Raw genomic sequence first — 144,179 nt, forward strand, 5'->3', positions numbered from 1 at the left:
AAAGCTTCATTAAGATAATCAAGCGTCTCAAAGTATCGCTTAAATGCAAGAGACTTGTCACAGCGCCGCCCCTCACTGTCCTTGCTGGACCCGAGAGCTAACCCGAGCCTTCCACGAGGACAATAGGGCGCAGGGTTGCGACCACAGGTAACGAATGTCACTCAGGTTGGAGTGTGCTCAACGCTTTGAAAAGAAGGAATCAAAACCAACCACGAACGAAAACAAAACACAAAGTACATGACCACAAAGGGTTGGACAAACAAGTCCCAAACTATATATATTAGCTCCAAAATATTATAAAAAAGTCTAAAGCACAAAAGGCCCAACAAAAGTACATAGTTCCAATACAAAACGAACTATATGACCAAACTGCCATCTATCACATACACTTAAATAAAGAAACTTTCAAAAGAAGGGGGTTATGGTGCTCCAACCGCGATCACCAGAACGTCCTTCTAAAACCCAGCGGCTATCACTCTACATAGAGGAGAGTTAAAAGGGTGAGCTGTAAAGCCCGATAAGTAGATCAATACGTCATACTTTCTTGCCTATACATCTTATCGTATAACAAAACCCAAGGCATTATGCAATTCTTATAAAACATGAGCCATATATCAAAATCATATCTAACAATGTGTCGTGCATGATTCATAATGAAGCAATAACAAATTAGATCAATCATATATGATATGAGCAGAGATCGATCAAACCATTCAGCCATAAAAATTTTAACATATCAACATAATTAGGCAAGCACAAACAAGATCACCAATTACCAACTAACTCACTCCGTAGTTCACCTACTCCTGAAGTAGAAGCCCTATTCATCAGGCCAATCAAATTCCGATGCTTAGAACTTCTACCATCTCATCAGGAGGGAAGCACCACCACAGGAGGAGCCGATGAGTAGTGCCTCGCACATAGACACAGTCCCCAGAGCGCTTTGGGGCTTTTGATGGGAGGAGACCTTGCAAGACACGACCCTCTCATGTGCCTTTCTGGCGAGAGAGCGTTACACTACCAAAAGGTAACCCAATCCATAGTGCTCGACCCTCCCAAATTTACATCACCTCCTAGCTCCCTTCTTATCATCGAAAGTCAGGGAAAGATCTCAACTGTCGGCACAACTTTATCATAGTTTGGCAAGTCCATGCTCACACATTATAGGCATGTCTTATTACAACCATGCATGCACATGTCTCAGGATCACACAGATCTCATCACATAGATGACCACACAAGTGTCATCATTGCCACACAAGCATCATGTCAGAGCATGTCTCATTATCATGTACACATATCATAACAGAGCATGTATCATGCACCCATATCACATAGCTGACCACACAGGCCTTATCACATAGCTGACCACACAAGTCTTATCACGTATCATGCACACACATCACAACAGAGCATGTTTCATTATCATGCACATATTTCATAACAGAGGAGTGTCTCATTACCACGCATACATTTTTCATTAGCAACAGATTGTCATGCTCACATTTCATAATAGAGCATATCTCATGCACACATATCATAACAGAGCATGTTTCATTATCATGCATTCCTTTCATAACAGAACATGTCTTATTATGATGCATTCACTTCATAATGGAGCATGTCTTTATTATCATACATTCATTTCATAACAAAGCATGTCCTCATTATCATGCATTCATTCCATGTTCATATCATAACAATGAAATAGATATCAAAACATTGTCTCCTTGTTTTTCAATATGAGCATAGTTCACCTTTAAAAACATATCGTGAAGTTCAAAAATCATTTGAACCTGAAACCACTTTTACGACAATCTAGGCTCACGAAAACACAACTTTTGTAAAAGGGTAACCCCAAATATTGGACTCAAGCTGTTCTTGAATGGAGTTCTCGTTTTCATAGCAGAAAATCCAGGGTGACATCCTCATATAAAAATAGTCATAACTTTCAAACTATAGGGAATTTCATCATGATTTCAAAACTATTTTCAAAATAGAATCATCTATCTATTATTTAGAAATAGTTTGACCTCATTCTAATATTTTTTGGTCAGTAAAAAGATCCATACAAAAATACGTTAAATCCCTGAAATTTTATTTCATAAATCTGGTATGCTTCAAAAAATGGCTAATAACTTTCAAATCAAATAAGGTGGGTCTTTTCCATGCTGAAATAGATTAAAAAAGCTAACACATTTTACAGCAATTTCAGTAGCTTGCACCCTCACTTACATTTACACCTATATTTATACTTGAGTTTCATACTTTGATTAGGTAAGGAAGCATGTATTAACATAAGCATGAAGACATGGAAACCACATCCACTTACGTATCCCAATAGAAATCCCGCAGTGCTCCACCAACCTCACCTTGGCTGCCAAGCTCCAATGGTTTGGGTCCAAGCTTAAGGGCCTAAGGCTTGAAGAGGTCAAATAACTATCGGAGGAGAAGGTGAACGTGGGTGAGAGAGAGCAAGTGAGGATAGAGAGATAAAATCCCATTTCATGAGTGGGTCGGGTGTACAAATAAGTATGGATGGTGGCAGCATTCACTTGCCACATGGCAAATAAGTTTGCATGCATAGGAGAGAGAGGGAACAAGCATGGGAGACATCATGGTGGGGGTGCGGCATGCATGTACCACTTGGACTCATGCATACAGAGCAAACATGAGAGAGAAGGAGCTCCCTAGACTACCATACACCACCCGCGCCTAGCAACACGCTCATCTGCCCGTGCTCTCAACACGCGTTCAGCCATCTGCACTTGCTAGCGTGCAATATCCATTCTCGCACTCAACCGCGCGCTCGTTGCGTTGAACGGCGCATCCATTCACTCGCGCCTAACTGTGTTCGATCATTCGTGCCCAAATACGCGCTCACCTCTGCCTTCTCTTTTCGCAGACTCGTCTACCTGCGCGTGCGCTCTAACACGCATCCACCCGCTCACATTCACCTTCCTGCGCTTAGTCGTGTAACTTTAACCATTGTTATCCCGGAAAGATTTGGGTCCTTACAAGCCTCTAATGCTTTCTTTGAAAAGGTAGCAGCATCACCAAGTTTTCCATTTGTGAAACTTTGAACAAGTTAGATGCACGTCAACAGTTTCAAGCCTGGAGGTGTTCTACAGATATAGCAAGCAATGTGAATATTTGGTATAATAATGCACCAAATACAGACATCCAATCAAGATCTTGCATATTCTAAAACTCTGTAAAGTACCATCCTTGTCGAGATAAAAAGCAAACTAAATAGGAAATTTTGTAATCTAAAACTGCTTACCTTCACCAAGAGAATGAACTAGTTGATACAAAAGTACAACCATCAAGAAATCTTGGGTCGTAGTAATCTAAATTTTAAGGCACCAATAACACCTACAAAAAGCATCAACTAAGTTCTCAAATGTGGGATGCAAACTTGAGGCTCTACGAGGGTTAGATGTCCCAAGTGCATCAATGTTGCCTTGATGCACGAGGATCCCTTCCTACGAAGTTAATGAACAAAAAGTATTTAAAATTTTTGTTAAACGTTATAAAACTGTGAAGATCAACATTATTATGTGAATTATATGATAGTAGGAGCATTTTTGTTTAGTACTTATCCTTAATATATATCGTGTCTAAGTAACTGATAAAAAGTAATGAAGATAGTTTCCATCCCTATTAATTAATATAATTAACATGCATAATAAAATCATCCAATCCATCCATTAAACTCAACTAAACACAAAGGAGCATATATTATTCCAACCAAGCACTTACATTAAATCAGACTCCAAGTCCTATGCATGTGCATCTCTTATGTCTCCCAGATCCGCAGCTGAGCCATTATCAATTGTATCATTGCCCCCATCATCCACATATACTTCTCCCTCCACTGTGCCCCCCATCATACAAATATTCTCCCCCCACTGCCACCCCATCATCTACTTCTGCCTCCACCGAGTCCTCCTCCTCAATCTTTGGAACTGACAAGAACGTGGACACAACTCTAGTCCAGGCTTAGGGTCTTCATCAGCTCTTGATGTTCATTAGACATCCAACTAAGTTAAGGCTCCACCCTCAAACAACAGCTCTGAGTATGGGTCTAGTATCCACTCACTTGTACCATCAACTTCATCCAAGACAATGGGGTCAATGTCCATGACTACTTGTGCTTCTAACACCACTCCTAAGGCCTTTGTTGTACAAAAATATGCTATATCAATTATATCCTTTTGCTCTAGCACATTCCTTCATTTATTACGGAGTTGTATAAAAATAAAGGTAACAAACAAGAGTAGAAAGGTTACTTATCAATGCTTTGGTAGATTTCTACTATCTTATTGTAGTATACCAAGCAAAAAGAGACTTAAAGCTAAAATCAGTTCTGCTCATAACTAGTTGACTTATACAGTTTAAGGTTCAATACTTGAATGGCAAGATGTTGAAAATGAGGTGTCTCACTCCCAAAAGATGCCAGCACTCAGTTGCATATTTAATAATTTTATACAAGTCAAATAAAGTAAACACAAACAGAAACAATTTTTTAATCTTTGTAATTCAAAGTTTGCACATTGATATTTCATACAAGTATGCTCACTTGATTGTATGTTAAATCTATTCAGAATTGTGATTTCCCATCTGAAATCTCCCAAGGCACACTAAACTTTGATCAACTCATTGCTTTAGTTTGGGCTGGCCAAGTCCAACGTCCCCCAAGGCACACGAAGATGACAGAGAGTAGACTTAGGTGGGCTGGCCATGTATAATATCGACCAAGTACCACCCCTATTAGGAGGTGCGAGTTAGTTCAAGTAGGACTAAAAAGGGCAAGGGGTAAGCCCAAAAGGATGTGGTTGGACGTAGTCTAAAAAAAGATGGGGACTTATAGCCTCGCTGAGGGTATGGCCTTTAATAGAGCAGAATGGCGGACCAGGATTCGTGTAGCCGACCCCAATTAATTGGAAAAAAGCTATGATGATGATGATAATGATGATTGCTTTAATTTACATCTTCTATACTCCTATTAGGGACCAATGTCTTAAGAATATCTAAGAAATCTACATCGATTTCATGATCTAACTCAATGACCAAGTATTTGTAATGAAGGGTGTATTCATAAAATATCCACGCAATGAAGGATCCGGAGCAGTTGTGTGTCCCATCTCTACTTTCATCTTCTTTGAGAACCAACATGATCTCTTCTTTCGCTGAAATCATTGCCCAATGTATGTACAGCACATGGTGGGCTTGGCTCCACCATCAAGCAATCTTAACACTTACATCAGAGAACAAGAAATGTCCAAATAAGGCGGACTGAAAATTTACTTGCACAGTTTTAATTTTCTCCCTCTAGATGCTTAGATTACTTACTTTTGGACCACCTTTCAGAAGTGAATGTGACCCATCAAGCAATCCTATGCTAGCAAATACCTTGGCGAGTGTGATATATTGTGGGAAATCTAGTAATTTGTGGTCTCACTATTCACCAGTCTTCTTAAACTCCTTCATCACGCTTAAGATAGATATGATCATAGATGAAGCCAATGATTCCCTTAACTTTCTAAAATTGCCCTTCTAACAACTACGATATATTTTAAAGCATTAGGTCTAGATAATGTGTTGCACAAGGAGTCCAAAATAGTTGCTTTCTCGTCCATAGTTAAGGGAACCTTGTGTGTAGGGTGACGATCCTGCTCCAGAACCTCGATCCCACGGTTCCTACAAAGGATCTTATAGGGACCCCGGTTTTTTGATTTTGGGATCTCGCTCCCAAAAAAGGGGACCACGTTCCATCCATCAGTGGAATCTAATTTCATTTCGAAATAGATTCCCACTCACATCAACCATGGTCCAAGTTTTTAGTATATTAAAATCTTACGTTCCATGTTTGTAGGATCTACTTTCATTAACAGATGATACCAAATTATAGATTGTCATTGTCCCAAGTTCCCATTATTTAGGAATCATAAGTTCCATGATGGTAATATCTAGTCCCTTTTTCTCATAGTTAACCACTCCCGAGAGTGATACTTAAGACTTAAAACATATGCCAAACATAGTTGAGAATCTCGATATTTTGTTATATGACAAACTTAAACCTCGATTCCTTAACCAAGGAAAATCATACTAGCTCTACTGGACAACCACAATTTTATGAATAGTGGAACTTAGATTCCTGCTAATCAAAACATCGAACCCATTGACATGGGATCTCGCTTCCATAAACCTAAGGATATCGTTCCTTGTCTTGATCATTGTACGGATGTCGATCCAAACCCCAAGGAGCTTCCACTATAGGGGGGTTCGGCGAATCCCGAACCGATCTCACTACCGTCTCCAACAACCATGTGCTCGTCAATGCCAACAGATGCCAATACAGAGTATACAATTGGCAGCATTGTCTTTAAAAATTTGTACCACATATTCTTCCCCAACCTCATCAACAATCTAATCCAACAACTTCAACAAGTAATTTGCATCATGTGAATGGTCCGATATATTAACAAATTTCAAGAAAAATTCTAATAGCTGCCCAAATAATTAATAATTGAGCTCGTCCTTCTATCGAACCAAATCATCGTGCATAATTGTGATGCCATACTTGTTCCACACCACTATGGGAATTCAAAATCTTTTTAATGTCCTTCACCTTGTCTCTCAATAAGGGATCCCTATGCTTCTTAGATGTAAGACTACGGAGACCAAACTGTCCAATTGCCTAAGTCATAAACTTCATGTTATCAACACAAATTACATTGAGTTGAACACTGGAGGTAAAACTATTTGGCAATTTGCTTAAAAACTTTGTTCCTTTCTTCATGTTTTATCGATTTTCAATTGCAGCGCGTACAACTACTCTTCCTTCTGCAACAACCACAGGGTACTAGGTGAAAAATGCACCCAAATGCAAGCCCCTTCTAATGGGGCCGCTTTTGCCCAATACTGCCAATGTTAGTCATCCTCTCCCTCTTATAACTCCTACGACCAGATGCAACTTCATCATCATCTTTATTTTCACAAAAACTATTCAGACTTCGTACAACTCTTGATGCTTCATTGCTCTCTTTTGTTTGTTTTTGGATCTTTCTTCTAATGGGGTTGCTTTTACCCAATACTGCCAATATCAGTCATCCTCTCCCTCTTATAAATCCTACAACCAGATGCAACTTCATCATCATCTTTATTTTCACAAAAAATATTCAGACTGCATACAACTCATATGCAGACTTCATACAACTCTTGATGCTTTATTACTCTCTTTTGTTTGTTTTGGATCTTTTCTAATTTCATCACTCTCTTTAAGCATGCATATACTAGCAAGATGTTCCATTTGCCAATAAATTCCCACGTATAAGGTTTTCCACAGTGTACAATAAACTCTATTTCGGTCTCGACAATAGGGAAGTCTCACATGTGTTTGTGCCAGATCTTTGTTACTTTGAAGAATATGAAGACATTGTTCGTAAATAAGTAGTAATGAGACATACTGAGAAAATTGATTTTGGTTTCAAACTCAAACCCAAAACCGGAAGAAATTTTGATTTCTTGGTTTATTCTTCTTGCCTCTTAATACCCTTGATGAACCAAAAAATATTTGTCCAAAATCCTTCAAAGATAGCAGTAAATCAACTGGATGTTTTGCACAAAAAACCTAAAAGGTCTGTAATTTTCAAAATCAAAGGAAAATTTTCACTTCACAAAAGCCTAGAGGCCACATAGGGGGCGCATCACATGGCATGATGTGCCCACATATGAGGGCTATGAACCACCACGGCTGGCAAATCTTGCAAAATCTAGTCAGCTATATATGGTGCAGTGAAGGGCCGCACCACTTTGATGTAACCACATAGAATTATGCAGATGAAACTGAAAATCAACAACAATCCAATATTGACTATAGTAATAATAATAAAATAAAATAAAAACTAGAATATCCTTTTTGTTATCCCAATCCAGCATCTTGTACTAACTATCCAATATTGACATTAGTAATAATAATAAAATAAAATAAAAACTAGAATATCCTTTTTGTTATCCCAATCCAGCATCTTGTACTAACTAAAATTAAAGTTCTATTTAGGTACAGAAAAAATCACTTCAAAAGAGTTTATCAACAACATAAAAACATTTATCTCTGGTCATCATCTTCATGAGAAATTGAGTAGGTTGATCCAAGATGGTAGGTGACATTAACACAAAACCGACATGGCAAGCCACTCGCATCTCTTAGGAAATTGTGATTCCTTGAAATATCATTAGATCAGATTCCCACAACAAATCCTAGTAAATGTATATATCATTTGATTCTCTTGCCCTCACCACATATTGGGCAAGCTATGGAAGAGACTGGTCAACACAAATTTGGGTTGGACAGATAAGGAAAACACAGCAGGAATCAGTCATCGGGAACATGGAAAACTATAAGTATGATACAAGAAAAGTTTTGGAGACATACTAGATTCCGCCTGGGAGATGGTAAGTATACAAGATGCAAATACACAAGCGCACTAGCAACCTCACCTTGGCTGACATTACCTCCAATGTTAATCCACCATTCGAGACATCCTCCAAAGCGAGGGCATAATGGGTTGGTCCAATGAGATTTGAAAGATGAGGACCTCAGTGAGGCATCCATATTGCCATCTTCTTTGCAAGAAAACACTAGCAACTAACAACAAAGAGGACATGATAATTTAGAGAACCCAAATATTGATGGTGACTTCTTGTAAAATCCATCTACCTCATTAGCTGCAACATCAAGTGGAGCTTGGATATGATCAGCCCCACCTAGGGTCCAGGCCTTTGTTTGTCTATTGATTTAAGTAAAGTGTTAGCTATACATCACTCGAAACATCAAGTCCTATAAAACATAAATTAGTGTATAATGTGCAAGAGGGATAAGGGGGTTGTCAACCGCCTGCTCAGTAACTTCAAAATATCTTCCTTAATCTGTTCCGATCATCATGAGTATCCCAACCATCAAGAGAAGACCCTATTTCAGCAATGGTTTTTACCACTGACACCTAAAAAGGGCCTACTATTTGGAGACCAGAGATGGTGGCATTTAATGGACTTTATGGAAGAAGAGAAACCATCAAATCTTACCCGGCTTGGCCACAAACTCAATGACCATTACGAATCAGTTCAAATAAAAAACGATGATATTGGCTTGCCTGATGGCAGATTTAAATGAACAGTGGCAATCAATTGCCTGGAATATGCCCAAAATACACACCCATCAAATTGGCTGCCACCAATAATGGGTGCCATCAAAGTGATCCATGGGAGTTCTAAGAGCAACCCAGGCCCTAACAGCATTGATGGAGCACTTCAAACAACTACTGGTGATATAGTCTTGACATACTCTAGCTTTTCAAGGCCCTATGTTACACGATCAGGAACTCCCTCTAATTCAAATATAAAATATAAATTAAAGAAAGAAACATAGAAAATACGAGCAACAAGAAAACCAGCCTAAACAATCACGAGCAACATCAGTGAAAGGAGATTCCTTTATAAACAGAAAACAATCATGAGAACAAAATGAGAAAATTCCATAAAGGAGACATCAGCTTCATCCTCTACAAAATGAAGCAAAACATATGATCACTAATTGCATTATATTGATGACACCAGCTACATTAACCTTGACTTGGGCTGATGATAATAATTGAATAGCTAATTTCCTTTTTCTTAGTTACATAAAAGAACAAACCATTTCCTTCTGAAAAATCAACAGACCTTTGATATCTCATGAACTTTACATTAACATTCACCACTCCAACTCATGAATCAACAGATCCCTTTTTCTCACTCTGTCTAAATCCCAGAAGGAAATTTAAGAACACAGAAATTGAAACATGGACATTAAAAATTCAATCCATTATGAAATTTCTCTTATAGAAACAGTTTTGCAACAAAACCATAATAAAACTGTAAACTCTCCCCATAAAATTTCAAAGAGAAAATCCATAGAACTACCCAAATATGCAGGAAAATAATGCATGTTCAATTTGAATTACATGGTTTCAAATCTAGATTGACAACTAGTATACAACAATGTATATGCTCGAACAACACGTTTGATATACAAATATAGAAAGGCAAGAGAGTATTTAAATCCCTTAAATCAGGGTAAAAGAGGGAAAGCTGCATTTACCAAGTAAGTTTGTAAAATGAGAGAAAGCTTAATTCAGAGAGTTACACCATAAAATGGTGGAAGCTTGATTTATATATTTACATCGTAATTCTGTAAAATAACGATATGAAGCTTGATCACTATGTAAAAATATAGCTTTACAGTAAACTCGGTAGAAAAATTACTAAAGTCAATCAAGAGAGAGAGGAGCCACTATACAGTAAATCAAGGGGGAAAGCTTGGTTTACCAAGTAAATCTGCAAATGAGGGAAAGCTCGGTTTAAAGATTTACTCTATAAATGGGTAAAAGCTTGATCTAAAGATTTACTTTGTGATACCAAAAAATAATTATTTAAATCTTGATTACTATATAAAATAGCTTTGCAGTAAGCCCAATAGAAAAATTTACGATGTCAATTGAGAGAGAGAGACGAAGGGGAGCACCATACCAAGCATCCACAATTCTAGTGAGATGGGAGAGATTGACAGAAAGATCGTTCAACGGTTCTTCCCTGCAAAATAAGAGCGACAGAGAGAGATCAAAGATAAAAGAAAGAGAAAGAGATGCGACTTCAAAAAATGGGAAGAGCTTGAAAGAGATACTCTTCCACCGGTAAAATGAAAGGGAGACACGAGACATATGCACATTGGGCAAGGCTGAAAGGAAGGGAATGTCCGACTTTCCGTACCATGAAAGGAAAGTGGCAATCCAAGGGCATATTTCCTTGAAACAAAAGCAGGAAAATGTTTCATGGGAAAATGCCATGAGGGCTTTCTTTGTAAACAAGCACCCCTTAAGAAAGAGTGCTTTCTTTGCAAAAAAAAAACATCCTTTAAAAAATTGATAAATTTTGGTTTCAATTCATTTGTCATACCCTAAGAGAGAGAGAGTGAGGAAAGAATTTGGTTCAAGGGAGACTGATTCCAAACCAGTTAAAGCAGTTGGGGGGCTTTTTTTGTGATCAAAGAGGGCACCCACACTAGTCAGCCCGAGTAAGTCTCAAACCCACCTATAATTCCTCTCTCATTGGTTGGTATACCTGCTATTGCTCTCGAGCAAGGTTCTGAGAAACTGATCTCAAATTTCGGGTTCACCAAAACGCAAGATACATGCCGCCAGATCATCTAGATCTGGAAGGCGAGATCGAGGAACCTAACCAGCTTGACGACTCCACTGGGGACTTACTACCCCTTAGTTAGTTCGCTCTTGTTTGATCAGTATCCTTCTTTATTTTCTGTATTAATTTTTATGGCATCTGGGTTGTTCAACCTGTACATCCGAGTCGAGGATTTCCTTATCCCAGCTTGTGACTGTCTCAGGGAGCGAACTGCTCAAGCTTCCTTCCCTACTCCCATTCTGAGTCGCAACTCACGGTCCAGCTCCCAAGTTCTTTCTTGGGTTGGTGCGAGAAGGGACTTAAAGGTCCCTGACTCCCCGCTTCCTCGCCCTGGTGAACCCTCCATCAAGGCCCCTTACATCGATGACACATCTGCCACCACATACAACATGCACCCTGCTACTGGAAAGTCTCTTGCCAGTCATATTGCTGAGGTACACCGGAAGGCTGCCCCTTTTGTGAAAGGCAAGCAAGTTGTCGTCGCTCCCAAGGTTCGTCGTGAGGTAACCCCCATACTCCTTCGCCACTCCGAACTTTTACATCTAGAGGCTCGGCACATCGAGGCGAAGTCCCCATGGTCTCCACCTCTCTCACATACTTACAAGCCTGTGGTCCAACCACTCGAGCCACACCTTGGGGCAACCGTCATGTTGCCTTGAACACCCGTCCAGGGCTAAGCCTTCTCGTGCTGAACCCTACATGGGCCATTCATTTGCTTTCCACAGCTCGGGGCAGCGCTAGCTCTATGCCACCTCGAGCACATGAGGCGACGGCTTCGTCCTCCCTCCCAACACACACAGTTCCACTCTATGAAAGATGAGCTTTGGCCTCGTCCCTCACAGACACGAGCTCTTGGGTCTCGACCTCCCCAGGTCGAACCCATTGATCGGGCCCGAGCTGACCCCCAAATCACTGGGACAGCTAACCCTAAAGGTGCACACACATCATCTTTGTAGGTTCTTCCTTGACCTCGACTCAGGTGGAGTCATGGACCAGCTCCTTCCGCTGTCGCTTTTTCGACGTCAGGCAAGCACCTCGAGCCCTGGTACACAAAGGTCTTCCCTAAGAATACGATCTTGAGCTAGCCTCAGGTCAGCCGTGCGCCAAGGCCCCACAAAGGAATTCGGGGCAGCAACCTGATGCCAGACTGAGGCCTCCAGCCTCCAAGGCAGAAACCCATGTTGTCTGCCATCCTTGGGCCCCATTCTCTACCTAGTTAATCGGCATATCCCTCACATGTTCAAAGAAAGTGGGGCAGCCTAGGTCTCAGGCTCAGTTCTGGAATAAAGTCCACAGCCGTCTCAAGATTAAGCAGAAAAGAGGCCTGCAGATCCTGACCAAGGAAACCTCCAAGACAGTTGAGGTCACCACCCTTGACGACCTCCTAGCTTGTAACCCCTTTTTCCCTCTCCAAACCCCAGAACCTGAGCAGGTCTAAGAGTATTGCTCGGTCATCACTGCTCAGAAGTCATGGTCCCAAGACCATTAAGAACCGGTCATCACAAGATCGGCATACAAAGCTCGAGTTCAGTTTGGGTAAGCTAAGCCCCTCCAGACTAACTTGCCACACACCACTCGCCAACCCCGGCAGTCCACTGCGCCACCAAACTTTGACCCTTCAGAAGAGACGATCAGTGTCATGGTGATCAACGATCTAGATGACGCTCAGGAGGAGCAGATGAACAAGTTTGAGGAAATGATGCAAGCCATCTTACGGAAGATGGAGCGTCTAAAGGCCTCTAGGTCCCCTTCTTCAACTGATTCCTCGACTGGTGAGGACACAGTTCCTAGGCAGACTAGCCCACCTGCCTTCCAAGACAGCTCGATCTCCCAAACCGATATAGATGCTATGGTGGCCCATAGTCTCAAGAACAAGGTCCCAGACATGCAGGAGGGGCCGTTCTACCAGAAGCCGTACCCTTTGTATATTGACCAGGTGTCGTTTCTCCCAAACTACCAATTCCCCCTGTTCAACGGTACTATGTCCCCTCACCAGCATATTGCCCACTTCCAAGCAGCCTGTCGAGAGACGGTGAATGACGAACGACTTCTCTTCCACCAGTTCGTCGAAACTCTTGAAGGGATAGCATTCCAATGGTATGCTCGGTTGCCTCCAAACTCTGTGCACGCGTGGTAAGAAATGGAGCAGTTGTTCTACCAACGCTTCTACGAAGTCCAAAGAAACGTGGAAACCATCGAGCTCCTCACTCTGATGCAGGACCCTGGTGAGCCGGTTTACAAGTTCATCACCCGATGGAGAGAGTTGGCAACCTTTCATGCCACTCCCATGACTGAGAAGGTAGCGGTCCAGACTTGCATACGGAACAGGCTTCCCGAGATCACCTTGCACGTCGAGGCATCCAATCCACCCTCCATGTCGGAGCTCATCTCTAAGGCAGTCTGTATTGAGGGGTTGTTCAAGCGTCAAGGCATCTCTTGCCAGCAACCCTCCGACTCAAACTCTCGCTCCAATAGTCGGGGCAACCAAAAGGCAGTGATCAGCATGGCCATCACTGTCACTGACACTAGAGCGTGGCTCCTCAAACTCTGGACCTCTTTAAGGCACAGACGCCTCAGGCCTGGGGGCAAGCAACAGTCCTACAATCAGGTCCTACCTCCTAAAAATAATAAGCAAAGCGACTTCTGGATCCAGCACCAGAATAAGGTTTACCCCTTCAACAAGGAGTGGACTCCTGCACTGCTCTGACTGCTGCTAGAAGAGAACATGATCTAGTTGCTAGAGGTCGATACTGCAGAGTCTATTGGGCAGGAGACAAATGAGAGGTACTGTGCCTATCACAGGAGAGTAGGCCACCCCACTTACGACTGCTATAAGCTCAATGGCACTATCGAAACCCTTATCAACAAGGGTCAAATAAAGCTCGAAGAGTTAAAGAAGGTGTTCGGGGCAAGTGAGGCTTCTCACATCGTAACAATCCATATGGATGACGGGGCACCCTCTATTCTCCGTCCATTTTTCTCCATAATGCTAGAAGAGAGACTCGTGGTTGCCCTCTTAGATCACGAAGAAAGCCCCCCAACTGCTTGAGCTAGTTCGGAATCACCTCCCTTGACCTATAATCCTCTTGTTTTTTAGCACAACACTTCTACGGTTAATTTGTAAGACAAGTAGGTCAAAGGGATCCACCCTTGTCTTAGGGCAATGCATATTCATGTGAGAAGGTGATGAAGTGCAAGGTTAGATGAAGGATAGAAAGGAGAAGAGAGCTTGATGGAGGGGTGAGACTAGTATGAAGGCCAGAAGTCATGACTCAGAGTGGTAGCAAGACGGTGGCAATACTACTTGAAACCGAGGTTGGCGCGGCAGCGCTAAGCTAAGCCTACCCTCAGTCAAGTGAGAAATGAAAAGGGTGAAAAGAATAGGGCGAGACAGCAAAGAGAGGAGATGTCCGGACATCAACAGGCATCATTGTTGGGCAACGCGTGGAGACAACACGTCCCTTGCGGATGGTGCTGACCCCTGATGAGGCATTCGACGATGGTTTCTCATAGGTCGCATGGCGATAGGCGTGGAACACAGGGAGAAAGGCGATGAGCATCGGATGGCAATGGGTGTTGTCAGGGCCTCTAGCAGGTGGCAATAGGTATCGCCATCTACATTAGATATGCAGCTGAGGAAGACTCATGTAGGCGGAAACACACTTCACCATCTAGGTTCTTCACCAAGACGTCAAAGCTACGTCTGTGGGCGACGATGGGCAGCGCCATCTACAGACTTCACTAGGAGAAAGGGACAGACAAGAAGAAGGGGAAGAAGACTCATGCATGGTGCTGCCATTACCATGCGTGACCTATGAGACTAAGGAAGAGGCATGCACGATACTGCCACTGCCGTGCTTGACTTCCACGAGGAACTCAGACGAAGTAAAGGGAGAAGAGAGGGGAGAAGGGGAAGAGAAGAAGAAAAAAAAAGAAGAGAGAGAAGGTTTACCTCAACCTTACGGGTACCGATCGAAAGTTTTTCTCACGTCACTCTCTCTCTCTCAAGCATGACACAACAATGGTAAGAAAGAGAAACTTATATTAAGTGAATACTCTCTCTTGTGTGTGTGTCTATCTCTGTGTCTCTTCTTTTTCTGCATACAATGATGTTACATATATATCGAAGTATGCCCCAAACATGGGTGGATGATCAAAAGTAACCCTAATTGCTAGAAATTAAGATTAAATTGTATTAAAAGAAATTAAAAAATAGGGTGCAAAATGATAGATTTGCCCCTTTATAACAAGTTGTGGAATTTCAGAACAGTCCATGTATTGCCCTACGACTTGCGTGTTCGTACATGGCTTATCTGGGGTTGTTCTGATGCGCCGTTGATTGTAACATGATTGTTTTCTTGTAGGGCTCGGCACAGCGATCGATTTGATACCAACTTCGAGCCATGAATCGTGTTTTCGGTGCACGATCATGTGACTTAAACTTTGGGTCGATAGTGTGCTCGTTCGTTGATGTTTTTCTGTGTTTTCTTCACTGGATCACACTGAGCATGTCGCTACGATCACGGGGCACCAAACGCAGCTCGATTTCGTGCCCGAACGAAGATTTTGCAAGTTTGGAATTTTGACTGGAATCAAGGATTCCGACGACAGAATTTGCAGTCGGTTCATCAGCTTCGTGTGCATAATCCAACTGTTCATCATGTACGGGGCTTGGGTTAGAGATGGCCCGAGACCTTATGCCTGCAATGAAATTGGTCTCGCGTCGATCTGGATTGCGACCGAAATGATTTGACCGCTCGAGCGAGGCATGATGCTGCTGAATTTCCTGCACCTTCTTCACGAATCATCAACTTTTCTCTAGCTTTTCGTCGTGCTCGGATACCATCACAGGGCGTGCCACGTGTCGAATCGCTCGTCTTGACTAGAAAAACATGCTCACCAAATTTGAGCACAATCCGACATGGGACAGCCAAGATATGAGTATCGAAAAGTCACTAGTCATGACTGTCCCTTCAATGGTGTAGTGTTGCAGGGTGGCCGTACAGGAATAGCGTCCAGCTTCACCTGTTTCACTCTTTCACCTATAACTTCTTTCTGAAACATCTGTTTGAGCTGAAACCTGACCCTAAGAGGTTTTCAACCGTGCCAGATCCAATGGTGGTGGTCCCATAGCAATTTGAGACACTGAAAATGTAGCTCTAGTTATAGGAGTCTGTTTTAAGGTGCAAGAGGTCGATTGTGCCGGAACCGTTTCTCAGTCTGCACTACCTTAGACATGTCAGAATGCGACGAAACTTGGTAGGAGACTCTTGAGACACCTCATGAAGATCTTGGCCAGTTTTGGGGTTGTTCTGAGACTATCGAAATTTCCACTACTTACTTGCTAGGCCTTTATTGAGCGGGGGCCCCATGTTGATGAAAAATACCTTCCAACCGCATGCCCTGCCAAATGTTATGCTTCAAGAGAATCAAGAAGTGCATCATACCAGAAGTTTGAGGGGTTTTTGTCGAAGTCCACACCCTCAAGAGACTATCTGCGGTTCTAGAGCATGAGGCATTTGTCAAGACCTCCTCGTACAGAACCAGGCCTTTTTTTTTAAGGTCAAATCCTACGAACCTTCGATCGACATTGTTTGCTGCTACACCATGTTTTCTCTTGATGCACAAGGTATCTCCTGTGGGTCTCGTCTAGCGGGGTCCAGTCGGGGGCTTCTGACCTAACCCAAAAGTCTGGTCCCATGTAGGTTAGGGGGTTTTGTGAAGACTAACCTGAAGCCTATGATAGGTTAGACCCTGGCTTCTTCAGTTTCTTGCCTTCACAGTGGCTCTTAGCATTTCTGGAGGGATCTTTTGGTCATCGTTCTCACCCTCAAGGACTCTTTGTTCGCGTTGGGAGATCTTATGTGGCTCTCACTCCCTGATGAGCCATATGGCGGGGGATCTTATGCGGCTCTCACCCCCTGATGAGACATTGAAACCAGGGAGATCTTGTGCAGCTCTCACTCCCTGATGAGCCTTTAAACTGGGGAGATCTTATGTGCTTGCACACCCTGATGAGCCATGAAACTGAGGAGATCTTATGTGCTCTCACTCCCTGATGAGCCTTGAAATTGAGGAGATCCTATGTGCTCTCACTCCCTGATGAGCCATGAAACTAGGGAGATCTTATGTGCTCTCACTCCCTGATCAGCCTTGAAACTGAGGAGATCTTGTGCGGCTCTCACTCCCAGATGAGCCATGAAACTGGGGTGACAACTGAGGCTGTGGAAGTGCGTCAACCTGCCTTGTCGGTCCAAGCACCCTTTCGCGGGTTTCCACTTGGACAGGAGAAGTGGTGCCGTGAAGATGGTTTTCACCGACTTCTTGCTATTTTTTAGCTCTTTTACCCATGACCTTATAGTCATGTCCACCCTTTTCATCCATTTTTTTCATGATGCCCTTTCAGGGTTTTTACCGTGATTGGGTTTCTTTTTCCACAAAACTCTCTTACTCATGGTTTCTTGACCATGAGTGAGTGAATGATGGTGACCCACTAACTGGGTGGCGAGATGGATCGTCGTTTCATGAACATTGGTAAGATTCACTGGGGAATGGTGAAAGACGGTAATGATGGTGAAGGCGGTGTGCAGACACGAATGGACCGGCTAGGGAAGGAGTGCGTGAAGATGCACGTAAACGGCTTGTGCATGTACGTAGACTCACTGGGGAGGTAATGGAAGTGGTGTATGCACACGAATGGATCGGTTAGGGAGGACGTGCACTAAGATGCACGTAAAAGGGAGGTGTACACGCATATGGGGCGTCTTTAAGGTCATGCCTCTTGGACCTGAGCAAAGCAGGTTATCGTCGTGCAATCAGGACGTGCACTATGGTTTAAGGTCATATAGCTTGGACCGCAGTTTTGCAGGTTAAAGTCATGCAACTAGGACCATGCAGTTTAAGGTCATGCAACTAGCCTTCCGCTACAATTTATGATCATATAGTTTGGACCATGGTAATGCAGTTTAAGGTCATATAGCACGGACCAAGTACGAGTCACCATGTCAGTAGGGCTGCATGGGGGGTAAGTATATGGATAGCAATCTGACTCCTTAGAGATAAAGATAGTTAAGGTTATACACATATGAAGAGAAGTAGATGAAGCCGGTGATCCTACGAGAAGGGGTAAGTGGGAGAGGCTTCACTGAGTATTAGGAAGGCCAGTTTGACTCCACGGGGATAATGAATATCAGCGTGCATGGGACTTTGACAGGCCAGAGCATAGGTGAATCCCACTGTGGGTTGAGGGGATAAGCATGGCTTTAACTCTCTAGAGGTGGTGGGGTGAGTACGACCCTTGCATACCTCGAACTCCGCTAGGGGTTTTGATGAGATGTATCTTAGCGAAGAATAGGTGGTCTGTCATTTGTCGCATCGCGCGTTACAGTTTTAGGGTCTTGTGGCTCGAACTATGGCTATGCAGTTTTAAAGTCATACAATTAGGACCGTGCAGTTTGTGGTTGTGCAACTAGACCTCTGCTGCAGCTTAGGGTACCATGGTGCTAAGCCTTTTATTATCACGTGGTCAGGATGTGCACTATGGTTTAAGGTCATACAGTTGGACCATGGTCGCAAATTTAAAGTCATGTGACAAGGACTTTGCACTTTAAGGTCGTGCAACTAGACTTCCGCTATAGTTTAAGGTCATTTAGTTCGAACCAAGGTCGTACAGTTTTGAGTCGTGAGACAAGGACTATGGCTGTGTAGTTTAGGGTCATGTAGCATAGACTGAGGCAGTGCAGTTTAAGGTCATGCGGCACGGACCGTGCAGTAGTAAGGGAAGCGACTCCATGGGGAATAGAGCCATCACCAGAGATTAGGCTCACTGAGGAGCGAGATTATGGTGCAGGGAATGAACTTCCTGAGGATGTTGGATGATGGTCCAAAGGGGAGTGCCAAGGCATGCGCGCAGCACTAGGTGTGGAGTGGCACATGCACCAACAAGCCTTGGTGATGCGTTAAGTCCCTTGGTGAAGCTCTCAGAAATCACCCCTGACATTTCGTGAGGCGGTGATCTTTGGACGAGGCGCTCTTGGTGAAAGCCTTGATGAGGGGCGCAGCGGTCTCATCCTGACAAAGTGCTTTGCGATAGTCCCTGGAAGAGATGTGCCACAATAATCCCCTGGACGTAGCGCTCGGTTAAAGTCTTGACGAGGCACGCGATGCAAGTCTTGGCGAGGCACGTGACGATGATGCTTCGGGTCTCGGGCTTGGCCGGCCCCGACTTGGTCTTATCGCCATCAAGAGCTGGGGACTGGAGCATCATTCTGAGTTTGTCGGGGGCAGTCTTCGGCACTACTAGGTATAAAAGGGGGAGAAACCCCACTTTATTGTTTTATCGAAGGGTAGTAGAAGGGCTTTTTTAGAGAGAGAGAGAGAGAGCCAAAGCTTTCTGACGAGAGTTTTTCAGGGAGAACTTCCCGGCCAAAACTTGCAGAGACAGGCCCTTAGGAGTTTTTTGTGGCTAGATTCAGAAGGTGTGAAGCTTCACAGGGTGATTGCTGACCTTTTTCGACAAGTGTTGAAGCTTTCCGAGCAAGGAAGAGGGCTTCTCAGGACCTTAACAGAATTCACAGAGGTGATCTGCCGGGGTTCAAGTGCTCCTCCAGTTGTTCTGCTACTGAATGGGAGGTCGTAGAGAGGTCAGAGGGCTCTGTCAGTTCTCTGGTTGTTGGAGGAGAAGGAGAAGGGGCTGCATCGAGCTCACCGAAAACTTAGCGGAATTTCGGTGAGCTTTGGTGAGCTACTGAAGTGGGAAACGAGGGAGAAGGACAATCCGCAAGGTCTCAAGGAAGTCTTTTTGGGGACTTCCGGTGGTTTTCGCTAACTCCAGTAGCAAGCAGCAGACGGGAAGGATTCTACGGTGGAAGGAGTGAATTCCCAACGAAGAGGAAGTGTCGGTGGGGACCCATGGGGTTGCGGGACCGTAACAGTTGAGGAGGTGAGGATTCGTGGGATGGCAAACGGTCGCCCTCCGCACGCACAGTGATAGGGCACGCCGCAAGTGTCAGGCAGAGTGTCCAAATTTCAAGGGACGCACGTGCAGCACGTGCTGACAACTGGATCGAGGCATTATTATGCCTTGGCTCGCGGGATGTCGATAGTCCTTGGTTGATCGCGAGACGATGATTCCCTCCTGGTGGTAGATGGCAATAGTCTTTCCTTTTGACTGCGAGACAACGATAGCCTTTCGTTGGTGGTAATTAGTATCCTCCGACAAATGTCTTCTCGACGATCAAGAAAGGCCTTTGAAACTTCCAGAAGGCAGGCATCTTCAAGTAGGGACCTTATTGTTATTGAAAAAGGAGAGCCTCTTATTGTTGAGAATGAACCGCATCCCTCTCCTCAGCCTCCTGTTTCTGTGGGTGAGGGCGAGTACGACCTGATAATCATGGGCAACAAGGCAATCCCTCTTACCACCTTGAGAGGGAGTTGTGCACCTTCTGCTCGAAGGGAACCTATCATAGGTTCAGCATTTGTAGTCACCTCCTTTTCGAGAAAGTCATTCACCCTCTTGTTTGGTGCATTCGGGGAGACTTTGTTGTATTGTAGGTTGTGATGCTCTTTCCTGCGCAAGTCACCAGGCTTAAGCGCAGTAATGTCTCTGCAGATAACGGACGTGATCTTCTTAGAGCCGCTTATCAACTTTTCAGCCAAGCTTCTCTCTTTGAGCTGGTCATGTTCCCTTCTTTGGTGAGGAGACTGATAGACAACCTCTTAGACTTTGATGTTCCTTCCGCAGACTTGTTCAAAACGAAAGTAATTGAAATGGCTCAACAAGTTAGGGAAGTTCTATTCTTAAAAGAGTCGGCTTCTATTGAGGAATATCCCTTCATCAGGCGTTTACTTAGATTCTTTCTTGGACCTTTAACTGTCACAAATTCTATGGTGGCACACTTGAGTAACCTTAGAACCAGCCTGCTCATGCGTTAGTTCGTTCACCCTAATTTCGAGATTTTTCCTTCAGAGGTTCTTTCAATATTTAAAGACATCGCATGTTTTGAAAATGAGGATGACATGGTGATTCTTGAACGTAACATTGGTGATTTGCAAAGCTTGATTATTGCGGCCTGCGAGGTGGGAAAGGACCCATTTTCGCCTCAGTTGGTGCGTGGGAATATCCTCCTTTTGTTAGAAAGTTTGCACTCCTCTAGGCGGCAGCTTTGAAAGACGGGATCAAATGGACGCGACAGGACCATTATAGGCTTAGCTTCGAGATTTGAGCGGATATTTTTATTCGCAATTATTCATACCCAAATTGCTGACAATAATGATGGAATCCTCCGTTTTTGCCTTTTCGCTGCTATTTGTAACAATCTTTGATTGATGAATGAAATGATTCTTTTCTCTTCTCATGTGTACGACATGTCTTTTGTTCTTCCCTTTTCTTTCATTTTACTGCTTCCGCCCTTTCATGGTTTGAGCCGAGAAAGAATAACCCACTCCTTGCTTCATCTTGTGGCAGCCTGTTGTGGTTCCAATGACCTCGAATTGAGGAGCAGTTGCTACCATACCCCTAAGTTTTGATTGGAAAGGTGCTCATAATTCATGATTCTCATGATTTGATGAGCCTGCTTGCTGTAGATGCTCCAGTCTGGGGGAGCGTTGGCTTCGACTCGAGGTACATTTCTTTTGAGTTGCCATAAGTCATAGTCTCAGGAACAAACTCCTTCAAGTGCTTTGAAGCGACGCGCATGGCCTTCAGCTGATTCTGAAGGCTACGCACCTTGCTCCTCAACTCCGCCATGGGGTCATGTTTCTGAGAGCCAGAGGGCTGGCTCTTGTCAGCCTGTAGTTCTTCGATTACTCCTAAGAAGTGTAAGACCTTCTTTTGGCTGTCGGTTATCCCCTTGTTCAAGGAGGATGAAACTTGAAGCACCTTTCATGGCGGTTGGTGCGTCAGTTTTGCCTCCAGTTGATTGCCCCGACTGTTGGAGCGAGAGTTTGTACCGGAGGATTGCTGACGAGGGCTACCATGGTGCTTGAACAATCCCTCAGTACGAACTGCCTTAGAGATGAGCTCTGACATGGAGGGTGGATTGGATGCCTTGACATGTAGGGCGATCTAGGGAAGCATGTTTCGTATGCAGGTCTAGACTGCTTCCTTCTCGGTCATGGGAGCGGCGTGAAAGGTTGCCAACTCTTTCCATCGGTGATGAATTTGTCCACCGGCTCCCTAGGGTCTTACATCAAGGTGAGGAGCTCGATGGTTTCCACATTCCTCTTGACTTCGTAGAAGCGTTGGTAGAACAACTGCTCTATTTCTTGTCACGTGTGCACCGAGTTCGGAGGCAACCGAGCATACCACTGAAAGGCTGGCCCTTCAAGAGTCTCGACAAACTGACGCAAGAGAAGTCGTCCGTCAGTCTCCCGGCAGGCTGCTTGGAAGTGGCCAGTATGTTGATGAGGAGACTTAGTACCATTGAACAAGGGGGAGTTTCCCTTTTTGGTAGTTTGAGGGAAATGACACTTGGTCAATGTACGAAGGATATGGCTTCTAGTCGAGTGGTGTCTCTTGCATGCCTGGGACCTAGTTTTTGAGGCTATGAGCCACCATAGCATCTATGTCAGTTTTAGAGACCACGTGAGAAGGAGAGAGACCACGTGAGAAGGAGAGCTGTCTTGAGAGACCGATGGGGGAGTATGCCTGGGGACTGTGTCCTCACCAGTCGGGGAATCGAACGAAGAAGGGGACCTAGCGGCCTCGAGGTACTCCATCTTTCCGAGGATGGCTCATTATTTCCTCGAACTTGTTCATCCGCTCCTCCTACGTGTCGTTCATGTCATTGATCACCATGACATTGACCGTTTCCTCTGAGAGGTTAGGGTTAGATGATGCAGGGACTGCCGAGGCTGGCGAGTCATGCGTGGTAAGTCAGTCAGGAGGGTCTCAGCTTGCCCAGACTGGACTCGGGCTTTGTATACCGATCTTATGAGGATTGGTTCTTGACGGTCTTGGGACCGTGGCTTCTGGGTGGTGATCACCGAATAGTACTCCTGGACTTGCTCAGGCTCCGGAGTTTGAACAGGGAAAAAGGGATTACTAAGCAAGAGATCGTCAGGGTTGGTGACCTCGACTGCCTTGGAGGCTTCCCTGATCAGGATCTGCAGGCCTATTTTCTTCTTAATCATGAGGCGGTTGTGGACCTCATTCCAGAACCGAGTCTGGGACTTGGACTGCCCCGTTTTCTTCGAACAAGCGAGGGCCATGTCTATGAGATGGAGCAAGGAGTGGGGCCCAAGGATGGAGGGCAGCTTGTGTTCCTGCTTTGGAGGCTGTAGACCTCTGTTTGACATCAAGCCGTTGCCCCAAATTCCTTTGTGAGGCCAGGGTGTTCAGCTGACCCGGGGCTGACTCAAGATGGTACTCTTAAGGAAGACCTTTGAGTACCAGAGCACGAAGTGTTTGCATGGTGTTGAGAGAGCAGCAGAGGAAAGAGGGGCTAGCTCGTGACTCCGCCTGAGTCTAGATCCGAGAGGGACCTGCAAAGATGGTGCGTGTGCACCTTTAGGGTTAGCCGTGCAGGAGACTTGGGGGTCAGCCCGGGCTCGGTCAATGGGTTCAACCTGAGGAGGCTGAGACTCATGAGCTTGTGCTTGTGAGGGATGAGGCGGGAGCTTTTCTCTCACAAGATGAAGCTGTGTGCAGGGAGGAAAGATGGAGCAGTCGACCCTCCTGTGCTTGAGGTGGTTTAAACCTAGCGCTGCCCCGAGCTGTGGAAAGAGGATGCATGGCACATGTAGGATTCGGCCGGAGATGGCCTAGCCCTGGATGCGAGCTCAAGGCAACATGAGAGTTGTCTCAAGGTGTGGCTCGAGTGGATAAACCACGAGCCATTGAGTGTGTGCAAGGGGTGAAGACCTCAGGACCTTCTCCTCTGTGTACCGACCCTCCAGGTGTGGAGGCTCGGAGTGGTGAAGGAGCATAGGGGGGTGCCTTGCGGTGAACCTCAGGAGTGACGACAGTTTGCTTGCCTTTCGCAGGGATGGATGGGGCAGCCACCCGGAGTACCGCAGCAGTATGACTGGCAGGCAGTAGCAGAGTGTGCGGCAACATAAGTGTTACCCATGCAAGGGGCCTTGGCAGAGAGTCCACCAAGGCAAGAAACTGGGGAGGTAGGGACTTTAAGTCCCCTCTCGCATCGATGCAGGTGAGAACCTAGGAGCCGGACCGTGAGTCCTGACTTAGAAGGACAGTAGGAAGGAGGCTTGAGCAACTCGCTTCCCTGGGACAGCCACGAGTGCAGGGATAAGGAAGTCCCCGACCCGGATGAACGGGTTCAACAACCCAGACGCCATAGAAATAGTTGCAGAAAGTAAAGAAGGAAATTGGTCAAACAAGAGCGAACCAACTAAGGGGTAGTAAGTCCCCAGTGGAGTCGCCAAGCTAGTTAGGTACATCAATCTCGTCCTCTGGATCTAGGTGATCTGGTGGCACATGTCTCGGGTTTTTGGTGAACCTGGGATTTGATATCGCTCTCTCGGAACCTTGCTCAAGGGCAAGGGTAGGTATATCAACCAATGAGAGAGGAATTTTAGGTGGGTTCGAGACTTACTTTGGCTGGCTAGCATGGTGGCCCTCTTAGATCACGAAGAAAGCCCCACAGCTACTTGAGCTAGTTCGGAATTGCTTCCTTTGACCTGTAATCCTCTTGTTTTTTTGCACAACACTTCTATGGTTAATTTGTAAGACAAGTGGGTCCCCTTGTCTTAGGGCAATGCACGTTCATGTGAGAAGGCGATAAAGTGCAAGGTTAGATGAAGGATAGAAAGGAGAAGAGAGCTTAATGGAGGGCGAGACTAGCATGACGACCAGAAGTCACTGACTCGGAGTGGTAGCGAGGCAGCCATGGTTCACAAGACCAGCACAGCAGCAATAGTACTCGAAACATAGGTTGGCACAACGACGCTAAGCTAAGCCTACCCTTAGTCAAGTGAGAAGATAAAGGGGTCAAGAGAAGAGGACAAGATGGTAAGAGAGAGGACAAGTCCGGACATCAACAAGCATCGTCTTTAGACAAAGAATGGAGACGACACATCCCTTGCAGATGGCGCTGACCCCTGACTCGGCGATGGTTTCTCCAAAGTCACATGGTGATATGCGTGGAAGGCAGGGAGAAAGGCGATGGGCATCGGACACGCAGAGGAAGCTTGCGGACGGCGATGGGTGTTGCCAGGGCCTTTAGCGGGTGGCGATGAGTGTTGTCAAGGCCTCTCGCGGGCTGCGATAGGTATCGCCGTCTACATTAGACACGAAGCAAAGGAAGACTTCTGTAGGTGGCAACACACTTCACCGTCTGGGTTCTTCACCAAGACGTTTTACTGTCTAGGTTCTTCAGCAAGACGTCAAAGCTATGTCTGTGGGTGGCGATGGGCAGCGCCATCTACAGACTTCACTGGGAGAAAGGGACAGACGAGAAGAAGCAGAAGAAGACTCACGCATGGTGCTGCAAACACCATGTGCGACCAGTGAGACCAAGGGAGAGGCATGCATGGCACTGCTACTGCCTTGCACGACCTCCGTGAGGAACTCAAACGAAGTAAAGGGAGAAGAAAGGGGAGAAAGGAGACAAAAGAAGGAAAAAAAAAAAAAGAAGAGAGAGAAGGTTTACCTCAACCCTAGGGGTACCAGTCAAACTTTTGGCCAGAATCAAGGATTCCGGCGATGGAATTTGTAGTATGTTTGTCGGCTTCGTGTGCAGAATCCGACTATTCATCATGTACGGGGTTCAGGTCAGAGATGGCTCGAGACCTCTCACCCGCAATGGAATTGGTCTCGCATCGATCAGGATCGCGAGCGGCATGCTTTGGCTGCTCAAGTGAGGCACGAGGCTATTAACTTTTCTGTACTTTCTTCACGGATCAGCAACTTCTCTCTAGCTTTTCTTCGTGCATGGGTATCGTCACGGGGCGTGCCACATGTCGAATCGCTCGTCTTGCCTAGACGAACATGTTCACCAAATTTGAGCCCGATCCAACTTGAGAGGGCTGAGATATGAGTGTCGAAAATTCACTAGTCGTGATTGTCCATTCAATGGTGTAGTGTTGCAAGGTGGGCGCACGGGAATAGCTTGCGGCTTCACCTGTTTCACTCTTTCACCTATAATTTCTTCCTCGAACATCCGTTGGAGCTGAAACTTCTGAGGGTTTTCAATCGTGACGGATCCAATGGCGGTGGTCCCACAACAATTTGAGGTGCTGAAAATGTAGCTCTAGTTATAGGGGTTCGTTTCAGTGAGAGGTCGATTCTGTCAGAACTGTTTCTCAGTCTGTGCTTCCTTAGAAATGTTGGAATGCAAGGAAACTTGGTAGGAGATTCTTGAGAGACCTCATGAAGATTTTGGCCAGTTATGAGGCTATTCTAAGACTGTCGAAATTTCCACTACTTGTTAGGCCTTTATTGAGCAGGGACCCCATGTTGATGAAAAATACCTTCCAACAACGGCAAGTACCTAAATAAGCCTGCTGAAGGATTCATCCTCCTCAGGCATCAGTCGAGGAAGAATTCCTCAGGCCTCTCCCCCCACTGCCGACCTTGTAGGACTTCATCCCAGGCACAGCTCACCTTGTCCTTTCATCCAATCAAGCGGACATCCATGAGTTACCAACAGCTTGGGATTCCTCCAATTTGGGTGATGACGCTAAAAGCACCCCACAATGGTCAAAATCGGGGCAAGACCTTAAATACCCCTTGCAAATGTCCAATTCTAGTGACAACGTAAAAAGCTACCTGAAACCTTCTAACTCTTCTACTCCTACCCCCTCTTCTCTTTCTTCTACAGGTGCAGCCCGACAGTGCCCAGACTTCGACTCTCTAAACAGATATCTCAAAGGCACCAGCCTCAGCAAATTGCAGCAAAAGTGCCTCAGATAGATGCTGACCCAGGCGGCTGGGTTCTCGACAGTCGCCGATGCCCAACCCGAACCAAAATCGAGTAATCATCAGGCTCCTGCTCCCACGAGGCGTGCCACATGATCCATGTGCATGAGGCATCGCCTAGCTCGAGGCAAGCACCAAGTGATCCCAATCATGAGGTCATAGTCCCCCCACTCGAAGCGGAAGCGGACCCTTCCACTGCCTGGACTAGTCAGAGACCCGTCCTCTTCTACATTGTGCCCCTCCTAGAAGCCGAGATGTCAGGATCATGGGTTTCCACACTCGAGATCAAAGAAAATCCTTGTGAGTCCCCCGACGAGGAACTTCAAGAAGCTCCAGAAGAGTGGGAAGAAGGTTGTCAAGCCACGGCTGATGAGCTTGAATAAATCAACCTAGGGGATGAGGCCGACCTGAGGTCAACTTTCATCTCAGCAAAAATGACCTCAAAAGAGAAAGAAAGTTATATCTCCCTCCTCTGAGCAAATCGGGACGTCTTTTCCTGGCATTATCATGAGGTGCATGGCCTAGACCCTCAGATTGTTGTCCATCTCCTCGATATTGATCCAATCATCAAACTCATGAAGAAAAAATCAAGAAGGTTTGGACCTGACCTCGAGATGCAGATCGATGTTGAGGTGAACAAGCTTAGGCAAGTTGGATTCATATGTGAAGTCAAATACTCAAAATGGCTGGCAAATGTTGTCCCAATCAAAAAGAAGAATGGCCAAATCAGGGCCTGTATTAATTTCCGCGATTTGAACACCGCCTACCCCAAGGACGACTTCCATCCACCGAGATGCTTTTTGACTCGAAGGCTCATTGCCAAATCTTCTCCTTTATGGACGGTTATTCTGGTTATAATCAATTCAGGATGGCACTAGAGGATGAGGAGGCCACTACGTTCTTAACCCCAGAAGGTGTCTTTTGCTACACTGTGATGCCTTTCGAGTTAAAGAATGTCGGTGCCACATACCAGCGAGCCATGATAACCATCTTCAAGGACACGATTCACAAAGAGGTTGAGCGTTATATGGATGACTTAGTGGTAAAGTATGAAACAAAAGACACTCACATACAAGACCTTGAAAAGGTATTCGAACGTCTGCGGCGTCACCAACTCAAGATGAACCCCTTGAAATGCGCATTTGGTGTGCGCTCAGGAAAATTCTTAGGGTTCATCGTGAGGTACCATGGGATGGAGATCGAACCGATCAAAATCAAAGCGATTCAAGACATGCCACCGCCTACGACCCTCCATGAACTACGGTCTCTTCAAGGACAGCTAGCCTACATTCGCAGGTTCATCTCAAACCTTTCATTTTCACACCTCCTGAAGAAAGACACTCCATTCATATGCGATGAAGCGTGCCAAGCTGTGCTCGATGACATCAAGCAGTACTTGTTGAATCCACCGGTACCCTCTACGCCAGTGTTAGGAAGACTTCTCATCCTATACGTAACCACCCTTGATGAGTCACTCGGGGCACTCCTGACACAGAACAATGATGGAGGGAAAGAGACAATGCTCTATTATCTCAACCACAGAGTCCAAGGGGCCAAGAAGAATTACCCTCCCATCAAAAATATGTGCCTAGCCTTGATCTTTGCGATACAGAAGCTCCGCCATTACTTGCTCGATCACGAGGTCAAGTTAATCTTCAAGGTGGACTCGGCCTAGTTCCGTATGACCCAGCCATGCTTGTCAAGGCATTTGGCCAAGTGGGCATTATTGTTGAATGAGTTCTACATCACGTATGTACCACAAAACGTAGTCAAGGGTCAAGCCCTAGCAGACTTCCTTGCGGCCCACCCAATTCCTTCAGAATCTCTCATGTCAAGTGATCTCCTGGGCGAACAAGTTTTTTCTACGACGCTAACTCGACCACGGGAGATGTACTTCGACGGAGCATTCCAGTCTGATAGAGGGGGCGTCGGAGTTGTGTTCCTGGCTCCCAACGGTGGAAGGATTCATTTATCCTTCTCACTTTCAGAGGCGTTTTCTCATAATGAAGCTTAGTATCAAGCCCTCATAATCAAACTGGAGATCGCCCAAGAGCTAGACCTGGAGCAGCTAAACATCTTTGGCGACTCTGAGCTGGTCAATCGACAACTTAAGGTATGACGTAAGGAAGGATACTCTCTAACCTTATCATGACACGATCGAATCATATATGGCCCAGTTTGATGATTTCTCCTTGAGTCATATCCCTAGAAGGCTAAACTCACAGGCAGATGCTCTCTCAAAGCTTTATGCCACCATCCAACTGCCTTCATCAGGGCCTACCCCAGTCTGGGTAACCGAATGGAGACACGTTGACTTGAGAACCGAAGTTGACGCAGATGATGAGAGGGATGCCTTCCTTGAATGCCCGCCTTACCCATTCGGGGCACTCCTTGCTGCCAACAATGTCATTAAGGCGGAGCAAGAAATATCCCAAGGTGAAGAATCCAAAGGCGAGAAACAAGAGCCCAAATTCTTCGACCCGATGTGCGCAGAAGTTGAACAAGTAGAAGAATGGAGGGAGCCTATCATGGACTTCGTAAAGCATGGAAGGCTACCTCAAGAACGGGCGGAATGCAACGGCATACGACGGATGTCCACCAACTACACCCTTCTCGATGGGGATGTCCTCTTTCATCAGTCATTTGATGGAATTCTCCTCAGATGCGTCGGTACACAAGAGGCAAGCAAAGCGCTTGAAGAAGTGCACTCGGGCATCTGCGAGCTGCATCAGTCTGGCCCTAAGCTCTACAAGCGCATACGAAGACTCGGCTATTACTAGCCTTCCATGGTGGCTGATGCCCAAAATTTAAGCCAAAAGCTGCTAGGTGTGTCAAATTCACTCCAGCCTTATTCATCATCCCCTAGAGCCTCTCCATCGTAGAGTGACATCATGGTCGTTTTCTCAGTGGGGTATGGACATTGTAGGACCCATCGACCCTCCTTCCGCCTTGGGTCATGCCTTCATTCTGACGGTGACAAATTACTTCTCAAAGTGGGCTGAGGCAATCCCTCTCAAACAGGTTCTAGGGACCACTGTGGCTAACTTTGTGCGACACCACATCATATACTGGTTCGGAGTCCGGGATCGAATAATCTCTGATAGTGGCCCTCAGTTCAGAAGTCATCATGTTGATCGCCTAGTCAACCAGTTCGGTTTCGAGAGGAAGTACTCGACTATATACTACCCTTGAGCCAACGGGTTAGCTGAGGCATTCAACAAAACTCTATGCGGGGTGCTCCGGAAGTTAGTTTCGAAGTCAAATAAGAACTGGCATGAGAAGCTGTCTGAGGCTTTGTGGGCCTATCGCACCACCACTCGCAATGCTACGAACTTTACCCCTTATTCCCTGGTCTATGGAGGTGAGGCGGTCTTACCCCTTGAGGTTCAAATACCCTCATCTGTGTCGCTATACATCAAGGACTAACTGAAGATGAGAGGGTCAATCTCCATTACCAAGAGTTGGATGCCATTGGCGAAAAGAGATTAGAGGCCCAGCAGAACCTCGAGCTTAATCAAGGAAGAATGAAAAGAGCCTTTGACAAGTATGTCAAAGTTCGTTCATTCACTCATGGGGATCTAGTCTTAGCTGTCAAAGACCGATTGTCGTGCATCGGCACCGCAAAGGAAAGTTCGAACCTAAGTGGGAAGGCTCATTCATAATCAAGAAGGTTAAACCAAATGGGGCCTATATACTGACGAACTTTGATGGGGAACAGGTGAGGCCCCCTATCAACAAGCGATACTTAAAGAAGTATTATCCGTGATGCATATTAAAGAAAAGAGACTCAATGCAAAGCAAGCAAGGCAGTCCGAACAAATTTTAACTCTTTTTATTGTAGTAAAAATGAGTTATAAGATACAAGCCAAAAAACCCATTATTAGGGAGGTTACAACTCTCTCATATCTGAGGAAAAGAAAACAGTGGATATCAAAAGTGTTGCTCTTGCATCTAAGGATAAGAGGACAGTTACAAGCCAAAATCGGCAGTGTTGCTCTTGCATCTAAGGAATGCCTTCCTCATGAAGAAGAAGAAAACCCACTAAAGAAACGTCTGCCCCATGAAGAAGAAGCAAAACCACTTGGAGAAGTTCGCCTCAGTCCCGCCAAGGAGGATGGTTACAAGCTAAAAGAAAAAGTCAGCCGCTTCCGAGTCAGCTTCAATTCATCTGATGTTTTATATCAAACATACAAGGCAGACTTCTTTGGCAAGGAACTGGCCTATGATGAAGAGCATACCCTGTTCACCCTGTTCATCGTGGACTCCCTTCCACAGAACAACATGGACTTGACGATTGTGCTGGAGGACTTGGCTCCCAACAGACCGCAGCGGCAGGGCCTCCTTGTTTGCCATCACTTTTGACCCCTGCAAGACATCGTCGTCCATGGTCCTTGTTGCACGCAACTCAACACCATGCGCAACCATCGTCATGTGCAACACAATGTCGTGTTCTACCATCACCATGGGCAGGCTAACGTTGTGCTGGACCATCCCCGCCAGCGGCAAGCCCTCGAGAGTGGCTACTGCCATGTGTGGCCTAAGGAGGCGTGAAGGCGGTGCTGCATGTGACTTAATGGCATGGATAACCTTGAAGTACCCCGGTTCCCACTGTTTTCAATTACCGGGGGGCATTAACTCCCGCACCTCTTTGGTTCCCCCAACCGTCGCTCCTTGTCACAACGGTCCACCTTCTCGCGATCTTTTGCCTCCCCAGTAACCCTCTAGGTTTCATCAGAAACACACCTCTGACCGCCGGGAATCCTCACCTAGTCCTGCTCTTGCCCCTAACGTCATGGTTTTTTCTCGTTGGAAACACTTCTCAGTCCTGCAGGGATCCCCATTTGACCCTGTTTTGTCCCCTTTTTCGACAGTTGGAAATATCGCAGAAACCACCAGAAAAACCCTTCCCCGCCTTTACTTGTTACTGGAGTTCGCGGAAACCACCGGAAGTCCCCAGAAGACTTCTCTGCAACCTTGCGGGTTTTCCCGCTTTAGCAGTTTGCCACAAAAACTCACCGGAATTCCATTGAGTTTTCGGTGAGCTCAATGCAGCTCCTCCTTCTTTTCCTCAACAACCATAGGACCAACAAGAGCCCCCTAGCCTCTCTGCGACCTCCTCGTCAGCAATGAGATGATCGAAGGAGCACTCGAACTCTGGTAGAGCACCTCTGGAAAACCTGTTAAGGCCTCGAGAAGCCATGTTTTCCCCGTAGAGAACCTCGACACTCCCTGAAAAGGTTCTCAATCATGGCACAAAGCTTTCCAACCTCTTGAAGCTCGTCAGGAAAGCTCCTAATCGCTTGTCTCTACAAGTTTTGGTCGGGAAGTTCTCGCCTGAAATTCCTTGCCAGAGGCTCTGGCTATCTTTCTCTCTAAAAACTCTTCAACTGTTTGGTAAAACAGTGAATGGGGTTTTCCCCCTTTTATACCCAACAGTGCTGCAAATTGCCCTTGAAAAACTCGAAATGACACTCTAGTCTCCAGTTCCTGACAATAATTAGACCATGCTAGGGCAGGTCAAGCCCGAGACCTGAAAGGGTCAACGGGCAAGCTTTGTCAGGGGACTATCGCCACGCGCTCCGTCAGGGGACTATCGTCACGCACTTTGTCAAGGGACTATCGCCACACTCCTCGTTCTAGAGGTCCTCGCCACACGTCTCATCAAGGAGTCATCGCCGCATGATTCGTAGGGGGTTATTGATGCGCGCTTCACCAATGGACTTAGCACCATGCACGCATCACTTAAGCCTAATGCTGCATTTGTCATCCACCACTTAGTGCCACGTGCATGCCTTGGCACTCCTATCCAGACCATCGTCTTGTAGGAAGTTCATTCCTGCATCACAATCTCACTCCTCATGGAGTTTAGTCTCTGGTGATAGCTCTGTTCCCCATGAAGTCGTGTTCCCTCACCACACCATGGTCCATGCTGCATGACCCTAAACTTCACAACCACGATCCAGCTGTATGACCTTAAACTGTAGCGATGGTTCATGCGGCATGACCCTAAACTGCACAACCATGGTCCAAACTATATGACCTTAAACTGTAGCGTCGGTCTAGTTGCACAACCTTAAACTGCACAGCCACGGTTCAAACTATATGACCTTAAACTGTATCGTCGGTTTAGTTGCACGACCTTAAACTGCATACTCCTCATCACATGACTCTAAACTGTACGACCATGGTCCAGCTGTGTGACCTTGAACTATAGTGCGCATCCTGGCCGCATGACGTTAAAAGGCTTAAACCCTTAGTCCAAACTACATGACTTTAAATTATAGCGAGGGTCTAATTGCACTACCTTAAATTGCATGGTCCTAGCCACATGACTTTAAACTGCATAGGCACGGTCCGAGCTACAAGACCCTAAAACTGTAATGCACCGCATGACAAATGGTCCATACGCACAACTCCAACCAAGAGATGGACCATCTCTTCACTAAAAGGGTATTTCATCAACATCCCCAGTGGAATTAGACATATGCAAGAGTCGTACCTGCCCCTTTAACCTCCAATGGGTTTGTTTCATACCAACATCCCAATAAGAGTCACATCCTACTGCAATCCACTGTCCTCAAGAGTTAGGGCTATTCTTAGCCCTTCAAGAGGTTCATCTGTGCTCTGGCATGTCATTCTCAGCAGAGTTGCATGCACCCATTACCTATTATTCCCGTCGAGTCTCACTCGCCGTCCTAATCCCTAGTGAAGCCCCTTCCGTTTGCCACTCCTCGAGTGTCGTCACCTTCATTTAAATCCCTCTGCTGGTCGATAGCCTTAACTATCTTTATCACTAGGGAGTCAAATTCCTCTCCATGAACCTATCTCCCATGGATAATCTACATGGTGACCCACACCCTGGTCCGCATTGCATGACCTTAAATTGCACAGCCATGGTCCAAACTATATGACCTTAAACTATAGCGAAGGTCTAGTCTCACGACCTTAAACTGCATGGTCTGCATTGTATGACCTTAAATTGCACAGCCATGGTCCAAACTATATGCCCTTAAACTGTAGCGTCGGTCTAATTGTACGACCTTAAACTGCATAGTCCTCATCTCATAACTCTAAACTGTACGTTCATGATCCAGCTGTGTGACCTTAAACCATAGTGCGCGTCCTGACCGCATGACATTAAACTACTTTGCTCAGGTCCAGGAGGCATGACCTTCAAGATGCCCTCACATACATGCACACGCCCTTTACATGAATCTTCACGCATGCCTTCCCTAGCCGGCCCATTCGTGTGTGCGCACCACCTTCATCATCATTACCATCCATTTCCCAGTGAGTCTTACCCATGCTCACAAAAAGGCAAGCCATCTAGCCACCCATACTCGCCGTCAGCTAGTGGGTCACCACTTGTCACCACCGTTCATACATCATCCATCCTTCACAGACAACCTCATGTCATCTTCCCAAAGTGAGTCAAAACCATCATCATACTCACTCCATGGCCTCTACAGACTACCATTCATTACCACTACGATCCATATGTATGACCTTAAACTATAGTGCACGTCCTGGCTGCATGACATTAAAGGGCTTCGCACAGGTCTTGAAGGCATGACCCTAAACACACCTTCACAAAAAAAATAGGCATGGTGTACACCTGAATAAGGGAACGCCATGAGTAAAAATGACAGACGAGAATGGTCACGAAACCATGAGTAAGAGAGTTTCATGGAAAAACAAAAACCCAGGCACGGTGAAGACTTCTGAAAGGAACCATGAGCAAAAATGGATGAAAGGGATGGACATGACCGTGAGGTCATGGGTAAACAAGCCCAGGAATAACAGAAGTTGGTGAAAACCGTCTTTATGGCACAACTTCCCTTGTTCAAGTGAAAACCCGCAAAAGGGCACTTGGACCAACAAAGCAGGTCGACGCGCTATCGCCGCCTCAGACGACACTCAATTGCCAAATAGTCACAATCCTAGCTAATGAGGTCTGCCTAAAAGCCTTAGTCGACATCCAATCACAATACCAGATGGCTCATCAGGGAGTGAGAGCTACATAAGATCTCCCACAGTTCAACAATCACAAGCACCAAATGGCTCATCAGGGAGTGAGAGCCGCATAAGATCTCCCGCAATTCAACAACAACAAGAGTCCTTGAGGATGCGGACGATGACGAAAAGATCCCCCCAGAATACTAAAGACCATCACGAAGGTAAGAACCTGATGAAGCCAAGGTCTAACCTGCCACAGGTTTCAGGGTATGCCTCGCCAATACCCCCTGGCCTACATGAGACCAGACTTTCAGGATGGGTCAGAACCCCCAACTGGACCCTGCTAGATGGAACCTACAGAGATACGCTGAGTATCAAAAGCAAACCTGGTGTAGCAGCGAACAATGCCAACCAAAGGTTCGTAGCATTTTGCCTGCAAATAGGTTTGGTTCTTTCTGAGGAGGTCCCTACAAAGGCCTCACGCTTCAAAATTGTAGAAAGTACCTTGAGGGTGAGAACTTTGACAAGATCCCTCAAACTTCCCAAATGATTGCACTTCTCGATTCTCTCGAAGCACAACATTCGACAGGGCATGCTGTTGGAAGATATTTTTCATCATCATGGCGGCCCTGCTCAATAAAGGCCCAGAAAACAGTGGAAGTTTCAACAATCTCAGAATAGCCCCAAAACTAGCCAAGATCTTCATGAGGTCTCGTAAAAGTCTTCTGCCAAGTTTTATCACATTTCGACATGTATAAGGAAGTGCAGACTGAGAAACAGTTCCGACAAAATCAGCCTCTAGCACCCTGAAACGGACCCTATAACTAGAGCTATATTTTCGATATCTCAATTTGCTACACTATTGGATCTGGCACGGTTGAGAAGCCCCAGGGGTCAAATTTCATCTTTAATGGACATTCCAGGAATAAGTTATAGGCAAAAGAGTGAAATAGGAGGAGCCGCACGCTATTCCCATGCAGCCACTTGCAACTCTACACCATTATAGGGATAGTCACGAACAATGAATTTTGATGCTCATATCTCATCTGTCTCAAGTGGGATTGCGCTCAAATTTGGTGAGCATGTTCATCGCATTAAGACGAGCGATTTGATATGTGTCATGCCTCGTGATGATACCCGAGAGTGAAAAAAAGCTAGAGAGAAGTTGTCGATCCGTGAAGAAAGTACAAGAAATTTAGCAGCATCGTGCCTTGCTCGAGCAGCCAAATCACGCCGCTCCCCAGCCCGATTGACTTGAAGTTGGTATCAAATCAATCGTCATGCCGAGCCCTATAAGAAAACATTCATCTTTTGATCAACCGGGCATCAGAACGACCCCGTATCATCCATGAAAAGTCATGCACGTTCTAGGGCAACTCAGGGACTATTCTGAAATTTCACAATAGGAAGGGGTAAATCTATCATTTTTCACCATATTTTTTAATTTCTTTTAATTCAATTTAATCTTAATTTCCAGCAATTAGGGTTACTTTTGATCATCCACTCATGTTTGGTGTAAATTCTATATATATGTGCCATCATTGTACGTAAAACACACACACAGAGGATCCATCTCCTTGCAAAAGAGAGAGTTTTTACTGAATATAGTTTCTCTTTCTTCCTTTTGTTATGTCACATTTGGAGAGAGACTAAGGTGAGAGAAACTTTTAGACCGGTACCCTCAAGAAACAAGAGGATTGCAGGTCAATAAAGGCGATTTCAAACTAGCTAAAGCAGCTGGGGGGACCTTTTTCGTAATCGAATAGGGTACCTACGCGAGCCAGCCCGAGTAAGTCGTGTATTGTAACAATCTTAAACTTTCAAAACAAAAAAAAAAAAAGAAAAAAAAGAAAAAAAAAAGAAAATAAACTTTTAATAAATGATGGTCCATATGAGCATGATAGTCCTTAGGGACCATCACCATTTTTAAAGCTTTTAGTTTGAGTTTGTTTGTTTGTTTGCTGCTGCATTGCCACGTCCAGTGGACGTGGGCTTTAAGTGTATAAGAGGTAATATAAACGTTACACCTCGTGTATGAGGTGTAACTTAATAAAATATTATTATAAGGTGTCGTAAGAGTTTAAATACGAGAGGCGAGGTTTCTCTCTCTCTCTCTCTAGCCGAATTTTTATCGGAAGCTCTCTCACACAATATTTTAGGTAAGTGACATCATCTTCCTGAAAAATAGTCTGTTTTTAATAAATAGTGATATTTCCGTCCAGGATCTTTATTTTATAAGCTTTGTGTGTAAGTGACCTCATTGTCTCAAAAAATAATCCATTCTTTTTAAAAATAAAATGAAATAATTATTTCTACTTATTATCATGAATTTTAGGCGCAATAAATTTTATGCGCACGCGACCTCATTATCTTGAAAAATAATCTTTTTAATAAAAATTGTGATATTTTATCTATGTTAGAAATTTTAAATGCTGTAAATTCTTAGAAATAAATTTATTTATTTTTCTTGTCGATTGTTAGAAAATTTTAGATACTGTAAAATTATTAGAAATAAATGTGATAATTCTGCTTTTACTAAAATTGTGAAATTTCTTTCTACTACTTTTTTTTTATATTTAGAAATTGTAAAATTCATGTGCAAATGACTGCCTTATTATTTAAAAATTGATATTTTTTCAATTGATTATAACATTGTTGTGAAATGTTTATTTGTGAATTGATATCCCATAAATTGTGATAATTCCATATTCTTGAATTTCTATAAGAGTTTTTCTATACATATTAAAGTGGCAATTATGCTAGAATGTCTTTACAAACTGCTACCTTTCTAAATTTGAGCCCAAAATATTTGATTGGTTATTTTTTAAATGTTATTGAAACTGACTATTATTAATGGTTTCAGTGAAATTCATATTAATGATTTCAGTGATACGTTGAGTACATGATATTTGCTGCTTTCGAATTTTTAAAGAGATTTAGAAATAATTTAAGTATGCAAGTGGACTCATCCGGTTCGCCGGTGAGGTATAAGTGGACCTATCCGGGACGCCGGTAGGGATTAAGTGGACTCATCCGGTACGCCGGTGAGGTATAAGTGGACCTACAGCGATTAAGTGGACCTATCTGGGACGCCGATAGGGATTAAGTGGACCCATCAGGACGCTGATGGGGTATATAGGTGACCTACTTGGGACGCCAGTAGGGTATTTTGTGAAATCCTTTGAATTATGCACTACCGTTAAAGTGTTATATGCATTTCAATTATTCGGATTATACTTAATTATGCATTTATTGAAAGTGAAACTGTTGATGCATTTCTGTTAATATATCTCTTTTTGGAAAATATTGATATCGTCCAACCATGATTATTTTTAGGATTATGATGATCACTTACTGAGTAGCCAAACTCATCAAACTATGATAAACATTTTTTCAGGATAACTGCGGATTCATTTTGAGTGCTAGTCAAGATCAACCTTGGAAGATATTGTTGTTGTGCTAGCTTTCTTTATTTACTTTGTAAGACCTCGCCACTGTAAATTTGTCTTATCAATAGATGTATATATGTTTTGTCTGTCACATCTCAGGAATATCAGTATTGTAAATTCTTAGGGTGTGACATGTACCCACCTAAAATTCCTCTCTCATTGATTGGTATACCTACCCTTGTTCTAGCGCAAGGTTCCGAGAGAGCGATCTCAAATCCCTGGTTCACCAAAACCTGAGACACGTAGCGCTAGATCAGCTAGATCGGAGGGTGAGATCGAGGCACCTAACCAAAGGCGGCATAGTATAATAAAGTTCCAGATATGTTTCAAAACTTGCCATTACTATTAAATTCCATTTTGGATGCCCATTATTTACTAAAGAACACTTTTATCATGTAGTTGTGTGGAATTGCCACCATTGTAACAAGTCATCTTCATGATTTGAACTGGCTGCAGGGTTTTCTTGTAGTGAGAGAGGTTTTCTTATAGTGTGAGAGGAGTGAACTAAGGGTTTTGTACGCAGAGAAAGACCCTGTGTTGTTTGGTCTATTACGAAACAAGTGGATGGCATTTGTTGAGAGAGAGAGAGAGAGGATTGGGTCTTTGTTGACAGTGAGAAGCCTATGCTAGAAAGGAGATAGGTAGAGAGAAGTTCTCTGATTAGATAGAGATAGAGGGTTTCAATTGAATGATAAAAAAAAGGGGCTGGATGGGAGATGGAGAGAGAAAAAAGATGGTTATGAGTGGATGAGAGAGAGAGACTCAATAAATTTTGACGCAAGAACTGAATCCCACAAAATTCAACTACAACTTGAATTTTTTGGGATCTGAATATTGGGAGGTTATCTGAATATAAGAAGATATAGTTTGATCATATCAAACACGACATATTAACTTGTGTAATTCCAACTACAATAGATTCTATAGTATATTGATAATTAGGGTGTTGTCAAACAGACCCTTAAGAGATGAGAGATTTGATTTGCAATCAAAATATCTATTTTGAAAGATTTTATTGGTTAAAGAGAAAGAAAAAAATATGAATATTTATTGACTATGTACAATGAATCAAACATTTGTAAACTAGATACAATATATCGAATATTTAAGTATATCTCTTATTTGATGGAACTCAATGATAAGGTTCTGCTCATTCCTTCCTTTCGATCATAGTGGCTGATCTGAAGAATTGATGCTCAGATCTCTAACCCCACAAGTATCCATAATTAAAAGATCACAATCATATTTTGTGAGATCTAATTGGAACTATCTCCCCTCTGAAAAACCCTATAAATAGGGACCTCCTCTTCCCTTTTCCCTACATATCTCTCCTCTCCTCTCTCTCTACTATCTCTAGGGGCAAGCCCCACTCTAGATCTCTTTTCTCTCTTCTAAATACTCTATCTCTCTCCTAAATTAGGTTGTAAGGGGTGGCACACTTCTCTTAGGAAGAGAAGGTGGGCATGCCCCACTAGATTGAGATCCACGGTTCTTAAGCTCTCATATTGTAAGAAGATAGCCAAAGCATTATAAGTTAAGATCCGAGATTGATCTTTTTATCCCACACGTCATTGGAGGAGACCCGGTGTGGGGTATTTTAAAGACCGGTTGAAGTAATCTTCCGACATTCTTATTTTTTATTTATGCAGTTCATTATTTCTTAGTCTTGTATTCTTCTTCTCTTTGTTTAATGAAGTTGGTTGATCTTATTGGAAATGAGGATCGTTTTATTTATTTATTTCTTTTGAGTTGAAATAATTGGAAAGGACCATTGTAAGTGCTCTAGTCGATGTAGAAAATGAAAATTTAAAATAGTTGCCACCGTACTAGATCACTTTAGTCCTACTTTCATTTTTTTTAATGCCACAAAATCATAACTGAAGCAAATGTCAATATTCACAAGTATAAAATGATTAGTGTTTACTGTGACAATGAAGAGTTGGGGAGATGGGCAGCATGGTTAGGTTGTGACACAAAAGATCTCCCTTCAAAGTATCCTAAGGTTCCTTTGGCTGATGGTAAACTTCCAAGATCGGCTTGGGATTTAGTTGTGGAAAGATTTGAATACAAGGTTGATGGCTGCAAGAGCAATTCTTTTGGGAGCACAGTCACTCTCACTAATTCAACTCTTGCCAACGCTCCTGTTTATTTTCTATCCATGTTTAGGGCACCAACTTCAGTTTTCAAGAAGATGGAGTCTCTGATGAGAAAAATTCTTTGGAGATCATTCATGCCTAAAAAAATAATCTAGTTAGATGGAAAAAGTTTGCAGGCCTAAGGCTAAGGGAGATTTAGGGATTTGAAGACTTAAACATATAAACGATACCTTACTTACAAAATGATGATGGAGAATTTCATTGGAACCTCATCTTGAATTGCATAGGGTCATGTTTGCTAGTACGGTACTGATTTGAATGGCTTTTACCCCCATAAAACTTTCATGTAATCGGTCAGCCTCCATGAAGTGGGGGCCACGTCCCACCTTGATAAAGATCCACATATTGTGGAGTGTTTCTGTTTGAAAGAGATTTGTTTTGAAAATCAAATCTTGCATTCGGATATCTCTTAGGGTCTGTTTAATAAAATAAAATGTGAATATTCAAATTTATAAAAATATAAATAGAGATCTTGTCAGATATGAATTATATATTATATTTATATGTATTCTTCTTTGCATGTTTAGTTGTATTGAAGCACTCATCCTGCTGGCCAGAGGGAATAGAGTATAGTCGTGAGATGAACCTTGCCACGACAAATAGGGCAGAAGGTAATAGCCCTCAATTGAAACAAAACCCAAACCGCCATTTATAGAATACAACTCCTCTCTCCTTCGACTGCCCTTGTTAGAGCCTCTCTCCTCTCTCCACTCTCTGCCCTCAACTAGAGCTCCCGCCTCTCTACCCTCAACTAAAGCTCCCGCCTCTCTCTCTCATGGCATAAGTTGTAGTGTCCATCGCTACTTCCTCGACCATCATCAACATTTCTTTGTCGTTTTTTCACAGACCACCAATGCCTCCTCCAGGTCTTCAGAGCTTGAAACCTTGATTCGGTCCTATGATTTTGATCCATCCTTGGTTGCAGAGATCGAAACCTTGGCCTGCGAGGCCAAAGCCAAGGTTCGACAGCTCAAGGAGAAGAAGGAGGCGCTTGATTTGGTTTGTGTTTTGGTAAAATTGATTGAGAAACAAAGGTATGTGGAAGAGGATATGCTGCTAGTATGGAAAAGGCAACAGAGTACTATATAGTTCCAGACAAGTTTAAAAAATGGCCATTACTATTAAATTCCATTATAATTCCTTGAATTCCCATTATTTACAATAATGTAGTGGTGTGGAATTGCCACAATTGTGACGCGTCCATCTTCATGATTTAAACCGGCTGCAGGGTTTTCTTGTAGTGAGAAAGGAGTGGAAGGAGGTAGTGGAAATAAGGATTTTTGTAGGAGGAGAAAGAATATTTGTAGGAGGAAAAAGAACATGTAGTGTTTGGTCTGCTACGAAACAAGTGGATGGCATTTGTTGAGAAAGAGAGGATTGGGTCTCTGTTGACAATGAGAGGCCTATGTCCGAAAGGAGATCGGGAGAGAGTTCTTTGATTAGATAGAGATGGAGGGTTTCAGTTGAATGATAGCAAAGGGGCTCGACCGGAGACGGAGAGAGAAAAAAAGATGGTAATGAGTGGATGCGAGAGTGACTCAAGATGGGAGATGGAGAGAGAAAAAAAGATGGTTATGAGTGGATGCGAGAGAGACAATACATTTTGAAGCTAGAATTGGATCCCACAAAATTCAACTACAACTTGAATTTTTTGGGAGCGATTATCTGAATATAAGAAGATATAGTTTGATCATGTGGTTTAAAAAGTAGATCGGTGACTCGGATCGGGCATATCAAAAACCCATCCGGATTGATGAATCGGCGATCCGGATCGGGAATCGGCTGAATCGGTTAGATTAAACTTTAAAAAAAAATCCGAAAAAATTATTAAAATTCATTATAAATGTTGTTTTTTAGGAATTCAATAAGAAATAAGGGTACTCCATTAAGAATTTTCATTTCTTTGCATGAATATGCGAATATTGATATGTTCTTTCCCTGCATGAACTACTATTTACTATTTAATTTACATCATACAAAAGGATAAACATAAAATTATCATGGATTAAGTATATCATTATACATGGACTACAATAAAGCATAAAATAATCACCATGTGTAGTGATAATATGTAGAGGTAGTTCATGAAGTTATATTTGTTGTTAATGCAAAATATTTCTATTGACAAAAATATTTTAGTTCCTATAAGGAAAAATAATTTATTATACAACATTATAGATAAAAATAACCTATATCAGCCACTACATAGAGAACAAATAATTTACATTGATATAGTACCAATAAAAATATATTTACAATGGTATAGTAATTCACAATGCCAATACATATGGACTTGTCACAAATCTTCATTTCGACAAACATGAATTAGTTCCTACTAAGAAAGAAAAAATATTTATGTAACATTATAGATAAAAAAAGTCTGTATAAATCACACTTAGAATTAAGAAAAAAATTACAATAATGTAGTCATCCATAATGCTACTACAAGTATATTTGACACAAAAAACATTTACAATGATATAGTCATTCACAATGCCACAAATAAAATTTACAATGATATAGTGGGCAAAATCTCAATTCAATTGAAATGATCACAAATAGTCGTACATCTCAATTACAAATATGCAAGATAATATAATAAAAAATGCAAGTTCCAAACATGGCTACAACTCAATTATCAAGAACATACATTTTTTGCATTAAAAATTTAATAATAAAATTGAAAAATACAAGATAATATAGTTATCATACATGCCACGATTTTTTTACAATGACATTCAATTTAATTCCTCATGATAATACAGTTTAACAACATGTATTTTTTGCATTAAAAATTTAAAAAATTAAAAATACATTTTTAATGCAAAACTACATTAAAAATATAATACAATTTAACAACATGTATTTGTTAATGTATTTTTTTGGATTAACAACAAATTCAAAAATACAGTTTTGCATTAAAAATATAAACATGTATTTTTTTGCATAAATAATCTATCAACATGCAATTTTTTGAACTAAAAATTAAACAATAAAAATTAAATATATTATTTAATTCCTCATGATAATAAAAAATTGGTCACAATTTTTCGAAAAATCACGATTTTTCAAAAAAATTGATCATGAATTAAAAAAAAAGAAAAAACACAGTTCTTCACAGACCCACCTAACATCAGTCATTCCAACTAAAAAATCAGCCTCAAATCAAATAAATTGCATCAAATTGAATACATGTTTTGATAAACAACACTATAAGGAATCAAATCCCTATAATATTAACACATTATTATCAAAATATTGAATAAAATCAATTGAATTGAGGAAAAAAAAAAAAAAATAGCAGTTCTTCACAGACATCAGTCATTCAATCTCAAAAATCAAGGTCAAATTGAATAAATCAGATCAAATTGAATACATGTCATGATAAACAACACTATAGCGAATCAAAACCCTATAAATTTGACAGATTATTTGCAAAATATTGAGTAAAATTTTTAGAATGGTGGAAAAAAAAAAAAAATTGCAGTCCATTTTTTCTTCACAAACATCAATCTTTTTTTCTCAAAAATTGAGCTCAAATTGAATAAATAATATCAAATTGACTACATGTGATGATAAACAACACTATAACGAATCAAAACCCTATAAATTTAACACATTATTGGTAAAATATTGAGTGAAATTGATAGAATGGCGGAAAAAAAAAAAAAAAAATGCAGTCCATTTTTTCTTCACAAACATCAGTCTTTTTTTCTCAAAAATCAAACTCAAATTGAATAAATAAAATCAAATTGAATACATGTGATGATAAACAACACTATAACGAATCAAAAGCCTATAAATTTAACATATTATTTACAAAATATTGAGTGAATTTGATAGAATGGAGGAAAAAAAAAAAAAAACACAATTCTTACCAGTTTTTCATGTACCCGTGGCTTCAAATTCAAATTTGATATGTATTCGTCTAAAATACTCATAAATTATGAACAAAAACTTCTGAACAACACTTTTATGATCAATAACTCTCAGATTTTATAAAAAATGATGCCCTCTTTGGCTTGAAATCAAAGAAATGGCGGAACCCTAAAACTTTTTTAGGGTTCTTCACAGCTCCAATTTTTTTTATCAAAATCGGTGATTTTTACTACCTTTTAGTGACTGAAATAGCTGAAAAATTTTAAATAAAGCCTGCAAGATTCGATTATAAAACTGAAAAAGATGAAAAATGATAAGAAAATGGCAAAAAACCATGAAAATTGTGAAGGACATGGTACAACCCGTGTTCTTGGACGAATCACTGTTGAGACTCGACGATGAATCGCCCAATTCTCTTAAACACGGGCGATTCCCGGTATTGTAGTAGAACCGGTACGGGGTTTGCCAATTCCCGAGTCGAACCGGGCGAGTCCGGTTCGACTCGCCAAGTTTTCAAATCCCAGTTTGATCCTATCAAACATGACATATTAACTTGTATAATTCCAATTACAATAGATTCTATATTATCTTGAAATATTGGGATTTTAGGGTACAGTCAAATAGACCCTTAAGAGATGAGAGATTTGATTGGAAATCAAAACATATATGTTTCGACTGAGCACCCAGTCTGAGTTGCTCTTTTCAACCCTGATAAGCCAGGCAAGCACAGGCCCACACTAGTGCAGTAATACCAAAAGCGGCTACACGCGTACCACACCTCTGTGTTGGACCAGTGCACCAACTTGAACACGTGTAAAGCTATCATTCGCCGCTGCTACGTGGATATGAATATCGAATCGCACGCTTGGGGCGAAACTCCTCAAGCGAGTGAGGCTTATTTTTCGAATATCGACTATAACTCGACAAATACTGTTTTATTTCTCTCTCTACCTTCTTCGACTCGGTGTTGGGTTCTCTCTCCTTGCACTAGTTTTCTCCTGATTTTACTTCAATTTGTGCCTGAAAAAGCTTACGGGTATTTAAATTTCCAGTACTTTGGTGTTTTTGAGAGAGAGAGAATGGGACTGTGGGTCTTTTATGGAGAAAAGATTGAAAGATCAATGAGGGAATTCCTGGTTCCCCTGCTATTTATTGGGCTTGCTTTTGAGATCCTTTTCTTGCACGCACTGGCATCTGCGCAACACGGTAGTCTTTTTTCTTCTTTAACCTAATTGATTTCGATTTCTCTCATTGATTCGTCCGAATTTTGCTGTTATTAGTTTTCTGATTGGAGAATGTTTGCTAGTTTGGAATTCAGTTTCTGGAGATTGTGCTGATATATGCTCCTTCTGCTACTTTGAATTTCTTTTTGTGCATCTTACTTCAAATATTGAATACGTTGGGAATGTAACTTGCAGTGGAAAGAATGGAAATTTTAGGCTTGTGTTTTTTTTTAATTTGCTGCTGAGATACCATGCGGTTCAAATATCATTTTCTGCAGTTTCCTTGATGAAGAGAGAGAGAGAGAGAGAGAGAGAGAGAGAGAGAGAGAGAGAGAGAGAGAGAGAGAGAGAGAGAGAGAGAGAGAGAGAGAGAGAGAGAGAGAGAGTCACAATAAATTGTAGTTTTCTCTGGTAAAAAGTTTGAGCCCTGTGCTCTATTTGTTTGAGAGTCCTCACAAATAAATATTCTTGTGAGAGGTGGCTGTCATGGTGCTTAAGTGGCAAAAGCACAGTGTACTCTTATGTAACGTTTTAAGTATTGGATGTGAGATTGGGAGCTGGAATCTTATTAAGATGTGTTTGGTTCCAAGTGTGTAGTGAAGTTCTCACAAGAAGAAGTTCTACGAAGTGGCTTAGATAGATTTACCATCCAAACTAATGTGACTCTACTACCGTTCAGTAACCCCGGACTGACTGAACTCTCTATTGAATTTCTCTTTTTGTTTTTCTGAACACTGAAGTTATCTTTAGAAACTAGAAGTTGCATTCGGTACTTATCGCCTTGGGCATGATAACCTAGCCAGATGAATGTTGTTGATTGACTCTTGATATATGGTACAACTTTTTGTTGCGTAATGAAATCAGGATAGTACTTTATTACTATTATTATTATTTGATTGTTATTGTTATTGTTATTGTTATTATTATTTATGGGAAATTGTCATTTTGCCATATAAAACAAAGTGATATAACTGCATAAAAAATGTTGGGGCTGAATAGATGTCAAGATGACATCTCTTGTGGACAAAAGACTGCAAAGAACTAGATATGAGCATCCCACTCTTTCCACTTTCGACTTCTCCGCCTTTTTGTTGGCACTCGGGGGATGTGGGATGTGGCAAAAAGGGACCAGCTGGTGATTTCACAACTCCAATAACTTCCTCTCCTCCACAATGTCTAACTCTCTACAGGCCTATCCAATATTTCTAATACATGGAAACAATCACCTTCTCCATGAAGGGGAAGCAAGAATGGTCAATTGCAATATCTAACTCACTGGAGAAGTTCTTTTACTTCTGCCATGATTGAATAAGAGACTTCTAATGGACCTGGGAAGTTACGTAAGTGCAGACACCAAGAAACTTTCACAACCCCACCAATTCCTACCGAACTTGAATTTCCCTCAAAACAACCATCAAATCAAGCTTGACGACTAGCATGAATGTTGCCACTGATGCATGAAAATAAGACAAAAAATGAACCTATCTCCTTGTATTCCCTTTTTCTCTTTCTTTTCTAATACCCTGCACAAGTGCATCATCTCATTATATTTGATTTAAATGAATACTTCAACTCCTGCCCATGCCTTTCTCGTTTGGATATGAATCCATCTTTTTGAAACCTCTGGATCCATATCTTCCCCTACTATAGTAGTTTCTAACATGGACCACCTTGAGGACTTCTCATTACTATCAGACAATCCTGGAACCCTTCCCTTGATGGAGGCACTTGTCGAGACCTCATCCCAAAGGATTTAGCTCAGAGGTCTAAGAATCCCCCTTGAAATTCCTCTTTAATACTTAAGAAATATCTGAAAGGGCTACATCAAAGGTTTACATGTACAAGGGTTTACAGGTAAATCTGGTTCCACCCTCTGTTAGGCATGCTGGGTTTTTGTGGCTTTCAAAGGCCGTGAGAGCATGTAAATAAGAATTTTAGTGGATTATACACCTTAGTAGGAGTGTATGTGTTGGTTGCCTTACCGAGGGTTAGACAGTCTATGGCCCTGGTCATGTCCAAAACCCTGACCTCTGGTCATATAGCACTATCGACGGAGATTGTCAGACGGTCATGTATTGTTGAGGTTGGAGAGATGCCAGGAGATAGTGTTTGGGCCAGGATATCTTCGTGGTCTCTTGTGTACGAATGTAGGCCTGCGAGATTGGGAGCTAAATCCTCAACAAGCTTTCACATGACATTTAAATATGACAACTGCGTTATGGGAAAGCAACTTTGAAAAGGGATACATGTATATATGTATGAAGAGAGTTCCCCTTGCAAAAGAGAGAGATGCATGCATGTCTTGTTTTTAAGGGGGGGAAACCTGTAATCCACATTTTGGCACCGTGGTTCTATTATTAATTGGCTAGTTTTAATGAGCCAATCGTGAGCCCCTGCATGAGACTGTGGGTCATGGGTCTTGTAGGGTTGGTTTGAGAAGATATTCGAGGATCGCGGTTACTCGGTAGGGTGGAGTGCCCTGACACCCATTGGTACCATTCCACTTCTCGATATATTGTTTTCAGTGTCAAAGATGTTTTTGTGAACTTTAAACTGTTTCCAAGGCATTTTAAGAGATGGGTCTTGTAGGGTTGGTTTGAGAAGATACTCGAGGATCATGGTTATTGGGTAGTGTGGAGTACCTTGACATCCATTGGTACCATTCCACTTCTAGATATATTATTTTCATTGTAAGAGATGTTTTTTTGAAATTTAAATTTTTTTCAAGGCATTAAATTCTCTTGAAATGGCATTTTAGTAATTTTCTTTTAATGGAGGGGCTTTTAGGTGCACTTAGAGGCCCTCGGATCTAGCCCCATTTGCACCACACTCACATCGGTGGTGCGTGGAGCCCATGGGGTCCACTCCTCAAACATGGAGGTGGCACGCTCCCCTCCTCTCTTCTTTTATTTTGTTTTAAAAAATAAAAGGTGTTTTTGGTTGATTAGGAGATCTTTTGAAAGAGATTGTCCTAATGTTGTGGGGGATAAGAATATTTTGGGTTTGACTAAATCTTTTATCATTTGAATTCCTCCAATCTTGTGAGAGATGGGGGAGTTCTAGATGATTAGGTTTTTGATTTGTCTTATCCTAGTTTGACTAGATATGGGTCAAAGATTCAAGGGATAAGGTTCCTAGATTTCTCCCTATATCATGACGGTTGATTCAGGGGATGGATGACTCAGATTTAATCGTCTCTCACCTCACAAAGTTTCTATAATTCTATTGGTCATGATGAGTCATAATTTGGATAGGCATACCAAGGCCTTGAGACCTACATAAGGAGGGGACCCCCCCTCATTCGCTTCACGACAATTCCTAGCCTCTCTCTCTCTTTGCCTTCTCTCCCCTCCACGCCCCATTCTCTCTTCTCTCTAGCTCTCTCTTCTCTCTCTAGGTGGGACACGACCCGCCATAAGGATCTCGGGGTGACATGCACCACCCTATAGATAGAGAGAGAGGGGGTACGCCTAGCCCTTGTCTAGGTTACGGGAGGTGCCACACTGTGGCATGCTCCAAAGGTTCAAAAGGAGTCTAGAAACACTAATCATGTTGATGTTCTAAAAAAAACCCCTAGATTTGTGAGGTACTGCCTGAGGAAGCTTCCTGACTCAAAACATTTAGTGGGTCAATAGAATCAGAGTATGCTATCGGTCAGGAAATGGGGTATATGTGATGTACTAAGTCTTAAAGGATGATGCTAGGTAAATGGCAGTAAGTCTTTCCGGCTGTTTGGTTTAATTTTCAGTCATTCTTTACTTGTTTATTTAAAATTTTCAGGAACATTATTTGTACTAAATTGATGGTCAAAGCTCGTTTTTCAATCCTGGATTTTGTCTTTTTTTTTTAGCAGTAAAATGCAAGATCTTAGGTTGTACTTGTGGTTTTATTTCTTGTTTACAATAGTCTTTGTGGCACTCCTAAGTGGAATTCAGATACGTTAATAAAAGAAAAAAAGAAAGTTTTTTTATTTTACTCCCTTGAATTCTGCATAGCCACTTCTTTTGAGGCCGTTGTCTGCAGTCCACCAATACTATCCCTAGGTGGCTCTTTTATTGAAGTTGAGATACCACACCACAAAACTTAATAGATCCACCCTACATGCTGCGAGGAATACTGGTCCAGAAGGTCATCTCTGATAACAAGGGCTGCTGTGTCTAGCATTCCTTTATCTGATGTCTCTGCACCATCCTTATGTCATGAGTGATTGCCTGGCCCCCATACGAAGACCCACAAACCTGTATCTCATCATTCCCAACATCGCCCCCATGAAGCGATATAACCATCAGTTTCCTGCCTTAGTAGTATTCACTGTTCCTATGATATATCTGAGGATTCGCTTGCCATGTCATCATCCATATTCTTTACCTTACCAGGATATACTGTAGTCTTTGTCATGCAAAGGTTCTTATCCCCCATATCTTGTACTGATATGCCCCTCGGCTTAGTATAATATATTGACTCTCCCTTGTTCTTGAGCTGCTCTGAGTTTCCAAGGAATAATTGGCGTTGTTACATGGATATCTTTTTTACGTGGTGAAAACCCAGTCACCTCAGGAAGTAACGGAATGCGTATCATACTAACGTGAGATGGCACTCCTAGCATTTGATGTACCCTAAGTGGGAACCACTTCATCCCCCTTAGAAATGGTCCAGAAATAAGACTAGGTGAGATGGTTACCTCTTTGCCTAGAAAAAAGGTGTATATATCAAATGTATGATTGTGGCATCTGGGCATTAGATTGGTACTGTACAAAACTGATGAAAGCAATATTACTTTATAATGGAGATGGGATTGAATGCTTTTGGTCTACTTAAATTGATTATGTGCTTGGGATATGTATTTCACACATTAGATGAAATATGATAATATGATAATATATTCTGCTGGGTGTCTATACAAATTATGGGTTACTGATTGGTGTGAAGCTTAAATAGAAAGATTTCAGATATCAAAACACTCTCATGTAAATCTGCAGAGCATCATAGAATGTGTGATATAACAAAATTAGCACCAGTTTATATGTTCTGACTTTCTGGGCAATCTAATGCTTTATAACCTAACCCTATATGCATATTTAGGAGCCTTTTAGGTTACTGCTGTTTTGTCTATAGAATTGAATTCCAGATGTTCATGTTTGATTAAATAGCAAGTAGTCGACTGGTATACAGACATGACTATGCACTCTGTATTTACCATATCATCAATTTGATACAAACATAACTATAGTTAACAAGGGCAGAAAGGACTATGCGGGAGATTAAAGGTGAACGTTGTTGAAAGAGGTTTTTTTTTTTTTTTGTTTGACTTTTTTTGTGAGATGTTAGCCCTAACATGAGATATACCCTTGGCAGGAGCCACCTCATCACCCCTAAAAAATGGTTAAGAAATAGCACTATCTGAGGTGGTGCCTCTTTGCTTTAAAAAAATTAGGGTATTTATCAAATGTTGATTGTGGCATCTGGGCCTTAGATTGATACTGTACAAAACTGATGAAAGCAATCTTACTTTATAATGGAGATGGGATTGAATATTTCTTGTCTGCTAAATTGATTATGTGCTTGGGAAATGTATTTCACACCTTACCATATTCTCCTGGGTGTCTATACAAATTACGGGTTATTGATTGTGTGAAGCTTAATTAGAAAGAGTTCAGACGTCAAAACACTATCATGTAAATGTGCAGAGGGTTTGGCATCTTAAGATGTGTTATATAAACAAAATTAGAGTTGGTTTATGTGTTCTAACTGTTTGGGCAATCTAGTGCTTTATAGCCCATCTCTTGTGCATGTTTAGGACTCTCTTAAGATATTGCTATTTTGTCTATAAAATTGAATACCAGATGCTCATGTTTGATTAAATAGCAAGTAGTGGAAAGAAAAGCAAGTAGTGGACAGACACATTATAGAATCTGCATTTACCATATCATCAATTTGATACAAACAGAATTATGGTTAACATTGAAGAAATAATTATGTCGGAGTTTGAGGATTAGCTTTGTTGAAAGAGGATTGACTTTTATTTTATTTTATTTTTATTTTTAATTTTTTATATTTTTAATGTTCTTGGAGCAAATTGGCATAGATAACCCGGACATAGAAGTAAATAAACAAGTCGATGTTAACATTGTCAGTTCAACTTTAAGTTTGAACCATAGTTCATAAAATCGCCCGATCTAACCCCTAATCGCCCGGTTAGACCGGTTCCGGTTTTGGGTGGTTAGGGTGATCAACTGATATTTAAAAAAAAGCAAAAATTCAAAAAAATGTATATAAATTCTCAAAAATGAATAATTTGACTTGTAATGCATTTTTGAATATTCTTTACATTATGGTAAAGATTAAAAAACATTTTGGTCATTAATACTCACTTTTATATTTTCTCATCTTTTTTGGAAAATTTTAAAGTTAGCCTTTGGAAAATATAAAATGGGTCAAAATCCATTTTTTTTCCTTAATTTTCAACTTTTCAATGTGTTTTGTTTTAATCATTCTTTATATATTTTTCATATTTTAATAGATTTGTTTTTGCATGTTTTTATTTTTTTTCAACACTTTTTTGACCGCCCGGGACTTACCCGGTTATAGCGGTTGAATCGGCCGGTTTACCGATTAGGCCGGTTAAACCACTTCCAGGCCCATGTCCGGTTAACCGTTCTGTTTGATTTTGCAAACACCGGTTTGAACAACAAAATTGGAAGGGCTAAATTGAACAAGTGAAGTCATAGTTACTGAGATGTTCTATCTATGATTCACAAGTCGTGTCATAGTTATTGGTATCTTCCATCTAAGGTTCCCAAATTAGGGCACACTTGGCTGGAGACCAACCAATGCCTGACTCTCGTGCTTGGGAGGGCCCATGTAGGAGATCACCCGTGTCAGATAGCAACACTTTTGTCCGCAGCAGCTCATGGGTGATGGGTCCTTGCTTTTTTCTTGATGATGTGGGACTTACTAACCCATATTTTTTGTATTTCCTTTAACAATGTGTGGAGCACCTGAGTTCTGGTGCCTTTTGTGAAGAGCCAGCCTTATGGGTGGAAACTTTGCAATGAGGTTAAAAATACATTAATTTCATAGACAGGAAAAAGGTTCCCCAATCGTGGTTTGAGAAAAGGAACACGTTCCCATTTAGTTAGGACTTGGGAACCCTTTCCTGTGATGTTATTGAGAAAGAACTCCGCTTTCCCTTGGCAGGCTCCATCTTAGACCTATAGAATGCATCACAAGGTATATTTTAGGTCTTAAAAAAGGAATATTACTCCAAAACAAAATGATAGAGAATTTTAGCATCAAGATCCTTCAATTATCTTTTTATCTTTTTCTAAATTTAGTTTTTTTTTAATTTATGGTATGGATGTTCCCATGACGCTCCCTTAATAGGGAACTTCTAGAAAGCAAGAATATCCCATTTCCTATCTGCTTTTTATCCTGCTTCCATTCATAACAACTGTCCGTGTTTTATGGTGTTGTTATGAGGGTGAGATTTTTCTGGGATTCATATGCTCTTTATGTTTCTATGTAAGATGTATAAGGGGCATTTGTGTCATTATTACTTTGCAATATCTCTGGATGTCAAGGGCATTTATTTAATTGTAATAAGCTAACCTCTGGCAATGTAATATCAAATAATGTACTGAACACATTGACTGGGGATTCATGCTGCTCACAGTTGTTCTTCTCTCTCTCTCTTCTTGGTGGCAAAATGTCAAACATAAATGGTATTAGAGTAGGACTTGCCCTTGGACATTCTACATGATCCCATGACCATATTACAAACCTTAACCTCATTCTTGCCTTAACCTTAATCTCAAACCTTAACCTCATTCTTCATTTTACAAATATGTCTTCCTCCCATCCATTGTCTATGGTCACCTCAGAGTTTGACCTTGTTGAATTCCATAATATGGAAGGGCCTCATAAGGCCCTTCATTGGCGACCAACAACTTATGGGGCATGTAGCTGAGCTCTTTGTTTATCTCACAAACTCAGCTACAGCTACAGCTAAGCTTGCTGAAATTAACAGTGGGGCGTTGCAATTTCAAGGGTTGCAGATACACCAGGCTAATTTCCTCAACGTAGTGATGGTGAGAAAATTTAGAGTGAAAAACATAGGAAGAAGAAAAGGAATAAAGTGGTATGATGATGCATGCAATGATGCCATTTACTATTTTGCCTCTTGCCCTTGAATATTCTTTGTATTTTTGAATTAGATATGTTGAGGTAATTTTGTAAGTACACTTGGACAATGTTTAGAGTAAAAGTATGGGGCTAGGGATAAGAAGGTAAATGTTGCTTTGATCAAGGGTTTTAATAGGTGATAACGGTGGCAAATTTCAACCCTTCATCTTGGTAGTGGATGGGGATAAGTGGCCAGGGGTAATTAGCTTCTCATGTGCCATTGATGATGTGCATCAAGGGTTGAGATCTAACCCTACTATCTTTTTTTTTGAGTAAGATTAACTTTTGAACACTTCATATAAATACTATCTTTTTTTTTGAGTAAGGTTAACTTTTGAACACTTCATATAAATACTATCTTTTTTTTTGAGTAAAGTTAACTTTTGCATTGCTTTGGAGTGCGAGAGAACAAAAGAGGGTTCTGAGAGTACCCACAAGACGGTTCTCTCGGTAAAAAAATAGGTCAATAGACTCTAAACAAAAAATAGGTCATATAAATACTATCTTATGGTTCAACGTAACCCTAACTTTTGAAAAACGAATTTTTATAAGCAAAAAGAACTAGGAAGATTTGATCAAAATCGAGCAAGATAGAGCAAAACTATGTAGTATTGTCCACCGGACGACCAAACGAGATTACATTGTAGATTCTAAATGATTCAAAGAGGTAATAGATATTTGGAATTTGAAACTGAAGTATAAGAAATGCTCAAGAAAAATTTGTGTGGAGTAAATCAACGGTAAACTATGCTGAATCAAAGTATCATCTAGGTATGAAGCCTATAATCATATGGATGACTACACTATAAAAGGCTATCATAAAGATCACATGACCCCAAGGTAAAATGATTACAAAGCTACTGTAACTAAGAATTTATAGCAAGCTTTGAAGTGGAAGATGATGAAGAACAATAGGGAAAAACTCGATGGAGGGTTACCTTGATGATTGCTGACATGAACTTGATCTCATGTAGTGAAGGATCACCCTAAGGCTCTAAATATGATCAATAGAATGCAATGGAGCAAGTTCTACAATAGCTGGTGTGTGGAGCTCTTGGGGGCTCTTGCTCTCTCTCTAGGTTCCTTTTGCTTGTGGAATTTGTTTTTCAAAAGTTAGGGTTACATTGGACCATAAGATAGTATTTATATGAAGTGTTTGAGTAGGATTAGATCTCAACCCGTGATGCACATCATCAATGGCACATGAGAGGGTAATTACCTTTGGCCACTCATCCCCATCCACCACCAAGATGAAGGGATGAGATTTGTTACCATTATCACCTACTAAAACCCTAGGTCAAAACCACATTTACTTTCTTGTCATTTACCTCATACTTTTATTCCAAACATGTTCAAGTGTAGTTATAACAATGCCTTCAACATATCTTTAATTCAAGAGTGCAGAGAATGTTCAAGAGCCAGGGGCAAAATAGTAAATGACATCCTTGCATGGGAAAGTCAAAAAGAAGGGTTATGACACCACCAATGGGATCAACTCAACCCACACTCTTCATATTCTCTTCACACCTTAACTTCACACCAATGAGGTGGATCCACATGAAATATTCACATGAAATATTTTCCATGTGGATATTGATTTTAATGACAATTTTCATTCAAAATTCCCTTGGCTTCACACAAGGCAAGTATGTCACATGTGTGACAATTACCCATGTGATTAAAATGTAACTTTAAGTTATAATCTTATAATATACGGTTTGGAATTCAAATTAAATAATTAAGTGCCAAAAGGGGATTTATGCCCAAAATAGTGAGGGGCCCATGGTGCCATGTGGCCACTCGAATGACGTGAGGGATTTCTCTGATTTTATAAATCGACAAGAACTCCTTGATATCCCTGCAAGGTTGCCGTTTTACCTGGTCTAATCATACTTCTACTCCCTCTCTATCTAAGCTCGATAGATTTCTTCTTTCCCTAAATTGGGAGGAATCTTTCCCGGGCTCCTCTGCGGTAGCCCTACCCAAACCCACTTTTGAGCATTGCCTTTTCTTCTTGACACTTTGGCTATTAGAAGAGGCCCAAAACCTTTTAGATTTGAATTGGCTTTGCTCCAAGATTCGTCCCTCGCTAGCCTTATCCCAACCTGGTAGAACTCTTTCTCCTCCTAGGTAACGGTAGGGCAGGCTATAAACTTCAGACGAAACTCCAACTTCTCAAATCCTCTCTCAGAACCTGGAGTAGGTCCTTTTCTTGCAACTTTTCCCAAATTAAATCCTCCCTTTTGGAGTCTCTGCATCAACTAGACAGTCTTGAGGAATCCAGACCTCTGAACACCACAGAAAAGGATCTTAGCACACAATCCAAGATGGAATATCTCTCTATCTTTAAAAAGAAGAGATATACTGGTACCAGAGATCAAGGATACATAGGTGACTTGAACACCGCCTTCTTTCATCGGATAGCAAATTGTCGCAGATGTGACAATACTATCTCGAATGTTAAAATCCAACAATTGCTACTTGGTCCACCCCGAAGCAATCGAGCAGTCCATTCTCGACTTTTTTCGGATGCTTTACCAGGCCTCTTTTGTACCGAGACCTCGAATGTCATCCCTGGACTTCTTGACCCTCCCTTCAGACCTGGCTGAGTGGTTAGAGCATCCTTTCTCGGAAGAAGAAATCCTACATGCTATTGATGCCTTAGCCAAAGATAAGCCCCCGGCTCAGATGGATTCCCTGTTGCACCCTTCAAAACCTTCTGGGAAATCTTTCATCCTGATTTCATCAAATACTTTGAGGAATTCTTTCACAGGGGTACTATCCACAAAGCGGTTAAGGCTACCTTCCTAGCCCTTGTTCCTAAAGTTGAAGGGGCAGAAGAGATTAAGGACTTTTGCCCAATTAGGTTGCTAAACTCCTCTTACAAAATCTTGGCTAAAGTCCTGGCTTCAAGACTCCAACAGGTACTCCCCTCAGTCATCTCTCCACCCCAAACTGGCTTCATCCAAGGAAGGTAGATCCTTGATGGGGCACTGGTGGCCCACGAGTACATCCACTTGAGACACCTATCCAAGCGTCTTGGTCTTATCTTCAAAATCGATTGGGAAAAAGCCTATGACCATGTCAAATGGGTCGGTTTTGGAGGAAACCATGGCTAGAATGGGGTTTCGGGACCGGTGGAGGAAGTGGATGAGGGGTTGCTACTCCCACCCTTACTTCTCTGTCCTTATAAATGGATCCCCAAAAGGATACTTCCCATCCTCGAGGGGGCTCCGCCAAAGGGACCCTCTCTCTCTCTATTCCTCTTCACTATAGCAGCTAAAGTCTTCAGTTGCTCTCTCTCCTGTCTTTACCAGGCCGGTATCCTTTCAAGCTTCAAAAGCTGCCCGCAAGGCCCTATGGTGTCTCATCTGTAGTATGCAGATGACACACTCGTTTTCCTTGATGCCTCAACCCGTGAAGCCGACTCCCTGAAGCTCTTCCTCCAGTGCTTTCAGTTAGTTACGGGCTTCAAAGTCAACTTGAAGAAATCTACAACGATGAGAGTTGGCCTATCTTCTTCCGAAGTTAGAAACATCATCCCAGATTGGGAGTGTAAAGTAGAGGACCTTCCCACTACTTACCTTGGCCTCCCCTTGACACTGGGAAAACCGAAAAAGAGGCTCCGGTCTCATATTCTAGATAAGGTCGATAGGAGGCTGACGGGATGGAAAGGCGGATATCTTTCTGTGGTAGGTTGGTCTACCTTGATCAAAGCCACCTTAGCTAACTCCCCGGTATGTCATGTTCGACTTCCGCATTGCCTGCTCAGGTGGTCAATCTCCTGGAATGACTCATGCAGAACTTTTTGTGGTCAGGGCAGGCAGAGAAGACTAAATTCCACCTGGTCGCGTGGGAAAACATATGCCTACCTAAAAAATTTGGAGGTCTAGGGATTCGGACCCTTAGGAACGCAATTTGGCTTTACTCGAAAAATGGTGGCGGTGTCTAGCTACTCAGTCTGACTCTTTTTGGGCTAGAATCTTTCGAAGTAAATATAAAATCTTGGAAGGCTCATGACTGCTTGATAATAGACGATGGCCGTCAGCGTCAGGAGCCTCAAAATCTATCCTTACCACTTTCCCACAGTTCAAAAGATGGGTACGTCTTCAGCCAAGGGTGGGCGATAGGGTACTTTTATGGTCTGACCTTTGGCTAGGTCATACCCCTCTGAGCCAAGCTTTCCCAACCCTCTTCTCACTAGCCACAAACAAACACTCCACCGTTGTTGAGGAAATGGTGCTAATAGGTGGCCGCAGGAACTGGAACCCTGCTTTCCGAAGGCACCTCACTGATGAGGAAGCCTTGCACTTCTAAATTCTCTCGGCTGCATTATACTCAATTTTCATTCCCTTAAATGGGATTGATTCTCTGGTGTGGACGCTTACTCCTACTGGCCTTTTCACGGTTGCCTCTTTCTATAAGAGCCTCTCTCAGGCCCCCACCCTTCCTGGTAACCCTCCATCAGCCTTGGCAAAAGTGTGGGCGACCATTGCACCACCCAAGGTGCAAACCTTTAATTGGATTGCTGCATCCAACAGAGCCCTCACGGTGGACCAACTCTAAAAAAGAGGGATCCCCATCCCCAATAGATGCGCTTTATGTCTTTCTGAGGGGGAATCTAGCCCTCACCGTTTCCTTCTTTTCAATGTCGCCCATGATCTGTGGGGCATGGTAATACAACTGTTTGGTATTCAATGGGTCACCCCATCCTCGTCAGAGCCCTTATCTCTTACGACCTGGACTCTCATTGGCCGAAAGCTAGGAAACTCTGTGGAAAGCTGCTGTAGCGATTACTATATGGATTATATGTATCAAACTACCAACCCTAGCTCTCTTTCATAGGATCGCTACCTTAGTCTCCATTTGGGCTTCCAATCATCAGACATTCGCGGGCATTCCAAAGAACTTCTTCCATAGTTAATGGAAGAATATTCTTTACCACCAACCGAGAAAGGCAATTAGACATAACAATTGGCAACCCCCACCTGTTGGCTGCATTAAGTTAAACTTTGACGGTTGTTCAATTCGGAATCTTGGCCCAGCTAGCGTTGGAGGAGTTTTTAGAGACTTCCACCGGAAAGTCATCTTAACGTACTCTGAATACCTTGGTGGTGGTGACTCCCAATATGCTGAGGCCATGGCTTTGTATTGGGGCTGAAAAAGTTCAATTAGTCTTGGGGACCACGCCTCATTGTGGAAGCAGACTCCCAAAATGCAATCTCTTGGGCAAGTGGGAAGATCCTCCCCCCCCTTCCCCATGGCAACTTACCACCAATTTTGATGAAATCTTTCACATTTGCAGGGATATGGACGTCTCCTGGAGGCATATATGGAGGACGTCCAACGAGTTCGCAGATCTCATGGCGAAGGAGGGAGCTAGAATGCAAGAGGAAGATAATGCCAGGTCTTGCTCTTTTTTTGTCACGGACTACAGGCACACTTAGTAGCTTCGAAAGTGTCTTCCTTGGTTTTTGGTTTTATTTTTTGGTTACCCACTGTAAATCATTGTAAACGGGCGACTATTATAAGCCCCTTTTTGTATATGGCTCACTGATGTATTTTTTACAAAGAGCTACCCATGTGGGGGCTCTCGGTCTTCTCATTTTTGTAACCATTACTGGCTCAGTAATACAATGTTAACATTTTTTTTTTTTAAAAATGATAATACTTTAAAAAAATCAAAATCAAATCGATGTCAGTGCAAACGTCGTCTATTGGGTCGCCAAAAGTTCCCAAAATGAACGACTAGAAGCTCCAAATCCTCTCACGAACTATTGCCTTCGTTTTGGGAAGAATCGAAAGGATAAAAAATTTATTGATAATACTTTAAAAAAATCAAAATCAAATCGATGTTGGTGCAAAGGTCGTCTATTGGGTCGCCAAAAGTTCCCAAAATGAACGATTAGAAGCTCCAAATCCTCTCACGAACTATTGCCTTCGTTTTGGGAAGAATCGAAAGGATAAAAAATTTATTGATCTTTCAATAAATCACAAAAGAGTGGTTTTTCTCACCTTAAAGGCCAAGATTTTTCTATTGGGGGTTTAGAATACCCCCCAAAACCCTTTCCCTCTCTTTTTTGGGGGAAAAAATTACATTTTTTACCCTCACGAAGGGTTTTTCCGCCCACCCGCAAACTGTCACGGGGCGGAGCCTAGGTGGGCGCCCAGACAAGCCTAGGCAGTGCCTTGACCTCCTTGGCGAGCGCCTAGAGACAAGGCGCTCAATGACCCTGCCCAGACTGCACTTAGGGGTTTTTAAATTTTTTTTCGCCTAGACTGTTGGGCAGCTGAATTTTCGAACATTGCCTCATTGTGTAAGATTCGAATTGTGTTCATTTTCTAGGCTTGTTGATAGGTATATATTTCCAACTTCTCTTTTCTCATTCTAATAAATGAGCTTCCTAGCCTCTTTAGTTGTTCTAATTTAATGGGACCATCAAGCGTTGCTTCATCTTATCACTCGAAATGTTATGTAGTCTTTTTGGATTATTTTTACAACACACTTGGATCCTACTTTCTCAAAGAGAAATCCGAAATATTCAAAATATTTTACAATTCAAAAGATGCTGAAAATCATTTTTGTAGACCAATATTTTTTTTCGAAGCGATAGAGGCACTGAATTCTCATCTCATGTTTAACGAAATTTATTTACAAATTAGTATCTACATATTCAACAACAAAATGAAGTAGTGAAACAAAAACAGTGCGATATCATTCTGGTTACCCTATCGTTGCTGTCCACTAGCGAGGGTGCCAAAATACTCATGGACTGAAGCTTTTCCTACAACTTTTGTAGCACCAACTGGCTGCCCAGAAATGTTTTGAATGGCCAAACTCCTTATAGTTTGTTTTATGGTAAGAGTGCAGCTTATAAAATTCTTCTATCTTTTGGATGTTATGCTCATGGTCATGTAGACAAGAGTCAAAAAAGAAGCTCTCTCCAAAGGTGGAAACGTGCATCTTTGTAGGGTCTGAATATTGCTATAAGAGCTACTTTGATTGTAGCCCCCAATTTAAGCCGCCCTTATTTCAGGACATGTTACTTTTGACGAAATGAGGATGTGTGATCCACCTAAGGCCATCTTATCTCAAGAAGAAGAAAACTCCTGCAAGGCTACAACTCATGGCACACAGAAGTCCATTATGGGAGATGGAGTTATCTTGTCTCAGCATGCTCCCAAAAATAAGCATCAACTTAGCAACACCGATGAGAATGTGCCTCATCACATTGTTCATGATTTTGAACACCTTTATGATGGTGGCACTCCATCTAATGAGCTTCCTAATGATGTATCCAAAGAGATGATCATATATCATAGACGAAGGTTCAATGAGCTGCCCAACATTGCAATCAAGGTGATTGTATAGTATGTATGAAAGCGCATTGAGCTACCCAACATTGCAACCAAGGTGCTTGCATATCATATACGAAATATGAAACATAATGATGAAAACTTGGCTAACAAGTAAAGCTGGAATATAAGGAGGTAAATATGGTTGTGAATCACGAGTACAACACAATGAACATGGAGAAGTTGCTGATTATTGAAGAGAGCGCAGCATATAAGGGCATTTGACTTCTATTCTAATTGATGGATAAGTTATGAAAATTCACTCATGATTATGAAGTATTTATTTGTGAAACTCAAACTAAAGGAGCTTACGAGTTATCGTGTGGCGAATACAACCCAAATTGTGTTAAAGCTATGGCCCAAAAAAGTAAATCCATATTCTTTATTAAGCTTGTCAATTGGGCGGGATCAAACCCGATGAGGGTCGGAGTCTATGTCCAGGTTTTGGACGTCGTCGGTCAGGTCTGGGTCTAGTAGCCTTGACATAACCCTTAGTTGTGGGAACCTTGGGGGCAAGGCCATGGTCCCACCTTAGGAACTTGATCCTATGGTTCCTCTAAGAGAACTTAGAGGGAGCTGGATTTAGAGAAATAGGGATCTCGCTCCCAATAAAGCAATGAGTTGATCCAATTGAGTGTGCCTTGGGGGACTTTGGACATGGCCAGCCCAAACTAAAGCAATGAGTTGATCAAATTAAGTGTGCCTTGGAAGACTTTGGACGGGAAATCACAATCCTGAATAAATTTACCATACATCAAGTGAGCATACTTGTATCAAATATCAATGTGCAAACTTTAAATTACAAAGATTCAAAAATTGTTTCTGTTTCTGTTTACTTTATTTGACTTGTATTAAATTATTTAATATGCAACTGAGTGCTGACATCTTTTGGGAGTGAGACACCTCGTTTACAATGTCTTGCCATTCAAGTATTGAACCTTAAAGTGTATAGGTCATCTAGTTATGAGCAGAACTGATTTTAGCTTGCTTTTTACTTGGTATACTGCAATAAGATCGTAGAAATCTACCAAAGCATGGTTAAGTAACCTTTCTACTCTTGCTTGTTACCTTTCTTTTTATACAACTCCCTAGTAAAAGATGGAATGTGCTTGAGGAAAAGGATTTAATTGATCTTAGCTTATTTTTGTACAACAAAGGTCTTAGAAGAGGTGCTAGAAGCACATGTAGTCATGGACATTGACCCCATTGTCTTGGATGAATATGATGGTACAAGTGAGTGGAAACTAGACCCATACTCCGAGCTCTTGTTTGAGGGTGGAGCCTTAACTTAGTTGGATATAACGAACATCAAGAGCTGATGAAGACCCTAAGCCTGACTAGAGTTGTCACATTCTCGTCAGTTCCAAAGATCGAGGAGGCAGTGGAGGAAGAAGTAGATGATGGGGTGGCAGTGGGGGCAGAATATCTGTGTGATGGGGGAAACAGTAGAGGAAGATGCATATGTGGATGATGGGGGCAATGATACAGTTGATGATGGCTTGGCTGCAGATCTGGGAGACATAAGAGATGCAATTGCATATGACTTGGAGTCTGATTTAATGTAAGTGCTTGGTTGTTATAATACATATTCCTCTGTGTTCAGTTGAATTTAATGGATGGATTGGATGATTGGATCATTTTATTATACATGTTAATTATATTAATTAATAGGGATAGAAACTATCGTCATTACTCTTTATCAGTTACTTAGACACGATATATATTAGGGACAAGTACTAAACGAAAATGCTCCTACTATCATATAACTCACATAGTAATCTTGATCTTCACAGTCTTATAACGTTTAACAAAATCTTTAAATACTTTTTGTTCATTGACTGCATAGGAAGTGATCCTTCTGCATCACGGCAACATTGATGCACATGGGACATCTAACCCTCCTAGAGCCTCAAGTTTGCATCCCACATTTGAGAACCTTAGTTGATGGTTTTTGTAGGTGTTATTGGTGCCTTAAAATTTAGATTACTACAACCCAAGATTTCTTGATGGTTGTACTTTTGTATTGACTAGTTCATTCTCTTGGTGAATGTAAGCAGTTTTAGATTACGAAATTTCCTATTTAGTTTGCTTTTTATCTCGTCAAGGAGGGTACTTTACAGAGTTTTAGAATATGCAAGTTCTTGATTGGATGTCTGTATTTGGTGCATTCTTATACCATATATTCATATTGCTTGCTATATGTGTAGAATACCTCCATGCTTAAAACTGTTCACGTGCATCTAACTTGTTCAAAGTTTCACAGATGGAAAACCTGGTGATGCTGCTACCTTTTCAAAGAAAGCATTGGAGTCCCTTGCATTTAAGAGGTACTTTGAGGCACTTGATTATCTTAATGAAGCTTTAGAGGCTGATCCGGCATTTTCTGAGGCTTACTTTCACCGTGCATCTTCCCTGCGTCAATTATGTAGGTACAAAGCTGACTTTTGCTACCTTTCCCCCAAGTACACCTTGGACTGAATGAGTTTAACAACTTTTTTTTGTGCCTGAACATGAGTTTTCACCTACATGATTTTCATGTTTTGATAAAATAATAACTGTGTTGATTCGTATATATTTGCTAATATTAAAAACCTCTCATAAAGGGAAAAATTTAGAGAAGGAACACATAAACTATATTGTCCAGCTAACGTGCTGAATAATTTTCTTTTCAATTATAAAACGCTTAAATAGCTACTAGGTGTAAGTGGCAAATTCGTTTTTCAAACAAATGCACAATGCCTGTATAAATTATCATTCTTGATGCAGGAAAATAAGGAAATGACGCAAAAAAACAGTACATTTACTATCAAAACATGCTAGATTTAAGTCGATCTGGCTTTCTTTGCACAAAAAAGCGACGTCAAAACCCTAGACAGGGCTTTCTTACACTGTTCATAATATGTTTTTACTATTCACATTCCAAAAGTGTTTGAAATCCAAACACCCCAGGTCCTTCTATTACATTATGATAAAAAAAGACCAAAACTATCCCCACTTAAAACATTATACAAACTCCCTATAAGTTCCTTCACTTAAATTAAATTTTGTAATGACACTTTTACCCCTAATAGAACAAGTAACTTCTTGAGTATTTTAACAACTAAAAATAAAAAAAATCCTAGAATTCCTTAAAAGAACTTAAAACCCCTAATAATAACCATAGAAAACTCCAATTGTACATCTTTAAAATTTAATAAGAAAAATTCAAAAATTCAATTATACATCTTTGCAAGGGTTGATATATCCATAAATGCTTTTGAGAATCTCTCGAGTAAAGGGTCGTTATATGTCGAAGGAATAACCTTGATATGTACACTCGGTTCGTTCACATTAACTAGGTGAAATGGCATCAATACAACCATTAAACCTAGCTGAAATTGCCTTGGTTCAGCCCTAGAACAAAGCAAGGGAGCATCTTCGAGATGATCATCTCCATCCCCTCGTTCACTAACCAAATCACCAACTTCCTCTTCTAAAACTTCTTTATCCAGTCATCCTCACCTTGACCATTGTCACCTTCCTTGTTTTCACCCGGTTCATGATAAAAAATTGGACTGCTACATTTTTCATCTATACATTGTTCAAAGACTGGTGGAGAGTCCCAATCAATGACTTGCTGATGTTGGTAGTAAATTAATAAGTAATTGTTTGGGTTTAACCATCTGCCTCTTCTGCTACTCTGGGTGGAATCATGTTGCACTGGATCACGAAAGCCTCCCTATGGTCACTAAAGGTCACTTCTGGCTCTTCTCCCTCAGGTTCTTCATCATAAATAGGATTCCAATCATAAGATAGCTTGCTGTCCTCCTCGAAAAACTCATCAGCAAGGGTAAAATTTTTTCTATTTTGGCATTGAGAAGAGTCATGACCAATCCCTGATCACTTAAAGCATTTTATGACACTACTGTTTGGGTGATTTGGGCGGCTAGAACTAGCCCCAACACATGTTGTTTCCTGCTTGTTTGATGTACCAGCAGGCTGTGACGATTGTCTAACCACTAAATTGAATCTTTTCCCTTAAATTCATTTCCACAGCCACATGAGCTACCCTGGCCTGTAGTCCACCTTGATCATCCTCAGTTGAGCTTCAACCTTAATTGTGACGTAAGCCTCATCTAAGTTCTGTTACGGCTGTAAAACCACATCTTGTTTCTGCCCGCCAACCTAGCGAGCTAGGGACAGTTTCTCTCTTTCCACGACATCATTTCGTGCCATCAACTGATGAAATTCATCGTTATACTCATCTACACTCTTTTCTTCATCTTATGATAATGGAGCTGCAAATAATTTTTAGGTACGTAACTTTCTTTTAATTTTGGTATAAGAAGGGTGAGGACCTTAAACTTTCCCGTAATCTGTCCCACACCCCGATAAAAGGGGTGGACTGTGTTAGGTTGGCAGGCAACGTAAAACTATCAAAACTTATCATGAATCTTGAACCTATATTATCTTCTTATGCTCGGGCATTCCCCCAAAGCAATGCATTGTACCTGAACTCAGGTATAGTGAGAACGGAGTAAGGGTTAGGAATGACAGACATGGATTCATGTTGCCGACCTCAATTAGTTGGGAAAAGGCTTTAATGATGATGAACTTTCTTTTAATTTGTTTTTCATGTTATTCCAAGTATTAATTTTGGGCTTTCTCATTCTCTCTCGCCTTCCTCTAAGCTGTTCCTTCTATATCGAAGCACCTTTCTTCAATTTAATGGCAATATTTACGCTTTTTATTTTCTGGCTCATCCTTGTAATCAAACACCCTCTCTATCGTGTTTAACCATTCTCTAAAGTCGTTGGGCTGCAGTTTGCATTTAAAATCAGGAATATCTGCTTTTAGATCCATGGATTTTGAGTGCCGTCTATACCTTAAATCATATTCCTCTTCACTTGGCTCATCTTGCGGAGCATCATTGTGGAAAGGGCTGCACTCAACATCATCTTGGACGGAAAAAGCTTCATCTTGCCCATGATTGATGCTTGCAAGCTGCAATGTAAGTTCTTGTACTTGTCGGCCCAGTTCTCTGAAATCATAAATCCTAGACAGAAAATAAACAAAATAACCGAGACCATCAAGTTCTAGGCTGATTTGGCACTTGGCTAAAATTCAACAAACCCTAGAGTTGGGTGCAGATTCCCAACTTTGTTGTTGAAGAAAAACTAGGCTCTGATACCAATTTGATGCTAGAAAATAGGGAAAAAAGCAGAAAACAATTCAATAACTATTAAAACTGGCCATATTTAAATGGATTTGGCTTTTATTGCTAGAAAAAGTGATCCCAAAACCACCCTAGACAGGGTTCGCTAATACTATTCATAGTATGTTTATACTGTTCACTCCCCAAAAGTGTTTAAAACCCTAACACCCCAGGTCCTTTTATTATATTATGACAAAAAAAAGACCAAAACTACCCCCACTTAAGTTAAAACATTATAAAAATATCCTGTAAGTTCGTTTACTTAAAATAAAATTCATAATGATACTATTATCCTTAATAGAACAAGTAACTCCATAAGTATTCTAACCACTTTCCTAAACATCTCCTAAAATCCTGAAAAATATAAAAAATCCTAGAAGCCCTAAAAGAACTTAAAACCCCTTAAAAAAAGCGCCCTAGAAAATTCAAAAAGTACATCCTTAAAATTTAATAAGAAAAATAAAAAACAAGAGGCATCTTGTCTTGCATCAATTCTTGACTTCAATGCACATAATGACATTTTCTATCAATTCTTGACTTCAATGCACATAATGACATTTTTTAAGCGATCTCTCTATCTCTTTTGCTTTTTTCGAAGTTAATTGAATGCGACTTAGACATTTTCTAAAATGCCTTCATTTTTCCAAGCTATGGAAAAGATCCTACCCCTTGATATAATGACATAGCAATTTTCATGTTTGATTCTATCTGGCGTTAACCCAAACTCAAAGAAGGAAAAGCGAGCGCTGCCTCTGCATTCCATTTGATGCTTTAGGTATGGTCACCGACTCATGCAATTTGGGGTTTGGAGGGCCTTAGGTGATGAGTTGGTTTCGGGCTAGTACTTGAGTATAGCAAGTAGGCCTTAATTTTGATGACATTTTCAAAATGAGAAAAATGTATAAACAGCATGTCATATATATGGTCCATGTCCAAGGTACAGGAAACGGTAGTTTGGCCCTTTTTAGTCACTGTTGCCAATTGTGTTAGAGTCCTTGAGTGTTTGTTGTGTCATAATATAGGCTCTTGCCCTACCTAACACCATACATTGCTGAAAAGCAGTTTACAATATCTGCCGTGGATATCACTCAAGTAATTGGTGATTAATCTTTTCTGACCTTAGGATTTGTCCATCCCATTTTCTGGTTTTGTAATATGGTAATGTTACAGGGTGTATGTGTCTGGTAATCCATTCATTGATGCTCAAGTGATTCGTGATATTATTCATGAAAAATGTGATTGGCTGAGAAACTTGTACCTACATTATCATGACTATCAAAAAGAAGCACTTTATTTGTCATTGCAGTATTTTCTTTCCTCTCAGGTTATGTGGGCCAGTGGTGCCTTGTAGCTCATGGGAAGGCACTGTGATTTACTTTAATTTTTTTATTATTTTCCTCTGGATTATTAGCAGGATTGATTGAAGTAAATCCGAGAAACAATGAAAAAAGAGAAGACAATTATGTAAGCAGTACTTAAACAGTTATGATGTTCATTCTTGTGATGTTCATTCTTGTGATGTCCTCTTTGGTTTATGACTTATACATGACAAATGTAGTCCTCTTAGTATGTGGATTTTACTCATGTGCATTATATAGTTACGTAATACTGATGTGCGAATCATACTGAGCCGTGCTCCATATTTTGTTGCAAAATATCTTTTTTGCGCTCATGGATAGGTAATACAACTGATTGAACTGTGCAATCTAAGGCACTTTCGAAATTTGAACTTGGAAGTATATCTCAAAGTCAGAGTCTGAGATTCTCCTGCAATATAAGTCTTCTTTTAAAGTCCATCTTTCGTCTCGTGTTTTACATGTATTCATATATGATTCTTTTCTTGCATTCGCCTTCCAGTTTTATATTATCCTTTTGAAGACATCTATGGATTGGATGATCTAATTTTAATTTAGTCCTTTTTGTATTCAGTTCTTTTACCTACACTTGCTGGTAAGCATTTACGTTTCCACTAATTATTTGGAATGCTCGATCTTCTTTATTTTATTTCTGATTTGGAAATGATATGATTCAGGCAATTTTTGGCTGATGTAGATATGAGGAGTCCGAGAGAGACTACAAAAAATTTTTGGAGTTAAAACCTAGTACTTCTGCTGCAGAAAAAGAACTTTCCCAGATGTTCCAGGCAAAAAGTTCTCTTGAAGTTGCCATAGATCTTTTTAATTCCAAAAATGTTATCAAGGCAATGGACCACCTCGACAAAGTTGTCCTTGTTTTTTCACCGGAGTGCTCCAAGGTCTCTGGGTTTGTTGCTTTTAATTTGTTGCAGCTGATGATTTGGTATATCTATGCAAATGAGATGGTGTTTAACACTGATAATATTTCTTGTTTCAGGCAAAACTTTTAAAAATTAAGATCTTGATAGCGGAAAAAGACTATTCAGGTGCCATTGCTGAAACTGGTTATATACTCAAATCTGATGAGAGTAATCTGGAGGCTTTACTTCTGCGTGGACAAGCCTATTATTACCTGGTTGATCATGATGTTGCTTTGAGGTATGTTTAGCTGAACTTGTAGGCAGTGCCATAATGGACTGAATTGTTTTGTGTGTATTACTTTCAAGGTTCATGGACAGTCTAAAGATCAAACATCTTGCCCCCAATTGATTTTGAAGCTGTAATGACTCTTATCTGCAGTGTGAAAGAACAGTTTAAAAATGGGTTTGTGGTTTTTGCTTTGTCCAGATATTTTCCGTTTTTGATGAATGCTAATGAATATTTACGGAAGAAACTAAACCTTTTTTAGTTTTTTTAAATTTCATTTTTGGGTTGTGTCAACAAACCGTGTTTGAGCATATCTGTTCCCATCTGTTTGGTCAAATGGAAGTATAGATTATATATGTTGTACTGTCACATTGCCCTGGTATTCGCCAACACACAACAAGAAAATTCTCATCATTATTTTTCTGCACGGAAATATTAAATAGAGGAAACCCGCAACATCCTCTTTTGGGAAATCTTTTGTGGTTGTTTTTCAAGAATATCAGATCTTGAGTTTGCTCACCTCAGTTCATACAGATGGGAATGGATTGTTTAGTTTTTCTGCTGAAGGTATCTGTTTTCACTTTTGTCTCTTCATAGTCCAAATTAGCCACCTCAAATTATCTTAGTATGAAATCCGTCTCCAGCTTTAGGGTCCGTGATTTTTCCAACTTGATTTACTCTAGTATGCATGCATTTCTGCAATTGCCCTAAGGGCCTTGCTTGTTCTTAAGGTTAGCCTTTTGTGGGCTGCCATTTGGGAACATGTCCACAAAATTTAATAGACTGGGGCCATCTTTAGATCTTGGTACTGCTTCTGCAATTTTCCTCTTGATCAGTTCTTTGTCCTGTGAGGTCAATTCTTTTGGATCACTAAGGCTACAATGGGAAGCATGATTGTACTACATGCTGCTTTGATGTTTAAATTTTTCATTTCTTGATTTAAATGACCATCAACAAATTTCTTATGCTTTGAAAAAGTAAATGGAAAAGACTCTGATTTATGTTAGTGAAGTTGTTTATGTGACAGCTAGTTGACTCTTTCAAATATTGTGGGTAGAAAGGAGGATATGCTGCATTAGTACTGATGCCTGCTGTTCATGTTTTTTTGTTATCATCTGCAACATTCTAGTGGTTTCTGGGAAGTGATATAGCCTCGACAATGTCTTTCTTGGACATTTACATAAGTATTTCTTTGTGAAGGCACTACCAAAAGGGGCTTCGTCTTGACCCGGAACACAGTGGACTGAAGAAAGCATATTTTGGATTGAAAAATCTTATAAAGAAGACTAAAAGTGTAAGGTTCAGAATTATTTTTCAAGATGCATTCTAAGAGATGGTCGCAGAGTTTAAGTCTGCCAAACATGTTCTGGAATTAACAGTGTGGTTCATTTGTTTTCCTCAGGCTGAAGAGAATCTAGCTAAGGGTAAGTTGCGATTAGCAGTAGAGGACTTTAAAGGAGCACTTGCGCTGGACCCGAATCATACTGCATACAATGTCCATCTTTATCTTGAGTTGTGCAAGGTATTGATCAAGCTTGGCCGGGGAAAAGATGCTTTGGACAGTTGCACTGCAGCGCTTGACATTGATGGGGAGCTTATAGATGCTTTAGTTCAGGTCTGCTCATATTATATTTAAAGTGCTTTTCTGGCTTATTTCTTAATGTCTTACTTCAAGACATTATCAGGTTTTTGACAGACATGGCAGTGCTTATTCCGATGGAAAAGTTACATAATTTTATTATTTGATTGTCCAACTATAGTTATATCCTCTTTTTCTTTAAGTGTTTTCTCTGATCTTAATAAATTTCATATACTTTCATTGTTATTCGTTTCTCTTTCGCTCTCTCGATAAAAAGAATTGAGTGTTACATGTGTCTCTTTCCTTAATTAAGATATCGCTGAGCCAAATTTGGGGCATCAATACCTGGTGTAAAAAAAAACAAGTTTGCAACATCAATTGTTTGGACTGAACTAGGACTTTGTAACGAGCTGGCTATTCGGAATCGGCTAGGTGTCCTCTCTTTCCATCCCCTCCCTCTGATGGTAAAACTGTGATTAGCCAGCCATGGACTGCTTCCTGCTCAGTCATTGGGCAATCAAACATGGTATCGCTTGTTTTCTCACTCCCTCAGCCAACACAGCAGCCTCCTCGTTTGTTTCGTCCAAGTGCGAAAGGGCACACCGGGCCTGCTGATGCTGTCAAAATTTCCTCATAAAACACTTGAAAGTTGTCATGGACCCTCTGCTTGCCCTGTTCCTCCACAATGACATTGTTGGAGTCGCTTTTAATTTTGACTTTCTGCCAATTATCATCTGAACATTGCTGTCCAGTTAGCAGTGCTCATCTCTGCTTATTTTGAGTGTTTATTAGCTAATGGACCAGAGAATGTCAATAGCATGTGATCTTTTTTATGCTCCCCCCCCCCCCCCCCCCTGCCCCCTGGATTACCACATGAGACAACATCAAAGTTTAACTTTACACATTCCTTACTTTGACGACCCAAATTTGCTTGTCTCGTCATCTGAGGGCATTTTGCCAACTTGTATCCTTATATTCTTTATCAGTTTTTCTCTTAATTGATTCCTTTCTAGTTGCCTTAAAATTGAGAGTTATTCTGGGCATCATTTTCAAAGAAACTATTGTCATGGATCCCCATATCTATCTGTCAACACATTTTCCACAATTGCTTATTTGATCTCCCATTCTTCACTACAATTGACCAAGCAAAGCTTATCTAGTCTAAATCCTTGTGTCCCCAATCCATATAGGTTTTTTTGTTTATGAACATGGTTCCAATTCACCAGGTGTATCCTTTGCTCATCTTCTGATCTATTAATATATGCACAAATAGATGTGTGGAAAGATCGAGTCAATTTGATAATATTATCTAGGTGATTGATGATGGAGATAGGGATCATAATCATAAATAACAGATGCACAAATAGATTTGTGGAAAGTTGGAGTTAATTTGATAATAGTCATCTGCCTAAGTAACTAGCTTTCCATGCATCCAGCTTCTGCCAAATCTTTCAACAACCTCATCCCTTAACTGGCTTTTTTTTTTCATGGGCACATAGGCTGACCAAGGTATTTACTTAGCAGTCTATCAATGCTACATCCTAGCATTTTGCTTCATAAGGCTCACGATCTGGCATACAGATTCAAATTTATTTTATGGATGTTAATCTTAAAGTCTGAAACCACCTCAAGACATCTAATGCACAACCATATGTTCCGCAGTTCTTTGTGGGCCTTGCAAAAGATTAGCATATCATCTGTATTCTGAAAATGGGATACATGTAGCATCCCTTTTGAAACATTGAAGCCATTCAATAGCATAATGGACTCCCTTAGGTGTCCTATGGAAGGCATCTGTCATTCTATGGATAAGAAATAGGGGTAGACGGTCACCTTGTCTAGACCTCCTCAAACTCGAGAAGAATCCTAAGCAGATCCATTGATCGAAACAGAGAACTGAGTAGATGGTAAAAATCCTTGAATCCTATTTCTCCACCTCATTCTGAAGCCAACACGTTGCTGTACTTGCTCCAGAAATTCCCGAACAACGTGGTCGTAAGCTTTTTCTATGTTGAAAATTTCACCCCTGATTTCTTGCTTGCCTTGAATGGATTCACAAATGTGCATTAAGGTCATGGTCCAGAATTTGCCTATTCTTTGACAAAGTCAGCTTGTGGTAGTGAATTGATTTAGTTGAGAACTGCTGGTAGTCTCTATGCCAGGACTTTAGCCGTTGACTTGTGTAAACTGCCTATGGGTCTAATTGGTCTTGGATCCCTTATTTCTTATGTGAAAGGTTTTACCCATGTGATATGGTAAAATTTCCCTAAAAAAAAAAGTAGAGCACCTGACCTTTGTGATATAGGTAAAATTTTCCACCAAAAAAATCAGCATAGCTTCTTTAATTAATGCCCCTGTATCTTCTTGGTCTTACAAATGCCTACTTTGAAATTTTAATACAAGTAAGACTCGAAAAACCAAAAAGAAGAAAAGCATATCTTGCACAAGGAAAACTTGCAGCAACAACCCTAAGTAGGTGCTCCAAAAACAACCAAATTTGTAGTAAAATATGCAAACGAGCATTTGCCTAGGGTTAGGGGTAGCAATGGGTCGGTTCCGGGTTTGGATCCCAGACCAAAGCAATCCAGACCCTGATCCAACCCTACTCAACTTGACCCGTAGGTCCACATTCTAAATTGGATCTGAACCCAAACTGGATGTCTGAGGGTCGTGTTTGGGTCCGGGCCTAGAAATTAAAAAATGAAAAATAAATTATTTTATATAATTATAATATATACTTAATATTGTTTGACTTACAATAGTTATATATTTGTATTTGTACTTACATATGATGGGTTGGGTTGGATCGGGTTGGCCCACCTGATAAGGTCCAAGCCGGACCTAGACCGGGACAGATCCAAGTCATTTGGACCCAGACCTAACTCACAGGGTCTAACACTTGGACCTGGATCTGGACCCAGTTCGGGTGGGTTGACCTGACCTTATTTCCATTCCTACCAATCCCCCTGGGACTGTGTACACCCCATCTCAGCTCCTAGGATCGTCAACAACTCGTAAGATATTTCGCCTTTTTTCATTCTGTTTTGGGTGAGTTATAGAGAGACAATGAGTTACTGGCTGCATTTTTTTTTGAGTAATACAAGTTGTAGGGTTTTACCTTCTCTTCTTATACCTCTTAAACAAGGAGATGGAATCGCACAAAATCCTAACATGTGTCTCTGTCAAAAACTCAAAAACCTAAAAGCCATTAGAAAGAGGTCATACCTTGCTGTTTTGGCTTGGAGTTGCTGGATATAAGCTTCTTCTTTGCTCTATTTGAATCTTCTGCAATCAAGGAGACTAAGAAGACAATAATCTAGGATTTCCGCCATGCACCTCTCTTTTCTCTCTTGGTTTCTTCTCAACTGGAATCCATATTTTTAAAACACGCACCTCTCTCCTTTTTTACCCTGAAATCCTTCATGTGGCTGACCCTAGGTCTCGCCATGTGATCTCATTTTTTCATAGAGCCTCTTTCAAAATTACAACTAAAATAGTTTCGGGATCCCTGTACAAGAGCTCTAAAGGGGTAGAGGGGGAAAATGTGAACTAACTTTTCGAGTTTGATGGAGTGAGAGGGCTGATTTTAGCCGTCCGTCCTTGGCCAGTAATCTTGCATCAATATTTGGATTTTACACTATTATCCTTTGGAGAATCGTATTACCAATATTCTTCCAATCTTATGTTGAGTAGAATAGAACCTTCTAGGAACTTCCTGATCCTATTAGATTCTACCGAACCACCTAAAGATATTCCATCCATTTGTTTATTTGAAAATTGTTTTAAACCTCAACAAACTTCATCTTCCAGAAATCTTATTCACACTAGGAACCTTAGGGAATTGCATGCCTCCGAAACTCCGATGGGGCCTTGACATCACCCTCATTGTTTTGGGTCCCCATGGCTAGCGGGGCCAACATGGGTTAAAGGCGAAAACGTGTGGCCTATCTGGAGACAATGTGGCTCCCATGCAACTCCTCCATAATTTCCTAATAGCGTCCATAGGAAGAAATGAATTGATTTTAAGAAGCCCCTGCCTTAAAAAGGTAGTTTATTCCATAAATGTCCTTTACTAGACACCAAAATTTGTTCAGAATATTTAGGTGATAAAATAGATAATAATAACATATTTTCTTTCTTCAAAAGCCTTTGGAAAAACCACCACAAAATAACTGGAAGAATATACTTGCACTAAACATTCTTCTACTTGGTATGCTACAACTACTCTTGGCTGCATCTAAACATTGTTCAAGAATGCTGATCTGGTCACCTAGGCAGCCGGGATGCCAACTGTAAACCTAGGCTGCCCAAACATAAATTAAGAGAGTTTAAGCCCCCTAGGGTGTTCATAGGGGCTTGGATTGGATCTTGAAACCTCCCATATATATATATATATATATATATATATATATATATATACACACACACATATAAAAATGCATGTAAACATGTATAAATATATATAAGCTGGCCAGGATATGTGTAACCGACCCCAAATAGTTGCGAAAAGGCTACATGTGTGTGTGTGTGTGTGTCTGTATATATATATATATATATATATATATATATATATGTATGTATAAATAAGTGTATAAATGTATAAACGTATATGTGTGTGTGTGTAGGAGTAACTTTTATACGCCCAAGGCTGCTGCAATAGTATTCCACCCAACAACCCAGATTGCCTATCTGATGATCACAATTCTATTTTGTATTTGAATTTTAATTTTTTTCGACAGATCCAAATAATTTGAAATTTTGAGCTTCCATTATTCTCATAAAGGCACACCTACAAAAAAGATTTTAGGAATAATTGGCAAAGAGTAATTGACCAAAATACTCTTGAAATTTTCAGGGGTGTTTTTAGTTAATTTATTATTTCTATTTTTTTTAAAATGTTTTTTGCTAGGGCACCTAGTTTTCAATGGTTGGCGATCCAAATTGCAAGTGAGTTTTGGATTTGTAGAAAAAAAAAAATACTCAAAGACAAAATACAATTGTGGCCATTCGATCAACCTAGATTTAATACAGGACTTTGGACGCATACCCTTGCATCAATCCTCGGGACGACGAAATCGTTATATATATATATTTATATATATATATATATATATATATATATATATATATATATATATATATATATATATATATCCAATTAAGGTTGGATATATCATAACATGTAAGATTGCAACCTTAAACAATCCAATTAAGGCGCACATCCAAATTTTATCATAACATGTAATTTTTGCTGTAAAAAAATCTTAAGATTATCTTAAAATCTATTTTCATATCTAATTAGAAAATTTTAGATTCCAAAAATGGTTAAAATCAAGTAGATTTATAAATATATGAAAATCTTGAATATGGATAGTCTAGATAATGGGTTGCAAGATGCACTATTTCTGGGCCTCAAAAACGTTTTTTCTTTCTTTTTTTTATATTCATACATCTCGATGATCAATTAGAGGGTTTTTCAACGTTAAAACAACATTTCCAATAGATTTTTGAGGTGCATCTGTGATTCTACATTTTAAGGTTGCAACCTTATATAAAGTTTTGCATATATATATATATATATATATATATATATATATATATATATATATATATATATATATATATATATATAAAGTCTCGTACTCCCATTACCACATAAAATTTGTTTTTTTTTTCTAACTTTCCCCACCATACCAATTTTCAGTATTATGTTGGACAAAAGGCCCTTCTTACATGAAATTCAAAAGTAAATTTGAATCAATTCAAAATACCCGTCGTATCTCTTAATTCCGTCTCTCTTTACGCTGTCTCTCCCTCTCTCTACCCTGTCTCTCTACCACTCTCTCTCACCCCCTCTCTGTTCTCCCTTTTCTCCTCTCTCTAAGCCTCCTCTCTACTTTGTCTCTATATGGTGTGCCCATTTTATTTTTTTCAGCAGAGGACGGAGAGACAGAGTGGAGAGATAGGGTGCTTTGAGAGAGGAAGAAAGGGGAAATAGAGAGGGGGAGAGAAGGGGGGGGGAGAGAGACGGGGTAGAGAGAGACATAGTAGAGAGAGTTGGAGTTGAGAGAGGGAGAGACCGAGCAGAGAGACGGAGTAGAGAAAGATATTTTCAACTGATTCAAATTTATTTTTGAATTTCATGTTAGAAGGGCATTTTTGTTTGAAATAATGCTGAAAAGTGGTCTTCGGGGTAATGGGTGTAGGGTATTCTAAGGAGAATGCTATAACTTGGGGGGGGGGGGGGGGGGGTTCGTAGGTTTCCATATATATATAAATGTATATATATGAACATCTTCATAGTTTCTATGTGCTATTGTGTTGTGCTATTTGAAATGTATACATGAATTGGCTTGAAACTTGAAATTAAAGTGCCAAAACTTTATAAGATTCGAAGTTACACAAAATCCCTACAAAGTTGCATTTCATTATACATCAGGTGTCAATATGCCATAGGTCCATAGTCCGTAATCTACATTAGCATTAGACACTAGCTACACATGAATCAGAACTCACAAAAAAGACAAAATACATAAACAAAAAAACGAAATTTGACAGCAAAACTCAAAATACATAACCAAGAACACTCCAAGCATGTTGTCACATCTGATGAACTCAAATTGGAAGTGAAGTTTCATCCTCACTCCCAACAATGTCCTCATCACCATTTGATGCATCTGAATCTGACGATGATGCTATGCCATCATCATCAAAGTCATCCCCCTCTTTTTTACATTCTTCTTGATCCATAGACTCTGCTTCCGCTGAGTTTGCTTACCCTTGTCATCCTCTTCTCACTCTCCTCAACTTCAACCTCTTCCTTTTGAGTTTTAGATCTAGTGGTCCGTATAGGGCTTAGTGGTGTCCTAGAAGCCTCACAATCTTGGCCCCTGGTCGTGCTTTCTCTAGGGAATACTTCCTCATCCAATCAACCACCCACTTGCTCCTAACATCTATATTTGCAACAAGAAGGGCCTCCCCGTCATTGCGTTCCTTCAATTTTTAATTATGCTGAATGAAAACAAGGGCGGTCAATCTCTTCTGCTCAAGCCTGTTTTTCTGCTTCTTCTTTTTTATAATGTCTGTTCTCTTCATCTTTTAACCTATTTGTTAATATATGAATTAACAATTAGAACTTTGAAAGACATTATATGAATTAGGGGTAGGATAGCAACTAACTACTAAATACTAAGTAATAACTAGTAACTCACAAGAGGGGATGATTAAGTAATTACCAATTCAAGTGTAAATTGTGGTAGCAAGCTGATGAGGTGCAAGTCAAATTCCATATACACAGCCATCTGCTACAAATGTGTGGCACTTTTTTTGTCTTCCATGCAGCTATTTTACATTAATTAAAATGGAGTACGCAAGTCTAACTATAAAATTAGAGTTAAAGATTCGTATCACAAAATCAAATGAATAAGTTCTAAACTTACCTCTGCCTTATTGCTAAGTCTGTTCTAACAGATCACGCTAAGAATCCATACTATTCCAATTCCATTGACTTGGACATTGGGATCATGGTTGCGTTTAATTTTGCATTGGTTGATTGCATCAATGAACTCTGTATTGTTGTGTATCTCATGATAAATTTAGAAATGAGCAAGATCGAGGTAATACATTCCTATGTGTTGGGGCCTTTCAAGCTGTGAGTTCCATTTTTCTTATCTACAATTTTTTTTTTTAACATGAGCATATTTAGCTTCGTCATTGCCAAATTTCTTCTTGATTTTGTCCATGGCAACCTCCATTCCTTTATAAATATTGATCGTTGCTAGTTCCTTATCACTATCTACCAACTGCAGTACCTTCACCAGTGGGCAAAAAGCACTTAACGACGAACTGACCCCATTCCAAAAATGGGAGTCCAAAACAATGTTAACATTTACTTTCTCATATTCCATCTGTGCCTCACTTGCTTTTAGTCCAATCTTTTGAAACAAACATGGTCCTAAGCTTTTATTTCTATTCCAATATGGATTTTAAAATCTAGTTAGTGCTTAAATCAATAGATGTGTGCACCTAGGTTGCCAGGCGACCGGGCAAAGTTTGAGTTAAGGGGGGTTTTGGCCCTCTAGGGTGTCCACAGGGGCAGTTTATGGATCCTTAAAACCATTGAGATGAACCTATATATATATATATATATATATATATTATATTATTTTTTTTTGAGAAAGAAATCAAGGTATTTTAGAATACCGTTTTAGAAATATTTGAGAGCTAGAGAGGGAGAAGATGGGGGGAGAAAGAGAGACGGAAAGGAGAAGAAAGGGGAGATATAGAAACATAAGTGGGGCATCCACGGTGTCAAAGTCAACAAAGCTGGGATATGAATCCGAGACGTTGACGCACATGAACGACATGCCACCATGAGACACATAGCATGATGTCACATGTGATGGACTTAAAATGACAATTGAGTTTCATCATCACTCCAAATAGAATTTGATGATGATGACATGTCTCCTCTGGATCTGCTTCTCCCTCATCATGCTCTTCTTTCACTCTCTCTTCCCCTTTGAGATTTAGATCTAGTGGTCCATACAGGACTCAGTGGTGTCCCAAAAGCCTCACAAACTTGGCTTCAGGTCACATACTCTCCAGGGAATACCTTGTCATCCCCAACATCAACCAACCATTGGTTACTCTCGTCTACGTTATCAACAACAGAAGCCTCTCTTTCATTTTTCCAGATAGCTCTCCTTCACCTTTTGATTATAATGAACGAAAACAAGGTCGTTCAGTCTCTTTTGCTCAAGTCTGTTTCTCATTTTTGTATGGACCTATTAGATAGTAACATAGTTACCGAGATCGCATAAGGTGGTCGCTCTTGCTCTGGAAGCTTGATCGGTTCGAGATAGTTTTTGAATTTAGGGATCTCGATCTGCAAAATAGGTGATCTCGGTCCCTGGTTAATGGGATTCAGATCCCTCTCCCAAATCGTGGGTCCATGAGTAAGTGGAATTGAGCATTCATCTATGTGTAATTGAGTTTCTTTTACATTGGTACCGAACACCCCCGTCTTCCCCCATCCATCCTCTCTCTAATTCCATAGCCAATAAGCGCAAGAGCACATTTCTGAATAGGCATCTGAGGAATCTATCAACTAGCTTACAACATTTTTTATTCATATGTTATTTGCTCACGAGACCCCACAGAAAATCATGTCGAGCTAGATGCCTAGCATCATGCAAATGAGAGATCTACCTTTTGCAAATGCCACCTTCTAAAATATCATGACTCATTGTTTTTCCCTTTGCACAAATTTGGCTTTGTACTGTTTTTAAAAACCACTGGAGAAACACTTTACGCTCATAATTAATTTTGACAAAGAAAATGTCCAGGGGCTTTCCAGAAAAACTATGGAGCATGAAACATTTTTACAATGCACACAACCACACTCGTATGAGATGATAAGGATTTTGGTTTGAGAGATAGGAATCAACTGATTTACTCAAATGTTGTCCATTCCTATTACATTATTCCCATTGACCTTGTCATTCTGTTCACTAGAGATATTGCCATAACCTGTGTCAAGGTTTCATGGAACCTGAGGTATCATTGCTGCAAAAACTTCTTGAGCCGAAAATTTGGGATTTATGGCCCACAAGGTCTTCTATTCACTATAAGTGGTGACTTGTGATGGGCACCCAGTTTATCAGTCTTCCTTAGAGATAGTGATTGAGAAGATCAATTTCCGTTCTCGCTGCTACCTTGTCAAGCAAAACTACATTTCCCAATTCATGGCAATTATTGACGAATTTCCACCTCAAGAATTTGGACGTCCTAATCTCAAGACGCCCGCTCCCCCAGTTATCGAGGTTGCAGAGGCGAGGCTTCTTAACCATATTCTAGGGTTCAAATTATGACGTTACACTACAGTGCAAGGAATTTAGGTTAAATTACATTAAGAGAAGATGTCAAGATACAGGTCAGGCTTCTCTAAATACTAAGGTTTTAGATTCTGTTATCTCTAGGAAGATACATTTAGCACATGTTTCATGGGTTAGTCAACTGTGAAGACTATATGGTGCCTCAGATAACATTCTGTGGCCTCAAAAACTAGGCGACCAATCTAGTCTGGATAATACCTATGGCTCTCTTCTAATTTTTTCCGAAAAGAGTATCCCCACAGCAATCTCACATTTTCAATCTCTTTTATTTCAAAAAATCCCTTCTATCTCTACTTTCTATTCATGCATCCTATTGCTCATGTGCCACAAATCACTACAAGTCTCTAAGCAAATCCAAAAATTTCAACCAACACAAATATAACTTCAAAAGACCAATACAACCCAAACACTTTCTAGTTGGCCATCAAAAAGACCAAGCCTGACTTGCACTTCATTATTGATGGTTATTATCGTAGCACAGGATAACCTCGGGACAGGAATGAGATTCTTTTTCGTCTCATGGAACGAATTATGTCATGTTGACGACCAATGACATTGCCTGAAGGGAAATTAAACCCCATACATTGAGCATTTTAATGAGTCCTTACAAATACATATAACTCCCCAAGTATTATTTTTCGAAACAAGCAATATGTGGGTTGTGGACCCTGAATCAAGATGCTAAAGTGCGCCCCCTGTGCTTGCTACCATTAATTGGAATCACATACCAATATATATGCTAGTTCTTACAAGTTCTTTCAATCCTAATGTATCTCTAAGTATGTCCTAGCTATCTACATTAAACAAATTCTCATACTTGCTAAGACCTTTCACTATAGAGATTAAGCTAGAAAGTATATGGTTAGATTTATAATCATTCATGGGTACTTTTGGCTGCTAACATGGTTATCCAATCCTCTTTCCTTATTTGACCTAGAATCTTGCCTAGGGGATTCATTGCATGCATCTTAGACCGTATGCATCACTTCGTGTGGATCTGGTTCTCCTACTGCAATGCAACTTTGCTCCTCTTCCTTGAGTACACGATGAGCTCATCCAATCTACAGAGCTTGCAGGCCACAAGAGATCCTACGAATGCGTGCAATGTTATGGTGAGTAGTTGCGTCAGGTTAAACGCCTGGAAAATCTTCTACCTTGAGTGCAGACTCTTTTCGCTTCACAAACGATGGTTTGAAAGGGATGCACATGCTTCTAAAATTAGGGTCTCCTCTTACACCTTAGATAAGATATCTGCAAGGGACCTAAGGGTGAGAGAGTGGGTACTGAAATCCAACTTATCTTAAGGATTTTGATGCAGTCCAGGGTATATCATGCCCCATTACATGGGATTTCGCCTTTGATGTCATCATCATGTGTTTAATGGAGATTCCATGATTCTCGTCAGGGTATCCCATGCCCCATTACGTGGGATTTCACCTTTGATGTCAGCATCATGTGTTTAGTGGAGATTCCATAATTCTCCCACTGAGTATATGTATTCTTTTGTTGGCACTTAAAAGATTTGAGACTTAAAAGTCATGGGACTTGGAGCAATGAGCATACCAACCAACCTATCCTCGTGCCATAGGTTGCTAGTTCTATATTTGCGTGAGAGATAGTTCAAACTAGTGTTTAAAAAAACGTCGAGTCGAACCGGACTCGCCCGGTTCGACTCGGGAATCGCCATGGACGGATCAAATCGGCGAAAAAAACGGGAATTGTCCGGTTCTAGAGAGAACCAGACGATTCTGCACATTGACTCGCCGATTCACTGTACGGAATCGGCGAGTCCCGTACAGTAAATCGGCGAGTCCCGTACAGAATTTTTTTTTTTTTTTTTTGTTGTAATCCATGATCGAATTTTTTGTAATCCATGATCGAAATGTTTGTTCTTTTTTCTTGTAATCCATGATCGAATTTTTTGTTTTTTGTTTTTTTTTTTGTAACCCATGATAGAATTTTTTGTAATCCATGATCGAATGTTTTGTAATCCATGATCGAAATGTTTGTTTTTTTTTTGTAATCCATGATCTAAATGTTTGTTTTTTTTTTTGTAATCCATGATCGAATTTTTTGTTTTTTGTTTTTTTTGTAACCCATGATAGAGTTTTTTGTAATCCATGATTGAATTTTTTGTAATCCATGATCGAATTGTTTTTTTCTTTTTTTGTAATCCACAATCGAATTCTTTGTTTTTTTTTGTTTGTTTTTTTTTGTAATCCATGATCGAATTTTATGTAATCCATGATCGAATTTTTTGTAATCCATGATTGAATTTTTTGAAAATTTGTGATTTTTTTTTTTTAATCCATGGTCGAATTTTTTTTTGTAATACATGATAGAATTTTTTGAAAATTTGTGATTTTTTTTTTAATCCATGATCGAATTTTTTTTTGTAATCCATGATAAAATTTTTTCAAAATTTGTGATTTTTTTTTTTTAATCCATGATCAATTTTTTTGAAAATTTGTTATTTTTTTTTTTTTAATCCATATTATTCAAAGAGAAAATGAGAGAGATGATGATTCTGAGGCCACCCTATCCCAGCCATATTATTCACATATCGAGTCCCAACTGCAACAGTGTAGGGATGAGCACGACAGTGCAAGTGAGCATGAAGGATGGACAATCTTCGGGGATTTTAGATTGGGAACACAACAAAACACTAACACTCAGGGATTTGGGAATAATCAGACGCCTGCTAATATCGATGATTCGTTTTTAGATCGAATCAATGAATTGTTAAACGAATTCAATCAATGGCACCAGCGTGACCAAGAAGAGCAATAACGTCGTCTATCATTTTATTTTTAGATCATATGTTACTAATTTTATGCTTTATTGTAGTCCATGTATGTTGATATACTTATTCCATGATAATTCTATGTTTATCCTTTTGTGTGATGTAAATTAAATGCTGAATGGCGGTTCATGCAGGGAAAGAACATATCAATATTCGCTTATTCATTCAAAAACATGAAAATTCTTAATGGAGTACCCTCATTTCTTATTGAATTCCTAAAAAGCAATATTTATAATGAATTTTCATATTTTTTTCGGATTTTTTTTAAGCTTTATTCTGACCGATTCACCTGATTCCCGATCCGGATCGCCGATTCGCCTATCCGGATCGGTTTTTTGGGAGCCCGATCCGGGTCACCGATCCGTTTTTTAAACCATTGATTCGAACCAAGGTTTGAAAAAACGGATCGGCAACTCGAATCGTCCACCCAAAAAACCGTCTAGGATCGGTGGATCGGCGTGTCGGATTGGAGAATTGACCGAATCGGCAAGTTTCGTCTCAAAAGTTTTTCAAAAAATCACTGTAAGTCTCTAAAAATAGTGTTCTTTTGGTTTTTAAAAGACATTAGGAGTGGTAAAATACTGAGACACTGTTTTCCTATCTGAATGTTTGTATAATTACTAATTATAATATAGTATTATACTATAGCATCAAAATATTTTAAAGATAAAAAAATAATTTCCTATATAAAGTGCAATTAGAATCGTATCAAAATATCAAACATTTATTAATTTGCTTTATTCCTCCAATATTATCACAAAACTAATTATAATATTGTATACTGAAATTGAAATAGTTGGTTTACATTTTACAATTATTTTAATATACAAATAAGAACAAGTCTAAAATGTCTTATAATATCATCTACTTTCAAAAATCTTATTTACAACTATAAGAAAAAAATACACTGCATAATTCATAATACAAATAAATTCATAAATAAAATACAAGATTTGGTTATCAATGTATAATTATTAATTATAAAATTATAATAAACATGATTAAAAAATTACTAGAAAATGCTTCTATATCATATGATTAAAAACAAAAATCAAACCCCCTATAAATTTTAATATTATGACATTAAAAAAATTGAAAAAAATATTTTTACCCAAAAAATTGAAAATGAAGATATGAAAATTCAAAAAATAAAAAAAATGCCTCTCAGCAACACTCACAACAACTGTAAAAAATAAAAATATAATAATATGGTAACAAAAATTTGAGGAATTTTTAAACCTTTTTCAAACAAAGAGATTTACACATGTATTTTTTAGGCAACGATGATTAGGTTTCGAAATTTTAAATTCTAGCATGTATTTAAGGTTTTCAAAATTTAGCATTAAAAAATAATTAAATGATAGTATATTGTTACGTTCTATATAACAATAATAATTTATTAAATAACATAGCAATTTAATATATAAATTATGTGATGTTTTGATGTATTTATAACAATAAAAATTTGAATATAGCAATAACAATTTTAACATAATTATAGTAAATAAGTTAATGATTTTTACATAATTATATCCATTCAACATAATAATATTAATGTCATTTTAATGTGATCATATTCACATTATAATAGTGATATAAGTTTAAGATAATTATATTGAGTTATTAACATAAATATACAACAACAATTTCATATAATTATATTAATTCTTGTAAATTTGTATATGTAATTTGTTTTTTGTAATTATGTGTAATTCAAACTTAGTTATATGTACTTATATTTTTAAAAATTATAAACAAATAAAAATGAATATAATTAATCTAAAAAAGAAAAATAAATTTTATTTTGTAGACCATCCATTTTATATGATAGTTTCCTTGTATGAGACTGAGCGAGATTAATAGAAACGTCTCCCTGTATGAGAGAGAGAGAGAGAGAGAGAGAGAGAGAGAGAGAGAGAGAGAGAGATTCTAGTTGTCTATTGCCAATGCAAAAGAGAGATCCCACATTGATAGATGGTGGGATGAAATGAGTCTATAAAAGTTTAGAATCACATAACACTACTCAATTAAAGTGCTCATGCAGGAGGTGAGCTTTGGCTACGTATGTGGGCCCGCATGTGTATGGGTGTCTGCAAAATTCAGGTGCAAAATAGAGTTGTGCTGTGCCACAGATTTTTTAAATAAATAAATTCTTGAAAAAAAAGGAAAACTGGAACGGACTTTGGTTGTATGACAAATAATAGGTATAGACCGGCTCGAATTGGCCGGTTCATGAGGGGTACGACCGGATCCCGATGTATTACGGGATCCGGATCACTCTGAACGATATCCGATCCGAATTGGGCAATTATGATCTGGATTGCCGAATTTTAAAACCTTGGTTCAAACCATTGAATGTCTGCACTTGCAGTTCATCCATGAGGGCGTCAGCAGTCATGACTGATTTTTGAGATTCAAAAACAAAAGGAAAAATAGGGAGGATGAGCGACAAAGAGGGAGCTTCGATACTAATGTGAAAGGCTTGATCTAGGTGATAAATCATGCATTTAGAGGCCATGTACCCAACAGCTTCAACCCCCTTATTACTCAGAAACTAATGTAATGAAGGAAGAGTTCATGCCTCTATGTATCTACTCCTGTTATAGAAATATGCCGAACATATTTGGCTTAACACATCCCAAAATTCTTGAAAAGACACCATCAGGTATCCATCAGAACCCAGGGCTCCATCTCTATTGTTTCCAACACAGCTCTTCTGATTTCCTCCATTTCATATGGATACTTAACCAGGTGGCACTAACTAGTGATAATTTCTTGAACGGTACCCCTGTTAAAGACATATTTACCTTCTTGTCTCTATGAACAACTTCTGAAAATGCTGTATGATCACTGCCTCCATTTCCTCCTGAGATTCCATCATTTGAGCCCAATTTGTATGTTTTGAATATTATTGTTTCTGTGCCAAGTGCTTGCTGTCTTGTGGAAGAACCTGGTATTCTTGTATCTTTCTATTAGCCACTTTATTCTGGACTTTTGATGCTGGGATATCCAATGCTGTAATTTCACTGGCCTCCACCCTACAATTATGCTCCCCACATCTAACTGTCTACTTTCCAGTGGTTTTGTTTCAGCCACTCTGCATGGCATGGAGTCCTTGGCTTCTATATGACCAAACATTCTCTCTTCGAGTCTTTCAATTTGACTTTCAACATCTGCCATTTTTTCACAGATTCCATATCCTGCTTATCCCTCTATTTCGATATTTGACCACCTTTGTTCAATTAGATTTAGCAACATCTTGTCATCCAACTACATGAGCTCGAATCTGAAGGGTCTAGCACTTCAGGGTATGTTCTCTGTACCGAGTAGTATTGGAGTTCACTGTGGGGATCATGGCTTCTCATTCTGGTGAAATCAAGAACTGATCGAGCTTTGAATGCACAAGATTAGTGTCTCTGTGATTGGACAGAATAAGTTTTGATCCAGCTTATGGAATCTCCAATAATTAATTCCTACTTATGAGAGCTTCAAAGACTTCCATGATGTTCTTTGACCTTTTGTGTTTTTCCTGTAGGATCGTCTCAGGATATTAGATTCTCCACCTAAACACGAAGGCAGGTCTTATTCTGCTTTACGCTATCTAGCTCCTCCCAGAATGGATCTCTATTGGCTGGTCAATTAAGGCCTTACCCAGCAGTAGGGGTCTATGTAAATTGATGCTTGGGACTTATAAAAGATACAATGACTGACCACTCACTGTTAATGTGGTCAGTTATACATAAGGCTGTGGGATCCCATACTATCCATATCCTTGCAGATGCTGTCTTTGCATTTAAGCCACCCAATTCGTTTTCTCGCCCATAGTGCTAAAGTTTCCATGCATTCTGGATCAACTAATTCCCCACTTCAGTCTCTCCTAAAGAATCAAAATATCATGCCTTTTTTCCGTTAAAGCAATTTTACCAACTTCGTCTGGGGTCTCTCAGGCCCCTTACAATCCATAACATGATCTGCGTGATGGTGGCTTTCATGGAGTCTGGTTTTGAATAAAGGGACACGTTCCATCTGTGAATGGCTCAGAGGCATGTCTGCACTTGTCATAGTGTCAAACACTAGGTTTCTGAGCTCTCAGCTCTCTCTGCCTTTGTCCCTAGTACCATTGTTGTCCTTGCTGTAGCAACTCATCTGCTCATGTCTTTGACGGCATTGGCTTGGAAGGTTTGCTGTCTACGCATACTGCATATGCTTTGTTATCCTCATTGCTTGCAATATTTTATCGATATGAGGCCCTGCCCAAGAATTCCTTTCCTTTCCCAAATTCATGGATTGGGTTTCAACAAAGTATCACTGCATTCTTTGTGCCTGCTGTATCTACTATGTCCCATACTTCATTTGCACTCCACGATATTTTAAAGGTTTTACATTTAGATGGCCATAGGTTGAAGGCACCGAGCTCTCGAGATGATTGTTTATGGCAAAACCTGTTTTGCAATAATTGACTAATTTAAAATTAGGAAGTTGGTTCTTTTCTTTTCCCTTGTCCATCCTAGAAAGACATCCCCACGGGCCTCGGGGGTTTGAAAATCTGTACTTCATATCTTTAGATCTTTCATTTGCTTTCAGCCGAGGGATGGGACAAAAGTTAGGTTTTGGATAGACCTATGGTTAGTCCATCTCCCCCTTTCTCTCTGCTTTCCACAGCTTTTCTGTCTAGCTAGGAATCCTGAAGTCTCCATAGCTGAGCTTCTTGCTGTCGTCGGAAACTCTAGAGTCTAGACCTTGGGATCCCGATTTCACAGCCCCTTGCGGGATGTTGAATTTCCAGCCTTTCTGGGACTTTCCTATCTCCTCCACTCCTTCACCCTCTCACCCCATGGGGACGATCAAATCATTTGGACCCCGCCCCCTTCAGGGATCTTCTCTTTCTCCTCTTTCTTTCACAAGCTTAACTCCCCCCAAACCGCCCAACCCGTGCATCTTCCCACCACTGCCAAAGCCTGGATTTCTTTCATTCCACCCAGGCTTCAGGTCTTCAATTGGTTCGCCTTGTGGGAGAGAGTCCTAACAGTGGACAACTCCAAAGAAGAGGCTACAAACCCCCAACGGATGCATGATATGCTTTTCAGAAGAGGAATCCAACTCCCACTTCTTCATACACTGTAATTTTGCGAGTCGCATTTGGGAGGACGTACTTCAGCTCTTTGGTTGGTCGTGGGTTGCACTGGAATCTGTTCCTCAACTGTTTCAGCAAATGGGCTATCCTTGTGGCCCAAATCCGGAGTTTTGCTTTGGATGCATACCTAGAGGGAGGCCAACCAAGTGGCCGACGCACTAGCTAAGCATGGAGCTTCAATGGAGTTGCCCTATGCTGTGTCTCATATATGGGCTTCACTTCCTGGTTTCTATGACTGTTTTGTGCTTGTTTTGTACTTTCTACATATGCTTGTAATTTCGCTTGTATAGCCTTTGTTTCGCCACTCTTATCAGTGGCTTTTTGCTCCCTGGGCGTGGATTTTTTGTACTAATATTCTTACTTTTAATACAAGGTTAACAGTTTCAGTAAAAAGGAAGGGAAAATGACCTCTAGCCCCCTCCCCAAAATTTTCATCCCTATTAGCCCCTTGGGTCACCAAAATCCCATGTACCTCCTCTAGTTTAAAACATTGGGACCGTTAGCCCCTCAACTAATGGGTGGGATTGGCCTTTTGTAAAATAAAAAGATCAAATTTGTAAAAAGAACAAAGAAAAACATAATTGGGGGGCTAATGGTCCCAATGTTTTAAACTTGAGGGGGTACAAGGGATTTTCAGTGAACTCAAGGGGCTAATAGGGATGAAAATTTCAGGGAGGGTGGGAGGTCATTTTCCAAAAAAAAAATTAGGAAGGTTTCTACTGCACTTCACTTTTATATCCAGGATTCCTAAGGTGAATTTGCCTGAAAAGATTCCAGAGTTTTAACAAATTGGCATGTCTTAGGTGCTTTACATGATCATCTCAAATAATATGAAGTGCGACTGTGATCAGTCTTGCCCAGGATAGTTTCCTGTTAGCGATGAGATCTGACACTTGGAAGGATATGTTGTAGGTGTTCATATGTCTTTAATGCGATAATGTGGAAGATGCAACACGGTAACTTCACCATCAAAGTCAATATGCCGAAAATGCATAATTGTGCGGTCTGAGGTTTTCTTTTCAATGCCACAGAAATATATTGTTTTGAAGAAAAATAAAATAGCTTGACCTACAGCTGCCTCTCTTCCTAAAAAATTCTCAGTACCAGTAGTTGCTTTAGAGCTTCCAGAGGAATTTGTCAAAATGACAATATAAATTGGAAAAGAGAACATTCGTAATGTAAGAAAACTCAGCAAATTCAATGGTCAATATGAAGTTATATTGGGATATAAGACTACGTAGGATGAGATTGTGAGGGTTTTCTGTTACTCTAGCCCACTAATCATTCCTCACCAATATCTTTTAATGGTCTTCAATGTCTAAAAAACCGGACCGCTCGGCGCCTAGGCGCCCCAAAAAAATTTCTGCATGCATTGACCTGGGCGCCCCAACACAGGCGGCTGTACCTGGGCAGGCGTCGAGCACAGTTTACGAATTGTTTTTTTTAAACTTCGCCCGAAAGGGCAAAGGGGGTCATTTTGACCCCCAAGTTTGTATAAAATAAGTTTAGGGGTTTATTTTTCAACCCCAAACTGAAAAAAAACAAGAAACCCTCAATCTTAAACTTATTTATGAGAATCTAAAGCAATTGCTAAGAATCAAGAGTACTTCTTGTTGATTGAAAAAGTTTGTTTTTCTAATTGAAATTATTTTTAGGGTGTTATTGGTGGTATTTGGAGACCTTACAGTGGCCTATTAGACTTTAAAATGTTTTGTATGGTTCAAAATTTTGAATAAGTTTATTATCAACTTGAGAGGCTGAGACATGTGATATGTTTGTATATAAAAAGGTATGTTGCGAACTTGCTATATTTTCAATTTCAAATGGAACAAATTACAAATTTTGACACTAATATATGCATATATGTGCATTTGGATAGAAAATATATTAAAAAATACTAAAAATTTGCACCGCAAGGCGCCCGAGGTTCTGGGCACTCGCCTAGGCGCTGGCCGCTAGGTAGGCCGCCTAGCGTTTTTCGAAACCTTGATGGTCTTGTGTGGGGTCTTCAATATTTATTGATGGGGACGTGATTGGTTCACTGAAAAAGTCTAGTTGATAATATCGAATCTTGTGTTTAGAATTTGAAAGGTGAAAAAATGCTATCTTGTGGTGGCAGGTTGAACCCTGCCGTTTTTTAGTAGCATGCTCGATCTCACTCTGGCTGCTTTTATGGTGCTTTTCATGAGTCTTCCTGACATTGAAAAGAATTATGGGAGAATTTATTGGCGTGGTGCATCCAAGAAATCTGGGCTTAGTTGGTGATATTATTATTTTTTTTGGGCGGGAGGGGGGCGTGGTGGTGTTTATTGGCTTATACAAGAATGACATCTATTTATTGTGGAACATTTTGCAAATTTTGAAAAACATTTATCCAAATATAAGCACTCGACTATATAATGGGCATCCTGTGTGGACTTCGAATAAAAAAGTGGCTTGTCAATAGGTAGGAAAGGTATTTGTGTGAAGATGGTTATGTAAGGGTACAGTTCAGGTGAGTCTGGGGATGCACCTTTTACAGTGAGTCCACTCTCACAAAAATGCATCTTGGAAATGGATTTCGAAGATCGATTTGGATCCAAAAGTCTTGCAAATCTATCATCTAGATCCCTCTATTATGTTCTTCCTTTCTGAACCGTCACACTTGAATTCTCCAAAGATCATCAGCTCACTGTTTTGGAGCTCCAAGTTCGTGAATCTGAGGTGGAAATGTGTTTGAAATGATTTGCGATGTGTTTCAGGTCCTGAATTCCTCGATAACCAGGGTGGACGCATGAGTTGGCACCAAATACTTTGCCTTGATTTAATTATGATTTCTTCCCAATTTGCATTCATTAACTAAATCAGCACAGAATCATACTAGAGTTATATGAACGTAAATGTACGTGGCACATACATTTGTCTTTGCTGTCTGTGTTTTTTTGATTATGCATGGCTGTGAACAATGTACGAGCCTCGCTGTCTATGGATTTTGGATAAACTGGTAACCTTCAAATACATATACATATGTGTCTATCTTTACAAGTATAAGAAGTTGGTTTGTGGTTTGTTTCAAGTCCTATACTGTTTTGTGGTACACAACTGTCTGGTTGCTCTATCTTATCAAAAAAGGTCTTTCTTTAAGAAGAAACATGTCCTATGGTTTTTTTTTTTTTGTTTTGTTTACAAGGATATCATAACTTCTGTCAGTCCGTCAAAAATATTTGTTCTAGCAGTAAGCAACAATTTCACGATAGTGCCATCCTTCTTTGGGTGTGATTCATTGTATGTTCACAATTTAACATTACATCTTTATTGCATACAGAGAGGTGAAGCCAAACTTTTAGTTGAAGATTGGGAGGGGGCAGTTGGCGACTTGCAAGCAGCTGCGCAAAAATCTCCTCAGGTTCGTTTTTAGCTGCGCAAAAATCTCGTCAGGTTTGTTTTTAATTTTAAAAACTTGTTTTCATAAACTCTACTGGTAAAATGGACCAGATGTCAGTAATATCTGTTACGGTTACTTTAAAATTGGCACAACACCAAACCTATTTGCCCAACAAGGCAACATCTAGTTATGGAACACACTATACACACTACTAAAATCACTGACTGCTTTTGACTCGGATGATCTATTGATAGGTATTTGTATAATCTATTGTTATTTAAAAATGAAATCCCTCCAACTTGCAAAAAAAAAAAATGGATTTCTTCAGAAAATATTGGAATCATTTTAATGACCAATAAATAAATTGAAGCATTTTAATGAAAAAGTTGAAGCTTTATATTATTACGATCTTTGCTAGGATGAAGGGATAAATGGAATTTGACACTATTCTTAGTAATATCTCATCTCTCTTCAAAGACCTAGCATTCTTATTGAAAGACAGAATGGAGGATGGGAATGCCTAGCTTCTAGTGTCTGGCTTCCTCAACGAAATGCCAACTCCTGAGAACTCACCTCATGCATTGGGTGGTATTGATTTTTCTCTCAGTTTGATTTAGTGTTCCTCTTGTTGGTTAGAGTATTCAATACAGCATTGCTATTAATCAAATAATAGGGAGGTCAGCAGAGGTTCTTGCTCTGAGACACATGTGGAGCACCAGGCAGGCCACTTGTGGAGCTTTCTGTCCTAGCGAGAAGGACATGAGGCTTTCCCCCAAACATCTCCTTAGTGCATGCGGAAACCTCCAGAGACAAGAATCACTGCATCCTCTGGTGGTTCTGGCCCCTCTACCATCGATGCTTGTGTCGATGTGAATTTGTAGAGGTTGGTTTAGCAGATCAAAAAGGGGAAGAGCAAACAATTCATTTACCCCATAAAAAAAGAGCAGACAATTCATGTCCTGAGCTTGGTGGTGGATTAGTTAAGTTGTCCAAGCTTTTTCAGTCAAGTGCCTCTGTCTCTCTCCCTCTTGAACTCTGTCTATCTGTTGCTGCTTATTCATTGTATTAGGGTTTATTCCGAAAGGGTTGTTCCTTTTGGAATAACCATTGTCCTGCCACATTCTTCACCCTCATTCATTAGCTCTTCCAGCCATATTAGACTGTTTCTGGTGGTGTTCCTTGATCGTGCTCTATGGCCATTTGCTAAACAACCATATTAGCCACCTCGGGATTGTTTTGAAGTATTAAGGAAGAATGACTGTAAACAAAGATAATTGCACCTTTGGACAGAGACCTATTTGTAGGGCATTTGATCAGAGGAGGGCATTGTTGGATGGGCGAAATAATTAGAGCCAAGGGTCAAGTGAATGTTTGTTCTTGAGCTTCTCATACAAGATCTATGTTGAAGTTTTGATGTGCTTTGAAAAAGGTGGGCCTAGGGAATTTTGATGGGTGTAGGAGTTCTATTCAGATTAGGTTTCCTAACATGATTAGGGGTCCTAGTTGGATTGGGTTTCCATTTTTTGGTTTGGATGTGAGTTGTAATTGGATTGGTATATATCAAGTTCATGATGTGCAGACAAACAATATATTCATGGGGAAGTAGTATGAGGGAAGAGAGAGAGTGAAGAGCACAAATGTAAAAGATATGTGAAGAAGCATGGTGCAGCCAAGAGGGAGGGAAGTTCTCCCTGAGAGCTTTTCTCAAGATACTCCTTCGCTCCTGGTGAATCAGAATCGAAGATTGCTTCTGTGGAATATAGTGAAGGGTTATGGGTTGGTCAGTAATCAAATGAATAGTCTCCTCCATAATCTTTTTACGCCTCTATTGGCAAATATTCTCAGCCCTAGTCCATGTAATTGATTTAACATTGTTAGGGGCTGTGGACGTGCTATTTCAGTTTTAAAGCCAAGGAGCTATTGAGCCTTATGCTCTTTTGAGTTGCAGAAATCCATTGGTCCAGAATAGACATAAATGATTGTCCCATCATTCCCCCCCACAATGCTGCCAGAACACCTCCCCCACCCCCTCCCCCTGGTCGGCAGACCAGCTCCTATCAAAGTCAAGTATCCAAGTTCCAATGAGTGGGTATGGCCACCTCTCTAATAGTCTCAGGCTTCATCCCAGGCTCAAACAAGTCTTAAACAAAGGTGACATTATTCCCCATGACACATGGTCCACCTTGATTTGTTTGATGAAACCACTTTCATTGGATGTCTCCAAAGATACTTGTTTGATTAGACCACTAATTTCAAGGTATTGTCCTTCAAAAATATGCTGGTTCCTTGTCTTTCATGTAACCCAAAGTATCACTAAAGGGACAACTTCCACAGGACCCTCCTGTTAGTGTCATAGGCAAACCATCTCATTCGTAGGGAGGTTTCCAATTGTGGAACGGTGCATGAAAAGATGCCTTTTATTTTTGAAAATTTTCTGTTAAATTTTAGGTATGTGTTATTGGGATTTTTAGTGTTAAACTCTAGGGTTTTTTAGGTGGAGGGATTTTAGGGTTTCCTTTGTTTTTTAAGATTTTATTGGTTGTTTAGAATAGGACTTAAATGTCCTTATAGAATTTTATATTTTATCGAGGTAAAAATATCATTGCAAATCTTTTTCATTAGGACTTCTATTTCAATTAGAATTAGGATTTCTTGGGTTCTAAGTAAGGTCTTTTATTATAAATAAAGGGTCTAATAGGGCTTTTCATTCATATATTTCCATTTTTAGGAGTTCTGGTTGAACTAGAGAGCTTTGAAGCTTGGGTTGTTAGCTTCCTTTTCTTTCTGATTAAATTATCAAAGTTTATTTTTAATATTTTTTATTTGAATTTGCAGCATGGTATCTCACATGAGATACCAAAAGGCAAATTCATCCTTGTAGCAGTGGAACAATGTGGCACAAACGACATATTGGTGAAATGGATGGATTCCTTATTGGGTTGCCCAATCGAATAGGGAGCTGTAAAGGTTATAGAAGTTGTCGATTTCCTAATGATAATAGGATTAGGGCAATATCAGCATTTGGAAGGTTTTGGGACTCCTTTACCCAAGATTTGGTAGTTTTGAAGAGTAAGGGATATGGATTAAGTGTATGGATTATGAGAAAGGTTATGGTAGATATCAATTAGCGTATGAGATGGGGCCTTTGCTCAATATGGATACATTTGGCGATTAACAGGCTAGTAAGGATTGAGAAGAGAGTTGAATGGAGATATGAGGTTCTGGGGTTTAGGTAATGACGAGTTGGGTGTAGTGCAGGAAGGGACAAGAGGATTTAAAGCAGTGCTTAATATTGCATGAGTCTGACTGGACTTTTTGCAAGATGATGAAAAAGGTGAGGGCAAGGTTGGTAGATGCTGATAATGGGGTAAAGGGATAAGGGATGTGGTATGTCAAGAAGGATGTGGCCCTAAATCATGGATGGAATGAAAAGTACACATGAAATAAGGCAACTTAAGTATCTCATGCCTAGGCGCTCATGGCATGAACATCTTGAAAAAGTGAGGCATCAACAACCCCAAAATGGAGTCAACACCATCAAGCTCGAAAGCTAAAGTTTATTTTGAATTCTTAATTGCATTTAGCCACTGGCCTGTATGATGCATATATAGTGGTTTCCCTGTCATAGTCTACCTTTACTTGATTCTTGAAACAACTAAAAACAAAGACCCCCGAAGACAAAGATACCAAACCTAAATGCTATTAAAATATATAAAAATAACCTACTAACTATAGGAGATCACTTAAATAATCCAAAAAAGGACAAAGTGAACTCCAAATACAACCCCAAAATGGAGTCAGCACCATCAAGCTCGAAAGCCAAATTGTATTTTCAACTCTTAATTGCATTTAGCCAATGGCTTGTATGATGCATATATAGTGGTTTCCTTGTTGTAGTCTACTTTTACTTGACGCTTGAAACAACTAAAAATAAAGACCCCTGAAGACAAAGATACCAAACCTAAATGCTATTAAAAATATATATATAAAAAAACCTATTAACTATAGGGGATCACTTAAATAACATAAAAAAGGACAAAGTAAAGTCCTAATGTAATTCTATCGAAAAGTATCACTAATTATACTTAAAAGTCATCTCTAATTGGGAAGGGGCTACATGCTAGGTGGTTAGGTTGATGTGGCACCACAACTTGACGTCTTGAGTTCTCTTTCTACCACGGATAGGGGATCCCTTCCCCACTGAACTACGAAACAAAAAGTTCATCACTAATTATGTTACGGGAGTTATTCTGGGGCACGGAACATCCGATTGATGTCGTTAATAATTTCCTCTTTTTTGTCAAATGAGTAATTCAGAACTCTGATGCTTCAAATGAGATCACCCTACCTTCTAGCATTAGCAATCCTATAAAAGAACCTTTTCTTATCACACTTTTTGAGCCATTAAATTAGGGATTCCTCTTGAAGAATATTATGACATTGAAGTTTTATTAGCTCACTTCTTGCCCTCTTGTCTATGTTGGAGATAGAATATTCTTCCTATGAAGCTTACAATCTCCTTAGCTTCCTTCTTGTTCAATGGACCAAAAGTGTCCATATTCCACACTTCGATACCAAACTGGACATGTTGGAGTCATCTCTTCATAGAGATGCCTGCCAAACCTTTGATGTTTGCACTATTCCACCAAGAAACATGTTCTTTAGGAGCAACTCGATCAGTTGTGAATAATGTTATATTTGTAGCAGGCAAATGATGTGGCAGATAGATTAGACAACGAGGGATCTGGGATTGTTGCCTTTACTTTGAAGGACATCACCACATTCACTGACTTTACAATCTGTCATCCACCCTCTCTCCCCGTCTTCCTCTCCCTTTCTTCTCCCCCTTGGGAATTGTGTTTCTGTTTGTCTATATCCTGTCTGATAGTTTTACCTATACCTTCCCTTTGATGTATATCCTTTTTTTAGTTCAATGTTATCCATTATTGTTTTTGTTGTTCCTTTTATGCAGTGTTATCTATTTAAAAATATAGGGGAAAGAAAAACAAAGCAAGTTGCTTATGAACTCAGGATGATCAATTCTTCTATTTTTTATCAGAAAATGATCGAGGTTATATTTATTACTGGGCAATGATCTGGACCATATTTTGGATTCCATATTTGGTTGCTCTAGCGAATATATATGCCTCATCCTCCATATGAGCAGTTTCTTCAACCTGATCTTGACTGTTTATTGGTTGCTCTAGCGAATATATATGCCTCATCCTCCATATGAGCAGTTTCTTCAACCTGATCTTGACTGTTTATTGGTTGCTGGACCATGTGATTGTGAGACTCCTTGGTTACTTTCATCAACCCATACTGTTGATCAAATCTGATAACCAGGCCATATGGGTTACAATTCTGGTTGCACATTTTCTATATGATAATCTAAATGACAATGTAGTCCCATCATATGTAAGAAGGTTCGTATATTCCAACCCTATCTAGAATTCCTCTTTCCTATCTGGAGCATTGAGATTGCCTGCCGTTGTCACCTGAGAGAAAACATCTACCACCAGTCTTAAGGTAAATAGACCAGACATGCACCAACGAATAGGTTGCTTTTGTTGACGACGCCAACGTCCTGTAATTAGTTCGGATAAATTTCTCTCCTTTAGTGGCTAGGGATTCTTGTGAACATTTTTTGCCACATCAACTCTTAAACTGAGTCATCCTCCCTGCTGTTTTGTTTTATCTATTTCATTTTTTTGAAATGGATACTTAATGACTACCAATCTCTGAACTTGCAGTTTGCTTCTGCAGTGTTAAATCTTTAATGTTGTTGAACTTGTGAAAATTACAAAACAAACGAATGTAATAACTCAGGCTTTTTCTTCTCAAATGAAAAATTTTCAATTAATTTATTTCATTGACTACATTTTATAGCATGATTCTTGTTCATTCCCATTGTAAAATCCTCTCATCAGTAAACCAAGTTCCGAAACTTATCAAATTGGTTGTATTGAGCTATCATTTTGCAATTTTTCAGGATATGAGCATTCGAGAAGCATTGATGAGGGCAGAAAAGTCACTAAAGCTGAGCAAGCGAAAGGACTGGTACAAGATACTAGGTATATCAAGGACTGCTTCCATTGCAGAGATAAAGCGTGCCTATAAGAAACTTGCTTTGCAGTGGCATCCAGATAAAAATGTAGACAATAGAGAAGAGGCAGAGACTAAATTTAGAGAAATAGCAGAGGCATATGAGGTGTGACCTTAAGCAGTGTGAATTCTTACTTCTATTAAGATTTAAGATTAGAACAGGGTGTTTGCATTTGATGTCCCGATGTTAGGACATGAATGAATGCGGCCATATCATCATTGTCATTCATCAGTTCCACTTCTTATGGCTCGCATCTGGATGTCTGCTCCATCTAACAGCCCTGTAGTACTGAGTTTTGATGATATTCTTGGAACTCTAAGACACATGTTTGCACTTTTGAAGTTCTGCATTCCCTGTTTAATTTGCTTGACTTGTCATGGTAGATCATCATTTTCACTTGAAATGTAGCTAATCTGTTCTTTAAAAAATTGATCTGCACCATCTCAACATCATTGAACATACAGGAACTCACAATTAATGCATGCAAAACCTTCCTACAAACATGACTGACTGTTGATACCTTCTTTCTTAACTTATTCTTGGCAAGGACCTAGTTGTACTGTATTGATGGATGTTTGTTATGATCTTAATCATTCAATTAAGCCAGGGAGGTTGCTCATGCGTTTCTTTCTCCTCCCTGTTCATGTATTTGCTAGTTGTTCATTCTTCATTGTTTGTGTTTTGGTATCGAAACTTAGGTCGTCATCGATCTAATTATGTGTTTTTCTTCATCATCTATAGCTTCGATTTCCATGTCTTCCCTCAGCTTCATAATTGGCTTGCTGACATTTCTTATTTTTCATTGAGGGATTCTGAATACATGGTGACTGGCATTTGATGTATTTCGCAGATCCTGGGAGACGAAGACAAGCGTGTGAGATATGACCGAGGTGAGGATATAGAAGATGCTGGCATGGGAATGGGTGGTGCCGGTTTTAATCCTTTTGGTGGCGGTGGTCAACAATTTACTTTTCACTTTGAAGGAGGCTTTCCAGGCGGCTATGGCTTCAATTTTTGATTTCAAATGACAGAATGAATTAACAACCATCGCAATTCTAATGCTGAAAGTATTGATAGTTGTATGTCATTTCTGCCCACATCCTAACCCGCCCAACCTGTACTTAGAGGCCTCATGTAGGGGCTGTTATGCCCAAAGACATTTCCAATGATGTCACAATTATGATTAATTTGTTGTTTCCTGATCGTGTAATTTGAGGATGCAGTCTATCCCTATTTGATGGGATGACCTCCCCTAAATTTTGAAAGAAAGGATGAGTTTCTATTTTGTAGCAGACACCCTTATCCTCCAAGGTCCTTCCTTTCTGTATTGCAGTGATGTTTAAGATCTAAGTGTATGTTGCGTATTCTTGTGCTTTATCTCATGCGATCGATAGATCTTACACATGCTTGCTCGCCACTGGTGATGGAAGCAAAAGGGTGGCGAAGATGCATAGAAGACACTCATTACAATGTTTTGTGAGAGCTAATGGTATAATACTTGGACCACTTGTTAATCAAAGAGAGTTTTCACTCCCCCCATGAATTATTTCATGGGAAATATGGTGAAGGACGATATTCAAAAAGGTAAGGGAGAATGTGAAAAGATTCCGTGCATGGATTTCCTCAATTCTGCGACCTTTAAGCAATGGACCCGGTTTTGGTTTTGGTGAGTCTGCCTGCTCACTGAAAAACGTGCGTCCTCTTGTGCGTAAGACATGTCTCAAAGGTGGACATTAAAAGAAAGTGTCCATACTAAAAAACTCAGAGAGGACAAAAACCCTTATGCATTTTTTGAATTTTTAGGGTAATTATAAAAAGAAAAAAGTTTATATAAGGTTGCAACCTTACCTCTATTGCTACGAATGCACTTCAAAAATCCATCGGAAAAGATAATTTTAATGTTGCAAGACCTTTTAATTGATCATCTCGACATCGAGATGTATGATCATGAAAAATAAAAAGATTTTAAGTCTCAAAAATAGTGCATTTTACAACATATTATCTATACCGTCCGTTTTCAAGATTTTCATATGGTTATAGATCTATTTGATTTTAACCATTTTTTAAATTTAAAATTTTATAATTAGATATAAAAATAGATTTTGAGATAATCCTAAGACATTTTACATCAAAATTATATACCATGATAAAATTTGAAGGTGCACCTTACCTCTATAGCTACATATGCATCCGTATGCTAACTTCACCCTTATAAAAAATATCCCATAAAGTTCTCTATATTTCAATTATACTAAAATCCCCCATTTAATACACCCATACCCTGGTTACTTTTAAAATTCAAATCCCACCCCGCCTGCTACCCATTTGGGTTGTTTGGACCCTAATCCGTCGTGGACTTAGTAGCACCGTGAAGAAACATCACGGGGGGGGGGGTGGTTTATTCTTCTCATCAAGACGAACTAAATAAAAATTTAAAAAATAATTCATAAAACATAAATTAACCAAAACACCCCTACAAGATTTAGAGGTATCTACGACAATTTATCGTTTGATTTTTTTTTTTTATTATCCTATTTTTACATAATAGGCTCTCAAAATTTCAAGCGATTTGGATTACTATAAAAGATATTCAAATTCAAATATGAAATACAATCGTGAATATTAGATTGATCCAGATTAAACTAGTGGGCTAACCTCATATTCCCTATATATATATATATATATATATATATATATATATATATATATATATATATATATAAGTAATAATAAGTATTATTTTATTACGATGTTCAAGTTTATTAAAGAAAATTAAAACTATTCAAGAATCTAAATATTTAGTTTTTTCAATCTAATTGAGTTTCAGGACATGTCAGAGAGAGATAGATCAAACCGCTTATTTTCTATATGTAAAAAAGTAATTACAATTATAAAAATATGCTACTATTTTATTACTATGTTCAATTTTATAAAAAAAATTAGAACTATTCAAGAATCTAAATACTGAGTTTCTTCATTCTAATTGAGTTTCACAACTTGAGAGAGAGAGAGAGAGAGAGAGAGAGAGAGAGAGATCAACCACTTATTTTCTATATGCTAAAAAAGAAAGAAAGACTTATGTGATCTTTTACGGGGGAATACATTTTTTTTTTCCTTCACCCCTTTCTTTGGCAAAAGATAAATTATAGGTGGTTTTTATTACAATAATATAAATTTCAAAATAAAATCAACATAACAATAAAACCAAGATCTTAACAACTTGATGTCATTGAAACAACTATGCACTATGCTTAAGAATACAAGATAAGATTGTAAGAAACAAAAGGAAGAGTGCCGAAAATTACCTCAACCAAGCTTATTACACCTCACACCGAGTCACCATCATCTGATGGCGTGGGATCAATAATCAACATTCAATCTCAACCAGAAAAGCAAGATTAGGCCAAGCCACACCAATAAAACATGAACCGCTTTGATAACAAACTCAAATCCTAGGTGAATTCTCTTAGCAACCGAGTTTGAGATAGATTGATTTATCTTTTTGCTAAACCCTAAAACCCCTAGCCATAAATCCCTAGTTGAGATATAAGAGAGAGAAGAACTCCATAACCTAAACCCTTAGGTTCTTTCACAATGTGGGAAAGAGAGATCAAAGATGAGAAAGTGGTGTGTGCCCCCTTTGGCTTTCATGAGAGAGAGAAGCTTTTCTTAAGAGAGAGAGAAAATTCTAAGTGGGGCGTGCCCCTTTGTGGGATATGAGAGAGAAAGATGGGAGTTAGGTATAAGAAATAAAGTGTAGAGATTTTTGGGGTAGAGACCATCCCTTTTTATAGGCTTTGAATAAAATTAAGGTTTCTTAGGATTTCTTTGGCTTGCCTCTTCTTGTGATATTGAATATAAACTATTGATCTTGGGTGACTTGTGGGGTGAGAGATTTTAACCAACCATTCCATAGATGAGCCATCAACATTATGAAAGACACATGAACCGTTATCCCCCTTTCCTAAACCATTTTTCCATCAATAAAAATTAAATAAATTAGACATAATCAAAATATTGTGTATACCATAAAATAGCACAAGTCTAGTCAATATTTCTACAAAATCTTTCAAAGATATATCAAGTCAATATTTAGTCAATATCTTCCAACCATATGGCCACATGCCAAATCACCAAAAAATAGGAAAGGGAATAAGGGTGGGACGTGCCACCTAAGGGAGGCACTCATGGGCCCCACCTTCAAGAAATATGGTGGGCCCATATGCACAATGGACCCCTATGATATTTTTATATATTTAAAATTAATAAAAATATTTTAAAATATTATTTGAATATTTAAACCAGTATAAAATCAGTATATTTAATTATATAAATCTAAAAATTATAAATAAAATATCCAGGGGTTCATAAAAATTTAAATAATAATCCTAAAATAATTTTCATCATAAAAAAATATAATTAAATTAATTTGATGGAAAAATGATCCTTATGGTATAGGAATCAATAATCATGGGGCACTCCACTTTCAACTGTGGACTACATACCACACTTATTTTATAAGCCCGACTCAGTGTTGCCCATGACCCACAGTCCAAGCAAGGGCTCATTAGTGGGTCACCAAAGTCCGGTCGATGAGCCAAGGGGTCACAATCTCAGTCTATGGATTTCAGGTCCTCTCCTAGAGACGAGTCAATGTTACCTAGACTTGATGTGACCACAGCTCCGATGGTGCATAGAGGTATATCTCGCATATGTATACGCTTCACCCTAGAAGGTGGATTTCTGGCTTTTTCCAACGATCTATCGATATGCATGCCATGTGATGGCTCATTGATGAGGCTTTAGCCTCCGTCTCTTTAGGCCACCATCACACACAAGGGTCACACAGTCCCTCGGCTCACTCATCCGGGCATATTCTCTGACATCATCAAGGGCTAACCCATTAGAACCCTTCTCAGTTTGTTCTTTATGCCCAGGTAACATGGGTTTTTCCCAATCAACTGACCTAGATCGTCAAGCATAGTAATATCGCTTGCTTAATATGGTCCATGAGGGACCACACTCCTACTGAGTTCATGTTCCAATATATCATTTCATTTTACAAGCACTCGTAAGGCCTTTAAATGCCACATAAATCCAACATCTCCCACTTATCATTTGAAGGTCTTATATTCTCTCTTTCTCACTTTCTCTCATTCCCATCTCTCTCTCTCAATTACAATATCTCTCAAGCATTTTTACTTATTATCTCAATACATTAATCATGGCTTTCGCAATCAATCCTTTCACAAAAGGATTTATAGAGGCAACATTTTTCTCTTTGCTGCTCGGATCTCATCTCAAAAGTGGTCGTAGCTTATCTTTTACATCGCATCGCGAAGCATGGAGCTAAACAGAAGACCATCACGTACCCTCTTCGTATGGCATCGTATATTTATAGGCTCAAAAGAGTTTTTCAAATAAGTTGTTTGTAGCCATACAACCAACACCACACATTTGGGTTCCATAGATGAATAACATTATAGTCTGTTGTTCCATCTGGTATGTCAAATACTAATAGGTGCTCTCATTGGAATATTTAGTTTATCTGGATCTCAATCTTTCTCAATCTCACATTCCTTAGGTGATAAAGACATGGTTTTATATGCTGGGAGTTCTTATGGAATCGTGGCTCCTTTGACATGCATATCGACGCCGTGCTGTAGCGAAAAATTCTTACTGCCTCACAACGTACGAGGTGAAAGTCAAGTCGATAAGAAATTTCTTAATTCATACGGCCTCGTCGATCACCAAACAATACGCCACGTACTCTGCCTCCTTGGTAGACAATTTCGTCACATCTTGTTTCTTTGATTTCCAAGAAACTGCACCCCCGCCAAGCATGAACACATATTCAAATGTAGACTTCGCATCATCTGGATCCGTGAAATAGCTTGCATTTGTATATCTGAATATCCAAGCAGCTAAAAAAAAGTGGGACTGTAGCAGCTCCCACTTAATTATTGCATATATAACATATATATTCTCAACATTCTTGTGCATATATCATGATGGGGCATATCAAGTTTCATGCAATATGTAATTCAACACCCGTTGGTTTTACAATATGCAAAAACTTTTATGAACTACGAATGTTCAACCACACTGACATCTTGGCATTAATTCATACAAACCAAGTTATCTAATCAACACAACATGTGTCAATGAAGCCTAGCATGATGGCATTCCTATAACATTCTATATGGTTCAATGTCTTAGGTAATTAATGATTCTAAATAACTAGAAACATGGGTTAAAACATATAGGTATTAAAAAAAAAATTGCATGATAGTTTTTCTCCCACTTTTATAAATACCTTCAACACACGATGTTTTTCTTTTTAATAAAAAAAAAATTGACTTGGTATATATATATGCATCCACAAGCAATAGTTATATAATAATATGACAGTTTAAAATGATTTTCATAAAGACTTAATGGACCTTGCAAGACTATGTGGTTTTCTCAAAACCATATTCATAGACTTAGGCTTTTATCAAATCATCCAATTTAATTTTAAAATACATGCTTAGCCTTCATAAATCATTTTACCGCATTCACCTTTAATTTCCTACCAAGTCAAGTTTATGGCCACAAAAACAAATCATATATATCATCTTATGATTTTATCCAAAATAAAGCATGACTAAATAATATCTATTAAAGCCTTGACAAAATACTTCTTTTTTGGCAATTATGGAGAATTTATTGAGAGATCATCATCACATTCAACACATCATATTATAGACATTATTGAGAGGATGGTCACCAAGACCGAGTTCTACCAGAACACTCCTTTTATGCCTACATATTTGAATGAGCTACACCCATCTCTCATGTTTCATCCTTAGGGCTCAAAGCCCTTGATCAAATCATATCTCCATGTATATCACTACTTCAAGTAGTTCATACTCAAGCACAAAGTGGTACAAAAACACAAGGTATTCAAAATCAGCTCTTTCAAATTTGTTAGTACTTATCACTTAATGTCCATACACTCCATATATATTCATAAAACAATTAGCTAAACTATAACCAAAGCATATTAAACAAAATTATTGAATCATCTTTCCCTATATGACCTTACCATGTAATATGAGATATATTTCATACCTTAAAACTATGTAGTGTGGTACCTAGGCTTTCTTGATTCATCGCTTTTACTTTTTGATAAGCTTTTGTGATCTTGGAAGTGCACACAACAGATGAAGAATGTATTGGTCATCGGTTTCACATGTCACGAAGTGTCAATCCCTTCGGCACTTGGATTCTCCTGTCTTACATCATGAAGAAAATTTTTTCATCATCCCATTATTTCAGATATCACAATTTTGATTCTCCCATTGATCTTTAGCATTTCTATGCTACCACCAAGTCTCTTTATATATCCCTTCATTTCAAAAAAACCAAGATGCTTTTATAGGTAGTGTTTCTTCTTCTTTCTGTTATTCCCAGATCGAATAGTCTTCACATAAAGTGTCTTATTTTGCCAACTCTGTATTACATCTCTCTGAAGTTGTACTATAATAAACCATACTCATGGTACACTATAAAACCTTTTAAAATGAGCCTTAAATGTCTCTATAATTACGAATTCAAGGATGTGCCTTAACGTGCCATACCTTTTAATTTACTGCAACTTAGAACATGAGCATCCCATGATAAAAATATGATATCTATCAACTCATAAAAGTTTATTTTCGAATCCTTTTGAGTATTGAAATAGATTACAAAATATAAAATAATGCTCAGTTCCATCCCTAAATCATACCATATAGTGAGTCTTCGTTCCAGTGACATTTAGGTCACAATGCAATTTTCTCAGTAGAAAATCAGATTAAGCACCTCTCAATAAAAATTGTTTATCTCAATACTTAAAGAATTTCTTCCTGAAATCTTTAATGCTGAAAACTAGACTCAAAATCAAATCACAACATCATAGTTTGAATCCCAAATAATACTTTTCTTCAAAAAAATAAATAAGTGACATTCACATCACAAAATAAATCACACTCTAGAATTCCATGATGAACACTATCTTGTAAAATTGTCTCTTCTCTCTCTCTTATGGAGTTTCCATTTCAAGCCAACTTTGTTTGAAACTAGACACATAATGATAACACATATATTTCCACAAGCCTCATATGACTCTGTTAATTAGGCTTGATAAATATAGCTATTCATGTCTCAATGAAGAACATATCAAATTATAGAAAATTCAAGATGACCTCTCTTCAATTCAAAATTTTTATTCTTCTCTTCCCGTAGATATCTCTCCTTCAAATAACTTTTATTAGAAAATAGACTCAGAATGAAAGTCTAAAAATTTAGTGTGGATCGCAAAACAATCTTTTAAAGTATAGAAATAAAATCATGACTTCCAAGTCATGGAAATAGTTTTCGTTGCAGAAAACAGCACTTGCGCACCCTTCAATAAATTTATCATATCTTTCAAACCACAAGGAATTTCTGATAAAACGTTTGTTTTTATTGAAAGAATACTCAATTTTGTGAGTCACAGTAAAATTTCAGAGAGAAATAAAAAATCTCTGAAATAAAAAACAATGATTAGTGGGAAAAATCACGAAACTCAATAGACAGTTCTTAGAGTTTGCAGGGTCAGAACTGACACCCTTCATTAATGATTTCATAACTTTCAATTCCCTTAGGATCACCTACTGAAATTTTTCAGGTAGATACTACTCTTAAAAACACAAATTATCACTCTAGTATGTAATATAAACATACATCATTATCTTATTCATATCACTACTCCAAAATAGCCCAGAATACTCATTATGCAAAATGCCTTTTCGGTGTTGAAGTATTTCAATAATTCTTACCAGTGGGTGTATTTATTGACCACAAAGGTCATTAACTTCCTTATATCTCATTTCCAAGCTTGATCTAAACTCAATAAAGAGAAAAGACAACTAATGATATCAAGTATCAATAGCTCTGATGCCAATGAAAGAAAGACCTATGTGATCTTTTACCGATGAATATATTTTTTGTTTTCTTCACCCCTTTCTTTTGGCAAAATATAACTTACAGGTGGTCTTTATTACAATAATATAAATTTCAAAATAAAATCAACATAACAATAAAACAAAAATTTTAACAACTTGATGTCATTGAAACAACTATGCACTATGCTTGAGAATAAAAGATAATAATGCAAGAAACAAAAGGAAGAGTACTGGAGATTACCTCAACTAGGCTTATTACACCCCACACCGAGTCACCACTATTCGATGGCACGGGATCAATGATCAACCTTCAATATCAATCGGGAAAGTAAGTTTAAGCTAAGCCACACCAATAAAACATGAACCCCTTTGATCACAAACTCAAACCCTAGGTGAATTTTCTTAGCAACCTCGTTTGAGAGAGATGGATTATCTTTTTGCTAAACCTTAAAACCCCTAGCCATAAATCCATAGTTGAGAGATAAGAGAGAGAAGAATTCCATAACCTAAACCTTAGGTTCTTTCACAATGTGGGCGAGAGAGAACAAAGATGAGAGAGTGGTGTGTGCCCCCTTTGACTTTCATGAGACACACAAGCTTTTCTTAAGAGAGAGAGAAATCATTAGTGGGGCGTGCCCCTTTGCAGGATATGATAGAGAAAGATAGGAATAGGTCCAAGTGATAAGGTGTAGAGATTTTTTGGGTAGAGAGAATCATTTTTTATAAGCTTTGAATAAGAATAGGGTTTCTTAAGGTTTTCCTTAGCTTACCTCTTCTTGTGAAATTGAATATGAACCATTGATCTTGGGTGACTTGTGGGTTGAGATATTTGAGCCATCCATTCCATAGATGGGCCATCAACATTATGAAAAGTGCATGAACTATTATCCACCTTTTCTAAACCATTTTTCTATCAATAGAAATTAAATAAATTAAATCTAATCAAAATATTATGCATACAATAAAATAACACAAGTTTAGTCAATCTTTCCGCAAAATCCTTCAAAGATCTATCAAGTTAATATTTAATCAATATCTTCCAACCATATGACCACATGCCATTCACCAAAAAATAGGAAAGAGAATAAGGTAGGGCGTGCCACCTAAGGGAGGCACTCATGAGCCCCATCTTCTAGAAATATGGTGGGCCCATGTGTACAATGGGTCCCCATGATATTTTTATATATTGAAAATTAATAAAAATATTTTAGAATATTATTTGAATATTTAAACCATTGTAAAATACATATCTTTAATTTTATAAATCCAAAAATTATAAATAAAATATTTAGGGGTTGATAAAAATTCAAATAATAATCCTAAAATAATTTGCATCATAAAACAAACACAATTAAATTAATTTGATAGGAAAAAGATCCATATGGTTTAGGAATCAACAATCATGGGGCACTCCACCTTCAACTGTGAACTACATACTACACTTGCTTTATCAGACCGACCCAATGTTGCGCATGACCAACAATCCAATCAAGGACTCATTAGCGGGTCACCAAAGTCCGGCTGATGAGCTAAAGGGTCGCAATCTCGGTTTATGGATTTCAGGTCCTCCCCTAGAGACGAGTCAATGTCACCTAGACCTAATGCGACCACACCTTCGATAGTGCATAGGGGTATCTCTCACAAATACATATGTTTCACCCTAAAAGGTGGATTTCTGGTTTTTTCGAACGATTTATCGATATGCATTTCATGTGATGGCATATGGATGAGGCTTTGCCCCCGTCTCTTTAGGCCACCATCACATACAAGGGTCACATAGTCCTTCGGCTCACTCATCGGGGCATATTCTCCGACCTCATCAAGGGCTAACCCATTAGAACCCTTCTCCGTTTGTTCTTTATGCCCAGGTAACATGAGTTTTTTCCAACCGATTGACCTAAATCGTCAAGCACAGTCCGGTATCATCAAACATCGTTTGCTTAGTATGGTCTATGAGGGACCACACTCCTCCCACTAAGTTCATGTTCTAATATATCATTTCATTTTATAAGCACTCGTAAGGCCACATAAACCCAACAAAAAATTCATATTATAATTTTAAAAATGTAGTATTATTTTATTACCATGTTCAAGTTTATAATCCAAAAAAAAGAAAGGTTTTTATATTTCCCCTACAGCATAGAAGATATATGCTTCCCCTACTATCCAGCCGTTTAATTTTGATCAAGAGAGCAACTTACCGTTTGATCACAGATCCGACGTCTCAAAGTATTTTAGTTTTAATTTTTTTATACAAATTGTATGAATATGAAATTTGGTATGTGCCATCTTCTTATTGGGGTGCACCTATAAAAAATATTAAAAATAAGTTTTTGATAAAATATAATGACCAAAATACCCCTTAAATCTTTCTGGGGTATTTTGATCATTTTATTTTATTAGTAATATTTGTTTTATATTTTTTGATAGTGCAAGTTTAATAGAGGATTTGAAGTCCAAAATTTGGTGTCAAAATAGTTTAGGGAAAAAAAATTAAAAATAGTGTGCAGACATGACATTGTGATTGGGGCAATCTTAGCCCTCCATTCAGAATGGACTGTTGGATAAGGGGAAGTATATAAGAAGCATATGAGGCTTGCCCTAAAAAAATTAGAATAATTCAATAATCTAAATCCTTATTTCTTTCGATCTAATTGAGTTTTATGACATGTGAGAGAGAGAGAGATCAAACCACTTATTTTCTATATGTAAAAAAAGCATACTATAATTTGAAAATATACTACATAGAAATAGATATAGACATAGTACCTTTTACCTTTCTCTTAGGAAATATGTTCGAGCTAAAAAATCAATCCTTCAGAGAGAAATGAACTTGAGAGAGAGAACATTGGGTGTGACAGGCTTTTGGGTTGGGGCATGAGGGTTCATGGTAAGAGAGAATAGAAAAGGTCTTTTCCTAAAAAGATATTTTGGGAAGAAGAAATTGAAAGAGAATAAATGAGACAGAGATAAGTGAAATAGGGGAAATATTATAGGAGAGATTTATGATGAGAGTTATCACATAGAAGGAAAGAGAAATGATGGTTTCTTTATTATACAATTTTTGGAGTTACTGCAAGATAGAAAATAAAGAAAGAGAAACTATTGAGAGTGATCATTGATAGGGAGAGATTTTAGGAAAATAAATGGGAGAAAGATGTTATTGAAAGAGGGAGAGAGAGATAGAAACGATAGAGATGAAACTATAGATCATATAAACAAGAGAAATGTATGAGATTTTAAAACATAAATGGGAGAGAGATTTTAGGAAAGAGGGAGAGAGATACAAACATTAGATGATATAAATAAGAGAGATAAGAGATAATTTAAAAAAGATGTAATATATTTAAGGAAAGGAGAGAGATAAGAAAGATTTTCAGAAAGGAGTAAGAGGGACAGAGAGAAAATCGTGTGGAGTGAGAGGAGGGAGAGATTTATTAATAAAGAAAACATTGGGGGGGGAGGGGTTGGGGGGGTGATTTATTAGGAAGGAGGAAAGATGAGATACATGATACAAAACAACGGGAACAGATTTAAGGAAAGGTGTAAGAGGGAGAGAGAGGAGTGTAAAAATAGTGTGGGTGGGGGGAGGGATTTATTACGGAAAAGAAAAAATGGGACACTTATCACAAAAATAGAGGGGATATCTATGTCGCTTAATATACAATAGATATCTTGTCTAATAGAGTTCTTAATAAAAATTACATTATTTCCTAAAAATTATAACTATAGATAGAAGGCGAACTCTAGATAGAGTTATGTAACGTCTCTTGAGATTTGCATTCCAAAATTCAAATTTCTAACATGTGGGACTACTGGATATTTTTCAATGTATATCTCAAATGGAAAAAATTTCTTTAATAATCCTCATGGATCGTATATCTACGACAGAGATGGTAAACTAATCTCTATCCCTTTCTATTATCTATAAGTTTAAATATTTTTAGGTCCTATATATTGTCTCTCTCTCCCATTCGATCCTTGAACTTCTCTCTTCTCTCGCCTTTTTATGTATGATCAAGATGGACTAGGATCAAGCAGCAACTTGGCTTTCTACTTTGATTTGGAGGCTTAGAATTTAAAGCAAAGCTTTCATTTATTGGTAAGTAATGTTTCTTTTGGTATCATTTATTTTTAGTTTTTTTTCAAATTTTCCTTGTATTACGCTTGTTTAAGAACAAAAAAGTGTTAAAAACATGAGATAGGAATAGTTTTTTTTTTTTGTTTTTACTTTTAAATAAAAATCAGAAATTTCCATGTCCTAATATATTTAAGTTAATTAAAAGGAACACTTTGTTTATGTGGAATTAGATCGTGTATTTCAATTCAATGTTTTATTCAAATTCTCTAACTTTATTTATTTTTAGAGAAAATTTCGTACAAAAGCCTAATTCCCCATCTTATTTCACAGTAGACCCTCCTTCCATTTTTCTTTCAAGCAACATAAGAAAAACCCCAAGGATTTCACCGCACCCCTTCATCTCTTCTCTCTAGGCCCAACAAATTGTTTTATTCCATCTCAATCCAAAAGCCTTTTTAACTCTATTTTGCACTTTTTTAACCCCCATCTCTCTCGTCTATTTTCCCTTGTTTTCATTTTGACTGCAGTAATCTCTCTCTCTACTACGACAAGGATTATCCCTTCATTCACCACAATAGCAAAGTCTGCTCATCTCTCACCCTCTGACGATAAGTTTCTCTCTTTCTCTCTCCTCTCTCATGCATCTCTTTCTCTCCTCTCACGCATCTATCTCTCTCTCTCTATCTCATCTTTAACGCATCTCTCTCTCTTTGATTATTGAAATCTTTAGCAGATTCCATATCTCTATTCACTGGGTTCATCATGTAGATTTTTCCTTTAAAAGGCCGCGAAATGGAATGCAGCTGTTCATCATGTAGATTTTCCCTTTGAAATTGGAAAGGCCGCGAAAAGGTGGTTGTTCATAAAAAACCATAAAATTTGTTTCTAAACCCAGTTCAATTCAAAAAAAAAAGACAAAATCATCTTCTTTTTTTTTTTTTTTTGGGACCAAAATCATTTTAGAACCCATGTTCTTAGAGAACCAGTACTCGTAGGTATCCTCAAAATATTTCTCATTAGATCCGACCCATGTTCTTCTCGATTTGAAAGTGAAATCTGTAAAAGAATGAAGGAAAAGGAAAATAAGTTAACGAATTAAACTGATAACTTTTGCTATAGTGTGTAGAATGATGAAGAACATACAAGAAATGTAGAGAAAAAGAGGAAAGATCAAAATTAATAGGGATCAGAGAGAGAGGAAGTGAGAAATAAGAATACAGATAATAGTGAGAGAGACAGTGAAAAAGAGAACAATGACGCAACGGTAGAGAGAGATCCGAAACGAAGAATTGACATGGCAGCAGCACCAAAAAATCGGAGGAATGGAGGTTTCGAAAGCAAAGAGAGACAAAGAGAGAGAGTACCAGCACCAGACGGTGAGAGAGAGACAAAGAGAGAAAGTACCTGCACCAGACGGTGAGAGTAATGGAGGTTTTGAAGGCAGGGGGAGAGAGAGAGAGACAGATATAGGGTGAGGCTGAGATTTGATTAAACGGAAATAAGGGCAAGAGGAGAGGGTGATGCCACATTCTATTTCGCGGCCTATCAAATTTCAAAAGGAAAATCTACATGATGAACCCAGTGAACAGAGGCATGAAATTTGTAAAAGATTTCAATAATCAAAGATAGAGATGCGTGACAGATGAGAGAGAGAAATGCGTGAGAGAGGAGAGAGAAAGAGAGAAACTTACCGTGAGAGGGTGCGAGGTGAGCATACTTTGTCACTGTAGTGAATGGAGAAAGAGAGAGAGCCTTTGCCGTAGTAAAGAGAGAGATTACCGTAGTTAAAATGGAAATAGGGGAAATGAGACGAGAGAGATGGGGTTGAAAAAGTACAAAATAGGGTTAAAAGGGCTTTCGGATTGAGATGGAATAAAACTATTTGTTGGGGCTAGTTTTTATAGCTATAAGTGAATAAACGACAAACAAGAGATAAGGGGGGTACAATGAAATCCTTGGGAGGGTCTCCAGTGAATAAGATGAGGAATTAGGGTTCTATATGAAATTTCCCTTATTTCTATTTGATTATTAAATCGTAATTATGATTACAATATATACTTTCACGTTATTAATTAGTATACAAATACATCTTATAAAAAATATTAGTAATATAATTAGGTTATATTGCTAAATATTATGATGTTCTACATTAATAAATTGATAATTGAAATTATAATTAAATCTTATAAATACATTATAGTGATACTATTTTCGTTGCGTATTTATTTATTATTAATAAAGGAAAATATGGTCATTACAATTTTTTTATAAGAACACTTGGAATAAAGAATGACATTATTTAGGAGCAAATATTAAGATTTACGTTTTCGGAATCAAAAACTCATAGCAAACGTGCATATTGATTGATTTTTTTTTTTCTTCTATTGTTTGAGTGATGCTTATTCACCTGTACTAAAAGATATACCATGCTTAAATTTTTGTTTATATAAATATAATTATGTTTGACTTGTGAGAATTTATTTTTTTCATATATTGTTCTATTAGATGAGATTATATAAATTGTGCAGCACATGAGATCCTTACAAGTAATATGTATAGGACAAGCTTTTTATGTTTCCCCTACAGTTTAAAAGTTCTATCCTCCCCCTTATCCAACCGTCCATTCTGAATGGAGGGCTAAGATTGCCCCAATTACAATGTCATGTCTCCACACTATTTTATTTTTAATTTTTTCTATAACTATTTTGACACCAAATTTTGAAGTCCATTCCTCTATTAAAATCGCACAAGAGAAAAATATAAGTTTCTTTTCAATAAAATAAAATGAGCAAAATACCTTTGAAAGTTTCAAGGGGTATTTTGGTCATTATATTTTATCGAAAAATTATTTTTAATATTTTTTGTAGGTGCTTTCCAATGAGAAGATGACACGTACCAAATTTCATATTCATACATTTGTATAAAAAAACTAAAAATAAAATAATTTGAGATGTCGGATCTAAGATTAAACGGTGAGTAGCTCTCTTGATCAAAATTGGACGGTTGGATGGTAGGGGGAAGATAGAACTTCTATGTTATTGGGGAATCATATATATAATTATATTTGACTCATTAGAATTTATTTTTCATAGATTGTTCTATTAGATGAGATTATATAAATTGTGTTGAGATCCAATATGTATCTGTTGTATGGGCCCACTAAATAAATTTATGTTTCTATTGATTTTTATCCCTTTAAATATCTAAAACTAATTTCTATAGAGTTAAAATACTAAATTCTTCAAATTTTTTGTACAAAACCAACATTATCTTTTTTTTGGTAAGTTTTCAAGTACTATCATAATTAGTTTTATCTTTGTAAGTAAAGATTTTAGTTTTTATAAAAAGAGCAAGCTTTCTATACTTCCCCTGTAACATAAAGCATACATTCTTCTCCTTATCCAACCATCCATTCTAAATGGAGGGCTAAGATTGCCCCAATCATAATGTCACATCTCTACACTATTTTATTTTTTATTTTTTTATATAAAATATTTTGACACCAAAGTTTGTGCGTTCAATCCTATATTAAACTCGCTTTTTAAAAAAATATAAAAAAATTCCAAATAAAATAAAATACCTAAAATACCCTTGAAAGATTCAAGTGGTATTTTGATCATTATTTTATCAAAAAATTATTTTTCATATTTTTTATTGGTGCGCCCCAATGAGAAGATGGCACATACCAAATTTCATATTCACACAATTTTTATTAAAAAATTAAAAATAAAATACTCTAAGGCATCGAATCTAGGATGAGTGGCTCACATGATCAAAATTGGACGGCTGGATGGATGGGTAAGCGTAAATCTTCTATGCGGTTGGGGAAGTACAAAAACCTTTCCGTTTTAAAAAATCGCTAGTTTGTTTTCATGATTCTTAAAATTATTTATCGTAGGATGTCAAATATTTGTATTAAGCAAATGTGAATGGGTCGAGTGTAGCGTAAAACTTTTAACTTATAACTACCAAGAAATATATGTGACTAATTTATATTATATATTTTATGACTGTTTAAAGTTTTAAAGTAGATTAGACTAAATAAATAGATGAATAAATAAATTATATATATATATATATATATATATATATGGAAAAGTCTTCCCGACGTCTATAGGCAAAATGAATAGGAATTTCACCTACCCTCATCAAGGTCCAAATTTTATCGTGCGGTCACAATTATTCGATAGTGTTTTATTTTTCATTTTCTTCTACAAATCGGAATGACCTGAAATTTGGAGGGTATATACATCTTACTGAGGCACATCTAATAAAAATATAAAAAAATTATTCGTGAAAAAACATTGAAAAAAATAAAAAATCATGCAAATATAGCGAATAAGAAATAATACTTACCGGCACAGAGATTTACATGGTTCGCATTTTCAAGCTATCTCCATTGGAGAAATAGATCGGATCCACTATTAACGCAAAGGTTACAATGGCCTTCCAAGATATAACTTTTCTTGGGCTTTCTACTTTCTTTTATAGACTTTCTCTCTAAGTTTTATTGTCTTAGGTTATTCGAGGATTATGCTTTATCTCTCTAAGGACCCGTTTAGATAGGAAGAAATTAGGAATCTTGGATATTTAGAATCCAATAAAATCTATGGATTTTCAGTATAAAAGATTTTTGTTATAGATTCCTCAAATCTCTTGTTTGGATAAACCATACAAAATTCATGGATTCATTATAATCATTTACAAGTCTGGTAAAAAAATGTGATTCAACAATCAAATCAGAGCCCTCCTCAAAAAATTTATTGGAAGAGGTTGTCTTGATGCCTAAATATCTTCAAATCGATCATCTTTGATGCCTAAATATCTTCAAATCGATCATCTTGACATCAAGATGCATGGACATGAGAAAACAATAGATTTCAAGTTTTGGAATCGGTGATTTACCATCCTCTCATTTACGACAGTATTCCACACCACAATTTCACATAGTTGGGCTTAGACTCGAATTTGGCTAGACCTAGACTAGACACGAGTTAAACCGAGGCCCAGACCATGGGTGAGCCTTACTAATGGACCGACTTGAGTTCAAACCCAAGTGTGGGCCTAAATCAAGAGCTCGGGATTAACTGAGCATGAGCCCTGACTTAGGTTCAGACCTGGGTGTGAGCCCGATTCGAACTTGGGCTAGGCAGGGCACAAGCCGAGGCTTGGACCTGGGCATGAACCTGGGTGAGGCTGGGCACAACTGTTTAGAGATTTGTTCAATCTACACTAATTTTTAATATTTAAATTTTGTAATCAAGTCTATTAAAATATATTTTTTTGGCTATAAGCAAGATTCCAGAATTGAACAACATTTGAAGCTACAACTTATTTGATTGTTTAGGGCGTCAACCTTCTAACAATGTTACCTTAACACTCCATAAGGGGTTAAGTATCGCATGCCGAAACGGTCAATTGTTGGACATTTTGACAAAGATAGACACATCATAGACACATGACTGTATATAACACCTTCAAAATCCACGTTAGAGAATTTCAAAACGTAGTGTCTGACCTCAAAACAAAAAAAAATAAAAAATAAAATCAAAACGCACTCCTGTTTGAAAGAACTAATGTTTGAAGATTGTAGGAAACCATCCAATTATTCAAGGGTGATATCTAAGTATTTTTGAAGTCAAAACCTTTTCTTATTGAAAAAATCAACGAGTGATTTTTAAGTGGATCCAAATTTTCGATTAAAGAAATGCACCATGTAGCTATCTGGCCAGTGTGTGTTATTAGTTGTTACTCTATGGATCGCTTTTATTTTTATTATAATAAAAGTAATGTATAATATAAGAGCAATGGAAAATCGTTTCATGAGTCGGGAAAGCATTTTTACATTTGTGTCTCCCAAAGATATACCGAAAATAGCTCAAACTGGTCAAATATTTTCTTTACAAATGTATTAATTTTAAGTTTTAAAATTTATTTATCTTTTCGAATTCAAAATGAGTCCATTCGGAAAATTTTACGTGTGACATCAATAGGTGATAAGATGAAAGAGAGTAGGCTTAGATGGGTTGGTTATGTGTGGTGCTAACCCAGTACAACACTTATTAGGAGGTCCGAGTTAGTTCAAGTGGAAAGATAAAAAAAGACAAGGGGTAGACCCAAAAGGACGTGGTTGGAAGTAGTCTAAAAATACATTGTTTAATATAACAGACTGGAGGATTAGGATTCATGTCGCCTACCCCAATTAATTGGAAAAAAAACCTTGATGATGATGATTTATTTTTGGGTGCAGTTGGTATACGGATGCGTCCATAGCTATAGAGGTAAGGTGCACGTTCAAATTTTATTATGGTATATAATTTTGATGTAAAATGTTATCAGGATTATCTCAAAATCTATTTTTATATCTAATTATAAAATTTTAAATTGAATTTTTTTTTAAAATCAAATAGATCCATGAACATATGAAAATCTTGAAAATGGACGGTGCAGATAATATGTTGTAAAATGCACTATTTCTGAGACTTAAAATCTTTTTATTTTTCATGGTCATACATCTTGATGTCGAGATGATCAATCAAAGGGTTTTTCAACATTAAAACTACCTTTTCTGATGGATTTTTTAGGCGCATCCGTAGTTCTACATTATAAGGTTGCAACCTCATTTAAACTTTTTCTTTTATTTTTTCATATTCATGATATACATGTTAGAGATTACATATCCTTATAAATTGGGTCAAAAACATCTATTTCAAAAATTAATTTTTAAGAAGGGTCTCATTTCTCTATGGACTCATATAAAAATCTATTTCAAAAATAAAATTTTTATAGGGGTTCTCATTTCTCTATGGACACATAAAAACTGTATCCAAGAGCAATTTTCTTCACAGCCCAAGCACATAACCCAGCAGTCAAATGTATTCAAGGGAAAGGCTGGTGCCGTATGGCATTGCATATGAACGCTTGTCGATTCTGATAACTCAAGATCTCACTTAAAAATTATATGGTACTTTCGTTTTCTTTCTCATGAGATTGTGTACTGTGCTCCTTTGGAGCATTAGGTAGGTCTACTCCATGAGTTGGAGACCCATTTGGAAGTTTTTTTTTGACCCGTGAAATTTTGGGAATCATCCAAGAACCACTAGAGGATTATTTTCGAGAGAAAATATCTCCATATCCCTTATTTTTAGGTTTCATTTTACAAAAGATCTAAAGTTTTAAAAGATATCTTAAGAGATAAATATTATAGATTTTATTTCTTCCCAACCCTAAGCTAATTCAAACCAGTGTTTTTAGGTCAACCAAATTTAAAAAAGACGTGTCTTTTTTAAAAGTCATTCTCCCAAATTTCTCTCTCTCCATCTTTCCCATCTCTCCTCCTGCTCTCTCTCTTCACGTTTTCACTGAGAGTGAGATATGTAGGAAGAGAGAGAGAACTTTGGAAAATATAAGAGAAGAGAGAGAAAGGATTTGGTTGGTTTTACTGAGGTGAAAAGTTATCGGAAGGAGAAATGGTGTTTGGAGAAACACGGGAGGAGAGAGAGAGTGAGAGACACATGAAGAGAGAGAGAGAGAGAGAAAAGTTTGGGGTATATAAGTGAAGAGAGAAAGGATTGGGTTTAGAAAGAGCATGCCTTTCTCACATTTGTTTAGGTTAAGAAATAGGTTTAAAGTGACTAGGGGGTTAGAAGATATCTTTTGAAACCTTGGGTTTATCAAGAAATGAAACTTAAAAATAAGGTATATGGGGATATTTTCTCATAAAATTTTGAGTTGTGTGGTTACGTTCAATAGAGCTGACAAAGGGCTAGGCTATGGGCTGGCCTTTCTCTAGCTCTGCCCTAGTCCCTATAGGGTCGGCCCAGGCACTTTCTGACCAGGCCAAAAAAGCCTTGGCCTAGGCTTAGGCTCGGCCCTAATAGAGCCAGCGGCCAGATAAAAAGAAAAATAAATCAAGGAAAGATAAAGAAAAAAAAGGGGGCTAGGCTGGGAATATCGTGGCCTTAGCCCTTCCCTCAGGCAACAAAGGCCTTGGTTTTTTAGGGCCAGTCCAGGCCAAGCCACACATAAATAAATTAAGGAAACTAAAAGAAAAAAAGGGGACCAGGCCGAGCTGAACTGGGCTGGCCATGCCGACACCTTGGCTTGGGCGTTGGGCCACATTTCGTGGCTCAAGCCCTAGTATTTTATGTCCAAGACTGGGCCATCAGGTACATTTACACCCATAATGTTCAACTTTGAGGCTGTTTTTTTAAAAGGTATAGAGAAAGAAATTTATATATATATTTTTGTGAAGAGACTTTATACTCCTGTGGGAGTATAATGTTTATTTACTTCCTTAGGTAAAACCCGATATAGGTGTAATTTTAGGATCCTAATTTTTTTCGGGTGAATTAGGACCCCCAAAATTTTAGAGATGTAACATCTTCATTCTATAGACTAATCTTAATGTATAAATAAATAAATAAATGACCCAAATTGATGTACGTCTTTGAAAAAAATAAAATCTCAAGATTGAATAGACACTATCTAATTTTTTAAGGGGGGAATGTAAGTTTTAGGAAACTCAATAAATTTTTTTTTTTTTTTTGTTCTTTTGAAGTTTATTGCCTTGTGATTCTCATATGATTATCAAATTTTCAACTCGAAAAAATCCTCCCAAGTACTTCTTTTGATTGAGGGAGTTGACGTATAGGATGCATATGTGAAATCATTGTATATATATATATATATATATATATATATATATATATATATATATATATATATATATATATATATATATATATATATATATATATATATTTTAATTGATGTTAGTCTTTGAGTTGAAGATGTTACATCCCAAGAAATTGTGGTCCTGAAATAACAAGTTTATATAAGGTTGCAACCTTAAAATGTAGAATTACAAATGCGCCTCAAAAATCCGTCGGAAAATGTTCTTTTAATGTTGAAAAAGCTTCTAATTGATCATATCGAAATAGAAATGTATGAATATGAAAAAAAGAAAAAAGATTTTAAGTCTAAAAAATAATGCATCTTACAATACATTATCTAGACCGTCCATTTTCAGGATTTTCATATGTTTATGGATTTACTTGATTTTAACCATTTTTGAAGTTTAAAATTTTATAATTAGATACGACAATAAACTTTAAGATAATCCAAATAACTATTTTCACCAAAATTACATGTTATGATACAATTTGGAGGTGGCCTTAACTGGATTATTTAAGGCTGCAACTTTATAGAAGCCACACCTATTAGATTTTGTTCGAGAGAGTAAATAGATAAAATATTCCTGCAAGAGTAAAGTAAATGGTCTCTTTGTATCAGGTTGTAAATAGGTATTTGTAATTATTTCATTAGAGTATATATATTTTATCTACAAATAAATAAGTGGTGTCATTGTAAAATGAAAGATAACCTCGCAGCAGTTCTAGGAGGCTAGCCAACAGTAGAAATGGAGGGTTGGCAATAAATAAATATTTTAATATTATTTGATCTTAAATTTTAGAGAATATATAGTCTTTAATATGGAGATCATGAATGTGGAAAAAACAAAAAATTGAAAACTGCTAATACTAATTATATTAAAAAAAACAATTGGACCATTAGTTACAATTGTTTTTAGATGGACCACCAATTTGTATCGACCTTTAAGATGAATGTTTTGTACCACTGAATCGCATATTGTAGAAATGAGATCCAACCCATCCGAAGCAATTTTCCTTATAGTTTTGGGAGAAGAAATCTTGATAAACTATGGGGGCATTTTGTTAAAATCGTGAAAGTTTTATGACAATAAAGAATCAGTAGTGTAATAAGACTTTGTTGAGTGCCTCATTGGGCTATGGATACCCATTGTGGAATGGGCTTAGCTCATGAGCCTTCTTCCGCTCTGGATCTCAGTATGGGGTTGGGCTTTGTTAATGAGCCAATAGGCCTAGCTTGGGCCAAAAGCTTACCCGTTGCTAATTTTTGCAATTGAAAACACAAAGAGTAGAAAAGTATATAAAGAGATTATTTACTTTTAATACGAGTCACAATGACTCATGTTTGTCAGATTTCAAATGAGGTGGAAGTGATACGTATAGAGTGATACTATTTACCTTTGATACAAGATGATCATAATTCTTTATAACTATTTGATGTGAAATTTGATAGTTTGGATGTGTCACAAAGTTTGAAAAAATTTCTTTTAAAATGTATGCTTGGTCAATGGAATAATTGTAACCACCCAATGTCACATCCAATGGTCAAGATTAATGTGACCACCTTGTATCAAAGGTAAATGATATCATTATGTACTTTTTCCAATTATTTTCACAACCCTAATGTTCAGTGTAATGGTTTTTCAAGGCTTGAATTCCAATGTGCGATAAGTTATATGGTAAGACTCTGACTTAATAGGGCCGCAGCCCTATGAAACAATTTTTCTTAATTGTATGTCTCAAAGAAACAACCACCCATCGAAGATTGCCTACCATCCCACAAATATAAAAACGTCCTACTAAAATTGAGTTAGATAACCAATCTAAAACAATTGGAAACTGCTTCACGTATCCAACATTATTGAGCATCTAGATCTTTTCCTCTAAAAATTGGAATATTAGGATGACTAAAAATTGGAATATTAAGAAGTTAATTTTTTAGGCATATAGAAAGTGAGAGCTTTTTTTGTTTTTTTTTGCATCCCAAAATTTAAGATCTAATAAATATCCTATCTAAAAAATATCCTAATGTATAGTTTGGCTGAGGGAAAAATTAGCAGTATACTACCACGGAAATATGAAATCTTTTGGCCTAACAAATTCAAAATCTCTAAACCAACTTGCATGTACCAACAAGTTAATATCAAGAAATGTAAACACACGTGAACAATATATCATGTAATAAAATTCGGAAAAGAATACCCAAAAGAAATAATTTAAAATTACCAAATTCCTCCAGATCACAACCTAGAAACTACCGACATACAAATGTACGTGATTTACCTTAATTAATCAGCTTGGGTAACTTGGGAAGGATATTATGGGATAATTATATTAACAAAATGAAAATCAAGTATGTTTATTGAACAAAAATTACTATATCCAGATAAATTTTTTTTTAAAAAATCCCTTCCTATAAAAATGTATCTTTAAAGAATAAAATTCGTAATTAGAAATTTCAAAAAACTAAGGAAATTCCATTGCCTTATTTTATTATAGAAAAAGTTTATATAAGGATCCTACCTTATAATGTAGAACTACGGATACCCCTCAAAAATCCATCGGAAAAGGTAGTTTTAATGTTGAAAAACCCTTTGATTGATCATCTCGACATCAAGATGTATGAATATGAAAAATAAAAAGATTTCAAGTCTCAGAAATAGTGCATTTTACAACATATTATCTACACCGTCCATTTTCAAGATTTTCATATGTTTATAGATCTACTTGATTTTAACCATTTTTGAAATTTAAAATTTTATAATTAGATATAAAAGTAGATTTTGAGATAATCCTAAAATCATTTTACATCAAAATTATATACCATGATAAAATTTGAAGGTGCACCTTACCTCTACACCTACGGATGCATTCGTATACAAACTGTACCCTTTTTTATTTATAAAAAATAATTTAATCGTTACCATATACACAAGTAAATCTTGGTGTTATCATATGTGCATGTAAATCCTATACGAAGACTTCATAAGGAGATATTCCGATTAATCACTTCCTTCAAAATTATTAGAATTTTATTAAAAAATATATAAATTTTATAATTTAAAAAATAGGTCAAAAAATAATATGATGAATCTTATACGTGTTTTAAATCCCTGACAATAAAAATGTGTATTTAAAGAATAAAATTCGTAATTGGAAATTTCAAAAAACTAAGAAAGTTCCATTGCCTTATTTTATTATTTATAAAAAATAATTTAATCGTTATCATATATGCATGTAAATCTTATCGTTATCATATATGCATGTAAACCTTATATGAAGGCTCTACAAGGAGATATTCCGATTAATCATTTCCTTCAAAATTATTAGATATTTTTTTAAAAAAATATTTAAATTTTAATTCAGAAAATAATCTGATGAATCTTATACGTGCAAATAAACCTTATCTATTATAAATTATAATGTCAGTCTAAATTATTTATCAAATCACTCAAATTTAAAAATCAAACAATTTACAAAAAATTTAAAAAGAAAACCCACATTCCTTTCTTGATTAAAATTACGATCATCATTCTTTTTATGTCAGTTCTCTCTCTAATGGATAAACATGACTTTTCATTTCAAGAATATGATTAAATCAATGAAATAAAAGATCCAAATCCTATAAGAGAATTACAAGCTAGAAATTAAATCACAAATCATACTTGCATTAATTTTAAACGTGTACATTATCTTACTTTGTTCCTATTACAACTAGATATCTTGGTTGTTAGAATATAAGTGCTTATTAAATATCAAATAAAAAATAAAAAAATAAATATCAAATAGAATATAAGGGCTCATTACCTGGTATTATAAATAGGGAGACGTAACTTATATTTCTTAACAACAAAAATTGGAGTTCGGCTTCTTCTTTAAGGTATTCTCTTCTTACTTCTTACAGATTATTTGAACGTAAAATTAAGAAGGTAATGCATGGTTTAATTTAATGGCGATGTTCTTCACTTCATTAGTTTGATTTAGATAGTGATAGGAATGAGGCCTCAATTTTTTCCCGTGATAGTGGGGTTTCTAGTGAGGATGGTTCAGGTTCTGATTATTCATCTGATGCAAGTTCAAGTTACAGTTCTTCGGAGTCTGACTTTGAGGGTCATCGACGTTCTAAGAGGAAGAAAGAGATGATGAGGAAGAAGAGAAGGCATCATCGAAAGTACATGAGCTCTTTCGATTCTTCAGATATAGATCGCTTCTGATTCTGACTTTGATTCTAATGATAGGCGAAGAAAGGGCAAGAGACATAGCAAGAGGCGTTGATTTGGTGGGCTTGGCTTCGTTGCAATTTTGCTCTTTTTGCATGTCGCTCCAAGGTTTTTATGAAGACGATACTTGTTAAACATGTTTTCCATTTATTGATTGTTGATATGAAGCTTGTTGCGGTTGATGGGTTTCTCTCAAGAGCCAAGGTGTTCATGGGATGCACTCTCTCTTTCTCTCAACCCACACACACACTTGAACACATGTTGCTAGATATAGTGTACGATACCGGTAAGCTAGTTCCTGACAATGTTGTTATCTGACACCAATGAAAAATTGGTTTAGGGCACTGTCAAATAGACCCTTACGAGATGAGAGATTAGATTTGAAATCCAAACATATATGTTTCGACTGAGCACCCAGTCCGAGTTGCATTTTTCAACCCTGATGAGCCTGGCAAGCACAAGCCCGCACTTGTGCAGTAATACCGAAAGCGGCTACACGCATACCACACCCCTGTGTTGGACGAGTGGGCCAACTTGAACACGTGTAAAGCTATCATTCGCTGTTGCTACGTGGATATGACTGTCGAAATCGGAAATTGCACGCTTGGGGCGAAACTCCCCAAATGAGAGAGGCTTGTTTTTCGAATTTAGATTATAACTCGACAAGTGTTGTTTTATTTCTCTCTCTACCCTCTTCGACTCGGTTTTGGTGCTCTCTCCTTGCACTAGTTTCCTCTTGATTTTGCTTCACTTTTTGCCTGGAAAAAGCTTTAAGGGTATTTAAATTTCCAGTACTTGGTGTTTTTGAGAGAGAGAGGATTGGGTCTCTATTGACATTGAGATGATAGGAAAGGGGCTTGAGGGTAGATGGAGAGAGAAAAAAGATGGTTATGAGTGGATGCGAGAGAGACTCAATGCATTTTGACATTAAAACAGGATCCCACAGAATTCAACTACAACTTGAATTTTTTGGGATTTGGATATTATGTGGTTATCTGAATTTAAAAAGATATAGTTTGATCCTATCAAACATTACATACTAACTTGTATAATTCCAATTACAATAGATTCTATATTATCTTAAAATATTAGGATATCAAGACACTGTCAAATAGACCCTTAAGAGATGAGAGATTTGATTTGAAATCAAAATATATATGTTTCGACTTAGCACCCAGTCCGAATTGCTCTTTTCAACCCTGATAAGCCCGGCAAGCACAGGCCTGCATATGTGCAGTAATACCGAAAACCGCTACATGCGTACCATACCCCGGTACGGGTGGGCCAAGTTGAACACGTGTAAAGCTATCAGTCGCTGGTGCTACGTCGATATGAATGTCGAATCGGAGATTGCACGCTTGGGATGAAACTCCTTAATTGAGCGCCGTGTTTTTTGAATTTCGATTATAACTTGATAAATGCTGTTTTATTTCTCTCTCTACCCTCTTCGACTCGATTTTGGGTTCTCTCTCCTTGCAGTAGTTTTCCCTTGATTTTGTTTCAATTTTTGCCTGAAAAAAGCTTTACGGGTATTTAAATTTGCAGTACTGAGGTGTTTTTGAGAGAGAGAGAATGGGACTGTGGGTCTTTTACGGAGAAAAGATTGAAAGATCAATGAGGGAATTCCTGGTTCCCCTGCTATTTATTGGGCTTGCTTTTGAGATCCTTTTCTTGCACGCACTGGCATCTGCCCAACACGGTAGTCTTTTTTCTTCTTTAACCTAATTGATTTCGATTTCTCTCTTTGATTCGTCCGAATTTTGCTGTTATTAGTTTTCTGATGGGAGAATGTTTGCTAGTTTGGAGTTCAGTTTCTGGAGATTGTGCTGATATATTCTCCTTCTGCTACTTTGAATTTCTTTGTGTGCATCTTGCTTCAAATATTGAATACGTTGGGAATGTAAGTTGGAGCGGAAAGAATGGGAATTTTAGGCTTTTGTTTTGTTTTAATTTGCTGCCGAGATACCATGCGGTTCAAATATCATTTTCTGTAGTTTCCTTGATGAACCAAGCTAGAGAGAGAAAGAGAGAGAGAGATTCACAATAAATTGTAGTTTTCTCTGGTAAAAAGTTTGAGCCCTTTGGGTGTGCTCTATTTGTTTGAGAGTCCTCACAAATAAATATTCTTGTGAGAGGTGGCTGTCATGGTGCTTAAGTGGCAAAAGCACATTGTACTCTTATGGAACGTTTTAAATATTGGATGTGATATTGGGAGCTGGAGTCTTATTAAGACGTGTTTGGTTCCAAGTCTGTAGTGAAGTTCTCACAAGAAGAAGTTCTACGAAGTGGCTTAGATAGATTTACCATCCAAACTAATGTGACTCTACTAGATCTTCTGTCGTTCAGTAACCCTGGACTGACTGAACTCTCTATTGAATTTCTCTTTTTGTTTTTCTGAACACTGAAGTTATCTTTAGAAACTAGAAGTTGCATTCGGTACTTATCGGCCTTGGGCATGATAACCTAGCCAGATGAATGTTGTTGATTGACTCTTGATATATGGTATAACTTTTTGTTGCAGAATGAAATCAGGATAGTACTTTATTACTATTATTATTATTTGATTGCTATTGTTATTGTTATTACTATTTATGGGAAATTGTCATTTTGCTATATAAAACAAAGTGATATAACTGCATAAAAAATGTTGGGGCTGAAGAGATGTCAAGATGACATCTCTAGTGGACAAAAGACTGCAAAGAACTAGATATGAGCATCCCACTCTTTCCACTGTCGACTTCTCCACCTTTTTGTTGGCACTCGAGGGATGTGGGATGTGTGGCAAAAAGGGACCAGCTGGTGATTTCACAACTCCAATAACTTCCTCTCCTTCACAATGTCTAACTCTCTACAGGCCTATCCAATGTTTCTAATACATTGAAACAATCACCTTCTCCATGAAGGGGAAGCAAGAATGGTCAATTGCAATATCTAACTCACTGGAGAAGTTCTTTTGCTTCTGCCATGATTGAATAAGAGACTTCTAATGGACCTGGGAAGTTACGTAAGTGCAGACACCAAGAAACTTTCACAACCCCACCAATTCCTGCCGAACTTGAATTTCCCTCAAAACAACCATCAAATCAAGCTTGAAGACTAGCATGAATGTTGCCACTGAAGCATGAAAATAAGACCAAAAATGAACCTATCTCCTTGTATTCCCTTTTTCTCTTTCTTTTCTAATAATCTGCACAAGTGCATCATCTCATTATATTTGATTTAAATGAATAATTTAACTCCTGCCCATGCTTTTCCCGTTTGGATATGAATCCATCTTTTTGAAACCTCTGGATCCATATCTTCCCCTACTATAGTAGTTTCTAACATGGACCACCTTGAGGACTTCTCATCACTATCAGACAATCCTAGAACCCTACCCTTGATGGAGGTACTTGTCGGGACCTCATCCCAAAGGATTTGCACTTGTTGGGACCTCATCCCAAAGGATTTATCTTAGAGGTTTAAGAATCCCCCTTGAAATTCCTCTTTAATACTTAAGAAATATCTGAAATGGCTACATCAAAGGTTTACATGTTCAAGAGTTTACAGGTAAATCTGGTTCCACCCTCTGTTAGGCATGCTGGGTTTTTTGTGGCCTTAAAAGGCCGTGAGAACATGTAAATAAGAATTTTAGTGGATTATAAACCTTAGTAGGAGTGTATGTGTTGGTTGACTTACCGAGGGTTAGACAGTCTATGGCCCTGGTCATGTCCAAAACCCTTACCTCTGGTCATATAGCACTATCGAAGGAGATTGTCAGACGGTCATGTATTGTTGAGGTTGGAGAGATGCCAGGAGATAGTTTGTGGGCTAGGATAACTTCATGGTCTCTTGTGTACGAATGTGGGCCTGTGAGATTGGGAGGTAAATCCTCAACAAACTTTCACATGACATTTATATATGACAACTGCGTTACGGGGAAGCAACTTTGAAAAGGGATACATGTATATAGTATGAAGAGAGTTCCCCTTGCAAAAGAGAGATATGCATGCATGTCTTGTTTTTAAGGTGGGGAAACCTATAATCCACATTTTGGCACCGTGGTTCTATTTTTAATTGGCCAGTTTTAATAAGCCAATCGTGAGCCCCTGCATGAGACTGTGGGTCATGGGTCTTGTAGGGTTGGTTTGAGAAGATACTCAAGGATCACGGTTACTCGGTAGGGTGGAGTGCCCTGACACCCATTGGTACCATTCCACTTCTCGATATATTGTTTTCAGTGTCAGAGATGTTTTTCTGATCTTTAAAATGTTTCCAAGGCATTTTAAGAGATGGGTCTTGTAGGGTTGGTATGAGAAGATACTCGAGGATCATGGTTATTGGGTAGGGTGGAGTACCCTGACACCCATTGGTACCATTCACTTCTAGATATATTATTTTCATTGTAAGAGATGTTTTTTGAAATTTAAATTTTTTTCAGGGCATTAAATTCTCTTGAAATGGCATTTTAGTAAATTCCTTTTAATGGAGGGGCTTTTAGGTGCCCTTATGAGGCCCTTGGATCTGGCCCCATTTGCACCACACTCACATCGGTGGGGCGTGGAGCCCATGGGGTCCACACCTCACACATGGAGGTGGCACTCTCCCCTCCTCTCTTCTTTTATTTTGTTTTAAAAAATAAAAGGTGTTTTTGGTTGATTAGGAGATCTTTTGAAAGGGATTGTCCTAATTTTGTGGGAGATAAGAATATTTTGTGTTTGACTAAATCTTTTATCATTTGAATTCCTCCAATCCATTGAGAGATGGGGGAGTTCTCGATGATTAGGTTTTTGATTTGTCTTATCCTAGTTTGACTAGATATGGGTCAAAGATTAAGGGGATAAGGTTCTTAGATTTCTCTCTAAATCATGACGGTTGATTCCGGGGATGGATGACTCAGATTCAATCGTCTCTCACCTCACAAATTTTCTATAATTTCTATTGGTCATGATGAGTCACAATTTGGATAGGCATACCAAGGCCTTGAGACCTACATAAGGAGGGGACCCCCTCTCATTCGCTTCATGACAATTCTTAGCCTCTCTCTCTCTCTTTGCCAACTCTCGCCTCCACGCCCCATTCTCTCTTCTCGCTCTAGGTGGGACACGACCCGCCATAAGGATCTCGGGGTGACACGCACCACCCTATAGATAGAGAGAGAGGGGGTACGCCTAGCCCTTGTCTAGGTTACGGGAGGTGCCACACTGTGGCATGCTCCAAAGGTTCAAAAGGAGTTTAGAAACACTAATCCTGTTGATGTTCTAAAAAAAAACCCTAGATTTGTGAGGTACTGCTTGAGGAAGCTTTCTGACTCAAAACATTTAGTGGGGTCAATAGAATCAGAGTATGCTATCGGTCAGGAAATGGGGTATATGTGATGTACTAACTCTTAAAGGATGACGCTAGGTAAATGGAAGTAAGTCTTTCCGGCTGTTTGGTTTAATTTTCAGTCATTCTTTGCTTGGTTATTTAAATTTTTCAGGAACATTATTTGTACTAAAATTGATAGTCAAAGCTTGTTTTTCAATCCTGGATTTTGTCTTTTTTCTTTTGGCAGTAAAATGCAAGATCTTAGGTTGTACTTGGGGTTTTATTTCTTGTTTACAATAGTCTTTGTGGCACTCCTAAGTGGAATTCTGATACGTTCATAAAAGAAAAAAAGAAAGTTTTTTTATTTTACTCCCTTGAATTCTGCATAGCCACTTCTTTTGAGGCCGTTGTCTGCAGTCCACCAATACTATCCCCCTGTGGCTCTTTTATTGAGGTTGAGATACCACACCACAAAACTTCATAGATCCACCTACATGCTGCGAGGAATACTGGTCCAGAAGGTCATCTCTGATAACAAGGGCTACTGTGTCTAGCATTCCTTAATCTGATGTCTCTGCACCATCCTTATGTCTTGAGTGATTGCCTGGCCCCCATATGAAGACCCACAAACCTGTATCTCATAATTCCCAACATCGCATAGTCCCCCATGAAGCGATATAACCATCAGTTTCCTGCCTTAGTAGTATTCACTGATCCTATGATATATTTTAGGATTCGCTTGCCATGTCATCGTCCATATTCTTTACCTTACCAGGATAAACTGCAGCCTTTGTCATGCAAAGGTTCTGATCCCCCATATCTTGTCCCCTCGGCTTAGTATAATATATTGACTCTCCCTTGTTTTTGAGCTGCTCTGAGTTTCCAAGGAATAATTGGCGTTGTTACATGGTTATCTTTTTCACATGGTGAAAACCCAGTCACCTCAGGAAGTAACGGAATGCGTATCATACTAACGTGAGATGGCACTCCTAGCATTTGATGTACCCTAAGTGGGAACCACTTCATCCCCCTTAGAAATGGTCCAGAAATAACACTAGGTGAGATGGTTACCTCTTTGCCTAGAAAAAAGGTGTATATATCAAATGTATGATTGTGGCATCTGGGCATGAGATTGATACTGTACAAAACTGATGAAAGCAATATTACTTTATTATGAAGATGGGATTGAATGCTTTTGGTCTACTTAAATTGATTATGTGCTTGGGATATGTATTTCACACATTAGATGAAATATGATAATATTTTCTGCTGGGTTTCTATACAAATTATGGGTTACTGATTGGTGTGAAGCTTAAATAGAAAGATTTCAGATATCAAAACACTCTCATGTAAATCTGCAGAGGATTTGGCATCATAGAATGTGTGATATAACAAAATTAGCATCAGTTTATATGTTCTGACTTTTTGGGCAATCTAATGCTTTATAACCTAACCCTATATGCATATTAGGAGACTTTTAGGTTACTGCTGTTTTGTCTATAGAATTCAATACCAGATGCTCATGTTTGGTTAAATAGCAAGTAGTCGACTGGTATACAGACATGACTATGCACTCTGTATTTACCATATCATCAATTTGATACAAACATAACTATAGTTAAAAGGGCAGAAAGGACTATGCGGGAGATAAAAGGTGAATTTCGTTGAAAGAGGTTTTTTTTTTTTTGACTTTTTTTGTGAGATGTTAGCCCTAACATGAGATATACCCTTGGCAGAAGGCACCTCATCACCCCTAAAAAATGGTTCAGAAATAGCACTATCTGAGGTGGTACCTCTTTGCTTTAAAAAAATTAGGGTATTTATCAAATGTTGATTGTGGCATCTGGGCCTTAGATTGATACTGTACAAAACTGATGAAAGCAATATTACTTTATAATGGAGATGGGATTGAATATTTCTTGTCTGCTAAATTGATTATGTGCTTGGGAAATGTATTTCACACCTTACCATATTCTCCTGGGTGTCTATACAAATTACGGGTTATTGATTGTGTGAAGCTTAATTAGAAAGAGTTCAGACGTCAAAACACTATCATGTAAATGTGCAGAGGGTTTGGCATCATAAGATGTGTGATATAAACAAAATTAGAGTCGGTTTTATATGTTCTAACTGTTTGGGCAATCTAGTGCTCGATAGCCCATCTCTTGTGCATGTTTAGGACTCTCTTAAGATACTGCTATTTTGTCTATAAAATTGAATGCCAGATGCTCATGTTTGATTAAATAGCAAGTAGTGGAAAGAATAGCAAGTAGTGGACAGACACATTATAGAATCTGCATTTACCACATCATCAATTTGATACAAACGGAATTAGGTTAACATTGAAGAAATAATTATGTCGGAGTTTGAGGATTAGCTTTGTTGAAAGTGGATTGACTTTTTATTTTATTTTATTTTATTTTTAATTTTTTATATTTTTAATGTTCTTGGAGCAAATTGGCATAGATAACCCAGACATAGAAGTAAATAAACAAGTCGATGTTAACATTGTTAGTTCAACTTTAAGTTTGAACCATTGTTCACAAAATCGCCCAATCTAACCGCTAATCGCCCGGTTAGACCGGTTCCGGTTTAGGGTGGTTAGGGTGATCAATTGGTATTAAATAAAAAAAAAAAAATTCCAAAAAATGTATATAAATTCTCAAAAATGAAGAATTTGACTTGTAATGCATTTAAATATTCTTTACATTATGGTAAAGATTAAAAATTGTTTTGGTCATTAATACTCACTTTTATATTTTCTCATCTTTTTGGAAATTTTAAAAATAGCCTTTGGAAAATATAAAATGGTCAAAATCTATTTTTTTTCCTTAATTTTCAATTTCATTTGAATGTCTTTTGTTTTAATCATTCTTTATATGGTTTTCATATTTTAGTAAATTTGTTTTTGCATTTTTTTTTTTTTTCAACACGTTTTTGACCGCTCGGGACTTGCCCGGTTAGAGCCGTTGAATCGGCCAGTTTACCGATTAGGCCGGTTAAACCACTTTCAAGCCCATCTTCGGTTAACCGTTTCGTTCGATTTTCAAACACTGGTTTGAACAACAAAATTGGAAGGGCTAAATTGAACAAGTGAAGTCATAGTTAATAAGATGTTCTATCTATGATTCACAAGTCGTGTCATAGTTATTGGTATCTTCCATCTAAGGTTCCCAAATCAGGGCACACTTGGCTGGAGACCAACCAATGCCCGAGTCTCGTGCTTGGGAGGGCCTGTGTAGGAGATCACCCGTGTCAGATAGCAACGCTTTTGTCTGCAGCAGCTCATTGGTGATGGGTCCCTGCAGCAGCTCATGGGTGATGGGTCCCTGCAGCAGCTCATGGGTGATGGGTCCTTGCTTTAACAATGTGTGGAGCACCTGAGTTCTGGTGCCTTTTGTGAAGAGCCAGCCTTATGGGTGGAAACTTTGCAATGAGGTTAAAATACATTAATTTCATTGACAGGAAAAAGGTTCCCCAATCGTGGTTTGAGAAAAGGAACACGTTCCCATTTAGTTAGGACGTGGGAACTCTTTCCAGTGATGTTGTTGAGGAAGAACTCCGCTTTCCCTTGGCAGGCTCCATCTTAGACCTATAGAATGGATCACAAGGTATATTTTAGATCTTAAAAAAGGAATATTACTCCAAAACAAAATGATAGAGAATTTTAGCATCAAGATCCTTCAATTATCTTTTTATCTTTTTCTAAATTTAGTTATTTTTTAACTTATGGTATGGATGTTTAAATGACGCTCCCTTAATAGGGAGCTTCTAGAAAGCAAGAATATCCCACTTCCCATCTGCTTTTTATCCTGCTTCCATTCATAACAACTGTCCGTGTTTTATGGTGTTGTTATGAGGATGAGATTTTTCTGGGATTCATATGCTCTTTATGTTTCTATGTAAGATGACTTTGTATGATGTATAAGGGGCATTTGTGTCATTATTACTTTGCAATATCTCTGGATGTCAAGGGCATTTATTTAATTGTAATAAGCTAACCTCTGGCAATGTGATATCAAATAATGTATTGAACACATTGACTGTGGGATTCATGCCGCTCACACTTGTTCTCCTCTCTCTCTCTTCTTGGGGCATGTAGCTGAGCTCTTTGTTTCTCTCACAAACTCAGCTACAACTAAGCTTGTTGAAATTAACAGTGGGGCGTTGCAATTTCAAGGGTTGCACATGCACTAGACTAATTTCCTCAACATAGTGATGGTGAGAAAATTTTAGAGTGAAAAACATAGGAAGAAGAAAAGGAATAAATTGGTATGATGATGCATGCAATGATGCCATTTACTATTTTGCCTCTTGCCCTTGAATATTCTCTGTACTTTTGAATTAGATATGTTGAAGTAATTTTTGTAAGTACACTTGGACAATATTTGGAATAAAAGTATGGGGCTAAGGGTAAGAAGGTAAATGTTGCTTTGACCCAGGGTTTTAGTAGGTGATAACGGTGGCAAATTTCAACCCTTCATCATGGTAGTGGATGGGGATAAGTGGCCTGGGATAATTAGCCTCTCATGTGCCGTTGATGATGTGCTTCAAGGGTTGAGATCTAACCCTACTATCTTTTTTTTTTAGTAAGGTTAACTTTTGAACACTTCATATAAATAACACTTCATATAAATAACACTTCATATAAATACTATCTTTCTTTTTGAGTAAAGTTAACTTTTGCATTGCTTTGGAGTGTTGGAGAACAAAAGAGGGTTCTGAGAGTACCCACAAGATGGTTCTCTCGGTAAAAAAATAGGTCAATAGACTCTAAACAAAAAATAGGTCATATAAATACTATCTTATGGTCCAACGCAACTTTAACTTTTGAAAAACGAATTTTTATAAGCAAAAAGAACTAGGAAGATTCGATCAAAATCGAGCAAGATAGAGCAAAACTTTGTAGTATAGTTCATCGAACGACCAAAACGAGATTACATGCAAAAGTGTAGATTCTAAATGATTCAAAGAGGTAATAGATATTTGGAATTTGAAATTGAAGTATAAGAAATGCACAAGAAAAATTTGTGTGGAGTAAATCAACTGTAAACTATGCTGAATCAAAGTATCATTTAGGTATGAAGCCTATAATCATATGGATGACTATGCTATAAAAGGCTATCATAAAGATCACATGAAGCCAAGGTAAAATGATTACAAAGCTACTGTAATTAAGAATTTATAGCAAGTTTTGAAGTGGAAGATGATGAAGAACAATCGGGAAAAACTCGATGGAGGGTTACCTTGATGATTGCTTAACATGAATTTGATCTCATGTAGTGAAGGATCACCCTAGGGCTCTAAATATGATTAATGGAATGCAATGGAGCAAGTTCTACAATGGCTGGTGTGTGGAGCTCTTGGGGGCTCTTGCTCTCTCTCTCTAGGTTCCTTTTGCTTGTGGAATTTGTTTTTCAAAAGTTAGGGTTACATTGAACCATAAGATAGTATTTATATGAAGTGTTTGAGTAGGATTAGATCTCAAACCCATGATGCACATCATCAATGGCACATGAGAGGGTAATTACCCCTGGCCACTCATCCTCATCCGCCACCAAGATGAAGGGATGAGATTTGTTACCATTATCACCTATTAAAACCTTAGGTCAAAACCATATTTACTTTCTTGTCATTTGCCTCATATTTTTATTCCAAACATATTCAAGTGTACTTACAAAAATGCCTTCAACATATCTTTAATTCAGGAGTGCAAAAAATGTTCAAGAGCCAAGGGCAAAATAGTAAATGATGTCCTTGCATGGGAAAGGCAAAAGGAGGGTTATGACCCCACCAATGGGATCAACTCAAGCCACACTCTTCATATGCTCTTCACACCTTCACATGGGTCACACCAATGAGGTGTATCCACATGAAATATTTTCCATGTGGATATTGATTTTAATGACAATTTTTATGTCAAAATTCCCTTGGCTTCATACAAGGCAAGTATGTCACATGTGTGACAATTATGCATGTGATTAAAATGTAACTTTAAGTTATAATCTTATAATATAAGGTTTGGAATTCAAATTAAATAATTAATTGTCAAAAGGGAATTTATGCCCAAAATAGTGAGGGGCCCATGGTGTCATGTGGCCACCCTATGGCCGCTTGGGTTCTGCATGGCATCCGCATGGATGTCCTCATTTGGAATTAAGGTCAAACAATTTTGAAAAATACATTTTTTTTTAATTTAAAAAATCTAGAAAAAATCTCCAAAAATCCCAATAAATATTTGAAACATATTTACATATTTTTACATCATTTCTCATCATAATTAAATCGGACTAAAGGTATATGTGAGATCTCAAGACTTTGACTTAGTAACTTGAGTACTCCATTGGGCTAATCCTGAATGATGTTCCATTGGTGTTTCAAGTTGACCCAACAGACTTATGCTCCATAGTTTATGACAAGGACACATAATTGGTCACATCAAAGTCACTGAGCCAGGGCTTCCTGCCATCCGGTTTCTCAATGGATTACAGGTGTACCCCTGTGGGACATATTACTACTCTATTACAAGGGTCTTCTTAAAGCACATGTGCACAGGCTCTTCCAATGTCGGATAATACATTTGGAAGAGTGACTTCCCATGCAAATGAATGTGTACATGCCACGAAATGATCTTGTGTCAGGATACAGACTCATATCCCTTAGGTCTTGACCATTCCATAGATGGCCAGCTCTCATCACAAGATACTCGGGCTCTTTTACACTCCAAGCCCTGGATAATTGCATCAATTATAAGGCATTCTAACCAATATTGTCCTGACTCGGAGGTGACCCTTACACCTCCCATAGAGATCACTCTATCAAAGCGTAAACTCTCAATGCCTCATACGTACTCGGGGTATTAGAATCTGGGTCCCAGTTCGCAAAGCACCCAGATTCTATCTCTCAGTCATTCCCACTGAGCGAGAGACTCTTGGCATTAAATTCTTGAAATGTCATATTGCCAACATTTCGATGGTAGTCTTGAACGTCTTCCTCTTACCAATGGCCTCAAGCATGAAGTCTATACAGTGTGCTGAACAAGGGTACCAGAAAATATGCAGCCTCTTATCCATCAATAATCTACCGACCGCCATATTAGTTGTAGACATATCGGTCACAACTTGGACCACTTTATCCTCCCCTATCTCCTCTATACATTGGTCCACCAATCTACAAATGAACTTTGCATTATGAGACTTGTCTGAAGCATCAATATACCTCTTGAACATTGTCCATAATGGACAATTCACCATCAAATTCATGATTCTTCTGTACCTCTTATCACTCCAGTCATCGGTCAGTACTGTGCAACCATTTACACTCCACGCATCAGTGTGGGTCTTCAAGTAGTTGTTCGTTAGCTCCACTTCTTTCATGAGTACTGGCTCTTTAAGCTCATAAGCAGTTGGAGCCCTAAACCCTAGCTCAAACTGGACTGTTCTGAAGCATCTATAGACCTCTTGAATATTGTCTGCAATGGACAATTCACCATCAAATCCATGATGCTTCTGTGCCTCTTATCACTCCAACCGTCAGTCATTACCATGCAGCCATATACACCCTATGCATCAGTGTGGGTCTTCAAGTAGTTGTTCGTTAGCTCCACTTTTTTCTTGAGTACTGGCCCTTTAAGCTCATAAGCAGTTGGAGCCCTAAACCTTGGCTCAAACTGGCCCACTGCTTCCAACATAGCTTGAAAGCTACTCAACTTAGCTCCATTAAAAGAAATGCCTGATTGGAACATCCACCTCCCCAGAAATTGGATGGCCCTTTCTTTCTAGTCCTTCTTCAAATGGGTCTCTAAGCTTGTCTGACCCCTTTCTCATGGTAGTACCTCAGGATCAGGGTGGGGTAAGAAAGCATCAATAGGCCCCCTTGTTCTTGGCCGATTAGAAGAACCAACCTCAGTATAGATGTCTTCTTCCTCTCTTTGATCTCCACTTATATTTACAGCCCCTACAAGTTGATCTCGTGTTATTCTCACATCTTGTTTCTTGGCTTTCACATCCTCCAAGTTCTCTAGCATCTCTCTCCTGACCTACTGAAGTGCATGACGCCACATCCCCTTCAATGTCGGCTAAATGCTTCTTCAATCTGTTGATGCCGGCATTATAGCATTTTTTGCAAAACTAGCATGCAATCCTATTCTTGTCAAGAGGATTTGGACAGGTTCCTTACTTCCAACTTGGATCAGTTGGCCTACTTGATGCACTAGAAGTCATTATCCTCAATAAATAATAATTGATCGAGTATCGATCAATGTGATTAAGAATCAATCACCTAATCAACAAACCTGTAAAATACATAAGATTAAAGAATTCCATCGCTAACTATTACTTTACAATAAGACTTAAATGAATAACTGAATATATAAGACATTATGACCTTAGTTTCACTTTCACATAAGACTTAACCCATTAAGATATCACATAATCAAGTATTTATCAACTAAGCTAAAACAAAAAAAATAGAATATCAAAATATGATACATTGTACAAAAAAGGAATCAACTATTCATAAAAGAATACGATATATGCTCAATTTCATCGTCCAAATAAGAAAAAATTCAATTAAATCACAAAAAATCAATCTTTTAACTACAAACATGTAAATATATCGTAAAGGGAAAAAAAAAGAAAAAAAAATACATATGATTCATAACATAATACGTTGTAGCAAAATAAAATCAAAACCCTCTTTCAAATATGATAATACTTAGCAACAAAACACTCCCCAGCTGTTCTTGCCCTCATTGAAACTAAGCAACCTGAACCCACTCTCCAGTTCATTCGCCAGGTATGGGGCAAAAGACTCTGCCAGTGCGTTTCTTTGCCGGCAAATGAGTCGTCTGGGGGCATTTGGGTGATCTGGAACCCTTCAGATCACACCCTCAACTCCCCGTTCATTGGGGAATTCTCAGTGACTGTTACCCTTTCTAGCAGTCCAGATGGGGTCTCCTGGAAATTCGCGGCCGTTTATGGCCCAATTCTGCTTCCCATAAACAGGCTTTGGTCTGAGCTGGATCAGGTAGCCGCCCTACCTCACCGTATATGGGCTCTGGGTGGTGACCTCAATGTTACTAGATGGTCTTATGAGAGGAATTCCTCCACCTCCATCTGTTAGGACATGAGGGATTTCTCTGACTTTATAAATCGACAAGAACTCCTTGATATCCCTCTCCAAGGTTGCCGTTTTACCTGGTCTAATCATACTTCCACTCCCTCTCTATCTAAGCTCGATAAATTTCTTCTTTCCGTAAATTGGGAGGAATCTTTCCCGGGCTCCTCTGCGGTAGCCCTTCCCAAACCCACTTTTGAGCACTGCCCTTTCTTCTTGACACTTTAGCTATTAGAAGAGGTCCAAAACCTTTTAGATTTGAATTGGCTTGGCGCCAAGATTGTCCCTCGTTAGCCTTATCCCAACCTGGTAGAACTCTTTCTCCTCCTAGGTAAAGGTAGGGCAGGCTATAAACTTCAGACAAAAATCCAACTTCTCAAATCCTCTCTCAGAACCTGGAGTAGGTCCTTTTCTTGGAACTTTTCCCAAATTAAATCCTCCCTTTTGGAGTCTCTGCATCAACTGGACAGTCTTGAGGAATCCAGACCTCTGAACACCATAGAAAAGGATCTTAGAACACAATCCAAGATGGAATATCTCTCTATCCTTAAAAAGAAGAGATATACTGGTACTAGAGATCAAGGATACGAAGGTGACTTGAACACCGCCTTCTTTCTTCGGATAGCAAATTGTCGTAGGCGTGACAATACTATCTCGATGTTAAAATCCAACAATTGCTACTTGGTCCACCCCGAAGCAATCGAGCAGGCCATTCTTGACTTTTTTCGGATGCTTTACCAGGCCTCTTTTATACCGAGACCTCGAATGTCATCCTTAGACTTCTTGACCCTCCCTTCAGACTGGGCTGAGTGGTTAGAGCATCCTTTCTCGGAAGAAGAGATCCTACAAGCTATTGATGCCTTAATCATGGCTAGAATGGAGTTTCGGGACCAGTAGAGGAAGTGGATGAGGGGTTGCTACTCCCACCCTTACTTCTCTGTCCTTATAAATGGATCCCCAAAAGGATACTTCCCATCGTCGAGGGGGCTCCGCCAAAGGGACCCTCTCTTTCTCTATTCCTCTTCACTATAGCAGCTGAAGTCTTCAGTTGCTCGCTCTCCTGTCTTTACCAGGCCGGTATCCTTTCAGGCTTCAAAAGCTGCCCGCAAGGCCCTATGGTGTCTCATCTGTAGTATGCAGGTGACACACTCGTTTTCCTTGATGCCTCAACCCGTGAAGCCGACTCCCTAAAGCTCTTCCTCCAGTGCTTTCAGTTAGTTACGGGCTTCAAAGTCAACTTGAAGAAATCTACAACGATGGGAGCTGGCCTATCTTCTTTCGAAGTTAGAAACATCGTCCCAGATTGGGAGTGTAAAGTAGAGGACCTTCCCACTACTTACCTTGGCCTCCCCTTGACACTGGGAAAACCGAAAAGAGGCTCTGGTCCCATATCCTGGATGAGGCAGATAGGAGGCTGACGGGATGGAAAGGCGGATATCTTTCTGTGGCAGGTCGGTCTACCTTGATCAAAGCCACCTTAGCTAACTCCTCGGTGTACGTCATGTTCGACTTCCACATTGCCTGCTCAGGTGGTCAATCTCTTGGAATGACTCATGCAGAACTTTTTGTGGCAGTGCAGGCAGAGAAGACTAAATTCCACCTGGTCGCGTGGGAAAACATATGCCTACGTAAAAAATTTGGAGGTCTAGGGAACCCTTAGGAACACAATTTGGCTTTACTCGAAAATGGTGGCGGTGTCTAGCTACTCAGTTTGACTCTTTTTGGGCTAGAATCCTTCAAAGTAAATATAAAATCTTGGAAGGCTCATGACTGCTTGATAATAGACGATGGCCGTCAGTGTCAGGAGCCTCAAAATCTATCCTAACCTCTCTCCCACAGTTCAAAAGATGGGTACGTCTTCAGCCAAGGGCGGGCGATAGGGTACTTTTATGGTCTGACCTTTGGCTAGGTCATACCCCTCTGAGCCAAGCTTTCCCAACCCTCACTAGCCACAAACAAACACTCCACCGTTGCTGAGGAAATGGCGCTAATAAGTGGCCGTAGGAACTGGAACCCTGCTTTCCGAAGGCACCTCACTGATGAGGAAGCCTTGCACTTCCAAATTCTCTCGGCTGCATTATACTCAATTTCATTCCCTTAAATGGGACTGATTCTCTAGTGTGGACGCTTACTCCTACTGGCCTTTTCATGGTTGCCTCTTTCTATAATAGCCTCTCTCAGGCTCCTACCCTTCCTGGTAACCCTCCATCAGCCTTGGCAAAAGTGTGGGCGACCTTTGCACAACCCAAGGTGCAAACCTTTTACTGGATTGCTGCATCCAACAGAGCCCTCGAGGTGGACCAACTCGAAAAAAGGGGGATCCCCATCCTCAATAGATGCGCCTTATGTCTTTCTGAAGGGGAATCTAGCCCTCACCTTTTCCTTCTTTGCAATGTCGTACATGATTTGTGGGATATGGTAATACAACTGTTTGGTATCCAATGGGTGACGCCATCCTCGATCAGAGCCCATATCTCTTACGACCTGGACTCTCAGTGGCCGAAAGCTGGGAAACTTTGTGGAAAGCTACTGTAGCGTTTACCATATGGATTATATGTATCAAACTACCAACCCCAGCTCTCTTTCATAGGATCGCTACCTTGGTCTCCATTTGGGCTTCCAATCATCAGACATTCGCGGGCATTCCAAAGAACTTCTTCCATAGTTAATGGAAGAATATTCTTTACTACCAACCGAGAAAGGCAATTAGACATAACAATTGGCAACCCCACCTGTTGGCTGCATTAAGTTAAACTTTGACGGTTGTTCAATTCAGAATCCTAGCCCAGCTAGCGCTGGAGGAGTTTTTAGAGACTACCACCGGAAAGTCCTCTTAACGTACTCCGAATACCTCGGTGGTGGTGACTCCCAATATGCTGAGGCCATGGCTTTGTACTGGGGCTGAAAAAGTTGAACCAGTCTTGGGGACCACGCCTCATTGTGGAAGGAGACTCCCAAAACACAATCTCTTGGGCAAGTGGGAAGATCCTCCCCCCCCTCCCCATGGCAACTTACCACCAATTTTGATGAAATCTTTCACATTTGTAGGGATATGGACGTGTCCTGGAGGCATATATGGAGGACGTACAACGAGTTCGCAGATCTCATGGCGAAGGCGGGAGCTAGAATGCAAGAGGAAGATAATGCCAGGTCCTACTCCTTTTTTGTCACGGACCACAAGCACACTTAGTAGCTTCGAAAGTGTCTTCCTTGGTTTTTGGTTTTATTTTTTGGTTACCCATTGTAAATCATTGTAAACGGGCGACTATTATAAGCCCCTTTTTGTATATGGCTCACTGATGTATTTTTTTCAAAGAGCTACCCATGTGGGGGCTCTCGGTCTTCTCATTTTTGTAACAATTACTGGCTCAGTAATACAATGGTAACATTTTTTTTAAAAAAATATTTTGAAAATATCAAAATCAAATCGATGTCGGTGCAAACCTCATCTTTTGGGTCACCAAAAGTTCCCAAAATCAACTACTAGAAGCTCCAAATCCTCCCACGAAGTATTGCCTTTGTTTTGGGAAGAAATCGAAAGAATAAAAAATTTATAGTTACGTAATACTGATGTGCGAATCATACTGAGCCGTGCTCCATATTTTGTTGCAAAATATCTTTTTGCGCTCATGGATAGGTATTACAACTGATTGAACTGTGCAATCTAAGGCACTTTCGAAATTTGAACTTGGAAGTATATCTCAAAGTCAGAGTCTGAGATTCTCCTGCAATATAAGTCTTCTTTTAAAGTCCATCCTTCGTCTCGTGTTTTACATGTATTCATATATGATTCTTTTCTTGCATTCGCCTTCCAGTTTTATATTATCCTTTTGAAAACATCTATGGATTGAATGATCTAATTTTAATTTAGTCCTTTTTGTATTCAGTTCTTTTACCTACACTTGCTGGTAAGCATTTACGTTTCCACTAATTATTTTGAATGCCCGATCTTCTTTATTTTATTTCTGATTTGGAAATGATATGATTCAGGCAATTTTTGGCTGATGTAGATATGAGGAGTCCGAGAGAGACTACAAAAATTTTTTGGAGTTAAAACCTAGTCCTTCTGCTGCAGAAAAAGAACTTTCCCAGATGTTCCAGGCAAAAAGTTCTCTTGAAGTTGCCATAGATCTTTTTAATTCCAAAATTGTTATCAAGGCAATGGACCACCTCGACAAAGTTGTCATTGTTTTTTCACCGGAGTGCTCCAAGGTCTGTGGGTTTGTTGCTTTTAATTTGTTGCAGCTGATGATTTGGTATATCTATGCAAATGAGATGGTGTTTAACACTGATAATATTTCTTGTTTCAGGCAAAACTTTTAAAAATTAAGATCTTGATAGCGGAAAAAGACTATTCAGGTGCCATTGCTGAAACTGGTTATATACTCAAATCTGATGAGAGTAATCTGGAGGCTTTACTTCTGCGTGGACAAGCCTATTATTACCTGGTTGATCATGATGTTGCTTTGAGGTATGTTTAGTGGAATTTGTAGGCAGTGCCATAATGGACAGATTTGTTTTGTGTGTGTATTACTTTCAAGGTTCATGGATTTCAAGGTTCATGGACAGTGTAAAGATCAAACATCTTGCCCCCAATTGATTTTGAAGCTGTAATGACTCTTATCTGCAGTGTGAAAGAACAGTTTAAAATGGGTTTGTGGTTTTTGCTTTGTCCAGATATTTTCCGTTTTTGATGAAATGCTTTTGAATATTTATGGAAGAAACTAAACCTTTTTTATTTTTATTTTTTTTAAATTTCATTTTTGGGTTGTGTCAACAAACCGTGTTTGAGCATATCCGTTCCCATCTTTTTGGTCAAATGAAAATATACATTATATATGTTGTACTGTCACATTGCCCTAGTATTCGCCAACACACTACAAGAAAATTCTCATCATTATTTTTCTTCACAGAAATATTAAATAGAGGAAACCTGCAACATCCTCTTTTGGGAAATCTTTTGTGTTTGTTTTTCAAGATTATCAGATCTTGAGTTTGCTCACCTCAGTTCATACAGATGGGAGTGGATTGTTTAGTTTTCCTGCTGTAGGTATCTGTTTTCACTTTTGTCTCTTCATAGTCCAAATTAGCCGCCTCAAATTATCTTAGTATGAAATCAGTCTCCAGCTTTGGGGTTCGTGATTTTTCCAACGTGATTTACTCTAGTATGCATGCATTTCTTCAATTGCTCTAAGGGCCTCGCTTGTTCTTAAGGCTAGCCTTTTGTGGGCTGCCATTGGGGAACATGTTCACAAAAATTTAATAGACTGGGGCCATCTTTAGATCTTGGTACTGCTTGCAATATAACTCAACTCACAGCCTCCCACTAGTCTGCAATTTTCCCCTTGATCAGTTCTTTGTCCTGTTAGGTCAATTCTTTTGGATCACTAAGGCTACAATGGGAAGTATGATTGTACTACATGCTGCTTTGATGTTTAAATTCTTCATTTCTTGATTTAAATGACCATCAACAAATTTCTTATGCTTTGAAAAAGTAAATGGAAAAGACTTTGATTTATGTTAGTGAAGTTGTTTATGTGACAGCTAGTTGACTCTTTCAAATATTGTGGGTAGAAAGGAGGATATGCTGCATTAGTGGTTTCTGGGAAGTGATATAGCCTCCACAATGTCTTTCTTGGACATTTACATAAATATTTCTTTGTGAAGGCACTACCAAAAGGGGCTTCGTCTTGACCCGGAACATAGTGGACTGAAGAAAGCTTATTTTGGATTGAAAAATCTTATAAAGAAGACTAAAAGTGTAAGGTTCAGAATTATTTTTCAAGATGCATTCTAAGAGATGGTCGCAGAGTTTAAGTCTGCCAAACATGTTCTGGAATTAACAGGGTGGTTCATTTGTTTTCCTCACGCTGAAGAGAATCTAGCTAAGGGAAAGTTGCGATTAGCAGTAGAGGACTTTAAAGGAGCACTTGC

The 144,179-nt window shown here is 38.9% G+C and overlaps 2 protein-coding genes and 1 long non-coding RNA gene across 17 annotated transcripts in view; 2 read left to right on the plus strand and 1 right to left on the minus strand.

Annotated features, from left to right (window-relative positions):
• Window positions 1-251: 251 nt before the first annotated feature.
• Window positions 252-10,805, minus strand: LOC105420121 (uncharacterized). The gene is made up of 2 exons (XR_966451.3): window positions 10,572-10,805; window positions 252-477 (listed from the first exon to the last, which is right to left on the minus strand). It is a non-coding gene; the product is annotated as an uncharacterized LOC105420121 (long non-coding RNA).
• Window positions 10,806-45,417: 34,612 nt separating this feature from the next.
• On the plus strand, window positions 45,418-99,189 carry LOC18427397 (dnaJ protein P58IPK homolog B). 15 transcript variants are annotated; one of them, XR_016061467.1, is made up of 9 exons: window positions 45,418-45,766; window positions 63,584-63,749; window positions 68,547-68,768; window positions 68,867-69,027; window positions 70,216-70,309; window positions 70,418-70,630; window positions 91,732-91,844; window positions 97,784-98,002; window positions 98,748-99,189. XR_016061467.1 is itself a non-coding variant. In XM_088874713.1 (9 exons), exons 3-9 carry the CDS (start codon window positions 68,649-68,651, stop codon window positions 98,913-98,915), a joined length of 1,056 nt encoding a protein of 351 aa, XP_088730839.1. In that variant the 5' UTR covers window positions 45,418-45,766; window positions 63,584-63,749; window positions 68,547-68,648; the 3' UTR covers window positions 98,916-99,189. The 15 variants fall into 15 exon arrangements, 10 of the variants coding, with proteins under 10 accessions (XP_088730839.1, XP_088730845.1, XP_011620841.1 ...); XR_016061465.1 differs by having other exon boundaries at window positions 68,567-68,768; XR_016061466.1 differs by having other exon boundaries at window positions 68,567-68,768; window positions 97,784-97,865.
• A 41,989-nt stretch (window positions 99,190-141,178) lies between these two features.
• The window catches only part of LOC18427398 (dnaJ protein P58IPK homolog), a 16,744-nt gene continuing 13,743 nt past the window's right edge, over window positions 141,179-144,179 (plus strand). Inside the window, exons 1-5 of the mRNA XM_020663074.2 lie at window positions 141,179-141,395; window positions 142,256-142,457; window positions 142,556-142,716; window positions 143,913-144,006; window positions 144,092-144,179. The exon at window positions 144,092-144,179 is cut by the window's right edge and continues 148 nt beyond it. Of these exons, the coding sequence (XP_020518733.1) occupies window positions 141,298-141,395; window positions 142,256-142,457; window positions 142,556-142,716; window positions 143,913-144,006; window positions 144,092-144,130 (594 nt within the window). The 5' untranslated portion in view covers window positions 141,179-141,297 and the 3' untranslated portion in view covers window positions 144,131-144,179. The remainder of the gene's footprint in view (window positions 141,396-142,255; window positions 142,458-142,555; window positions 142,717-143,912; window positions 144,007-144,091) is intronic.

Source organism: Amborella trichopoda, chromosome 8, assembly GCF_054954075.1.
Source record: "Amborella trichopoda isolate Santa Cruz 75 chromosome 8, AtrichopodaSantaCruz75HAP2 v2.0, whole genome shotgun sequence".
In the NCBI taxonomy this organism is placed as follows: Eukaryota; Viridiplantae; Streptophyta; class Magnoliopsida; order Amborellales; family Amborellaceae; genus Amborella; species Amborella trichopoda.

Excerpts from the sequence above, each read along its gene's own strand:
- LOC18427397 (XM_011622539.3), top strand. The coding sequence starts at position 45,640 with ATGGGACTGTGGGTCTTTTATGGAGAAAAGATTGAAAGATCAATGAGG. Across the intron at positions 63,750-68,566 it reads TCCCTGCGTCAATTATGTAG|ATATGAGGAGTCCGAGAGAG; the intron begins GTACAAAGCTGA and ends TGGCTGATGTAG. Across the intron at positions 68,769-68,866 it reads TTTCACCGGAGTGCTCCAAG|GCAAAACTTTTAAAAATTAA; the intron begins GTCTCTGGGTTT and ends TTCTTGTTTCAG.